General features: G+C 56.1%; 1 protein-coding gene across 2 annotated transcripts; it reads left to right on the forward strand.

Moving 5' to 3' along the window:
- The first annotated feature begins 37129 nt into the window (after positions 1-37129).
- Positions 37130-107306, forward strand: SYK (spleen associated tyrosine kinase). Of its 2 annotated transcripts, XM_046022491.1 has the most exons (14): positions 37131-37335; positions 66682-67141; positions 68705-68865; positions 78138-78276; positions 80393-80474; positions 80815-80864; positions 82275-82343; positions 89535-89622; positions 90089-90266; positions 92661-92870; positions 93756-93945; positions 100204-100344; positions 100999-101111; positions 104780-107303. In XM_046022491.1, the coding sequence occupies exons 2-14, from the start codon at positions 66728-66730 to the stop codon at positions 104850-104852; spliced, it is 1908 nt and encodes a 635-aa protein (XP_045878447.1). In that variant the 5' UTR covers positions 37131-37335; positions 66682-66727; the 3' UTR covers positions 104853-107303. The 2 variants fall into 2 exon arrangements, with proteins under 2 accessions (XP_045878448.1, XP_045878447.1); XM_046022492.1 differs by lacking the exon at positions 82275-82343 and having other exon boundaries at positions 37130-37335; positions 104780-107306.
- The last annotated feature ends 33757 nt before the right edge of the window (positions 107307-141063 follow it).

Raw genomic sequence — 141063 nt, forward strand, 5'->3', positions numbered from 1 at the left:
GTAACTTTCATTACAGGTGATTGCTAAATGTTACCTTTTAGCATCGACATAATCACACGTTTTTTCTGTCTTAATTGAATGTCAACATGTTACTGCTTTTGAACCATCCTCCTGTAATTGATTATTCCTGGAGTTCTTTTTAGGTGCTTCTAAAGACACCACTAAGTTCTACTTTTCAGCATTTTATTCAAAACCTGGATGGCCACATTTCTTTTTGAAATTGTATTATTGTAAGAGAACTGACAATGATACCTCTCAAATAAATGGGGTGACTCTGCAGCCTCATTTTTTTATCCTGTGCCCCGGAATAACTTCGCTACCACTGGAACGATCGAGTATTTAAAGATCAGGTAGAATTAATGTTGGAGTCATGTGTGCATCACATCTTTTTAAAAACGTAATGAGCTTGCTTCCTTTTTCTGATGCGTCTATGAAAATTATTATATTTTCTTCTTCTGATGGACATTTTGATAGGACGTTGTCCGTGCATAACTGTGGAATCCTACAGATCATTTTCTCCTAATTCTGCTGATCCCCTTGTACGTGTGTCTTCCTTTTCCAATCTCGTGCAACATTTTTCCCCCTCTTTTTACCTAACAGGCTCATGAGAATGTCCCCATTTTGTTGTTGTTGGAAAGAACATCACCAGCATGTCGTAGGAGGGGAAAAGCAAACACTTCACTTTCATCTCTACAGGTCCCATTCGTAATTTCAAATTTATTAATTTCAGCTTTTGTCTTTATGAAATCTCTCTTCCTGGTCCCCTTTTTCCTCTAATTTTTTAATTTCCATATTTCTACATTCTTCAGATAAGTACCAAGTTCCTTTATTTTTTTTAAGATTTTATTTATTTATTTGACAGAGATCACAAGTAGACACAGAGAGAGAGAGAGAGAGAGAGAAAAGAGGAACAAGGCTCCCCGCTGAGCAGAGAGCCCGATGTGGGGCTCGATCCCAGGACCCTGAGATCATGACCTAAGCCGAAGGCAGAGGCTTTAACCCACTGAGCCACCCAGGCACCCCAGTTCCTTTATTTTTAATCTTTCTTTTTTAGTAATGGAGGCATCTAAGATTAAGCATTTTACCTGGAGAATAGTTGCCACAAGTTTTGATGTAAAATTTTATCTGTTTTATTGCTTTCTGGTCTTTGTGGAGCCTCCGTTCCTAGAAGGACCGTGGGTCCCTGTTTGGCATTCCCCGTGCATCACCAGGGACCCACGAGGAAGGGTCCTGTTTGCTGGAATCAGCCGGACCTGCAGAAGCTGATGTGTTTTGGTTCCTGCGTTTGAGGAACATTGAATGACAACTTTCTAAGCTCAGACAGTTTTAATTACAAATCTCACTCTCAGAAACTTATGCAGATCGTACCAGAAGAGCACAGGCAGAGAACCACTCCAGAAGATGGTCCACAGGCATCACCTTGAGGGCAGAGAAGTCAGAGAGCTTCCAGAAGATGAAAACAAATTCAGGTAGTCACTATTAAGTTTCCTACAGGTTGATATTTGCAAACCTTGGCTGTTGTCCTGTTAAGTCAGACTCGGTCAAATTTAAAATTATTTTCTTCTCTGTTTTTTTTTTTTTCTTTTCCAAAACAACCCTGTTCGTATATTCCCTCCACTTCCTCCTTTCTCAGAAGCATTCTTATTTTTAAGGCTAATTCTGTATTTTTTAACCCCATCGTCTGCAAACTAAGGGAGAAAGACTCCCAGTCCCAACGTTCTAGGTAACTCGAGAGAAATGTGCCAATGGCCACAACATGTGAGGTTCAGGGTCATATGATACACGACTTGCAAAAAAAAAAAATAGCCGTGTGACTAATTCTGAGCTTCGAGAATGTGTCAGGACAGACTGGTGCTGGGCGGGTGCTCTCTCCCTCCAGAAAACAATCCTAACTTGTCCTGATATAGCAAAATGTTGGGACAGACATTTTCAGTCGGCCGATCATTTCTGCTGAAACAACGAAGTTCAGGCTGCCGTTACCCCGGGAACAAGGGGACAAAGGAATGACAAATGGCTTGCTGTCCAGCTGCGTCCTTTTCAAAACGGTGGTTTTCACCAGCCTCTCAATCCTGCACGCGGGAGGGCCTCCTGCAGAACAAAGAAGCGGGGCCGCACGCCACGAGACATTTATTTAAATGTCACTTATGCACGGGGTAATGAGTATGGAAGGAGTTCCATTTGAGATAATAAAGCAATTTGGGGGAAGGAAGATGAAGTAATTAATTATTCAAGGGCAAGGATTTCTCCTCCGCTGCGCGTCCCCAGATGGCCCTCACTCTTGGCTGTTTGAACGGGAAATGGGCCGCATGCGACATCCCTAAGTACTTTCTCAAGTCAGAAACCCACCGCAGCACGCTGGAAGTGGCCAGCCTCCTGCAACCGGCCGGGAAGGTGCCCGGCGCCTTCAGTTCCTGGATCTGGTGTTTCCTCGCGGTACCCACGCCACCAGCTTCTCCACGTGCAGGTGACTTTGGCCCCTCACCCCCCAGCAAACCCAGGGATAGAAGCGAATCAACACCACAGTCACTTCCCAGAATCCTTCCCTCCAGCAACCGGCTCCAACAGAGAATATCCGAAAACCAGAGCTAGATGCATGGGACGTTTCTCTCTGCTGGACGGAGGGTCCCCTGCCGGCGCTCTGCCCATCTGCCCCCACCACGATGACCACAACGGCGGGCCATGTGCCTTCTCCGAAAGAGTTAGATTGTGTCCTTTTTTGGTTCCAAATGTGGGCTTTGGGGGTGATGGAAGATAAGGCTTCCTTTTAGTTCAACATGATGGAACAGGTTGCTTTGACCCAAATGTGTTTCTCCCCAAATCTTCCTGTGTTAGTCAGGGTTCTCTGGGGAACTAGAGCCTGCAGGGTTGTGCCCGTGTGTGTGCCCATGTGTGCATGTGTGTGTGTTGTAGGAATTGGCTCGTGGGGTTACAGAGGCCGACAAGCCTACCGTAGGCACTGGGCAAGCCGCAGGCCCAGGACAGCAAGGACAGGGACGCCCTCTGGAGGCCCGCAGGCTCGGGACACCAGGAGGCTCAATGTTTCCACTGGAGTCTGAAGGCGGGAGAAAGCTGCTGTCCTCCTAGGCAGGAGAATCCCCTTTCCCTGGGGAAGGGTCAAGTCATCATGTGACGCCCCCCCTCCCCACATTAGGGACAATCTGCTCTACTCAGTCTAGTGATTTAGACATGAATCCCATCCAGAAACACCCCGACAGAGACACCCAGAGTAATGTGTGCCCGAGTGTCTGGACTCATGAAATGATCCACGGTCAGAGGGACAAAGGCAGAGCGGGGGAGACCAGAGTCAGGCGCCTGAGTGTTGGCTGCGGGGCGGGAAGACCGGCCCGGGTGATCCGTGCAGACAAAATCCCCAGAGAGGCGGCGGCTGCGGGACGAGTCAACTCCTAGGGTCGAGGGGGACCGAGGGAGAAGGGGCACGCAGAGAAGCAGAAGCCAAAAGGATTAGTTACAAAAGCAAAAAAAAAAAAACGATCTCTGCAGAGGGGTGAAAAGATTGCGCGCCCCGTGTCCAGGTGACCCCAGGACAGAAGCACAGGCATGATCACTAGGAAAGTGACTTGATGTCCCTAGAAGGAGACGGGAGTCACACGGTGAGAGCCCCGAGTGCCCTCTTCCTGGATTCCGCACCTGGAGGGGGGGAGCCCAGCCTGCTTCCAGGGGTCTGGGGGCTCCCTGCCAGCCCGCAGTCAGGGAGCCGCAGCCAGCGCTCTCGAGAAGCTGACGCAGACCCGGGAGAACCACAGAAGCGCCGCGTTGGTGGGTGAAGCCTCCCACTAATAACAATGACATCTTGGTGACCACTGAGCCCAGAGGTCGGCCCAGGAGCTCGACGTCCTAGGGATGACAACCGCGCAGTCGTTCCCCCAGCAAGGAGACCGTCCCCCTCTGTCTGTGGCCTGGCTGCTGTGGATGCTTCTGCGCCCCAGGCCTCAACTTTCCTATAGCCATTTAGGTCCGGGGGCTTCGGGCGGTCCCACGGCAGGGGGAGAGACACCTGCTGCTGGCCCGTGACGTTTACTGAGGTTCCGCTTTTCCGTCTGCTGCGGGGTGAGCAAGCCCACTGCCGTCGCCCGTCTGCACCTGGGTACACCCCCCCTTTGCATCCTTGCCCTGACCCCAGACACCCTTTCCCCCCCCCGCCCCTCAGTCCCCTTGACCCGTCCCATCCATCCACCCCTCCCATCCCGAGAGCGCCGATGCGAGAGGCTGTCTGCCACCGTCTCTGGCATGCCCCTGTCTCAGCCGCTGCTCCCCGTGCCTCCTGGGCCGCCCGGCTCTCGGGGCAGGGGACACATCCCTGTTACTTTGTATCCTGCGCCGCCACCCATCTCAGCAGCTGAGACCGCGCCGTAGCCCAGAGCTCAGAAGGTGCTTGGTGTCAGCTGGGCTGGGCCGCTCACGGTCCCTCAGCTCCGGAGGCAGATCGAGCAGATGCCCGGGGGTCTTCCCTGTCCTCCCGCTGCTGCCCGCTCACAGGTGGCCACGCTCCCGAGCTGGGTGTTTGCCCTCGGTCACGCTCCTGTTCCCGGAGCACTGTGAACTGCTGAATGCTGGGATCCTTCCCCGTTAGCAGCACTCACTCATACACGACACCTCCCTGGGAACACTCCTCTGCAACGGCCTCTGCTCTCTGGCGGTGGCATCTGAGACACCCCTGCAACACGGAGTGGACAGTCATTGCACTTCGGAGTGCTACTCCTCCCTGTGTATCGGTTATCACTCTTTGCTGTTTCAAACACCTGCGTGAGTATGTTGTACTGTGGTGCCTCGTCAATGAGTGTGAGCATCGAGGGCCGCAGCAGGAATGACTTTGCTGGCTCCATACCCTCAGCTTTGCCCACGGGGCCAGGTGCTCTGTCTCTGTGTGGCACCGGGCCACGGGCCTGCGTGGGATGTGTAGGAGTTCGGGCTGTTCCACACCCTCTCCGACACCTGGGATTCTCTGATTTTTCATTGGTTTCAGTAAGACCAGTGAGAAAGGGTGTCTGGTTATTTAAATCATTTCATCAATTACTAGTGAGGCTGAACATTTCAAAAATATGTTTACTGGTCATTTGCTTTTCTCGTGAATTGACTCAGGCTATTTGCACGTGTTGCTTCTTCTTATAAAGATCTTGTTTACTTTTTGGCAGTATGTGTTCACTGCTAAACTTTGGCTTAGTGCAGGGAAAATATTTTCTTCTGGGCTGTCTTTATTTTTATGTTGTTTTAGCAAACAGCAATTTTAAAATTTAATGTACTTGAACCTTTAATTTTCTTCCCTTTCTATGTCTTTTTAATGAAAGTCCACAGCACTCGGACATTCCTCGGATGTTCTTGTGAGTAATTGAACTTCGTGCCTTCCATATTTCAGTTGGAATCCCGCTTGGGTTTATTTTTCTGCACTTTTATGGAGACAAGTTTGAGTCCAGAAGCATATTGTCTCCATAAGGCCAAACCATGGCTCTAGTCCTGTCTGCTTTCTGCTCAGTTTGGGGTGGAAACATACATGATGAAACACAGCGGAAGTTGTACCAGAAAGGGACAGATTTTGTCAATTTTAGCATCCTGCTTCTTGGGAACCCTTGACACGCCCTCCCTGTTTAAGGCAGTGTCTTGGAAATGTGAACTGTGTTTGCAGCCGGACTGCTGGTCTGTATGGTAACCTGACCGCTTGTTATCCTGTGCCCTTGGGCATGCTTCTTCGTGCCTGTGACCTTCAGTTTTCTCATCCGTGTTAAAGGAAAAGGACCTGCTATTCGTTACAAGAAACCAAATGCCGTGTGAAGGTACCAGCGTTCACCTCTCCTTGCTGCCGACATTACACTTGTTCCAGAGTTTGGCTTTCACAAACAACGCCTTTTGCAGCGCGCGGAAACATCCCATACACACTGTTTCGTGCACGTGTGGACTTCTGCTGGGTGTGTGCCGAGAGGGTGGATTCCTGGCCATCGGGGGGTTATCCTGACTCCAGCTGGTCTTCCGGTTTACGAGGATTTGCAGCAGTTCGCATCCCTGCAAGTGTGTGCGGGACTCCGGGTCCTCCACGCTTCACCACGAGGGGCGCGGTTAGACGTCTGCCGCCACGGGGCAGACAGACCGTGGACACATGTTGTAAGTGTAATTCTGACTTGGAGCTGACAGAGGAGGGACATTCACAGGACGTTTGGATGGTCTCGTCAAGTGCTTCTTCAAGCTCTGACCTGTTTTCTCTTTGGTGGATATATTTTACTCAGTTGGTAGGAATGCATTTATTCCACAAAGTAAGGTGTAATACAATTTTTAAGAGCTTCGCGAATGGCCGCGCTACAATCACCTGAGTATCTTTGAAGTGTACAGTTTGCGAGGTTTGGCCTCTGCATGAACTCTAAAACCATCAGCATAATCAAGACAATGAACATATTCATCACCCCCAAAAGTTTCCTCCCATCCTTTGCAAGGCTCCCCTTCCACTGTGCCCAGCCCAGGGCACACTCAGGCAAACAAGGTCCACTGGGAGTTGCCATCAGTCAGTTCTGGGAACCTCGCCTCGTGGTCGATCACAGACGAGTTTGCCACCACGTGCCATGGCAGATGCAGCGAAGGTCACAGCTGGCTCCGCGGGCCCTGGCTGGGAAGTCGGGAAGGAGGGATCCCCCATCAGGGTGTTGTCAGGACGATAGCGCGGCATCCGGGAGCCTCCTGAAGACCGAGGCTCCGAGCTGTGTTCTCGCCTTGTCGTTTCCATAGGCTAATTCTCCAGCCCGCGGTTTGTAGCAGGAGAGCAGCGAGCTAACGCGGAGCAGGGGCTACTCCTTTACATTGCTGCTCGGGCTGCTGCTCCGTATTCGCACAACCCCTCCAGCTCCCTGTGACCCTAGATGACACTCCCTCATGTCCAGGCTGCTGCAGCCCCAGACTCTGCCGCTGCCACCGTGACCCAAGTTCTCCGCAGAATACCCCGCCCGCCCCGGATGACTCTCCACTCCTGCCGACGACTCCAGCCTGCGGCTCTTCCCCGGGAGCGTTGGGACCGCAGGGCTCACATGTTTCACTGCATTTCAGAACCACCCAGAGGGCAAACTGCAGCCCCGAGGGCAGAGCGTCTCCCCCCTAGTCCCTGAGAATCCGCAGTTCTCACAGGTTCCTGCTACTCTGTGGCCTTGGCTGGAAGGATGAAGGTCATGGGCACTTCAAGGGCTGGACCCAGATGACCGTCCCCCCCGGACCAGACCTATCACCTGCTCCGGCCTCCTTGCTTATAAGCCGCCTTCGTGTAGGAAGCTTCGAGTGTCGTTCCGGTGTGTACATGGGTGTGCCAATGCGGGTAAACACATGTGAGTACACGCAATACACGTCCCTTTCACGCTTTCCCCAGGCACATGTGCGCACTCACAGGGTTTGGTCAGATATAAACGTTAATTCTGTCATGGCATGGGAACCATCTGGGGACCGGGAAACAATAAGCGAGGTTTTCCAGGCAACACAGACACTCAGCCGGAGAGGCCGAGCTGACGCCATCGTTCTGAGTCCAACTGTTCTGTTTCCCTAAATCCCGCATCGTTATCTGTCAAAGAAACGTAAATGCTAACTGAGTGAATCATTAACAGAATGAAAAAGGGAGCGAGAGGACACGTGTGGACACTTGCAAGTCAGCGGGCGCCCCTCCTCGAAAGATGGATCTTGTCCGGGGCGGCCAGGGCGGGCTGCTGGGGGGCTGCTCCAGGACCCTGCCCCGCGCAGGGGAGAAGGGAGGGCGAAGGGACTTGCAAAGGGTCCTGAAGGCCCCAGAGGCAGACATTAAGTGTGGTCCGGGTTGAGCTCAGCTCTCAACGAGCGGGATCTGAAACCACAGTGCAGGGACGTTGGCCCGCCCTTGCACCCCTGCATCCCAGGTGACCTACAGGGCCCAGACATGGGTTTCCAAAAGTGCTTCTTAGGGCAGCGGTTTCTGTCGGGGTGGGTTTGTGGTGGGTTTGTGAGCTGGAGGGGAGAACGCGGGCCATCTTCTCGGAGGGCGGGCCCTGGAGCGGTGGAGAGAAGGTCCGCTGTGGCCCAGCCCATCGTCACTGCTGCTGAGAGCGACTGCAGCCCCCGGGATGCAGCCCAGGGAGCCGAGAGGGTGGGGACCCCAAACGCTGGGGTGCAGGGTGGGCTCTGCATCCAGACGGCAGTGAGGGAGCCCGGGAAGGATGTCAAGGATAGGAAACTCACACGACACCCTCTCTGCCCGGGATCCCGTTCCCCAGCCGCAGCCAGACCCTGTGAGCCAGGGAGTGAGTCCAGAACTCCCGCAGGGCAGTGGGGACACCCGAGTGGAGGAGAGCCTCCCTAAACCCCTGCACCTGCGTCCATCTCAGTGGCAGTCGCCGTGAGCCCTGCCCTGGACCAGCCGGAAACCCGAGCCCTTCAGGCCTTAAGGAGACCCCCCCCCATTTTCTCACCCACCACAGACAGTAGATTCCCACAGCCTGTCTGATCACACGTGTGGGCATTACGTGGCACCTACGCGCACGTACATCCTATAGCATGAAGGGCTCCTGTAAAAAGGAAGTTTCGTGTGTAGAGGGGATGTGACGAAGGACTGTTTTTGAGAGAAGCGAGTCCCTTTTCCGCAGGTGGATCTGGATGGGTTAAAGGGTTCACGTGCACGAGCGTCTACAAGGAGATGCTTGCTGTCTGACGTGCTTTGACTGTGTTGATTCACTAATTCCTCGAAAGAAGCCTGAGTACTTATAATTTTGTTTGGACTTATTTTGTAAAGATTGTATTTATTTTTAAGAGAGAGAGTGGGAGAGCACAAGCAGGGGGAGGGGCAGAGGGGGAGAAGCAGACTCTCCGCCAAGCAGAGACCCGGTGCGGGACTCGATCTCAGGACCCTGAGATCATGACCTGAGCCGAAGGCAGAGGCTTTAACGCACCGAGCCACCCAGGTGCCCTGGTATTCACTTTTAAGGTAAAACAGGAAAAGCCTCAGGTGGTTAGAGACCTTGTCCAGTCACAGCACCAGGAGTGCCCGAGCCGGTCCTGGGTCTCCGATCCGTCTCCCTCCCTCCCTCTTTGTTCCGGGGGTCGTGCCGGGCAGGAAGGCCCCGCAGAGGACTCACACTCGCGCTGCTGCTGAGCTCTTACTAACGCTACCTTGTGTGATCGTCACAAAACCATCCCCATTCTACAAATGGAAACACGGAGGCTCGGAGAGGTTGAGCCATTTGCCCCAGGTCCTGCAGCTGGCTCCTGGCGGAGCTGGGCTCCCTGGAGACCAAGCAGGAGTCGGGAGGGAAGGGAAGAACGTCAGTGCAGCTCGCGTTGCCACGAGCGGGTTTCTGAGTGCGTTTTCAAAGGTTACCCAGAGTGCTGCGTCAATAATGGATTAGAGAGGTGGGAACGGGACCGCGGGCAGGGGAGTCCTGCGGGACCAGAGAAGAGAGAGGCTGGGGGCAGGGCAGGGGTGCAGCCGCAGGAAGGGGTGGACATGCCCAGGCTGCATTTGGTAGCCTGAGCGGACGGGCTCCACCGAGGAGATGGAGATCAAGCTGACCCCGTCTGTGCCTGCGGCACCCCTGGGTGAGTGGGCGTGTGGAGGCTGGGGAGATCGGAGGAAAGAGGAGGTGCTCAGGCCCGGGCAAGGGGGATCGGAGACGCCCGAGGAACATGGGCACACGATGGCACCGACGTCGTGGGTATGTAACAACCTCAGAGGGGCTGGGACCGAGGTGCAGACTTGGGGCACATGGGACAGACTAGGGTGGCTCAGACCCCAGAGAAACCGTCGAGGCAGATAGAGGTGCAGAACGGAGGCTCCTGCCGCTGGGGCGGGGGCAGAGGGAGGCGAGAAGGCAGCCAGGAGGGGAGCTCGGCCTCGTCGGGAGAGCTGAGCTGGGCGGCCATGTGAGGCTCCCCCAGAACCACGCCTGCTGGTCCCAGACTGTTGGGCAGACCCGGCCAACCCTGCAGGGTCTGCGGGCCTGCGGGCCCCTCCCACACTGCCCTCATCCAGCAGTGGGGCCCAGTCACTCGTCCTTACCGCGAGCCCCGGCACTGTGCCCGTTTCGCAGCTGAGGGAACAGGGGCTCCACGGGTCACATGAGTGGCACAAGGTCCGGAGGGAGAGGCCCTGCCAGTGAACCCTTGCCCCGTGGGGCCCTGGCCGAAGTGGAACGGCTCCTGAGGAGACGCGCTGGGTGTCCCCAGGCCACGGAGCAGGGAGCTCAGCGGGAAACTCTGTCCCGCAGGCCGGCTGCAAAGCCGTGATCTTACATGTTTCTGCTTCTCAAGAGCAGGAGGAGGGATGGAAAGCAGGTCAGCTGTGATGTGATGCTTCAGACTCTGGTTCCCGGGAGGCTGCGGGGGGAGCGCTAATGGAGCCAGCCTCTCCGTTGGCCTCAAATCCCTCAATGTTCCTGGCAGAAGCTCTACGGGAGGTGGCGGCTGGGAGCCGGGCCCTGGAGAAAGCTCCCGAATTTCTGACTCTGTGGCGGGAGGTCCCCTCGCCCCTGCTGGCAGGGCTCTCAGTGCCCCACCCCGGCCCGGCTTTTGCCCGGAGGGAGTGCTCAGCGTGGCAGGAGCAGGTGTGGGGTCTGGGGGGACTTCTCCCTGCAGGGCCTGACGGAGGAGCCCGCTCTCGTGTGCACAGGACACATCCACGGCTCCTCTGTGGCAGGGACCCCTGGCCCAGGCGTGGGGTGTGCACACAGCCAGCACCAGCCTCCCCGGGGACTCTGGCAGGAAATGCCCATTCGGGCCCTGCGTGCACCTCCCAAATCAGAGACTCAGGGCTCGCTGGGGGTTCGAGCAGGTGTCCCCGGGGCATGCGCTGGCCCGGGACCACCGTGGGGGCTGGGGGCTGACGGCACAGGGGCCGGAGGGTGAAGGAGAGAGCAGGCCACGGCCGGCCCCAGTGCCCAGGGGAGGCCCACTCTGCATAGACACGGGCCCAAGAGCGCTTTTGTGCAACCCCTTGGCTGCTGGGCCAAAATGAGCTTCACCGTGGTCACCGCCGGCACCTGCATGCACTTCCAGAAGCTGCGGGACAGAGCCCAGAGCCTAGCAGCAGGTCGGAGGCACACGCTCGCACGCACGCACACACTGTGTACCCAGTGTACACGCTCTGTCTACACTGCACTCAGTCAGCCCAGTTGGGAAAACGTATGTGTGGAAGAACCACACGTTCTCGCCCGCCCTGCCCTCAGCTGCGCCACGACCAAGGAGATGAGTCCTGGGAGTTGAGGGAATTTATAAAAACCTCTGGATTCGTGTCACTAAAGTCTGAGTTCTAAGCGTCATCTGAAGAAATGGACCGACGTTGCTTCCTTAACCAAAACGACCTGAGTGACGGCTGTCATCTAATTAGTCCAGAAAAGTCACGGGGTCAGAGACCCTGGAAGACGCTTCTCCGCCCGGACGACCGAAGGTCTACACCTGGTCACATTACCTTGAACACGGGAGAATGTTCTTTTATTTAAAGAATAACAACCACTAGAAAGACGCTGAAGCTGGCAGATTTAGTATAATAAGTATTTCAGTTGAGTTAGGTCATAAATCTTAGTGTAACCGTAGAACTGCAAGGAATAAGCTACTATAGACAGGCTTTTTCTATCCCGCATGTAAAATAATTTATTGGTAACTTCTTTTTTTTTTTTAAGATTTTATTTATTTATTTGTCAGAGAGAGAAAGACAGAGAGAGAAAGATCACAAGTGGGCAGAGAGGTAGGCAGAGGCAGAGGGAGAAGCAGGCTCCCTGCCGCGCAAGGAGCCCGATATGGGACTCGATCCCAGGACACCGGGATCACAACCTGAGCCGAAGGCAGCCACTCAACCAACTGAGCCACACGCACACACACCCCGAACACAGTATTACCCCGGGTGACTGCGTACTGTAATTTTTTAGCATCATTTAATTTGAAAATACTTGAATGACATAAATTACCTGATTTAATTCTTACTTTCACCAAATTGGTTTTTTTTTCAGTATAAAAATGGTTAATTTGGAATGGTTTGGAAGTTGGTAAGAAAAAAAAAATTCATAGCTTTTGAACATTGGTTTTCACCTGAGATCAGTTTCCCTTCATCCTTAATCAAAAGCTTTTATATCTTTTAAAAAAACAGACCGGGGCACTTGGGTGGCTCAGTTGGTTGGGCGACTGCCTTTGGCTCGGGTCATGATCTCAGGGTCCTGGGATCGAGTCCTGCATCGGGCTCCCTGCTCAGTGGGGAGCCTGCTTCTCCCTTCAACCTCCCCCTTCTCACCCTCTCTCTCTCTTTCATTCTCTTTCTCTCAAATAAATAAACAAAAACAAAATCTTAAAAAAAAAAAAAAAAACATTGCATTTCCTGGTTGTTAGGAGACAAAGGGGCCAGGGGTGCATCGTGTTTCTCACTAGTCCACGGTTGTAGTGAGTAGGACGGTCGTGTCTGCACCTGCCCGAGTTCCAGCTTACTGCCCAGCGCTGCCCACATTGCCCAGGACCACGGGGGCTGCCTGCACCTTGGGTTGGAGGCACGTGGGGGCTTTAAACATCAAGTCACGTTTGCATTTTCAATGACAAGCAGTGTCTTGTCTTCTAGCTGATCCGTTTGTCTGCAACATGAGGGAACCTGAAATAGGGGATTGCAAGGGCGCCTGGGGGGCTCGAGCGTCTGACTCTTGACTTCCGCTCAGGTCATGATCTCCCACGTCGGCTCCACACTCAGCCTGGGGTCCGCTGGAGAGTTTCTCTCTCCCTCTACCGGTCCCCCTACTCTCTCTCTCCCTAAATAAACAAATAAGATCTTAAGAAAGAAAGAAAGAATTGTGGCCTGAGCTTTTCAATGTCAGGGACATCTTGCGGTCATTTATGGTGTGTCTGGAGACTCCTTCTCCTCAAGGGACGAGAGTGAGACTAACTGTTCAACTAGAACACCTTCTGCTTTCTGCACGTGAATGTCCTGTAATGCTACAGGTTTCTCCCCTCTGAATCCCTGCCAGGGGGAAGTGAACCTAACAAGAAAGACATGAAAACTGTGGGCTAAATCCCCCTGTTTCTGGGGTCTTCTAGATACTTCTAGATCCTCTTGTTAATCTTACCAGGCCTCCCTACAATTCTGCTGCTGGACCCTTTGACCTGCGTACAGTTTCCGGGTCTCATCACCTGCCCTGCAGCTCACGGGTGACAGGAGAGGAGGGAAGTTGGTGTTTTTGAACGACATTGTCCTGAAGTGAGATCAGCTGCGCTTCGAAGACGTTTCCGGCAGCCCTTAGGCTCTGCCTCTTGAGAGCTGGGGGGCTGCGGCAGCTCACCTCGCCTCTCTGCCCCGCTCCCTCGTCTGCCAGTTGGGTCGGCAACGGCAGCTTCCCCACACTGCATGGGAAAGGTAATGGAGGGAGCACAAATGCTTAGAATAAGGCACGTGTACGGAAAGAGCTGGAAGGATCGGTCCTCTCTCTGCATCCCCCACGGCTGTCAGGAAAGATCTCTCCCTGGGCTCCTCGTGCACTGACTGGGGCGCAGCTCAGTTAAGTGGACGGCAAGTGGGGCGCCTAGCTGCCGCTGGGGTGCACGGAGGAGGGCTGCGGGGCTGCCGGGCTCCCTGTGTCCGTGACCGTCAGTGGCTCACCTCACGATGCGTGCCCCACTTCCGTCAGCGACGGCTCTCCCAGCCACCTGTGCAAAGGCACCGGTTGGGACAGAAGCAGCTTCAGGACATAACATGTTAACTACGGGGAAATGCCAAACGCCCGTATTCGAAAGTGAACGGCACACACGGGACAAGGACAAAGGACCCCCGGTCTGGCCATCTTCCCAGGTCCTGGCACTGCACCCAGGTGCCATGAACCAACCACATTCTCGCTGCTGAGGTGACCAAGCAGCTTGTGGGACCGACCATGTCCCCGAGGACTGTCGGTTCTGTCGTGCAAGTTCTTCCCATGAAGGTGGAGTCTCAGCACTAATCAGCTTTAAAAAAATCTTGTTTTTCAAAGTAGAGATGAAAGAAGTGTGAAATCTGGGCTATTATTAGGACGGTGATGAAGCATTCGTCACTTATGCAAAACCATTGACAAATGTTAACAGGGTGGTGGGGGGTGGCCGGGGAAAGCAGCAGGTGGGGTCCCGGCGAGGGGACAGGCTGGGGTGCAGACGGCCGACCCGCCGGGCTGTCTGCAACCCGGGCCGGCCCAGGGGAGCCGGGCTCCAGTGTGTCGCATGCTTGGAACCAGCGAACGTGCCCCCAGGATCCTGTCCCAGCTGCCTCCGCCCGCGGACGCTCTGTCGTTTCCCATCTTGCATCTTTATTTAAAGCGGGAGCAGAGATTCCACAACTGCGGCTCGCCCACCGCGGTGGGTCTCCCTGTGACAGACGAGGTATCGCTCGGCCTGATTCGAGCTGCTCCGTGGAAATGGCCGTGGAGCTCCTTGGTGACGATGCTGGTCCGGAAAACAAGGCAACGGCTCTGCGTGTTCTCTGTGAAGGAATTCGGGAAGGAGGCGGGCTGGGCGTCGTGGAGCATTAAAAATAAATGAGGCGAAAGCAATCTGCTTTGCACATGGGCGCACAATCATTTGTACGCCCTTTGCCGCATGCGTGCGTGCGTATGTGTGTGCGTGTGCTCACTGCAACGTGCTTCTCTACCACAGACGTCAAGCCGCTGCCCTTCCTCTGGGCTCCGTCCTCCCCTTGCAGAGTAAGAACCCCTCAGACTCTAAGCCCAGTGGAGCCCCTGAGCCCGGCCTTGCAGAGTGTCCTGCCCGCACACGTGTCCCGCAGAAGCCAGGACTCGCTCCCCACAGTCCTTGGGGAGAGCTGGCCCGTCCGAAACCTGCCTGCAACGGAAAGGGTTTCTCTATCAAAATCGTAGCCTTCACACCTTTCCCACCCACTTCGAAACCGGTGCCCCATAATTTAACAAAGGATCCCATCACAGAGGCTTCAATAGGGAGAGGAGGCAACAAGCAGGAGTGACGGAAGGGAGAGCCCGGATTCAAATTCACAGGTGGCGGCTTTAAGGGAGGGCCTGGCGCCCTGCACTTGGCCCCGTTTGCTGCCCTGGGAAAGGCAGAGGTGCGTCTCCTGACGTGGGCCAGTCCCCCGGACGTTCCTGCTCTGGGGCGGGTCGTGGCCGGGGATCCGGCACGCATGCTTCATGTCTGGTGAGATGTCCATCCGTCAAGTCGTGTTCCCCGGGTGAAAGGCCACGTGATAAATCAGACCTGCAGCCATCAGGATGGGTGAACGGAGCAGGAGCATGACCCTCCCCCAGGAGACCGAGCCAGGACAGGTAAGGGAGAGTCCCCCCGGGTCCTCCCCACCAAACCGAGTTCCTCCCCTCCAGCCACCTCCCTGCTTGTGTCCATCCCGAGCCACCAGCTCCAGCCCAGCCCTCCGAGGCCCGGAGTGGGGACTCGGGCTTCTCCGTCAGCCTTGCCCCTGGTGTGTCCTGACTCAGATGTCCTGCTCTGTGTTTCGTGCGTGAAGATCCGCTGAGCGATGCTCCCTCCTGCCCCCTCTTCTTCGCGGCCCTGCCTCCACGGCCACCTTGCCGTCATCCTCGGTGCCCGCCCGTGGCCGCGAACACAGTGAGCTTGCCAGGCTGTGGGCCGCACACGGCTGGTTTGCCGTTCTCGTCCAGTGTGAGTGACGTGCGAGAGGCAAGGGCTTGTCTCTTATCTTTATATTTTACGACATCCGACATCTGTTTACATTCTTTGACATGACGAGTAGGCTTAGTCCAAGCCCCACAATTTCATGAGAGCCTCCGCTTTCCTTTTCGGTTGTTTGATCCGTGTTTGGTGTCTTTATGCGATGCCTGCCGGCCTGATTCTCCGCGGGCCGGGGAGTCGTCTGTGTGCTGTGTCTTTCCCGCGGTTTCCCCTCTTCGCACCATCCACGTCTGGGTCTCCGGAGTGTCCACAGAGGACGCGTCTGAAACGTCTCCCGGCTCTGTGACAGATGAGCGTTTCCGAGAACCTGCCATGTTCCCTCCCCCTGGCTTCTGGCCTCTGCATGTTCGTTCGTCGTGACGATCTGTACCCTCTGCCCTTCTGTAACACTCACTGTTCAGTCTGTAACCATAGTCCCCGCACGGGGTAGCTCGAGTCTGCCTCAGGATTCCCACCGAGCCCTCCTGTTTCTCCCCCTGCTTTCTCTCCCCGTGGCTCCCCATCTCCGCCCCCACCTCGAGACTTCCTGCTGGCTGGAATTTGAATTGCAGTCTGCGCAAAAAGTGTGGCTGGGGTCCTGTGAGCTGTGTGTGTGTGTGAGTTAACGATGGGCAATCCATGGTCATATCTGGGTCAAATTTTCTTTTCCTAAAATATCCCAGTAGACGTCCATCGCCTGACGGAACCTCACCGTGTGGTCGGCTGAGCCTCGCTCCTCCGGGTAAGGCTGTTCCCCCGAGGGCGGAGGGCTGGCGCCGATCCGGTCCTCTCACTCTTCCCCTGTATGTAGAAGGCCGTGAACACTGACAGTTACGTTCTGGGCAAGCCCTTCCGTGCCTCGCTTTCCTAGCACACGTTCTGTTGCTGTACACTCCTGATTTCGGAGGTTATTTCCATGACATCCCTCATAGACGTTGCTTCCTGTTAGCACAATGGGGTCTGTTGGTTTCCGGCATGGAATTGCCGGGACCCCAAGCCTGGACAGCATTCCTCTTATGGCATTAATCCGGTTCCAAGAAACCCAAAGTCTTAGTCATAAGAAAAACGATCAACAAATGGTTGGGTCAACAGAGGAAGGGAGGAAGGCAGGCGGGTTCTGAAAACAAGTGAGACCACCTTCTGCCACCACATCTGCGTATTTTAGATCTAAGAATCATGATCTGGAAACAATTTGTAAGTATCTGCCCAGACAGCAAAATCTCACTGAATTTGTGTTTTGCCCTAAATAACTCGGTCCCCCTCCACCGCCCCACACAGGGCTGCCGGTCCTCAGGGCAACAACAACCCACAATCACCACGGCCCTTATGAGGAGCATTCCGGGAGGGCTCAGAGTATTTAAGAAGTGTACTGAAAAGCAAAATCTTCAAAATTCCAAAAACAGCTATGGGGAAAGTTTCTCTTCCAACAGCTGGTTAAAAATAACGACAATAATAATAATAAAAAAATAAAGAGACACCACAGGTCCCTGATGCAGAAGACGATAGGACTGGCCATGCTGGCTGCCTCCCCCCGTCTCTACATTGGAGCCCCCGGTGTACCTTCCCGCTGTCTAAACCATCTTTACACAACCCTAACCAGCAGTCTGCCGAGTTAATGACCGCGTACACACCCCCACGGCGACCTTGGAGGAGGCCCCCGTGGGCCCCGCCCGGAGTGGACAGGACTGTGCAGGATTCTCTAGGAATCTGCTGGTTGTTCCCTTAGACGGCCACGGGAAAGCGAAAATTGAGAAACAGATACATTCCACCATAGATGTGTGTGTATGTGTGGGGGGGGATATGTCAGTCCTTTAACATTTAGACTAGAACCTACTTCTTTGAGGAAGTGAAAGCCTAGGATCTTACAAATCTTTAGGGAACTAGAAACTGGGAACAAGCAGCTGGAGAGGGCATTGAAAGTTCTCCTCCTCCTTTTACCCTTTCCCAGAGCTCTTCCATTTATCTCAAAAAGCTTGTAAATCCTTAGTCCTGGGAAACCCAAGTCCTTCTCGGAGGAACTTACGTTCTTTCCCTGTGACTTTGAGATAAAAATAATTTAAGTACAGACCTCAGGGAGGTGATTCTTATCAGAAGTGGATCAAAAGGGGGAAAGGTTATTTGAAATTAAGACAAATGAAAAATCCCGTGGCTTTACCACAAATATTAGTAGAAAAACGCAGCCCCTCAGCAGCTGACCTTAACTCCCTCCATTCGCCAGAAAAATGCCTCAGATCCAAGTGTTCTTTATATGCTACTGAGTTTTGCGTTATCCCACCCGTCTCACTGCTAGAAGATGTGAAACAACAAGCCTGATGGTAGGTTTTCTGTGTTCACTGTAATGAGTGACATTTCGACCTCCACACGGTATTACCAAAGTTAATTTGTAGAAGAACGCTCTTTCACCGGCTTAAAGAAAATCCAGTGTTACACAAATTTGGTGTTCATAAAAACTCTCAAAAATAAAATGGGAATTTAATCCAAATGAATTTCAGGTTTCCACGATCTAGGAGATAGTTGGTATGAAAGCAAAGTTGCGGTTGCTAGTTTGATTAAAGTAGAGTCACTAACTCTGGGTAGAATGCAGACACACACCTTTTTTGTTCTACCTGGTTCGTTAGTCAAATGGGTTCGTGTTATCGATGCTGCAGAACTTGTCAACCAAAAAATACCTTAGAATGATAGCTGATTTGGTCTGATGTCTTCTGAAACTTTCATAATTCAAGCATAATCATCGGAAGCACATGGTCGACGTGGATGGAATGAGTTTGTAGGTGAACTTTGTAGCAGAGATTACGTTTTGTGGCAGCCTGCTTGAAGATAGTCTCCAGGATCGTTGTGGGGATCTGAAACTCTAGAGCTTTGCCAAGTTAAATGATGGAAAGTCACTGAGTGTCTTGATTAGGATAAAGTAGGATAAAATAATGAAATGTCCGTTCCTTAAGCTAGGTTTATCTACTTTAGGGTTCCTTGTAACACAGAAGCTAAAGATAAATTTGGATCTATTAGTAAACTTTCTTCCTGCTTTATTGAAAGACTATGCTATGAAGAAGTATATGTTTCTAGAAATTATGAAGTGTATTTATAAAGCTGCCAGTCTAAAGAATGCTGGTGTGCAAACAGTTCACAGTGGCTTACTACTTCGTTTTCACGAGGAATTCATTCTGAGGGTTAAGAATTCTAATTTCTGAATGGGGCTAAAGCTACTATAAATAACAAGGGAAACAACTCTGTAAGGAAAGGTATGAGGTATGGAGAATTTTTATTAAAAGAAAGAAGAAAAGAATTTTGTCTTAGAACAATGCTGTTTATTTAAAGAGAGAAAATATGGGGGGAAAAATCCGAATGCAAAAAGAGAAAATTTGTAGAAGGTGTGTGCAAAATCTTTGAAAAGAAATCCTAATGTGTGATCAAGCTAAGATGAGAATGAATTTGTTTTTTAAGGGATTTATTTAAAAATGAGCTTTAATATGAAAAGAACATTGGTACAAAATTAGAATTTGGTTTTTCCCTCTGTTAAAAGGATAAAGCTTTCTTAGATTATTGGCCAGGTCTTAATAAGAAATTGTAAACAAAAGTTTTCTTTACCTTTAATTTAATCTGCCTAGAAAAATACTCTTTTTTTTAAAGATTTTATTTATTGATTTGACAGAGAGAGACACAGCCAGAGAGGAAACACAAGCAGGGGGACTGAGAGAGGGAAAGCAGGCTTCCCACCGAGCAGGGAGTCGGATGACGGGCTCCATCCCAGGATGTCCGGATCATGACCTAAGCCGAAGGCAGACGCCCAATGACTGAGCCACCCAGGGGCCCCAATTAAGATTCTTTTTTACGGCTAATTTTCTGTATTTGCCTGCAAAGTCTTTATTTGTCACTGTGGTTAGATGGGTAACAAAGTAGTGTGTCATGGTGACCTACGATCCTGTTTGACTGAGTGTTTTTAAAACCTTATTGATGTTTTTTGACAAACTAGCCAAAACTGAAGTTCTAAATAAAGTCTCTTTGACCTTTAACTTTGAGCTTTTCCAGGAATTTCCTGCAACAGCTCCAAGATTTGTTTTGGCTCCTTTTAAAAAGGGAGCTATTCAACGAGGCCGGCTTATCTGATACGTTACATTACACGGAAAACTCGGTCCAGCAAGAAACAGTACTAAGCCTTCTTTATGTTGTGTCTGGAAAGATGTTCCAGACACCATGCAAAATTTCTGGAAACCCAGTATGTCCCCTTATACTGTCAACCTTTGTAACTCTAGCTAGTGTCTTCAGATGTGTGGCCCCCCCCAGGACCGAACGTCCTCGTCCGTGAACTCTCATCCCGTCCGAGCTCCCGCCGCGGCCATCTTTCGGTGTCTGTCGTTTGCAGACACTTGCTGTCACGCTGAGGTTTTCACAGGCGCTCCCTGCAAATGTGTCTCATCTTCAGGGAACCCGCGGGAGGGGACGTGGCAGGTCGCCCACGCACGCGTCTGAGAACTGGCAGACGGCACGGCTGAGCTGGGGAGCACACTGTCCCGCGGGTCCTTGAAGGGACTCTGCCCCATCCCAGCAGCCAGTCTTCAGGGACCCAGCCTTGCATCTGACAGCAGAAGGAGGCTCCCCCCGCCGTCCACGGAGGCTGGAGGCCTGCCGGTCAAATAGGCATCGAGGTCGATGGCGGCCCCCCAGGACCCTGGGTCAGGCATGAGTGCTGGCCTCCTCTCTCTCTTTCCATTGTGTGGTGCCGGCCTGGAAAGGTGATCCCATCGTCTGTACCCCCAGACCACTGCTAAGGGGGTCACTCACCTTGCAGCCTCCTGGATGTGTCCTCCAGAACCCCCATCGGTCCATTACCAGCGCCACCTGGTGGAGGGGGTTTGGCCCCCGACCCGGTCTGTCTGCAGGGGCCGTCTCCTCCGTCTCCGAGGCCGGCCTCCTCCGCTGTCCAGCTGTGCCGCTAACCAGACAAATGCAGTAAGACATCTCCCTGGTCGATCCCCCGATAGGCAGCACCGAGTTAGAAAGAAAACCTGCCGGAAGACATTCATGACTGGGATTCCCTTCCTGTGGCCCTACTTCCCCGGTGAGACACGGACAGATATAAGGATGGGACCGGAAACCTGGCCCCTTCAGCAAGGGCTTTCTTCGACGTGATCGTGATTGGTTTGGGTCTCGGGGACCATGGCTCCAAGGTGCAACCCAGACACTGGGAATTACCCTGCTTGGGACATCACCATCACCCCCTGGGGCAGTGCCTTCTCGCAAAAGCTTTAAACGTGTTCGTGACCACCACCACCAAGCACACGGTCCCCCCGAGACTGCAACCACAGGAAAAGAACAGCGCGGGCCCCCGACCTCAGGGTCACGAGCCTGATGTCCTGAGCGTGACTTTCTCGGAGAGTGAACAAACCCCGCAGCCTGGGAGCCCCATACGCACGGAGGGGGCGGGAGGCACAGACGGGGCTCTGATGCCTTAATTTTGATCCCATCTCTCAGGCAGGCGGACACTCTAATCCAAAGGGGGATTAGTAAAAAGCGAACCCTGGGACCAGAATAGAGTCACCCACGCCGGGAGCAGTTGAAACCCCCCCCCCCCACCGAAATGGGACCTCTAACCGGCCAGTCTGGACTTACCTGGTCAGCACCAGAGGAGATCCACCCTGATACAGCCCTTCCAGTCCCCTTGGTGGGGCGACCTTGCCCAAAATCATACATACGTGCTGTGCTCTGTGTCTCCTTTTCTCCGCTCCCTCTCTGCCTCTACAAACCTTTATTTCGTGCAGCTGGCTGGAGCTCGTCTCTGCGTGCCGGGAAGGGATGCTGCTGCCCGACTCATGACTCGTTCCATAAAGCCACTCAGATCTCCAAGTCTCCTCGGCTGAAGCCGTCTGTTAGCGTTAGAACGCTCCTAGGCCACGTCTGTGTGGCGGGCGTCCCACTAACGCATGCCAGGGAGCTAGCAGCCGGTGTAGACGTCCACACAGTGCTGGCAGGTGCAGGCCCCTCGGGGTCGGGTGCCTAAGACCCTGACAGTCCTGCAGATCCCTCTCTCCAGAGGTCCACGCAGGGACGTGCCCTGCACTTGCCTCCCTGAGCACGTCACTGAGCCCAAGAAGCTGGGTGAGGAGGGTTCGACCAGCCGCTGCCCTTGAAGAGAGAGGGTCGGCCCACACACAAGGACACAGGCAGCTTCTAGAGGACACAGAGTCGCCCACAGACACTCCAGAAAGCAATGCCGTCTTGCCCACACTTCGCTTTCAGCTGTCGCAAGACCCACGTCGGATGTCCGAACCGTCCCGTGCAGAAGCTACCTGTATGGAATAGGGACGGGAACGGGGCTCCCTGCTGTCAGTCTGGCTTCCGGTCGCCAACACACGCGGGGGCTTGTGTGGGGCTAGTTGCGATGTCTTTGTTTTTAAACTATGCTTGAAAAAAACAGAACAAGTTTGGAGGCACAAATCTCAAGGTCACAGTCTTCCTCTTCCTGCCAAAGCCAAAACTGGATTTTGCTTCAAGGCACCCTGTGCTTCTGCGGGGCCAGCCCCTGAGCCCCCAGGGATGGTTACCACTGAGCTCGGAAAACGCTTTCTGAGAAGCCTTGAGCCGACCCAGGGGACACCTGCTCCCTCCACCCCCTTCCCGGTATTCGAACAGTCCAGTGGACAGAGAAGGGTTTACTCCCCCGAGATGGGAAAATACTGCATCCTAGGGGGGATGCTATGACCTTGCTATGACCAGGACAGTGTGGATGGTTCTAGAAAAATCCCGAGCATCTGAAAGGGCCGCTTTCCACACTCACTTATCACAGGAACTCGGCAGACTTCGGGGGGAAGAGCCAAGAAACAGCTTCTTCCGTGGCATGGAGTTGACTCCGGGAATTTAAGGGCCTTTCCCCAAACGTTCTGAACACAAAAGCAGATTGGACAGCAACAGGCCCCTGCTCAGTTGAGAGAGCAACATGCGGGGGTCGTGAGGGAAATTGGTGGCTGCGGGCGTCCCCGGATGTGCCCGCGGGTTGTTTTGTCGGGGTTCTTGGGCCGAGGAGACAGTGCTCTCCGTGTCTCTGGGTCAAAGCAGGGGGTGCCCAGGCATTTCAGGATGACCCAGAGGGAGGAAAGATGGGGAAGGATGGGTATTCCAGAGAGAAACTGCAGCGGTCCAGGAGTCCGGAGCTGGACGTGAGGAGATGAAAGGCAAATACCAAATCAGAGCCTGCTCTCCCGAAACCTGAGGCGTGAGCCTTGTGACAGCAGCTGTCCCTGACACCTTCATGCCTGGTGCCCCCGGGGGGCACAGGAGCCCCAGCTCAGACAAGCAGCCTGAGACTCGACCCCCCACAAACCATTTACCATCGGATGCACCGATTTCCCTTTTTTAAAGCTGCAGGCACAGCTGTCTCACTGGAGAAAGAAGGGTGTGTTCCTGGGAGGGGTCAAGCGTGAACCAGAGGAACTCGGAGCCTCTTCCGCCTTCTGCGGCCCTGCGGCGGCTGGCCATGGCAGCGGGGCCGCGGGTGTGGGAGGCCTTGCACACGCGGGGGCTCACAGCAGCCTGTGCGTGTGGCCCCGGCAGGTGAGTCTCCCACACCGTCAGTGTTTGTGCTGACGCCTAGCGCACGGGAGACCGCAGGGACCGCGGCTCAGAACCCGTGCGTTAACTCTCCCCAGGACTAGCGCGGCCGGCGGGGGAAACCAGTCCGCGGAGGGAGCACACTTTGCAGCTCTGCATCCAAGCAGGAGCCTTCCCGCTAGAACGTGCCAAGCCCCTGTTCCATGTGGACACCCACTGTTTGCCATCCTCCTTCCCCGCCGAGCACACCCAGAAGCGGGACCCCAGAGAAGGAGGCTGCCCGGCGGGTGCAGCGCACCCAGCAGGGGCGTGACAGGGAAGGGAAGGGACCGGGACCGGAGAGAGCAGGAGAGGGGCCGAGCAGGCTGGCATGTCTGCAGCTGCCCCTCAGCAGGGGCCGGGGAGGTGGGCCTGCACTCACCGAGCGGCCCGTCCGGGGAGCCTGTCAGCTGCCAATTCCCATGTCCACAGGGACGTGGACAGAGAAACCTCCCGAGGTTCCGGAGGTGATTCTGGGCAGAAAGGAAATGCAGGCAGAGTCAGTGCACAGCCCACAGGCCGGACGGCTGTGTTGGGGACCTATTAACAACTCCTGTGACATGTACGTTTAGGGAGAAGCTTCTAGAAGCCACCGAAGGCAGATTCAGGTAAAGACGGTCCCTTCCAGTAGGTTCCTGGACAAAGCCAGCCACTGAGCACTGGCTGTTGCTGACACCGAGGTGGTGGGAGCGGGCAAGGGGCAACGTCTGGGACCAGCCCCTGCTCTGCCCCCGCAGGAGCTCTGTGACCTCCAGTGAGCAGCTTGGCGTCCCTGTGCCTCACTTTCCCCTGCTGTAATGTGGGCCTGATGCTCCTGCTTCCCTGGGAAGGGCCTCGGAGCGTCTCACGCGTCACACACACGAAGCCCCCAGAGGGCCCAGCCCGGTCTTTACTCTCCGTCTTTCGTGAGTTGTTCTTGTTTAACGAATGCTCCGATCACGTGGGAGCGCCAGTGAGAACCAGACAAGAGCTCGTCTGCGGAGAACCAGGGGCGTGCGTGTGTGGGCGAGTGCCCGTGCGTGTGCCCATGCGTGTGCGTGCGTGAGGCCCGTGAACGGGACACGCCGGCCGCCGGGCCCCCGAAAAGCCCCGTTCATTTTATTAGGGTCATCTGAGCTCCACTGCTGAATCCTAGGAGCGTGCAGACAGGCGTGAAAATAACCTGCAGAAAAGTAGGGTCGTGCAAACAGCCCGTGACACGCATGCGCTCTTCACGCCGGTTTCGGGACGCGGACGCCGTGTCACGCTGGGGGACGGGGCGGCCGCCGCTCTGTCATCCTGCACCGTCCGTGCCAGCACAGGCCACGGGCACGTCAGCGACTCCTGCGGACAGGCCAGCGGCAGCACCGCGCCTGACGCTCTCCCGCTCCGACTAAAACAAGGGCGCTCTGGGGTTGGGTTTTTAAATGTCCTTCTCATGCCTTCCAAGGAACGATGTTCAAACGTCCAAGGAGACAGGACCTCCCTCCTCCGGACCTCCTGCGGGGCCTTCCCACTGCCGGCAGATCCCCCCCTTCCCGCGGCTGGTTTCTGCGGGAGCAGAGGGTCCGGCAGGTGTGAGCCTGCACTGCCCTCTGCTGGACAGCGGCCCGGTCAGGCGCGGACGTTCTCACAGCCTCGTGAAATCTCCCAGGAGCGCAGGGAGGCTGTCCCAGGGCCAAGGCTCTCACTGGAGAGGCAAACCGGGGAGGTCAGTGGAGCATCTGGAGCTAGAGGGACCGTAGGGACTCGGGGAGGGGGCGTCTCGGGCACGTGGATCTCCTGCTAATCTTGGAAAGCGGTTCATCTGCGAGGACACCCCAGGACGATGGGAAAAAAGCGCACGCAGTCTTCCGTCTGCAGAGTGTTTTTCAAGGAACATTGGTTATCATTCCTCCACCTCCTCCTTAAAAGGGCAGAGACTCGGACTTGGCCAATGGTCCCAAGGTCATCTGTCTGCTTCAGGACAGAGGACGGGGAAGTCCAGGCCAGAACCTTCCACCTTCCCCTGGTCTCCAGTCCTCGGCTCCCCCAGCTGCTGCCTCGGTGGGCACCTGACCTTGACCATCTGTCCGAGCAGCCCTGTCCCCCCAACAAAGAAATGTCGCCTCTCTGGGCAGGGCGGGGCGGGGCAGGGCGGGACGGGGCGGGGCGGGGCAGGGTGCTGGGGCGTGCTGCAGGCTTTGCCCTCCAGAGACCGGTGTGAGGCCAGGACAGCTCAAGGTGCGGAGACATTCCCATGCACCAGGCACACTGGGGCTGGGCAGTGCGGTCCGAGAGCGAGGACCGTCTGCCGGCGGAGCCCACCGGACCACACGGAAGTTCGCCCATTCACTCTATGTTCATTTACCCTCCATACGGATGAACACCACTTGCCAAACAAACCTCGGCGCTCATGGGGACGGGGTTCCAGATGGGCTCCCGCCACACCCTCACACACCTGGTGGGTGGGCCGGTTCCCTTTTCCTGCGGTTTGTCACACCCCCAGGACGGTCTGAAACCCCGACCGCGACATGCTCAGAAGACCCTGCGGGGGAACAACCCCACCGTAAACAAGCGAAGCGGCCAAGGGCTCACGCTGACTTAAGCCGTATGTCCCCAAGGCTGCCTGTGCACCCGCCAGGACCAGCCGGGGCCACCCGGGCCATCTGCACATCGTCCCAACACTACGGTTCTGCTTTCCAGTAGACCCCACGGGTGCAGCAACATGGGATCTTCAGGCCCCCACAGCACCCCGACACGGCACAGGATGGATCGAAATCACCACCACTCATGGTCTGGATAGGAATCCCAGAAAACGCCCAGCCGGGCCACCTTCCGTCACGTTTAATCTTTCGTGTCTCTTCCTTCTCATCAGAGCACGGGAAGGTTCATTTTTATCTCGCAAAATGCTTGCACGGCGCAGAGACAGCAAGTGTCGCGTGCCACACTGGAATGGGCCCGAGGAGACGGTAGCCGCCCGTGGTCATTTCTGTGCCAGGCAGAATACGCAGGGGGACTGGACGCGAGGTCCCGTTCACGCGTCAGCGCAGATAAAACACGCACGCTGATTTCGGATTTTATTTATAAAATACTGACTGATGCTGGAGAAGGGGAACGAACACACACTAGAAATTATAAGGGGTCAATGGGTTTACTCAGCCACACGAAAAACGGGACAGACACCGCTTCGGGGCGGGAAGACAGCTGCTCCCTCCGTCTCTTGAGGCAGAGCAAATACACTTTATGGAAAGCTGTGGAGATCGCCACTAAGTAAAAACGAGATTTAACCTTGTGTTAAGGAATGAAATCAGGCTTTCCCCTCACTCGTCTTCTTAAGTGTCCCGAGGAAGCAAGAGAGAGACCTCACGTACAGGCAGCAGTTGGGCCGACTGACGTTTCGCGGTGCGGGAAGTTACAACCAGGCTGCAGACACGCTCTGCTCCTGAGGCACTCGGGGTCACGGCCTCCCCACCCCCATGGGAAGGCGTCGTGCAGGAGCACCTGCTGCTTTCAGAGGGACAGGTGAGGGCAGGAGGGAGTTACCATGGCAGCAAGCTCAGGCGTGAGGACGCAGGGACCACCGGCCTCCGTCGTCAGGAAACGAACCGCGGCTCTGGTCCTTCCCGGCTCTCTGACCTCGGGCAAGCTCCTCACCGGCCTGTGCCTCAGTGTCCCCTCCTGCGAAACGGAGATGACGGCGCCCCAACCTTACTGTAGGAGTCAGTTAATCCTAGAGAGTAGCATACCATCGCTACGTGTGACATGATGCTTTGGGCTTGACTGCTCTTTTCAAATCTTTCAACTCAAAACCGATGCCAAGGCCTCCCGGAGAAGCTCCTCTTGACGGTAGCAGGAAACTCGCTCAGGCAAGAACACTGGCTTGGGAACCCTGTCGGGAGTGTCCCTTGAAGGACAACAGACTCTATGACTCGGCAATTTCACTCTAGATCCTAGAAATTTGCCCAAAAGAAAGAAAAATGTAAGTCCCTAAAATAAGACTCAGACAAGAATGCTTGTAGCAGCTTTATTCGGAATAGCCAAAAGCTGGACACACGTCAAATAAAAATGGACACCAAAAAATGAAATAAATGGACAAATAAATAAAAAACGGAGAAATAATATCTGTTTGATAATAAATGGAACACCAACATGGGTGAATTTTAAGAACTTGACATGGGTCAAAGGAAGCCAGACACACAACAGGGTATAAATGTATATTTTTATTTAAATAAAGTTCAAGAAAAGGGAGGGAGAAAGGAGAGGGGCGAAGGAAGGGGGGAGGGAGGGAGGGAACGAGAGGGACAGAGGAGGACGAGGACATGTGGGCTGCGCAGCTGGAGGGTCGGGGCTGCTCTGGGGCACAGCTGTAGGACCCCAGCGGGCTCCTACAGCTCTCTTGCTCTGTTGCGCAGCTGCCTTCTCCTCCTCCCGCGTTCCCCACGCGTGCTTTCTCCGTGAGCAGGGAGAGGGAGGGCTGTGTGCGCAGGAGGGGAGACGCTCCCTTTCCGGGAGCTCCGATGGCCCCTGTGGAGGGGGCATCCAGGTGGGGTCTGAGCTCCACGCCCGCCCTGGTCCGCCGCCGCGTGGGCTGCCCCGATGAGCCCAGAGTTGGGGGAAAGGAGGGAAGAGTAAACGTAACAGCGAAAACAGACAAAATAGAGAATGGAAACAAGAATCGACAACATGGACACACCCTTAGCTAAAAGGAGAAGCAAGGAGGGGAAACCAGCCAATAAAATCGGAATGAAACAGGAGCCGCGACAGCTGATGAGAAAGCGACGGAGAGCCTGCGGGGAAGCCTGCGGGGGAGCCTGCCGGGGAGCCCAGCCAGCGGCCCGGGGGACGCCGTCTTCACGTTCCCCTGTCCCCCCCACGCAAGGCTAGGTCCGAGCCCCAGAGGCAGCCGCAACATCAGAGGAGACGCCTTGGAAGGAGAACCCTGCACGCACCTGTGTCTGTGTGGGGAGTGAGCTGCCCGGAGCAGACTCGGGGAAGGCGGGCCCCGGCGAAGCACAGGCCTCCCCAGGAGGGGAGCGCGGTCTGAAGGGAGCGACCGGGCTGAGCCCGCTCCCTGGCCTGGCACGCTGGCATTTCCCGGGACCCTGCTGGGATGTGGGTGCTTCCGACGTGCCATCCCCGAGGTCGTGGACAGAGCGAAGCTGTCTGGAACCCGAATGCTTTCTCCAAACCCAGTTTCCTCCACTGATGTAAAAAGGGAGACAATTTCGCATGTAAAAGCACGTGCTCGCTGTGAAGGCTCAGCACAAGGAAGCTGGTGTGTCCCCTGTGGTGTAACGGCCACTTTTTCTGAGAAGTCGTTTTGGGGGGGATTTTTGGCAGGTTCTTAGGTTGTAGCCTCCGGACTTCAGTTTCCAGACATCTGCGACTGAACAGGGTTTACTCAGGGCCCGAGGCTAATCAGAAGCAGAGACGCGGCCAGGGTGAGAAGAAGGGGTGCCCTGGGAGCCAGCGCCTGGCTCTCTCCTGGCGCAGGCTGCAGGTCCCTGCCCGTGCTCCTTGTTCTCGCTTCCAATGGCCTCCAAGCGGGTCACCAGGTCTCCGATCTCAGGTCAAACCAAACCTGAGATTACATTTTAAAACATTATGATGATAAACTCTTTGCTGTTTCTACTCAATTAGATAGCCACAGGAGGGGTTTCATTGGGAATTCAGGAGGAACTTTGCAGTGATGGGAGTTTCCTGGGAGCGTCCCCAGGAAAGATAATGGAGGGTTTCCTTCTGTCAGTATGGACAGACGTCTGTCCAGCGATTCTCGGTGGCTTAAACATAAGCAGGGGATGTTTCTGTCTCCTTCACTCACATGGTATTTTCCCTGTATTAGCATCAAAGAAAACGGCTCTGAAAAGGGCTTCAAGTGCAGAAGGTCAGTCTGACCACTTCCAAACCCAAGGATGAAGGTCACACTGTCAGTCCTGCAGTTTAAACACGGCGGGTCGCTGAATGGTCGTGGGGTCGGGGTCTGGCCACAGAGACAGGAAGAAGAACGTGCTGGAAAAGCCGGTGAGGGGCGAGCAAAGCCTGTGGGACGGGTCACAGCGCCGTGCTGAGCAGTGCACTGTGGTCACCAGACGCCAGCGAACGTGGGCGAAGCCGGGAGAGGAAGGCATGTCCACGCTGGAACCATCGCTGCAGCGTTCCTAGAGAAGAAATTATTCCAGAACCAGAAGTTTATTAAAAATAAAGGACGGGGTGGGGGGGCTGTGCCTGAGTGGCTCAGTCAGCAGAGGGTGTGATGGACCCTAAGTCTTGGGGTCGTGAGTTTGAGCCCCACGTCAGGCATAGAGATAACTTAAAACCTTCCTAAAAAAAAAAAGGACAGATTTCCATTTATTTGCCGATTTCTGAATCCAGTTTATAATACATGAGTAATAATACATGTTTAACCCCTTAAGTGCACATAAGTCAGGATGCCCAGCCAAGATCTCCGAAGTCTCGATAAATGAACAAACTTCTTCCTCATTGTCTACCGTGAGATAAAATGAAAAAGTTCAAAACACTTAAAACCCCGATATAACGCAAGAAGAACTTAAAGGGAGAATCAGACACTGAAGGAGAAAATAATGTTTGAACCTGATCCTGCTTGGTAAGCACGTTCATATCATAATGTTTTGAACAGAACGATCCTTTTTAAGAACATTTTATTTATTTATTTGAGAGACAACGTACATGAGCAGGGGGAGTGGGAGAGGGAGAAGCAGGCTCCCCACCGAGCAGGGAGCCCGATGCAGGACTCGATCCCAGGACCCCAGGATCATGACCTGAGCCGAAGGCGACGCTTGACAAATGAGCCACCCCCCTCCCTGGCACCCCAGAACCATCTTTTTAAAAAGTCTCTGTAGCAGCCCTCCAGGGAAGGAAAACAGCTTTCTGTTGGCCTCTTACATTTCTATCTCCTTCCTTCATTGTTCTGCAGGAAAGAGGACGCTGGACCAGCCTGTGGGAAGTGCCTCGCGTTTAACGGGAGGTTGGATGCAGGCCCAGAGAGCATCTCTGCCTTCTGACCTGCGGGCTGGCAGGGGCTGGCCAGGGTGGCAGGTGTCTGACCACAGGCAGCGCTGGTGGGCTCCGAGGATCGTGACACCCGTGTTTCTTCTCCCGGACTGGGACCTTCCGGCCAAGCCAGCTCAGAATAGGGGCTCTGTCCCAAGTGTCTTGAATGCACTTGTCAAACCGGAGCCTCCCTTCCGGTGACCCTGACGCCGCACCGTCGCCCACCTGGGACTCCGTGTAAGCCCCTCGAATACTGTGGATCTACTCAGAGGTCAGCACACTTGCTGTGTACGGAGCCTGAAAGTAAAAACGTGAGGCTCTGGCGGCTGCGTAGACTCTCTGGAGCCTGGTCTCCTCTGTCCCGAGCCCCCGAGTGCTTTCAACAACTCTTTACAATTCAAACAGCGTTCTTGCCATGGGCGGCCGGACACAGGGGCCACTGGCCAGAGTTGGCCTGTGGCTCCGGACTGTCAATCCCTGATACCTGTGGACACCACCTGCACATTTATATTTTACTGAACTGTCTCAGGGGAAAGAAAAAGTACAAGTCCCTGTGAACACCCTTCCTGTGAGACGAGCCAACGTGCCTAGATCTGCAGGGCCGTTTCCCGGGGCCGGCCTTCTTCTGCCGCGGCCTCTGGGTTCCGGCAGGAAGGCTGTGGCTTTGTGGGCTTTGTACAGAGAGCCCGAGCCTCACACAGATGCTGGCCAAGGGTCTCCACGGAGGCCCCGAGGGACCTGAGAGCTTCCCGGGCCCTGAGGCTGTAGGACCTGCAGCCTCCTATCTCGGGCGCTGCCTGGACTCTGAAGGTGCTCGACTCACACCTTCTCCCCTGAGCCCCAGGGCCAGCTGCCCCCCTCCACCTTTGTGCCCTGCCTCTCTCGCCAGCAGCAGCGGCACACCCAGGAAGGACCTTCAGAGCTCTCCTGGCTGCTTCTCCGCTGTGACCCCCTCCCCGGACAGCAAGGTTGCTGAGACCAGCTGGACAGCACAGGACCATCCCGTCCCAAGAGAACCAGCATCCCTCGTCCCTGAGCCCTGATGGTGAGCGGTTCTGATACTCGGCATGTTTTCAGCGCTCAGCGCAGCCTCTGACAACAGGGAGAATGCAGAGCATGGGGCGTTTGGGATGTCCCTAACCGCAGCTTACAGGGGACCGAGGTGGATGCTGGGGCAGCTCCCAGGTACAGGGTGAGAACGCCGGGTGCGGACGCTGTCCATCCTCTCCTGTGAGAGCAGGCCTTTTCCCTCCTACAGCCTCCAGGGTCTAGCCGCACTCCAAACAAACCTTCTCCACTACAGAGGGTTAGAAGAGGGAAGGTGTGGACATGGCGCCTCCCGTCGTCCCGTCAAACGCAGGAAGGCAAACAGGACCTCCAAGTGCTTGGTTCTGCGCGGCCGGCGCGGCTGTTTGATTTCACGGAAAGCTTGTCGCCGTCTATACTTTCTACCAAGGAGTCTCCATCGTGGCAAACGAACACCGAAAGGGGAGACTTTGTTAAATTGGTTTCTCGGAAAGACAGCAGCCGTTGGCCTCCAGATGACGAAGTAAACTAACACAAACCGCTCTGTATCGCCAGTCACAGCTCCACAAACTTCTGACAGACACACGCGTGCCCGGCCGCATCCGTGCAAGGACAGTGGGGTGGAGAGCGGCCTGTACTTGGTTTTCAGACGCTCGGCCTCGTGTGAGTCACCAGGAACATCGAAGGACGTAGCACGGCGAGCAGATCACCGCTGGAGATCCGCCACGTGTCTCCAGACTCAGTTTCCTGCTCGACAGCCGTGAACCACAGGACAACGTCGCTCCGGCTCCCTCCTTTATCTCCTCCAAACTGAATTCGAGAATCTGTGCTTGGAGAATCCGGGGCCAGAAACAGACCCAAGTGCTGATACAATTTGGTATTTGATAAATATGGTAATTGTCTTTCTCTGTCTGACTTGTTTCACTTACTGTAGCGTCCTTGAGGTCTGTCCACCTTGTCACCAACGGCAAGATTTCATTATTCTCACGGCCGAACGACACTCGCCTGGGTGTAGACCTCGCGGATACTTTCTCCAGTCACTGGCTAAGGGACACTTTGGCGGGTTCTCTATCTTCCCCACTGTCTCTTATCGTATCTCTACAGTAAATATTGCTGCAAGAAACACAGGGACACTTCTATCTTTCTGGGTTAGTGTTTGCATGTTCTTGGCTAAGCACCTGGAAGTGCAATGTCAAGATCCTAGGGCAGCCCTATTTTTAATATTTTGAGGAAACTCCGTACATTTTCCCACCGTGGCTGCACCGGCTTGCACGCCCGCCAGCACTCGTCGTTTCTGGTCGTTTTGATACGAGCCGTCCCGATGGGCGTGAGCTGGCCCCTCACTGGTTTTGGTTTGCATTTCTCTGAGGCCAAGGGATGCCGAGCATCTTTTCATGGACCTGTTGACCCTCGGTATAAATGAAAAGAATGAAAACTGTTTATTCTTAACTGAGTTTCAAGGTAGCGACCTCCATCCTGGGTCAAACCTGAACATGCAGTTCAGTCAAGTTTTCCAACCTTGTTAACAGAACAGAGGCACGCACGAGTGGGAAATGTCCGATCGTGGAAATGAAACATAATTTGAATCAGAAAACGTCATTTCTGTCCCTTTGCTCCCAAGCTCCATTTTTTTTTCTGGGTATACTTAAAATCGATTAGGATTCCCAGGGTAGTAATATTTAATAGGACCACACACCAACACACGTAACGCTTTCCATAGAAGACGAGCCTAAAACAAGCTTATGTTGCTCGTCAGGTTTCTTTATACCTAACAATGAATTGCATTTAAGTAACTCTATTTGGAAGAGTAATCTTTTAGGCAGATACATGGTTGCCTGCTGTGGTAGTCCATCTTTTTTAATCTCCAGGGCTCAGGGTCATGCCCGGCAATAATACACAACTAATGGCTTGTTGACTTGAATTTCACTATAACTAAGACGTCAAGGTGCACAGAGGAGCCACATGCGCCAAGGACAGTGCTGGGACGATCGCCTGAACTTCCTGGCCCCCACCACTGCCATCAGCGCTGGGCGTACCCACCGCCATCCAAGTTCAAGTGCGACCCTTACGCCTTGAGTTACGTCTTCTCTCTCCCTCTCTCTCTCTCTCTTCTCAAAACCTCCCTGACCACAGAAAAGGAAGGAAGCCACCCAATGCAGCTAAACGGTCACTTCTGAATCCCAGTTGAATTAGGTAGGGAAGGAGGTCCAGCAGAAGGAGCTCTTTCCTCCTGCCACAGGTTGCAGCATTTTTGGTGACAGCTCGGTGCGACCGCAGGTGGGAGTCCCTGAGATTCGGCGGTCCTGGTCCATCGACCTTGACTTGCCCCAGGAGCCAAGACAGGGCCGTGCGCTTCCATTTCACAAACGTGTCCCTCCTCCTTCCAAAAGCGAAAACGGTGGCGTTCCTATGGCGTGACTTTTCTTTCAACTTGAAACCGTTTGTAATAAAGTCCCCCCAGTGCTGCCCTCCCTGCGGCGTTGGCCCTTTGGGGCACAGTAAAATTCCGCTGTTCCCGTAGCTGGCGCTGAAGCCTTCACCTCGGCCTCAAGCACCTTCACAGTTCGATCACGTGTCCCTTGTGTCTTTGAATCCAGAAGAGCAGAAAAGTGCGGAGCTTGCATTCCGAACATGGAACACACCCCGCACCTCTCTGGTTTAAAGACGTGTGTTGCCAAGTGCTGGGTGAACGCGGTGAAATGAACCCTCAGGGCCCAGCTGTGTAGAAAAAGGAAAAAGAGCCCGCCCCTTCCCCACCGTCTCCCCAGGGGAAAAGGCAGGGGCAGAACACAAAACTGTAACGGTCACCAAGAGTCACCAACCAAGAAAAGGAGAAGCGCTCCGTGCGACGACCGGGAAAGGTGCTGGCTCATATGAAAACCGGAAGTTGGAGAGAGTCGTGCTGAGGTCACAGCCCGCCTCCCTGCGCCCCTACGCTGTGAGCCTGCAGAATCCAGGCAGCTCTCACTCAGATCTTGAGGGGTAAAGAGGAGTCATTGCATATTGTTAGTTTTTCCTGCTTCTGACTATGGGGTAGTGAGAATGGCCGCAGGGGGAGGAGCAGAAAGAGAGAAAGGTCAGCACAGCAGGGCACAGTTTTGTCACAAGGGTGTAGATGCCGGGCCCCACCACAATTGGGGAACTGAGCTGATGCCCAACGTTCCCTCTGCCGGCGAGGGGCGGACCCTCCTGCATCCAACCAGGGGTCCTGTGGGCGGCGAGACCCCCCGCTGGCCCACCTCGCCCCCGGCCAAGCCCATCATCCCCCCCGGTCAAGCCCATCATCCCCCCATGCTCAAAGGCTCTAGAAAATTAGGCATAAAAGGAATAGGAAACCCTCAAACTACAGCCCTGAAAGAGAAAGGATCAGCCGTAAGGATCAAGCAGCAGTCACCCCAGAGGAGCAGAGCCAGAGGAATCCTGGGAAAATCCTGCCAAGCCAGGGCAAGGCTGGAGCAGCAGAGCAGTCATTATGCTCACAAGGATGAAGAATCAGAATAAAAAGGCAGAGAATAAAGGACAAAGAATCAGAATGGTTGGGACCTCTGGACATCAATGCTTGAAGCAAGAAGCCGACAGAGGAATGACTTAACACATGATAAGGAAAGTAGTTTCTGAACTAGAATTCTTTACAACCCAAACCGCTGACCCCGAGGGTGGAGCCTCTCTGGGGAGACTGGAAGCTCCTTAAAATACCTCCTTCCCTGTCTCGGGACACAAACAGAGCGCGCCCCTCCAAAGTGAGGAAACAAGCTTCTAAGGAAGAGAAAGGCACAGAATCCGAGAAACACGGACTCCAAGATACGAGAAAAAGGAAAGGAAGCCGAGAGCAGAAACAATGAATCCTTGAAGAACCGCAGCCGAAATTTCCAGCCCGAATTCCGGCCGCCTGGGTGGTCTAAAGAAACCAGAAGCGGAGAATTCCCCTTCAATTGTCCCAACACTAGTCTTATGCTGGGCTTCTGGCGGAAGCAACGGCAAATCGTCTCCGAAAGAAAACGTCTTCTCCCTGTGCCTCACTGACTCTCTGCGAATGACCCCTCCGGGATGGGGCGTGGCTGGCAGTGGCTGCAGCCGAGCCTACAAGGAAGTCTGGCACCGTGAGTGAGAACAAGCGGAAACACCCAGGGAGACTCCAGGTGCCCATGAACACGGCAGCACCAGAAAACACATGTATTTACTATCCTTAAAGAAGAGAAATAAAAAATCTGCAGGAACAGGAGACTTTAAAACGTGACAGTGTGGGGAGTCCCCGAGATCATCAGGATACGGGGTTTCACTAGGGGGGCCTCCAGCACTCAGAAGATAGTCACAGCTTAGATATCCTAATTGAAGGTTAACAGCAAAGTGGACAAAGGGAGAAGACCACGGGTGTTTGGGGTGGGGGAAGACAGTCTGGCAGAAACATGTTGACTTTTATTTATTTGTTTTTTACGATTTTATTTTGGGGACGCCTGGGTGGCTCAGTTGGTGGACGGTCTGCCTTTGGCTCAGGTCAGGATCTCAGGGTCCTGGATGGAGTCTGCTCAGCGGGGAGCCTGCTTCTCCTTCTCACTCTGCCACTCCCCCTGCTTGTGCGCTCTCACTCTCTCTCTGGCATGTAAATACATGAAATCTTTTAAAAAATGTATTTTATTTTTAAGTTGTCTTTTAGCAAGGTTTTTACCCTAGGTATTTGTGTGATGATGTTAACACTTTTTTCAAAATCATCATAAGCATGCAAAGTAACTTTAAAACGCCCCAGAGGTGAGAGGGCCCGCAGGGGTGCAGACCAGCGTGAGAACGATTTAGAACCTCATAGCCGTGAGCTGCCCCTGGGGAAACACATCATCTTCTTCCACACCCGGCTTGCCCTGCTCATGCAGACTCAGAACGGTCCTGCTGGTCCGTTTCCAAGAATGTGGCCCACTCTGGAAACCTCCATGTCCCGGCTCCGCAGCCTCTGTGGAGAGAGCCCTGGCTGTTCCACTGGCTGTTTGAAGCACAATCAAGTCCAATGCTTAACAGACAGACCCTAAGAAAAATCCCTCACTGGGGTTAGAAGGGAGTGGAAGAGAAGTCGGGGTGGGGAGTGGGGAGAGAAAGAGGGGATGGGCAGTGTCTATGCTTTCATAACCTTGCTCTTCTCCGTGGCAGGTATAATATAACACATGATAGATTTTACTTTGTTGGGGGGGTTGCTTAGGATACAGCCTTTTAAAAAAACACCCACAGCCAACCGCTGTCACCAAGAATCCCGGGGGCCAGCACTGCTTTATGGGAAAAATGTAAAGAGGGATGTTCAACAGAAGAACGAGGCAAGAGGGTAGGGACAGGGGCCCAGGTAGGTGTTTTCTAAAACATTTTTTAAATACTACAGTAAATATTAAACTTCCTTTATTTACCTCCAGGCAGGAGGACTAGTTGTGGGTGCAAGGAAGCAAGTTAAACTCACTGTCATGAGCCCTGAAATCAAGAGAGCCCCCGGAAAGCACGGCATTGGGGATGCCGGGCCATCCAAACGTGCGCAGGGAAGTCTGGCGTTCACCGATAGCCTCGGACAGGGTTGCCTAGGGTCCTGTGGTCACAGGTCAGCAGGAGCGCCTAGGATTGGTGATTGGGAATATAGCGCGCACTGAGCCCAATTCTCTTCCCAAGCCACAGCCCTTAGGGTTGTTGGTGCTTCAAAGGACCAGGTGGCAGCTGGCAAGGCGGCCCGAGCATCCTTTTGGCCCTTTTGTGCCCTTGTCTGTAGAGGAAGGCCCCTGGCTCGGGCCTGCTGCGCTTGGGAGGCAGGGCGCGGGGGCGCTGGGGGCGCTAGCGGCACTGGGAGCCTGTCCTGGACGCAGGGGCGTGGGGTGCAAGGAAGGCAGGGCAGGCCGGGGGCGCAGGGGCGCCAGGGGCGAGATCCCTGCGCAGGGCACTGGGGCGCACCGGCGGGGGGCGGGGGGCGGGCCCGGGGCCCTGGGGCGCGGCGGCCGGGAGGAAGTGCAGGGCCTGGCTGGGCGCGTTAAGGAAGTTGCCCAAAATGAGGAAGCACCTCGCGCCGGGCGGCTGAGGCAACTCCAGCGGCGGGAGGAGCGAAGAGGAGCGAGCAGGGGGTCCTGCGCTGTGCCCCGACCTGTCCCGGCCCGGCCCGGCCCGGCGTCCAGCGCCCCGCCCTCGGCTCACCTGGCCCAGGTAGGTGTATGGCGCGCGCTCCACCCGCAGCGGGACCGTAGCCCGCGGGCCCCCTCCTGCGGGGGAAGGCAGCGGCCCAGATGCGGCCTCCGCCCCCACCCCCCACCCCTGGGCCTGGGTCTGTGCCAGGCTCCCCGCAGGCAGGTGCGCTCCGGCCTCCGCCTTGACAAGGGAGGGACAATCTGACTGACCCTTAAGAATCAAGACGGTAGGTGCTGCTTTTGTCCCAAATGAGTGATCCTGGGGTCGGACCTGCCAGGGCAGCAAGGGACCCGGCGCGGGGGTGCAGGAGCCTCCGGAGCAGAGAGGCGTGGGCCGGGCTCCCCGGCGCCAGAAAGCGCACGTTGTCCTTTGGCCATTTTATAGATCCGCTGGAAAATTCCACCGGCTTTATGGGAGGACCCAAGGTGCAGATGTACCGGCGCCTGCGGAGCGCCTGATGTATCCCCGCCTTTTCCTACAGAAAGAGCAGTTGCAGGAAAACACCACACTTTCTGAGCCATTACCAAAATTTAGCAGGATTGCGCGTGGTGACCCGTTTTCGTGGTAAAGTAACTTAATTAGGCAGTAAGGAACTTGGAGAGCCAAGTGTAGTGGCTTGTAAGTTGGAGTTAAGTATCGTTTTGGCAATATGGCTCCGAAACGTTAAGCCCACCGACATACTTGTACAAACGCCGTTGGGTTTTTGGTTCCCTAGAATGTTCGAGAACTAGAAAGAGCGCCATTGGAGAAGTTGCTGTTTGACTCTTTCTTGCGCTGGAAAGTGTTGCAGGTTAGTTTTATCAGTTTGCCTGAATCCCCAAAGATGCCACTGTTCCCTAGCAAACCCTGACTGGCAGGCGTTCTTTTCCCTAAACCCTGGAAGCCTGTGGGCCATAGTTAGGAACTGGAGATGCCCCACATCTGAATTTTCTAGTTAAAAAGGAGTTCATCTTGTGATGACTTGGAATTCCTGGAAAAAATGCAAATGATTCTAGCGTTTGAAGTCTTTGTTTTAGTAAGAACACATTCAAATCTTTTAGGAAGGCAGCGTTTTAGTTAAAAGCAGCTAAACTCATCAATCTGCTGTCCACCCCACCCCTCAAAAAAAGTCCATATAGGGCACAAATATATATATCCTTGAGCTAAAACGTTGAAAAACTGGTAAAGTGTTACGTGTTCTATATGAGAAATCTTGTCTGTTAGAAATATCTTATCGCAAACCATGTTTAAAAGCTCATCATGTTAAATTTTATGTACTATTTTGGAACTCGTTTTTAAATTTTAGATTATATGTCCATCTATCCTAAGTGTACAGCTAATAATTAGGTTATTGATGATTGCATGATGCCTTACAGTTTTCAAAAATATTTTTTCTTATGCAAACGTCATGCAATAAAACACACCCTGATGTTTGGCCAAAAAAAAAAAAAGAAAGAAAGAAAAAAAAAGAAATATCTTATCGAGCCATTTTGTCCCATCTCCATTATACTTTTGGTTCGATGTGTTTAGAGAACTTTTGCAATAAGATGGAAATGGATTTGGAGTCTTTGGAGTGTTTTCAGATGCAGGAGTTTAGAAATAGGCCTACTAACTAGAGTGCTTGTAAGGTTCTAAGTGGGAAAAGCTGGTGTGTGTACTTCAGGTCTCCCCCTGCCCCAGGGGGTGAAATTGGCAGATACTTTTACTGCTAGATCTGTACTAAAGAAATAACTCTCTTTAGCCTTCTACAGGCTCATATTTAATATTCTAAGCATGGGTCTGATTTCTCTGTTTTTATTTTATTTTATTTTAATCTTCTTGTCCTTTTTTTTTTTTTTTGATTTCTCTGTTTTTACACCAAAGACTTCTTGGTACATTCTTACTTAGCAGCACATGCCATGTCCGTCATTATTTTCCAAAACCCTGGTGCCGCTATGTTTTGCAATTGCGGGTTTTCACGATTTAGAATTTAAACTGAGAATCTGAATTTCAGCACTGAGAGAAACATTTCTCCGAGTCTAGAAAGATGTTGCCCCGGGCACGCTCCTACAATCCACCCGTCCATATGCCTGCACCCACAGGGTGACTCGCCTCGCTCAGTGGAATAAACAGACTAAAAATAGCTGTGTGTCCGTTTCGGGCAGATCTTGTCACCAAGTGAGTTCCCTAAAACTCACCTCAAAACCTTGTTTCTGAGTTTTTGCACATTAGGATTTAAGGAACTCTTTAAGACCCCTCAGGGTTGTTGTTTACTTTCCGGAAATAAATTGCATTTCTACTTCACAGTAGCTCACACCCTCTGTGATTAGAAGGGCAGTTGCCTCTTTCCAGGGAGTCAGAAGTAGCAAGACTTCACCTGAAAGTTCAGTGAGCCCAGTCACAGTAGACATCCCGGTGAGAATCGGACGCCTCCCCCTTCCCGATAAACAGTGCTCTCCAGCAGCAGGCTCCGAGGTGGAGGGCCTGAGACGGAGGACACAGGCAGGAGGGCAATGCCGTTCCTCAGCCCTCACCCCTGCAGTGTGGCTCTGGAAGAAGTACGGCTTCCTGCTCCCTCCACGCCAGGCTCGCCGTCTGTCCTCTGTCCGTCCTCTGGGTCTACGGAGTGGCAGAGTGCTCGCTACCATCCCAGCTAATCCTGCTTCCTCCTCACCCCTTCTCCCCCCCAGCCCCATTTGCAAGTTTGAACATTTTCTTCCCCTTCTGGGTTGGTTTCGGGGTAGAGTGGAGTTGGGCCCTTGGGGGAGAGTTATTTGTTAAATAGCCCTGCACTGGACATTAATTTATTTTCTTTCAAAGTGACTGGAATCAAAAGGCAGTCTTCTTGAGAGACTGGAGCTGAGCCCCCGAGCGAACCGCGTCTCCTCTCCTGCCCTTCTGCCTTGCGTTTCAACAAGCTGGTTCTTTTCGCTTGGAAAAGCAGTTTTTTGGTTTTGTTTTGTTTGGGGCTGAGACTAGGATGAAACTAGACTGGGTGGATTTGAAAGGAGAAGTTCATTCATTCATTTGGGCGTCCTCTTAGTGGGCACATTTTCTATGAGCTTATAGTTTCTATTTGGAAATTGTTTGCCTTTAAAAATTTATTATGTCGGTTGCCCTATGGGTCTTGAAAGGGCGTTGAAGTGGAATCTTAAATGCAGGCCAAAGACACCAGTACAGGAAAGAATATTGAGGTTGCATTACGGTAGGCTTAAGGAATCAAAAACGGCTCTCTCTTGATCTGTCCATTTCTGGAAACCACCAGAAATGGGTTTTGGAGGCTGCCGAAGGCTGATGGTGAGAGGAGGAAGTGAGTATTGAACAAAGATCAGCGACACCCCAGTTACTAAGGAGGGCGAACTGGCAGCTTTCATGATGGATGGTATCTGGTCAGAGCATTCTCTGTCCTGGGGCACCTCCCTCTGACACCGGGGTCCAGGTTCCTGAGGCTCGAGAGGGCGCTACCCCCTTCTCAGGGCTGTGCTGGAGCACAGGAGGGGACCCAGGGCTGGAGGGTAAGTGAGGCATGGGCCCAGGCATGGTCGAGATAGTGAGAGTGGGGGAGTGGGGAAGGATGGCCCAGGACCCAGTTTTAGGAAAACCCACAACTTAGATATTGGCTTGTTTATCTGTGTTCTGTGGGGCTACAAAGAGCATTTAATTGTCTAGCATGTGACCTTCTGCTTTCCCACTACAGCTGTTTGTCTTAACTGATAAATCTTCATTGCATTCTGGTCAGTCTGATAACTTCTTAAAGCTCTCTGCTTCTGCTGACGTGTCGTGGAAGCGTTCTGCTGTGGCCACAGTTGAGTTTTGCTTTTATGAAATTCTAATTTATAGCAATGCCTTCCCAGCCTCTGGCGCTGCTCCCCTAAGCAAGCTTTGCATCCTTTTAGCTGCTGCTTGTGGAATTCTCCACCTTATTTGCTGGTAATATGCTCATTTGTTGGTTTTGATGTGTCCGTGTTCAACAGCGTCTATCAACTTCCTGCTCTGACAGAGGAGCCCTTGGCAGTCCCAGACCCGCACCCCCCACGGTCAGCATGACGTCGTTTGGGGCTAAGAAGCCCATTCGGTACGGATTGTGATCACAGTGATTGTAGAACGAGCTGTGTCATGTGGTTCCAGTTTACTTCTTGGACACTTTGGTCGTTTTCCCTGGGTAAACACTTGCTTCGATGTCTTCTCAGTAGGCTCTTTGCCTGTGACGACATCTCCCCAACTCTCTGACGCACAACCAACTCCCCCCCCCCCAACTTTCTGTCGCACCAGATACGCCAGGAGATTGATCTGTTCCGATTTTCCCTTTTTTTCTGGAACCCTTCATCTCCTTGCTCAAGTCTGATGCCTTTCCCTGTCTTACTGCCCACATATTAGCAAGGGAAGCCTGTCCAGGGGAACAGCTTCACTACAGACGCTTTTGCAAAGTGCCTCTCAGACTTTGCTCTACCCTTTGGGGTCTTAGCATACATCTGATCAGCAGTGTTCACGTGCGGTGCACCCGCTGAAAGCCCATGATAATGGTTGTTGAGAATGGTCCCTCAAACCTTTTTATTTGTTAGGTATTATATATATATATCTTTTATATATATACATTACATATATGTATATATACACATTATTTACATTTTTACTATACTAATTGTATTAACTACATATTATAATAAATATGTATAAATATACTGTGTTGTATATAATACACATATTAGATATAGTGATTCCAGTTTTAACCCCTGCATATTTTTTTAATATTTTATTTATTTATTTGACAGAGAGAGAGGTCACAAGTAGGCACAGAGGCAGGCAGAGAGAGAGGGAGAAACAGGCTCCTCACTGAGCAGAGAGCCTGATGCGGGGCTCGATCCCAGGACCCTGAGATCATGACCTGAGCCGAAGGCAGAGGCTTAAACCACTGAGCCACCCAGGCACCCCTAGCCCCTGCATATTTTTTTTAATTTCTTTTCAGCGTAACAAAATTCATTGTTTTTGCACCACACCCAGTGCTCCATGCAATACGTACCCTCCTTAATACCCACCACCAGGCTCACCCAACCTCCCACCTCCCGCCCTTTCAAAACCCTCTGGTTGTTTTTCAGAGTCCACAGTCTCTCATGGTTCATCTCCGCTTCCAATTTCCCCAACTCCCTTCTCCTCTCCATCTCCCCATGTCCTGCATGTTCTTTGTTATGCTCCACAAATAAGTGAAACCATGTGATACTTGCTCTCTCTGCTTGACTTATTTCACTCTAGTCCCTGCATTTTATACCAGTTTCAGTGTCTTCTCTGTATTTGCAGTGACCCTGTGTTTTCTTACCCAGTCGATGGGAATGAGTATTTTCCTGGGAATGGGGAGCCCATGGCGCTTTTTTTTCAGGTGCCTGGCCTGGATCCCTTGGTCCTGAAGCATGTGCTATGTGATTTTTAAGTCATATTCCCAGGGAAGCTTTCCTTGCCCAAATCACAAGGTGCTAGACGGAATCAGGTTGTGTGAGCAGGTGGTTGTTGGCGGGGGCGGGGGAGCCGGGGGCAGGTGACACTCGTGGGTAGACGGGAGGGGACCTGTCAAAGCACTCCCACGTCTGTGGCCGTGAGGCGTGTTGGTTCTTGGAGCATCTTGGGATGGGGCTCCTGAAGACCACTTTGTGGAACGAGTGGTGACCTCCTGCAGCCCCTTCGTGAGACCCTTGGGGGCTGCTTGTGTGGAGGCAGCATGCTGTGGTTATTTTCACCTTAAATGCTAAAAAAAATTGAGTTGTTTGATTGCTATGTGCCTTTCTGAGTATCTTCATCAACAGGGGTTGCAAGTAGGGGCCCGGGCTCCTTTGGGCTCAAGTCCCATTCTGTTTCGAAGCTTCCGTTTCTGTCTTTGGGAATGCAACGACCACGGGGTTCCATGGAGACGCACCACAGGGTCCCCGCGTGCGGTGCCCACTCCTGGCCTGCGGCCCTCTCCGCCTGCCCCACACGAGTGGTTCTGGGAGTCTGCTCCCGCAGTCTGGGGGAGGCTAGTAATCGCACTCCCAAGCAGGTCACAGGCGAGGAAGTACTATTTCTAAAGTGAGTTTCTCTAACCTCCAATTTAGGAGAAACTTGTAGCATTTTTTTTTAATGTGTTAAATGCATGACATGCCCTGGTACGTGTCCATCAGGGAAGAATTCGTATTTGATGGGCACCCTGACACTCTCCGTGCCCGGCCCCCGTGCCCCAGCCCACCCTCTGTGGGAGGAAGGTGTGTTTTCTTCCACCTCAGCTCCTGTGTGTGTGTTTTCTTAACACCAATATCATTCTGCAACTTTCTTTTTCTAATCAACCACATGCCCGGGTAGGGGGAGGTCTTCCCATCCGTGATCACTGCGTTTTATTCCGTAGACTAGAAAATAAGCTCATTAACCGACGGACATTCAGCCCCCCCACCACCCCACCAATTTCTGTTACTATATTAACGCATGCCTCTCCCCAAGCCCGCTAACCGGCCCCCTAATTTTTATGAACAAAGCTGCAGTGAACGCCCCCCCCTCCCCGGCCTCCAGCATTCCCAGGGCACCACATCCATGGGACCACTCGCACCACCCCATCCCCCGCACCAGGCTGAGCCCATCTCTCTTTGTCTTTTGGGGTCGGCAGCAGTTTGCAGCCCCCTGGCTGCAGCCTCCCTCGCTTCCCATCACGGTTACGGACTCACAGTCTGTCCTGCGTTTTCATGCCTCCTCCGGCCTTTCTCGGCATGTACGGCTGCTGCACAGGCTTGGAGAGGAACTCCACCACTTCCTTCTCTGCGCAACCCCGATCAGCTGATGGTCTCAGCCCTGTGGGTTGTGACAGGGGGGAGGAAGGCAGGGAGCTCACCGGAACAGGCTGGATTCCCGGCCGGGCAGCTTGGGGTTCGCCGGGGTCCTGGCAGCTGGGCCAGCCACCCTGGGGCTCGGGCAGGAAGTGTGTCCAAGGAAAGGGCTGCCCTGCTGTGTCCGTGCTGACGACTGGGACATGGCCGGCCCAGGAGCAGAGCTCGCTCAGAAGCACGTGTGTAGAAGGGACCTTGGGGACCTTCCAGTGCACCTGTTGAGAAGGTCTAGTGACTTGTCCAGCTGCTGGAGGGTGTGGCTGGGTTCAGATCTCTGTGTGGCTCATCTGGACCCGTGATTCTTACCTGCTACTCTGATAAGGAGCGCAAAGGGGTCTGCCGTCGTGGGTAGCCGGGAGGTGGAGAGTCCTGCCCATGACACAGGGAGGCCCAAGGAGTCAGGGGGACTGGGCGTGAGCTCCGTGCGCCATGTCGTTACTATCTTTATAGCTTTGTCTGGGAAATTTAGCCAAGTCAATCGGAATCGGACAACCAGTCTTGAACCAGTGACGGGTTAATACGAGAACACTGGATGTTTTCATGTTTTTTTTTAAAGATTTTATTTATTTATTTGACAGAGAGAAATCACAAGAGAGGCAGGCAGAGAGAGAGAGAGGAAGGGAAGCAGGCTCTCCGCTGAGCGGAGAGCCCAATGCGGGACTCGATCCCAGGACCCCAAGATCATGACCTGAGCCGAAGGCAGCAGCTTAACCCACTGAGCCACCCAGGTGCCCTGCTTTCATGTTTTTGTCCCCTTTCAACACACATTAAGCTTACTTCCAAGCTCACCACCAGAGCGAGCCAGAGCCACTTGGAAGCTAATTTGAGAGGGTGCCCCAAGGCACTGTCTACGCCACAGGCTGCCCCGTGAGGGGAAGAGTGGCTGCTCCCTATGGGCGTTCCTGCCACCGGAGCTGGGAGGGAACCCATGGAATGGATCAGGGAGAAGAGAAATTTTCCAACTCAGTGGCGTCCGATTGTGGAAACGTCTGCAGTGCCCATGGGACTGAAGTGGTCCAGTCAGGGAAGGCCACTCGAGGGCTCCCGGGAAAGGACGTGCTCTAGAAGGAAGGCAGAAAGTCACACGGGGTTTCCCACCAAGTTGCTGCCCGTGTTGCCAGAGACACACATGCCAGTTAACCCTCCCAGCTCGTCTCTTCTGGAAACTCCGGAAACCGCGTGCGTATCCTTCCGTAGAGGAATGGTATTGGTTTGCTAGGATTGCTGGAATGGAGGACCAGGGACTCGGGGGTTAAATAATGATTCTGGAGGCCGGAGGTCTGAGATCAGCTGTCCGCAGGGAGGCCTTTCTCTCCGGCTTGTGGACGGAGTCTCCTCCCTCTATCCTCACACCTTCTTCCGTCCATGTGCGTCTCGGTGTCGTGTCTTCCCCTTCCCATGTGGACAGCCGTCATGCTGGATTAGGACCCACCATAATGGCCTCGTTCAAACTTAATCACCTCGGTGAAAACTCTCTTTCCACATAAAATCGCATTCTGAGGTCCTGGGAAGTTAGGACTTCAACACACGAATCTGTGGGACATGGTGGGTCAGCCGGTCCCCTCCTCGTGGTGGCCTTCTATGCTGCCATCAAGAGCATGAGGGGACTCTCTGGGCCTCACCATGAGAAGACCCAGGGACCCGATGAAACACAGGGCAGGTGGGGGGAGACAGGACCCCCGGGACCTTGAAGCAGAAGTGCATCGGATCGTGCAGAAACCTGCCCCAAGTGCGGAACGTCAGCCCGAGGCAGGCAGGGACGCTCCTGTCCAGTTGGGGAAGGGGCGTGGGCTATTAGTCACCTTGGAAAAGCTTTACTTCTTAGACCAAAATAAGCTCCAGGCTGAGCAGAAAATGAAAATGTAATAGCAAGATCATAAAAGAAAAGCCCAGGCGAGTTTTTAAGTAATTACGGTGTGAAGAGTTCCTTTCTTAAATATAACAGACGATACGAAACCAGGAAACAGAGAGATGAGTGCCATTTCCTAGCATTTTAAGCAAGTCTCTAGACAAAGGATAAAGAATATATAAACAAGCGGCAAAACCCCGTGAAAGACGCTTATTTTCAGTCCGTGGTGAAGGACTCAGTCTTGACGCGAGGGGAGTTTTTCAATCAGTGAGAAACATGAACACAGTCGAGTAGAAGCCTCCACGGAGGACACAGACAAGTGCTGAGAAGGCGAACGAGCCTCTGTGCTGGACGTGCCTGCCTCTGCCGTGCGGGTGGGTCGCAGCGCCCGCTCCGGGACCAGGCGTGGGGAAGGCGGACCCTCACACGGTGGGCGCAGGCAGGGTCGCCTTCTGGAATTTGAAAGGCGCATGCGCGTCCCCTAGATAGTTTCACTTTCAGGAACTCTTTACACCTATAGAGTCACAAAAGTGAAAAAATGTATATGCATACGGTAATTCATTGCAACATTTCATTTGGTAATGGGAGGGGTGGGGAACAGGAAAGGAAAGGAAAAAGGAAGCGCATATCAGGAGAGGGCTTGGTTGATGCACTGGTGTTCTGTCCGCGCAGCCGAACCCCCCGTGTGGTGGTCTTTTTAAAAAATGTGGGCTCTTTGTAACCACAATAAAAGGAGGTCCAAGTTATAGTTGGTGAAAAAGCGAGATGCGGTGTATCTCTATGCATTTGCTAAAACACACGCATACACGCGACGACGGGGCACACTGATAATTCACCGTATGTAGGTGGGGGTCTGCCCGTGAAGGTGCGCGGCACACGTGCAAATACGCAGTGGGGTCCGGAAGCCAAGTCACCGACTACGAGCAGCAGCTCCCGGGGTGGGGGGGCAGTAACATGAGTTTAGAGGAAAAGCGAGATGCACCTTTGGACTCTGCCCAGAGAAGTTTCTGGTATTTAGAGTGATCGGGGTGAAATGAGGTTTGCTTGGGCTGAGACGGGAGAAGAGCTAAGGCAGGACAGAGCATCCGCTAGGACCGGACGTCGGTCCCCACGCGAGGAGGGGGTCCTCCAGAGGTTGGCCGGCTTGCCCAAAGTGGTGCAGCTGGGGTCCTCCCGCGTGCCCCCGGCCACCGCCCAGGCTCGGTGCGCCCCCAGATGCTCAGGCTGTCTCCACACATTCAGATGTGGTCTGGCGGACGGCTCACCTCTGCACTTTCCCCACGAGTGCAGCAGCCGAGGCTGAGAACAGGTGAGCAGGACTGCAGAGCGCATGGCACGTCTTTAAAGCCTGGCCACGTTGCCATCGAGGGTGGTTGTACTGGGCGGCCGGGCATCACGGCAGCCACGTGTGCCTTTATTTGCAAAGACTCTGATCCATCCCCACGGTACACGGACGTGCGTGCATGCGTGCTTGGATGTGAGAAACAGAGGCATCACTCATCTTCACGCCTTCCTTTTGCACTTGCATCATGAGGTCTGGATGTCTGAAGTTGGGGAAGAAGGACTGTGAGGCGGACGTCAGCGCATTCTCTGCACCAGCCGGCCGACTGGTAGAGGGTACGAGCATGCAGAATGGTTCTCCAGGAAAGAATGTGCCACCTGGCCTGATGGAAAGACTGGCCTGTGGCATTTTCCACCCGAGGGCATTCCCATCTGTTGGGTGACTCTGGCTCCCCTGTACATGCGTGAGAGGGTTATTTTCTCATGAGAAGGACCCGAACGTGTTGCTCCAGGTTGAGAACAGGGCCATGGTTTCTTGGTGTCTGTGGCTTGGCTTTGGGGCCTCACCAGTTGCAGCAGATGGTGACATGGGGGCTGCTGCCGCTATGGGCCATTTGGGGACTGTCTGTGGCTGTGCCCTCCCCGGTGCTGACCCCGTCCATCCATGCGCCCACACGGGGCCCAGGGCTGGGCTCACCCGGAGAGCACCCAGGACCCTTCCCACATGCCTGTGTTTGTCCTTTGCAACAGAACTTTTAGGACCACAGTTTTCACCCATAAATGTCCAGTTCCTAGAAATGCTCCTCCAGCCCGTCTGGGGTCGGCACGGGTGGCAGAGACAGAGCCTGCACAGGGGTCTGGCAACCGTCCTCGTTCTTGCTGGCTCACCTGCAGGACGAGGCTGGACGTGCTGCTCCGGTGCAGAACTCTGGGCCGCGGGTGCACGTCTGGGGTTCGCAGATGCACCACGCAGAGCACTAGCGATCGGGCTGCAAAGGAGGGGCCGCTGCAGGGGCACACACACACACACACACCAGCTCATTGACCGGTCAGTAGTGAGTCTGAGACACTGGAGTGGTGTCCAGGTGTTGCCCGATGATGGTCCCGAGGGAACAGCCTTGGAGAGAGTTACTCACAGATGAGTCCTTGGGTAAGCGTACTTGGTTCGGTTTGGTTTCTGGAAGAATCAGCTACTGTCTCGTTCAGGATTTTGAGCTCATGGAGAAAACCTTAATACTTGTTCATGGCTCTGCAATAATAAAAATAAATCCAACATCGTTTTCTCAAGATATTTGGAATCCGAGGTCCTGCCCATGTAGAAAGGGACGTCTGAAGCCGGAACACTCCTACGGAGGCAGAAAGAAGGAAATCATGCAGATTTCATGACATGCTGTGTTCCTCGCCATGCGGTCCTGGAGTGTGCACCGTGGGCTCCTGTGTGGCGAGCGGAGGGGCGGGTGTCCCAGAGAGGCCATGGCTGTGGGAGCCTGTGACACGGGGCACGGAGGCCCGTGCTGCCAGGTGGGACCACCCCGCTGGGCACCCGTCCCTGTCCCTGAGGCTCCAGCCCCGCCTCTCCCTGCAGGCCTGCAGTTTGCCTGTTTCTGGAATTTCTGTGCTGCTTACTTGGGCGAGAGATAAGGCAGCCCAAGAGCAACAGTACTGAAGGGTTTGGGAATTCTGGAACTTTCTTTCATGATTCAGCCCGTTGTCAGGAAGTGTGGCAACACGGGCTTCCTACACGTGGCTGGGGGCCGCAGGCAGCGCTGACAAGGCAGCCAAGGGCACGACGCTCTCACCTGCAGGACTGTGTCCGAGGACCCGGGGTGAGGGTCCCCGTCAGGGTGGGGGTTTCCCAGAATGCTGTGGCTTCTTCCCCAGCCGTGTGACTGCCCGCCGCCCGGGGCCGGCTCTGTCTGGGTCGGCGGGGAGGCCCAGAACCTTCGGTGCGGGGTGTCCGGCGTGAAGCAGCGGTTCTGCAGCCCCCAAATCCCCCTCGGCCGCACCTGTCGCCTGGAGAGCCTCCAAACCCCCAGAGGGCTGGCCGTGCCCCGGGAGACTCTGAGCCCTTTGGGGCTGGAACCCCATCACCCAGCACTCTGAACAGTGTGTCACCTGGGCTCTTCTAAGCTGCAGGCACAGTGGAGGGGCATTGCTGAGCTCTAGAACTTTCTTCAGCTTGCTCGTCGAGCTTGCTCGGGAGCACAGACCTCTGACGATGCCTGCCTCCGGCAGCAGGTGGCCTGGGCTCCGACATGGTGGTGGAGACGGGCACGGGCACGGCGTCTGTGGGGCCGCTGAGCATCTGGAGGGGGATAGCCCTGCTCTGGCCTTCTGATCGTGGCAGAACGTCAAGACTTCCCACCTCCCGCAGCACTGTGGTCCCTGAGCTGGAAGGGCACTGCCCGCCGCCAGCCAGAGCCCGCTGCATGGTCTGGCTTGTGCTGGGTCCACCGGCCCTGGGTCGGACGGGCTCCTGTCCTGGTGGGTGGCCGGGGACAAGTCTGAGGTCTGTCATTCACGCACCCCGACAGGCTCCTGGGCTAGAGAATCCAGGGGAGAAGTCCTCTGGCTTCTGAAAAGCGACTTTAATGGAAGCTCTGAACATCTGTCCATTCCTGCCCTGAACTTCTCCGGCTCGGGGACCTCGCATGCCAGGGGTCTTCTTTGTCTTCCTCGTGTTTCTGGGCTGAATCCCTGGTGGATTTCCCTTCCATCGTCCTCGAGCTCCTCCGTCCACCCTGTGCTCCGTGACTGAGCGCCTGTTGGCCTCTGCCCTCGCCCTCCTCCCCGACCTCCGCTGCTGCCTTCTCATGACTGTCCTCCCCTCCCCATTCACTTCGTGTCGCCGGTTGGAGCTGCTGTTTTTGCCAAGTGGTGATTCTGGTGAGTGTTTGGGTCCCGTGGCTGTGTGTGTGTGTGTCTGTGTGTGTGTGTGTGTGTGTGGCCATGACCTCATCTGCCCCTTGGGACAGCCTTCTGGGGTAGGTCCCTATCTGTCTTTGTGTATCTCCTTGGGTTGTGTTCATGGCTCTGCGCAGACCCAGGGTAGGCCCCTTCTCTCGGACATGAGTCATGCTAGGGAGTGGCCCAGGGAGGCTCTAGGCCTGCACAGGGCTTTCCTTGTTCTCAGTAATGCTGTGAGTGAGAGAGAGAGAGAGAGAATTGCATTAATGTTTATTTCTCCCCAAGGAGCCTCCTCGCCATTCAGAATCTCTTCTCCGTCCTCAAAATATGGTTGATTCCCAAAATATGGCTGATCCCACTTCTCGGTGGGACCCCTGCTCTGTGCACTTGGCCCGAGGCCTGCAGCTGCCCCCATGTTCCCCAAGGGGCTTCGCGCTCCCAGGGTGAGCTTTGCTGCGTTGGGTTCTGCTCCCACAGTCTGTCTGGGTGATTCCTGGCACTTCTCTTTCTGGTTCTCATGAGGTGACTTCAGAGAGGACGCAGTCGTGACATCTTTATCTGCGAACACGTGAGCTATGTGAGGTTCTGGTATTTATCTGGAAGAGCATTTGTCATTTTCATTAAACAACTGAGTTTCTTGAGGAACAGTTAAGAATAAACAAAAGACAGTCAGAAAGACCAGGAGAGCTCATGGTCAGGTAATCTGCTTCTGCCGGCCTCTCTGATCCGTGCGGCCAGGCAGGGCTGTCTCCTCGGCTGGCTCTCTGTTCTCCTCAGCACGTTGATTTATTGGCCAAGTTCCACCAGCCAGAATAGTGCTGGGTGCTGGGGCTGGAGCATCTTTTCTTTTTTTTTTTTTTTTTGCCCTTATTTCTCCTAAAAGAACATTGTGAATAGAGTGAAGGCTACGTCCTTTTTGCAGAGAGTAATTTGCCCAACGCCAGAAGCCAGTGAGCAGCCAGACTGGTGCTCAAAGTCGGGTCCCTCCGGGGGCAAAGTCTGTTCTTCGTCTCCTTTACTTTGCACGCTGCCATGCCGTTTTGTGTACACGACATTGCGTGGCTCGCCCACGGCAGAGTCGATGTCCACAGTAGTGGCCCGGACAGACTCGTTCACGGTGGACTGATTTTTGATGTGTGTATGTAAAGCCTGTGTTTTCGCGGGTGCCAGGAACGTTTGCAGAGCCCGCAGACACGGCAAGGCGGGTTGTCAGGGGCTGAGATGAGCTGAGATGAATCAAGGCGTGAGTCTGGCCCGTACGACTGTCTTCTCAGCGCTGTGTGCGTGTCACAGTAACTGCCCCCGTCTCATTGCTGTGGCCCGGACGCCCGTGTGAGTACTCAGGAGGCCTCTCAGAGGGGGAGAGGGATGAACCTGTGCTTACCTTCAGCTTCTTCTCCGAGACGACGTGCTCTCTGTGCCCAGCGCCTGCGGGATCTGTGTCTGCGAATCCTCCCACTCACTGGAATTCACTTGAGACCGTGAACCCAGAGCTCGTGGCCCCCTCATGGACCTTGACATGCCGAGAGCGGCAGGGGTCAGCTCACAGGGCCGTGCGCGCGCCCAGCTCCGGTGGATGGACGCCCTCTGCCCACGTGTCATCTTGGCATCGATCAAGTCCCACATCTTTTTTCTTTTTTTAATTTTTCTGCTTTTTGTGGGTGACTTTGGAGTTTGAAGCTCAAGTACAGTGTGGGGTCCCGTGTGCACGAGGCTGTGAGGCATCTTCTGGAGAAACGGCATGTTCGATGGGCTTTCTTTGGGCAGGAGTTGCGATGTTGCTGCTCGTGGGCTCAGTGTTAATTAATCAACGATATATATTAAATCAGGTGTCTTTAAACAGAAACACACCAGGGTCAAGACTGTGCGTTGGTTGGTGCTTGGGTGTGTGGGATCATTGCACACCCCACCGAACAAACCTGTGCTTCCCCTCAAAGCAGCAGTCCTGTTTTCACTAACTCTGTCCTCAAGGTAACTCTTGAGGACGTGAATACCACACACGAGCACAGCTGACTGTATTTTGTTTCTTTCTTGTACAAAGCAGGGAAATAATTTTTTTAAAGATTTTATTTATTTGAGCTAGAGAGAGAGAGAGAGCTAGGAAGAAGTGGGAGAAGCAGGCTCCTTGCTAAGCATGGAGTCCCACTTGGGGCTTGATCCCGGGACCCTGGGATCACGACCTGAGCTGAAGGCAGACGCTTACACGACTGAGCCACCCAGGCATCCTCATAGCCAGTATTTCTAAGGAAATATGTTTCTCATAACCAGGGAGTGATTTTATGGCAGACTGACTTCCAGATGCTCAAGCGGGTGACTGATGATGTGGTAACATGCTCAGCCTCTGGGAGGGTCCTGTGGCTCACACTGTTCAGACCCCCAGGTCCTCGGAGCTCACATTCCGCACAGGCTGACTTGGAAGGCGGGAGGCAGACATCCTCGGGGCACCTAACGAAGGCAGTGGGCATTTGCCTTCAGCCGCTGTGGACTGCGTCGTCCAGCTTGGATGCAAGGGGAGGGGTCGGCACCTGCCGTGTGCCCACGTCCCCACCAGACACTGAACCAAAGCTTTGCTTTTTAACATATTTCTGAGTTCCTCCAATGCACGTGCAATTTATAAACTAGGGGTTAGGACAGGAGCTCTTGAAGGGCCATTTTGGTGAATTTCGGGAACTGAGTGAAAACTTTGTTGAGAGAGAGAAACTCCCGTGGGTTGTAGTCTTAAGACCTCCACCTGCTTGGGTTTTATCTATAAGAGTCTCATTTTGAGGATACCTGGAAAGCATTTTGCTCAGGTGTGGTAAGACACTTAGATGCGGAAATGAGTGTCGTGAAGGAAGCAGTGTTTGTGCTCACAGACGCCTAGAAGCAGGAGGGGCCACACACACCGCCCTCCCCCCAGGGAGGAAGCACCGAGGGCTGTCAGGAGGCAGAGGGAAATGGGAAAGCAGGAGCAAACCCTGTGGCTTCTGCAGGAAAGGCGAGGCAGGGTGTACAGGCCTGAGATCCGTTCCTCGGAAAATTTCACTGGGTTCTCGGGTGTCAGGGCTGTTCACCATGGCCTGACACCTGCCCCGAGGGTGTGAGAGCCCAGGGGAGGAGGTGGATGGGGGGTTGGTTGGTTGGGATGCGGAAGGATCCCTTGTAGGAGAGCCTTTACTGTCGACAGAAATTGTCCAACGCTGCGAGGGGCGGACTCTCTGGGATCCACAAGATCCAGACATCAGAACATCAGAAATACAGAAAATAAGAAGAAGAATAAGAAAGTAATGAGAGAAATGATGTATACAAGCCTCACGTGGTTCTCATGGTGATGGCTGAGAACGAGCCCCTCATGACTGGTAGTGGGAGGAGAAGCATCATTACGAAATGCACCCGGAGCCTTCTCCTCAAGAGGCTCCCCTCCAGGGAGAAGATCTTGTCACCACTGTGTCCCAGCCTAAGGATTCCTCATACTCTGTTCCCCTCCTTGTGGAGGGGAATGATGTTGATCACGGTGAAACAGTGTTCCTCTTGTGGAGCGGATGATACAGACCCATCATTAATGGGGTAAGGCTTCAAGTAAACGGATTGGAACATAGCAGGCAGGAAAGGGAGCGTGGGTCTGGGAGAAAAACAAGCTAGACCACTGCAGAAACATTTGGGAAGGTCAAAGCTCTGTGACCGCGGCACACTGAGAGCCCAAGAGTTAATGGCAACGTACAGGAAGCTTCCCTTCCGCATGCCTCACCTCCACACGGACAGGCGCAGGGTAGCCCCGGGGCGCAGCTGAGAGAACGAGGGCAAACAGGCCTCTGAGAAGGAGTAGCTAGGGAAGGACCCAGAAATGAGACACAGAAGAACGTGACGTCTTGCACCTGTGGCTAGAGAAAACGTGGAATCCTAGTGTAGTGAGGGAAAACCTCACTCCTCGGTTCCTTCTGCCTGGTTCAACCCTGCCAGGTTCCCAACAGCAACAACAACAAAAACCAAAAACAAAACAAGAAAACCAAACCCTTCAGGTTTCGACAGAAAGAATGACAAGCAAGCTAAAGGGAAGCGGAAAAACAGCCAACACAACAAGGATCCAGGAACCCGGAGAAAGAAGAGAAAGCCAGAGAGAAAATCTTGAAAAAAGCCGGAGAGGGATGGAGACCCTACGCACAGAGGAACGAGAAGAGTTATATGGCAGACTTCCCGTCACAAACTGCAAACCAGAACTGAAGTTGTGAAATATTTGAAGAGTTGAGGGGGAAGAAGACGCGAGTGCCGACCTAGAATCTTCTGCCTCGCTCAAGGGTCCTTCAAATGTGAAGGAGAATTCAAGACTCTCTTGGACAAACACACACGAAGAACATTTCCCACTAGCTGACTGGCCCTACAGAGAGTATTAAAGGAAGCTTTTCAGACAGAAGGAAAAGGAGAGTGATCTGAAACTTGGATCTGCCTGAGAAAAAGAAGAGCATCAGAGAAGGAAAAAGTGAAGGTAAAATAAGATATTTTGCTTTTCTTATTTTTAATTGATCCAAAGGCAATCGTTCGTTTAAAGCAATAGAAGTAACAGTGTGGTAGTGATTTTCACATGTCGATAAGTGAAAAGAAAGGCGGGGTTGTCACAGACGCTGAAAGGGAAGACAGGAATGCTGGTAGGAGGTGGTGTATTGTATGGGGAGTGGATAGTGATATTTGAAAGTTAGACTGAAAATTTAGGTTTTGGGTGCCTGGGTGGCTCAGTGGGTTCATCTTCTGCCTTCGGCTCAGGTCATGATCTCAGGGTCCTGGCATCGAGTCCCACATCGGGCTCTCTGCTCAGCAGGGAGCCTGCTTCCTCCTCTCTCTCTGCCTGCCTCTCTGCCTCCTTGTGATCTCTCTGTCAAATAAACAATTAAAGTCTTTAAAAAAAATTTAGGTTTTAAATGTATATTGTAAACTCCAGGGAAACCACTAAAAATTTTTTAAAGTTATGCTGGAAAGATCTACAATGGAATGCTGGGAGTAAAACCAGAGAAAAGCAGAAAAGCAAAATGTAGTAAAATGCTTGAGTAAAACCAGAGAAAGCAGAAAAAGAAGAGAACAAAGAGACAAAGAACAAATGCAATGAAAAAAAAGTTACAAATGCATTAGATATCAATCCAACTAAATAATCAATTTCTTTTTTTTTTTTTTAAGATTTTACTTATTCATTTGACAGAGAAAGAGAGATCACAAGTAGGCAGAGCTGTCAGCCATGAGCGGGGATGGGGGAGGCGAAGCGCAGAGAGTGGGGATGAGGAGGGGAAGCAGGTCCCCACTGAGCAGAGAACCCGAGGCTCGAGGCTCGATTCCAGGACTCTGACACCATGACCTGAGCTGAAGGCAGAGGCTTAACCCACTGAGCCACCCAGGTGGCCCTAAACAATCACTTTCAAAGCAGATGGTCTAACTATATATACCAGTTAAAGTACAGCGTTTATAGGAGTGGACCAAAAACATGACCAAAACCTATGTTGTCTACAAAAAACCCTATCTCAGAGGTAAAGACACCTGCAGATTAATACAGGAATGGAGAAAGATATCCCCACCAATCAGAATAAAGATGGAATAGGTACATTAATTTTAGCTAAAACAGACTTGAGAAAAATAGAAGATTATCAGGGAGAAAGAAGAGTGTTGCATGACAGTAAAGGGATCAGTTATCCAAGGAGATAGAACAGTCCTCAACATGTACACGCATGGCAGCATCAAAATACACAAAGCAGGGCGCCTGGGTGGCTCAGTGGGTTAAGCCTCTGCCTTCGGCTCGGGTCATGATCTCAGGGTCCTGGGATCGAACCCCGCACCGGGCTCTCTGCTTGGCAGGGAGTCTGCTTCCTCCTTTCTGTCTCTCTGCCTACTTGTGATCTCTGTCAAATAAATAAATAAAATCTTTAAAAATATACACAAAGCAAGCGCAGACTGAACTGAAAGGGAAATGGGCAAACCCAGTATTTCAACTGGAGATCTCCCATACCTCCTGTCGGTAATTGATGGACTAAGTAGACAGAGAGTTAATAGGGGTCATGATGACCAGAACAGCACTGCCAATCCCACTGGTCTACTTGACACTCATAAACTGTTCGATCCAACAACAGAAAAATACACATTCTTCTCAAACTCACATAGAACGCTCATCAAGACAGAGCACGTTCTTGGAAAACATATGTACACATATTTACATGAATAAAAAATAACATAAATTATGTTCTCAGAATACAAGGGAATTAACCTAGAAATCAGTAACAGAAGGATAGCTGTAAATTCCCCCCAAGTTTTTAAATTAAACAACAGACTTCTAAATGCACTGTAGATCAAAGAAGTGTGAAGAGAACTGTAAAAGTATTTTGAACAGAATAAAAATACAAAATAAAATTTATGGGATTTAGCAAAAATTGTGCTTAAAAGGAAATTTATGGAGTTAAGTGCAAATATTAGATAAAAGGAATATTTATAAAATCCATAACCTGTGCTTCCACCTTAGAAAACTGCAAACTAAAAAACAGAAAAAGCCTAAAGCAAGAAGAAAAGAAATAATAAAAATGAGAGCAGAAATCCTTGAAATTGAAAACAGGGAAACATAAAGAAGAGACAAATTAGCAGTATCAGAAATAGGAGACATCAGTACTGATACCATGGAGATCAAATAATCAATGACCAAATAGTGTGGAAGATTCTGTCCTCACAAATGAGATGGCAGACGTGAACCAGAGTAGTTCCTGAAAGACACAAACTACCAGGACTCAGAAGGAAAAGGAGCCTGAGTAGCCTTGTCTCTTCAGTTTTTTTTTTGTGTGTGTGTAATTTGTTATTTTTATTTATTTATTTTTTTTTCATTTTATTTATTTTTTCAGTGTAACAGTATTCATTCTTTTTGCACAACACCCAGTGCTCCATGCAAAACGTGCCCTCCCCATTACCCACCACCTGTTCCCCCAACCTCCCACCCCTGACCCTTCAAAACCCTCAGGTTGCCCCAACCTCCCACCCCTGACCCTTCAAAACCCTCAGGTTGTTTCTCAGAGTACATAGTCTCTTATGGTTCGCCTCCCCTCCCCAATGTCCATAGCCCGCTCCCCCTCTCCCAATCCCACCTCCCCCCAGCAACCCCCAGTTTGTTTTGTGAGATTAAGAGTCATTTATGGTTTGTCTCCCTCCCAATCCCATCTTGTTTCATTTACTCTTCTCCTATCCCCCTACCCCCCCATGTTGCTTCTCCATGTCCTCATATCAGGGAGATCATATGATAGTTGTCTTTCTCCGATTGACTTATTTCACTAAGCATGATACGCTCTAGTTCCATCCACGTCGTCGCAAATGGCATGATTTCATTTCTTTTGATGGCTGCATAGTATTCCATTGTGTATATATACCACATCTTCTTTATCCATTCATCTGTTGATGGACACTTGTCTCTTCAGTTTAAGTCAATAATTTAATAACCTCCTCCCGGCCAGGGTCAGGGGAGGTCTTTGCTCAAATGGTCTCACTGATGGATTATATCATACATTGAAGGAGGAAGTTATACCAATTTTCAACAATTTTCTCTTCCAGAAAGTAGGGGCAGAGGGGTGGAGACATGAGTGTGCCCTCATGCTCAGGTTAATGTGGACCCAGTGCGTGGAGAGAGACTTCAGGCGGCACACACATGCAGCTGACATGTGCTTGTCTGTATACTTTCTCCGTCGTCTGGAGGCCGTGGCATTCTGGCAGCCGCGAACACACCTTGTGCTCAGATCTTGGTCTCTAATACCACCGCCCATCATAAGGAATAGGGAAACGAGAGTGTGAAGGAGGGGACCGAGACGCATACTTGAGACACCCTCAGTATCTTCAGTGCAGTGCCCCCAAAACACCACACAAACCACAGCGACAGGGCCATTGGCCCAGGGCACAGGAACAGCTGGAAGGGTTCCCAGTGGCCACACAAGGCCCGTCAGAGCAACAGAGTAATGTTTCATTAAAACCTGATGCATGAATTAAATAACCTTGAATCCATACTTAAAAATGACTGAACACGTAAAGAAGAGGGAAGCATAGACCCATCTGCTCTGCAGAAGAATCCCAGACAATTTATGTAGATCCTCTGCGCTCTAGGGGCCGGGACTCTCCTCCCCTCTCCTGATGCATGGACGGCACAGAGTTTCTTCCTTCCAAATGGGGCGGGACGGGAAGAGGAGGGGAAGGGGGAGATCACCTTCACAGTGGAGAAACCCGACAGACGCCGGCTCGGCCCGTGTCGAAGAGGAACCCTACGGTGATAAGTCACGTCGATAGCGCGTACCCTTGATCTGATGTGAGGCGGATGGCACTTTCTCTGGGGGGTTTTTCTCCCCAAAACACATAACTTCAGTCTAACCATGGGAAAAACATCAGACAGCCCAGCTGAGGGACCTTCTACAAACTGCCTGAGCAGTCTTCCTCAAAACTGTCGAGGTCATGCAGGACAAGGAAAGTCCAAGCACCAGTCCCAGCCAGCAAGTGCCTAAGGAGGCATGAGAGCGCAGTACCATGCGATATCTGGGCTGGAGTCCAGGGACATAAAAAGAAGGCATTCGGTAAAAAACTAAGGAAATCCTTAAGTAATAAATAGTAATAAACATAATAATAATAAATCATAATATTATATTAGTATTAATATAATTATATTAATTAATGTATTAATTAATATAATTATTATATATTAATCAATGTAATTAATAATAATAATAAATAGTAATAAACGAGGGCTTTACTTAAGAATAATGGGTCACTGTTGGTTCGCTAGTTGTGAGGGACATACCGTGTCCTGTAGGATGTTAAGAACAGGGAAACTGGGCATGGGGTGTATGGACATTCTGCACTATCTTTGTGATTTTTCTGAAAATCTAAGTATATCCTAAAATGCTAAGTACTTTTACAAACTAAAAGAGAAAGAGATGGACCGATACCATCTCTGGCCTCCTGGAGGCAAGCGTTCGTCCAATACACTCATCATAAGTCAGAACTGTGCAGTGGTGCGAAGGGACGAGCGGGGTACCTCGCTGGTCTGGGAGCATCCGAGGATACCGTACTCAGAGAGCCCATGGGGAGTGATGGGGGGGACGCGCGTGACCCTGAGATCAGAGGGCAGAAGGCGCGTGAGCAGCATATTGGTGTGACCAGGCTTTGTGGGGAGGGTGGCGTGCTTGGAAGGCGGAGGCTAAGACGGGTCCGACTGGAGACTCAGCCGCGCAGAGAAGGGAGCTTCTTCAGAGGACGTAGACTTCGTCCTGAACAGCCACACGGATGGCGTTGTGGGTGCAGGTCCTCAGACCCGAGCCTGGGAAATCACAGAGGGCCGGGCCTCACCCCCACGGCTTCTGATTCTGCAAGCCACGTGGGGCCTGGACGTTTCCATTCGCATTTCTTGAAAGCTCCGCGTGATCTGCTGTTGCTGGCCTCGGGGTCACACATGGCCAGCCTCCGCTGCACGGGGTCAAGGAGGGAGCTCCGAGTTTGGTCAGAACGGCCTGCCTTGCGTTGGGATGTGCTGGCTGAGGGCCTGTTCCCACGCCCCCGAGGGCCTCTGAAGGCTATAGCTAAGGAAGGGCTGGCCTCCGGCACTGCTTGTCCCACGACCGCCTGTGTGTCCTTTGGGAGGTAACGGATGTCCTCATCAGTGCCAGGCCTGATGAACCTGGATACCACCACCTTTAGGGATGCAGGCGAGTCAGCTGATGCCCTGGGAGCCAGCGGCGGGGAGCTTCCCTCTGTCATCCTGTCATCCGGGTCACCGCCCACTGTCGCTCTCACGGAGCTCACCAGCCAGGCGGGCCCTGAAGGTGCACCTGTCCTCCCGGCGGCTTGGTTCATCATCCATAGGATGGTGTGGTGCTTGCACAGACCCGCCTCTTCTGTAGGCCCGGGATGCAGGATGCCGTCTGTTACTTCCCGAAAACATCCTCGTGAGTCTCCTGGACGCATCAAAGTGGACCTTCCGCCAGAGTTCTGGAAGCTTCAGCACGTGGAGAGGGTGTCTCTCTGTGTTGTGCCTCCTGTGATGTTTCCGAGTGGAGGCTGGCCTCTCCTAGCTCTCCCAAGTGTGGGAGACAGCGCAGCTCGGAGTGTGAGGGCCAAAAAGATTTGGGTAGACCCAGCTTAGCACGTAGACAGGAAGACCGTGTCTGCTCAGCCTCGCCAGCCCCCTGCCAAGAGCTGCCGTCCTGATCAGATTCTCTAGGATTTCTCTCCTACTTGATACAGTTTTATAAGGGAATTTGATACTTATAATGTCTAGGATTTTTTTTTAAATATATATGAAATATCCATGAAATTTTTGGTAGACGCAGCTTAGCACTTAGGTCCCTGGGACTCAAGGACAGGCTCGCGGTGCTGAGTCTGTCCCAGCGGGATCATGTCCTTGGGGTTGACTTCCTCTGAAGGCACCATTGAAGGGAGCCTGTGGCCAGGGTGATCGGCACTTCTGCTTTCAGGTTGGTTTTGTGCTGAGGCTGGAGGCGTGGGCCCACTTCCCTACTTACAGACACTGTGCAGCTGCAGGAAGGACTCCGGCTTGTAGGGGCTTTTCTGCTCTGTGTCGCTTCCGCTGTTCTCCCTGGGAGAGCTTCTCTCCATCTTTGTGGGCTTTTCCGCCTCGCACACGCCCTCGCCGTCCTGGGCTCCTGATTCCAGACCTGCGTTTGAATCCAGGAAAGGCAGCTAGGTCGAGCGTGTGGAGGCAAGCACATCCAGCAGCCTGGCCTCCCGCTTTCCCCTCTCCCGCGGGGTTGGCAGGAAGGGGCTGCACTCAGGTTTCAGCAGGTCCAGGTCTGCCATTTTCCTGCTGCAGCCCACACCCTCCTGCCCAGCACACGTGAGCGCCGTTCCAGTCCTTCCTGTGGTCGTGTGGCCAAACCGCCCTTCCCCCCGTCGTATAACTTCGGCCACCTACTCGAGCACGGGGCCTGCTTGTGTCACGGGTTTGTGACATCTGCGAGCCCCATCCTCAGCTTCCGTCATGTGACGCCGTCGTGAGTCCCCCACAGATGCGCTTGCACGACGAGACGGTGCGGGATAGTGACTTTGAACTTACACGGAGCAACACTTGCTGCCAATGTCTTACCCCACACGAGCGCGTCCCTACGGGTTCAAACCAGGTGGTTTGGCTTCTCCCGTGGCCACTGGCCCCTGTGGTTTGTGTGAATGAGGTGCAGGGATGGGGACCCCAAAAACAGTATCCAGAAGCTGAGAACCTCAGCCAGGCCTCTCTGGAGGAGCCCAGTCTCTGCGGGGTGACAGGTCTTCTCTGGAGCGTCGCCCAGAGCAGGACGAAGGAAACAAGGCTGTTTTGTGGCCCGTCCTGCTTCCCTGCACGGTTTGCCATGAAGAGGCCAGAGAGAGGCACTGGTCACATTCAGTGGGTTTGCATTTGTTATGTCATCGTCTTCATTTCTCCTGCTTTGGGGACACCGTGGCTGGGTGTCCGGGGCCCTGCTGGCAGCAGCCCCAACCCCTCCAGGACAGCAGGAAGGGGATGTGACCTGGTGACCTCTTGGATGTCCTCTTGTGCTCACGGAGTCTCCGCTAAGCCCAGCTCACGCATTCGCAAGCACGTCCTCGCGCCTCAGTCCCGCCCGGGCTGTGCATGCTCGTGTGCGCCGGGACCCCCGGGAGAGGCCGTGCGGATGCAGCCCTGTGTCCCCAGTCCTATCTCAGGCCACCTGCCGCCTCCTTCCCCTCCCACCCCGGCCCCTGCGGGAGGACGCGGCTGCTCATCTCTCTGATCACCCCACGTGGAGGATGAAATGCCGGCTCGTCGCCAAGGCTCTCCACAGGGAAGCTGTTTGCAATCCAGACTCACCCTCTCTGTGCAAGTCCTGAGCTGGGGCGAGTCCCCCGGGGCCCCACCTCCTGGGGCCAAGCCTGGGCCAGGCCTGAGGGCCGCACTCGGCAGACTCAGGGTGTAAGTGAGCAGGGGCTCCTGGCGAGGAGCAGGACCGGCTGCCGCTTTGCCAGTCCCACTGGGAGGCAGGAGTTCTGTAGACAGCAGAGCCCCTGGGGTTCGCAGCCCTGGGCCCCTGCAGCAGACCCCTCCCCTGAGCCGCTTCTGCTGCTCTTCTCCTGGAGGAAAGACACTCACTCTCCTTCCCGCAGGGCACCGAGCAAAAGCACTTGCACGTAGTAGCTGCTCAGCGAACGTGAGGAGAGCATGACGGGTCGCTGTTTCCGTGCGAACTTCACTCACCACGGGCTGGTCATTTGTTTGTAAGAAATTCGTTGAGAGCGAACATTTATGTTGACGTCAAAGCTTAGTATCTGTGATCTGTGCTGATACGCAAGGGAGAGGGATCAGGCAGGTATGAAGCAGGATTCTGTGGAGTCTGAAAATCTAGCTGCTGCCTGAGAGGCGTCTGTCTGTCCTCGGTGCGCCGTCCTGGCCCTCGAGTTCTGGAAGCATCGGACGAACTCAGTCTGAAGGTTCGGTGATATGTTCAAGTGAAACGTCTCCTCTACTACTAAGTGTTAGTAAAGGAAAAAAATCACTTTCTCTGGCCTTAGATTTACTGTTTGTTTCTGAAACATGTGTCTCCATCTTCTGAGAAGCTGTGCTTTCCCCCAAATGCAGAAGGGGGGACACTAGGTAGAGACAGGATTGTACAATCTTCCCCGGGGGGCCGGACCCGCAGCAGCGTGGCCTGCCGGTGGCCTCAGGGAGGCTGGGGACAGCGCCGGGGGGTGGTCTCCCGGAGCACAACCCCGTATCGCTCAGGAAGCCGGTGGACACGGGGCTGGCTCGGGCCAGGCGCCGGGGGTCCTGGGTCTCCATGCGCGGCCCCAGCATCTGTGTCCACATGTTTTCTCCGAGCGGCAGATCCCCCTGTGGGAGACAGTGCCTGTCGTCCTCTGCAAAGTGGCCCAGGGTGGTCGTCCAAGTACGGGGGTTGCTCGGGGCCGGCCCCCTGCACCTGCCCTGACCTGGTCACCGTAACCAGTCAGCCGGCCCCTGGCCAGCCCAGGAAGCCCTATTGCCCCTGTAGACTGGGCTCGTTCCTCTTTCTTATGAAAATGAGTGAAACCCACAGACAAGGCGGTTCCTTTCACAACAGTCCCACACGGACTTCTCTCAGCTTCGAGCTGCGGAGGGAATTCCCAGGCAAATTTTTATCAGGGCTGCTTTGCATCGAGGTAGCTGTGTGGCTCCAAGGATCCAGGCCAAGGTATCTTTAGTTCCCCTTGGTGGCAGGGCTCTGGCAGAAAGTGTCCCCAGATTTTGCCCAGAGTCCGGTTCATTTCTGCCACTGACCTCAGTCCGTGTTCTGTGGGGAGGCTCTGGGGCCCAGTGACATGGTGTCAGCCACCTTAGTCTGCTAAGCGCGGGCGGAGAGGTCCCCTGCAGGAAACGAAGGGGCCGCACCTGCAGGAACCACGCTTCGCGGCTCTCAAGAAAAGCAGACGTCTCCCAGCACCGGTCACGGCCTCTGGCAACGGGGCAGAAAAAGTGCGAAGACACAGCCGGCCCCCTTCACGGCTGAGGTTAAAGCACTGAAACAGACAAGGATTTCGGGAATGAGAATAACACTGTCGAGAACGTGTCTTACCCCAAGGCAGGGTCGTGCATCTTCAGCCACGAGGGAGGGTCTTTGCCGGGAGAGGGAGCCACGTCGGGTGGTCTGCCCCCCTTATCCACAGACGTCATGATTATGAAGTCACCTTCTCGCCGAAATGTTTCTGCAGCCCACAGCCAGCGCTCACCTCGTCTTGTGGTCAGCTGTGGACGTGCGCAGAGCGGCACGGGGCCCAGGGGGCTGCATTCGGCCTCCTTGTTCCGTCCGGGCTCATGCTGCAAACAGGTGTCCTCTCCGGGGACTACTTACTGCCATGTTTTTTACACTTCTTTTGTGCTTTTGGCTGGTGACAATGTTGAGAATGTCCCCAGGCTTAGTACCAGCCAGCGTGGTGGCGGGGCCCGGTTCCCTCCCGGGACTCTGCTAGCTTCCGGCCCTCCGCACCCTTTGCTCACAGTGATGGCGATAGTGAATTCACCAGGGATGTTTGAGCGTCTAATCTAGTGGTGACATGTTCCCTCCATGTTAAAGCAGTGGAAGGAACATGTCAGATTAGCGGCAGCCTGGACCACGAGCACAGCGGTTTCTGATCAGGCGGCCTGGGGGTCATTGGCCCAGGGGACATTTGAAAACGTCTGGAGATGTTTGTGTTGTCCCCCCGGGGGATTTTGGGGGTGCCGCTGATACTAGTCAGTGGAGGCCGACTGGTCATGGACAAGACAGCCCCCGTGACAGAAGGACGCAGCCCGAACGTTGGGAAGCCCTGAGCTAATGTAACGTCGCGGATGACGGGAGGGGCCGACAAGGGGGGTGAGTCACAGTGTTTCCGTGCACAGTGAGGGCGGGGACATGCTTGGGCCCCCGTGGAAAAGGCAGCATTTGTTATCTAGAAGCCCAGTGTGAACACCGGGGTGCTGAGACCACTCACGGTCACGATGGGGGGACACCAAGTGCAGACCCAGGAGTGGCCTGTGCCCCTGCTGGTTTAGGTCCCTGCCATGGAGGCACTGAAGCCGGCCGCACTTTGGAGAGGGTCTTGGGTGAAATGGAACCGTGTGGGAAAAGTGCCCAGGACGGGGAGTGCTCTAGAAATAGTGTGATGGGGACAGGGAGGGGGTTCGCCGACATCGCCTACCGCCGCGTAGGGAGTGGGCCGTGAGGAGGGCGGTGGTGGGGAGACCTGGGCAAGACGCATCATGTGCGAGAGGCGGTGGTTTCCCCCGGGTGACGTCGGGCCAGATGGTGAGAGCCACGGCTTTGGGACGTCCTTGGACGAAAACTCATGAGAGATCCTGGGAGAACTCCTGGTCCAGTCTCCCGCATGGAGCTCAGACGTGCCAGGAGCGGGCACGCCGTCTGCTGACTCCGGAGGTTAGTGAGCTGTGACGGGGAGGGGTCTGCGAACCCTGGGGTTTCATCCTTCCCAGGTTAGGACAGAGGGAGGCGCCCGCGGGCACGTGACATTGATGTGCCTGTCGGACAGCCGGGTGGGAAGCCCAGGTGAACAGCGTTCCGGTCAGGAGCTCGGCGGGCACGGCAGGGTGTGGGGTTGGCGAGCATTGCCACTGGCGGGGAGGGGCGTCTGCAGGGAAAGGATGAGGCTAGAGCCCAACCCCAGCTTGCAGAATAAGCGAAGGAAGGAGCCATGGAAGAAGGGAGACTGACCCACTGAGGCAGGGCCGCTGGGCTCCATCCAGCGCTCCCAAAGGTCAAGCCAGATAGGGTGGGCAGGGGTTGACCTTGGGTTTGGCCACCTGGTGACATGGGCAAGAGCATCGGCGGAGATCGCCGGTGGGAGAGCCGAGGGACGGGGCGGGGCTTCGGCAGCTATGGAGCAGAGGTGGGTGAGGCGCCTGCGGGCCGCAGCCCGTCGCTCTGCACCACCCCTGACGAGGGCACGTTGACCTATGCGCGTGGGCACCAGCTCCTGAAAACGGAACCTCTCTCTGGATGTGTTGTTTTGAAATACGCTTTTATTAACCAGCCGGTGTTTGCGGCCACCTGCCACGTGCCAGGAACCGTTCCGGGCACCCAGATGGGGCAGCGGGTGCTGGCACTTGGGTGGGGGGCCGAGGCGGGAATCGCGTTCACGGGGGGTCCCCGCGTGGGAAGGGACTGTGGTCCGTGGCGATGAGCTTGGCGGGGGTGGGGGTGAAACAGCAGAGTGAGAGATGCTGCCCCGGGTGCCACAAATCATGGCTCCGTGTCCTGAAACGGTTTCTGTTGTGAGCTGCCCATCGGACCTGGGTCGTCAGAAGGCCGGGAGGAGGCAGGGAAGCACCTGCCCGGAGGAGCTCACCCCACACATCCCGCACCGTCCCGCACGTCCCGCAGCTCCCTGGCAAGCTGGCTGCGCGAGCGCCGGCCGAGGTGGGGGGTGGGGGGTGGGTCCACTCTGTGGGGTCCGGGGACCCCTCTGTGTCTCAGTTTGGAGCTTTTGAATAAAGAGGTTTCAGGTGTGGAGAAAACTCACGGGGGATGTTGAAATAGGTCAAACTCAGGCAGCAAATTCTCCCCGTGGGTGTTAGACCCAGTGTGAGCCGCAGACTTTCCCCGGGGCCGGAGGAGAAGGCAGATCCGGCCTGAAGGCAAGCCGCAGGTTGGAGGGCGTGGGGCTGTGTCCACGGGCCGGAGGAGGGAGCTGCGCAGAGCGGACGCCACTGCCCTGGTCCCTGGGTCAGCAGCACGAGCGGCCCGGCCGGAGGCCCCACAGCCCGGGGATCACCATGGCAGGCTAGCGTTGGTGTCCGGAAAGCAGGGGAGGACGGCGTTGCTGATGAGCCCGGGGGGACCCAGCAGACGGCCCTGGGGGGTGCTGGAGGGGGTACAGCCCGGGCCTCACAGACGGTGTTCACGCCCCGAACTGAATAGCCCAGGTCTGCCCTGCCTGTCCTTGCCAGAGGCTTCCCGCCGGTCGGGCGGACCTGGTCCGGCTTCCCAAGGGCCAGCGGTTCAGGACCTGCACTTGCTGCCCGGGGCCTGACCCACGTCCCATCTTCTCTCTCCCTGCCAGGAAGACCCCCGCGGTGGGCCGTGGGCGCTGACGGGGAGGCGCCGGCATGGCGGGGAACGCGGCCGACAGCGCCAACCACCTGCCCTTCTTCTTCGGAAACATCACGCGGGAGGAGGCGGAGGACTACCTGGTCCAGGGCGGCATGAGCGACGGGCTGTACCTGCTGCGCCAGAGCCGCAACTACCTGGGCGGCTTCGCGCTGTCGGTGGCCCACGGCAGGAAGGCGCACCACTACACCATCGAGCGCGAGATGAACGGCACCTACGCCATCGCGGGCGGCAGGACGCACGGGAGCCCGGCCGAGCTCTGCCACTACCACTCGCAGGAGGCCGACGGCCTGGTCTGCCTCCTCACCAAGCCCTTCCCCCGGCCGCCGGGCGTGCAGCCCAAGACCGGCCCCTTCGAGGACCTGAAGGAGAGCCTCATCCGCGAGTACGTGAAGCAGACCTGGAACCTGCAGGTGCGTCGTGGCCCGGGCCGGCGGCCGTCTCCTGGGGGAGTCCCCGGGAGTGGGGGGCCCTCCTGCCGGCTGTGTGGGTCACCCTGGCTGGCCTGCCCACTCGGGCCACCCAACAGGCCACCAGGAGTCAGCAGGGGGTCGCCCTGTTCAAGCGGGTGGGTTCCTGATTCTGTAGCTTCCTGAACGTCTCAGGCAGAACGTTCCGGGCGAGCAGGCGGGGCTGCAGTGGCCCCAGGCTGGCCGCCCGGCGTTCCCCCAAGCGCCCTGTTCTGCCCCGGGCCTGTGCCTAGTGACGGGCCCTCAGTGCCACTCGGAACTTCCCTCTGCCCGCTGTTCCCAGCCGCTGGGAAGGAAGACCCCAGCTAGTCGGGTTGGCCACAGGGACATGGTGTGTGTGATGAGTACGCAGTGACACGCCATCCACAGGCCCCAGGGTGGGGTGGGGGACAGCTCATTCCCGCCACATTCTTCCCAGACACTGAGGTCCGGAGCTAGCGGGTGGCTGCAGGTCTCCACACAGACATGGGTGTCCGGACATCTCCTGCGCTTCCCGGGTGCTCCCAGCATGGGTGGCAGTGGCCTCCGACGCCCACGGACGTGCGACAGGACAGGCTTTGGGGGACGCTACACGGTGACTGCTTCCCTCCTCGAACGGGATCTCCGCGTACCCGGCTGCACCGACCGAGAGCAGCACCCCAGCCAGCCCTGGTCGTTAGCAGTGCGAGCCACGCCTCAGACCATCTTACGTTTTTAAGAGTCCGATCAGACTTAACACACAGTAAAACGAAGCTTTTGGGGCCTACAGTTCTGTGACTTTGACCAACACAGAGCGCCCGTAGGTCCCACTGAAACCAAGTGAGCAGCCCACACCTGCGTTCCGTCCCTACGCGCTGCCTTTGCCAGAACGACGTATGTGAAGGGACCACACGCCCCCTCACTTGGATTCATTATCTTTTTATTTTTACTTTTTCTTGTCCCTCTTTACAACGTCCAAGAACCCAATGTGGGGTCCTCATTTACGGCTGCGGGAAATACCCCTGTGTCTCCCACTAAGCGAGTCCGGGAAGGGAACTCAGCCAGCTGCCAGCCCCCTCCCGATTTTGTTTTCCACGTTGTCACGGCTCAGGTCCTCCGGCCCTGTGGCCACATTTACACATACAGGCAGCCGCATGTGAGTGCGGGAGGTGGCCTCGGGGGGTGGCCAGGAAAACCGTGTCTCCTTTGCGGCCTACACCCAGGGGCTGCTGAGTCGCCTGCGGGAGGAGTCGGGTTCTGATCCAAATCTGTCAGGTCGGTGCAGGGCCGTGATCCACAGGGGTCAGGAGGCCTGGTCCCAGGACCAGGGGGATCCTGCCGGTTTCTGAAGCCCCGCCCAGCTTCAAGAGGCCTCTGGAACCTGCACTGGTAGTTATGTACCGGAAGGTACTAAAATCATACGTACGGATCTTACGGCTTTATTTGTGATGAGTGGATGAGCTCGCCAGGACCCGGGACAGATGAGAAAGTGTTCCTGCATCTTGTTCTCATCCGGGCGTCGTCCCTCTCTGCTCCTTCTCGTGGCAGGGCCAGGCCCTGGAACAAGCCATCATCAGCCAGAAGCCTCAGCTGGAGAAGCTGATCGCCACCACGGCCCACGAGAAGATGCCTTGGTTCCACGGGAAGATCTCAAGGGTTGAATCTGAGCAAATCGTCATGATAGGATCCAAGACAAACGGAAAGTTTTTGTAAGTATGGGGTCTCTCCCCCTCACCTGCCGGGGCCGGGCCCGCTTGGAGGGACGGGGCAACTCAGCTTCCCCAACACTGGGCCTTCAAGAGCCCACACGCCCGTGGGCCGCCGTGAAGACGTGTTTCCGAGCCGTCCCTTGTCATTCAGCCGCAGTCTCGCCCAGTCCAACCCCAGGGCCAAGACTCTTTTCGGGTACTGAGGGACATAGCCTTTAAGGAAATGTTATTCCGCCGCGAGTTTTGCTTTTCGTGGCAAAGACGAATGCGTGGCGGTCCCTGTGGCTGTCAACACTGCGGCCCGTTCACTCAGAGCCCCCAGATGTCGGGCTTTAACTTCTCTTGTGTCACTGGGAACTAAGCGCCAGGAGGACAGATAACACAATGTGCTGAGTGCTGGGCGGTTTCCTGTGATGGATCCCACGCGGGTGTGTGGACGTCAGCATTACGAACTCAGAAATGAAGCATGGGTCCCCGCTCTGCTCATTGTCACCCGACGCCCGATGGACCTCAGTCCTCGAGGTCCTGGGGATGCCGGCCCTCTCGGAGCTGGTCCGTGGTTGCGGATGGCACGGGACTGTCTCGGGCTGGTGGGGGCCGTATCGCCCGGTGCTGTGGCCCAGTCGACACCCCAGGGTGGCTGGCAGGGGGCGCGGGCTCTCCTTTCGTCCCTGCTCGGTGGTGCACCAGAACAGAGTAGCCGGTTTGGCCCGTGGTGGGAGCAGGGGTGGGGGTTGAAAGGGCATAGCGGCAACCTCCAACAGAAGTCCCATGGCGGGGACACTTTTCCTCATGGACACCTGTCTGATCGTCTGCCCCTGAGGTTCGGACCTTTACCGTCTTCTTAGGACTAATTCCCAACACAAATGTCGTGGGACCGTGCACGTAGCCTCTTGGTGCATGAAGTCAGCCCTGAGTGGTCTATTCCAAAGACTGAGCAAGGCCTTTCGCCTTCTCAATGGCTCAGACACCTGCTCCCAGGCTCGCTGGGGACCGGCTGTGGTCAGAGCCGGCCGCCTGCTCCCCGCTCACACGGGGGACCCCGGACAGCCGAAGGCTCAGCTGCGGGCTCCTTCCCCAGCAGCGTTCTCATGTCTCATCCCCGCTTTCCCGTGGAATGCCCCTCCTGTGCTCTTTCCAGTCACGGGAGTTGGCTCACCCGTCCGTGACCCAGTGTCCTCTAGACCCCACACTGTGGGGCTGCCAGCCCCATTCTGCACAGTAGAGACCGAGCCACAGGACCGGCTGCCTCCGGAGCTAACATCTCAGGGGGAGCGGATGCTGCGGAATTGAACAGAAGCCGTGCAGCGGCCTGGGGCACAGAAGGAAAGGGATGCAGCGCGCCACGGTGGGGGTAATAGGTTCTGTTCTGTGCCAAGACAAGGGGCCTCGCTTTAGGGAGACGCTGAGCAGAGGAGACCTGAGGGCCGTGGGGAGCCGCCAGCGGGGAACGGCGTGTGCCCTGGGCACCGCAGTCAGTCTGTGCACCTGGGGAAGGTGTTAGGGCAGAGACAGCTGCTGTTCGTGGGGCACGTCTGGAGTCGGAGAGTCCTGCAGAGGTGCCAGAGTGAGCGCTCGGAGGCCACACAGTGTGCGTTCACGCACGCTTGAACCGAAGCACCGTGTCCACTTTCTGCACATTTCAGGGCCTCCGCCTTCTGGAGCCTGAGTGCAGGAGATGCATGGGATGCTTGTCGGAACAGAGTGGCATGGGGTTGGCGTGTAGCTCTTGGGCTGTGTTCCTGCTGCATGGCCCTGTGCCTCATGGCTCTGCTCCATGGCCCTGTGCTTTCGTGGCCCAGCCGTGTGGGTCTGTATTGTGGCTCTGCTCTGTGGCTCTGTTCCGTGGCCCAACACCATGGGCCTACACCGTGGCCCTGCGCTGTGCTCTGTGCACCTGGTTCTGGTCAGGGCCAGGGCTCTGGGTCGCTTCCCTGCAGATGTGCCGTTGTTGTGAGCACGGCTCCTCTTCCGGGGTCCCTGGCACGCGCCCCATTGATCCTCAATGGAAGGCAGGATTTGGGGTGGGGACGGCCATGTGGGTTTCTCGGTCTGCGCTGCTGGTTTCCTACACTTGTCCGGTCCCAGCCCTTCTAGGACACGGTCTGGCTGCAGTCAGCGGCCGGCTGCATGCTCCCCACCTCCAATCCCCTCCCCACTGCCTCTCTCAGGGCACTTGTTCCCGGCATGACCCCGTCTGAGAACTGCCAAGGCCAACCTGCCCTCCTGAGCCCCCCAGAGCCCCCGGCAGAATGAGAAGAACCAAGGGGGCTCTCAGATCCAGAATCGGAGCCTCGTCTTTATGGCTCCAAATGCTGGGCATCGTGGACTCGACTTAAGATAATCGGAAGCGTGTCAGCGTGCGGCGCGCCACGCCCAGGGCCCTGCAGGCGCTTAGTACAGATCTTCCTCGACATGCCATGGGGTCACGTCCGACAAACCCTTAGTAGGTGGGAAATATCACAAGTCCAGATGTATGTCATGCCCCCGTGCCCCCGGACAGACGCTCATGCCCCCGTGCCCCGGACAGAGGGCACGGCTGAGCCCAGCCCCACAAATACGCTCAGAGCTCCTCATGGGAGCGTAGGGAAGGGCTAAATCATCGCCGTGAAGCCCGTCTGAGAGTCAGGTGCTGACTGTCTCACGTGAGTCATGAAACGCTGTGTGGAAAGTGACAGAAAGGTCCGTTATCCACCCCCCAGATGGCGTGGCTGCCTGGGGGCTGTGGCCGCCCTGCCTGGCGTCGCAGCGAGGACCGCGCTACGCTCATTGCCCACTCATCGCCCGCCCGGGAGAGGATCCACGTTCAAACCCGAAGTACGGCTTCTACGGAACGCGTAGCACTTTCTCTCCACGGCCGTGAAGTTGGAAAATCACCAGACAAACCAAATCGTGAACTGGGGACTCTGTGTGCAAGCTGGTTTGGGATTCTCGAACCCAGGGGACGCCATTGGGCAGCGCTGGAGGCTTGGCCGTTTCCACGTAGAAAATGGGAATGTTGCACGCGTTCATTCTAGAGCCTCTGGTTTGCATTTCGGCGAGACCCCTCTCTGGGGAGAGCACACGCCCCTGCCACCGCAGAGGGCACGGAAGGAAGGTCACCTGTCTCGAGACGTGGAGGACTGCGTGAGGCTGTGCATCGTCACCCGTACGGCTCAAGATGCAGGACGTAAACCCAGAAACCCCCAGCCACCTGGGTTGTGTCAGGGGGATGCCGGCCAACTCGGCCCACTCTCCTCTCCTCACGAATCGGGGTGTGAGGTCCACGTGTGGAGACAGAAGCCTTGGGCCAGAAGGGACCTTACGGCTCGTGGGTGTAAATCCTGGACTTTCTACGGGGGATTCAAGCACAAGGGACCTTGCTCACGGTGGTCAGGGAAGTAGGAGGTAAGAGCCCGGACCCAGGGTTCTGAGGGGTCTGGGCTGAGACCAGTGCAGCGGCCTCTGCCCTCCCGCAGCTCCCCAGGCCGGGCACGGCGCCAGGCATGTCCTTGGGAAGTGTCAGCTTTCCCCGTAGGTCTCCCGTCCACACAGCCTGCCGGGACCACACGGCAGTGACTTGGAAGAGGCAGGCTTCAGGGTCTGTGCGGGGAGAGTGAAGGGTGCGGGCGTGTAGGTCTTTACTGCGGAGATGGACGGTGTGGGTCGATAGACCCTCGGGCGCGTCATCTGCGGTGTTCCTAGTGACGATTGTTCCCCACCTGCCGTCACAGGCTGGATGCTCACGTCCTCCCCAAATTCATACGGTAAACCCAGGCTGTTGTGGCCGTGTTCGGAGGGGGGTCTCTGGGGGTGGGCGGGGTCAGAGGAGGGCGTGAGGCGACGTGATGGGTTCGTGGGAGCAGGAGGCTGGAGGCGTCCGTGCGTGCAGGCGCCGGGCTGGCCCCGTGAGCGCACAGCCAGACGGGGGCACCGACCGCCCGGGAAGCGGCTCTCCCCGGACTTGGACTCCGACACACCTTGATCTGGGACTTGGGGCCTCCACAGCTGTGAGGAAGAGATGTCAGCCCTGAAGCTAGTCTTTTGACTATGACACCTGTGCGTGCCTGGGGTCTGGCCAGCCACACGTGAGGACAGGGACACCCTTGTACACCCCCAGTCACGGTCCTGCAGGTGGAGGTCAGAGCTCTGCCTTCCTGGTGACCCCAGGGACCAGGGCTCTGCTGGGGGGCAGCCGCTGGGCTCTCTGAAGCACCCACGGTGACCCGGTGTGCCGCCTTGAGAAATTAGTTCGGGTGGAGCTGAAAAATGAATTTCTTAGAAAAGGTAAACAACTGATTTTCCAAAAGTTACATATCCCCCTCCTGAGGAAGGACCGGGATTGGTGGGTTCCCAAACACATAGTGTGGAGACCCTTTTTTAAAGTAACGCAAAGTTAGGTGCAAAGTATATTTTTTGGGATAAGAAAAGAATTGCAACATATTACACTTGTTTAAAGCTGGGAAATAAGGTAACAAACTTATAACATTCAGGAAGCAGGAGTGTGATCTTTGACCTAACTGCCCCAGCCTTCCCAAGCGTACCTTTTATTTTCTGTTTTTCAACTGTAACGCTCGACCGCCTCTTCCACGGACAGCAGCGTGGAGATATTATTTCCTACGTGTGGAGAAAAGAAAACCTGGTCCTCCCTCTGGGTTTAGCACTCAGCCGTAGTGGCGCACACGTGTCCTCAGAGTCCTTGCCGGCGTGCGGAAGTCGGAGCGGGGCAGAGAGCGGTGTTCTCTGGTCGCGATCAGGTGTCTCTTGCGAGACCAAACTCACGTTATTTCTTGGTTCTTATTTACCACTCGCTTTCCCTGCTCTAGCTTCAACTCCCCTTTTTTTTTTTAATATACTTAAATTCCAAAAGCAAAGCGTGGGTTTAGAAAAGCCCGTCCCGTTGCTCACTGATGTGTGAGATGACGTGTGGCCGGCCCGAGCCCCTCGTGGCGTGATGGAGGCCATCGGCGCCGTCACTGGTCAGAGGATGCCATGTTACCGGGCCTGTGTGGTGCTGGGGACCCGGGTCAGGCTGAGGCACAGCCCGTCTGAAGTGAGAGTTTGAGGTGCTTGTGGACTGAGGTCCATATGAGCTCGTTGATCTGCCAGAGGCCCCGTGAGGCCAGACGAGGGCGAGTAGCCGAGCTCCACTTCATGAACCAGAGCAGAGAGACGAAGGCCTCGGGTGGGCACCCGTGTTCTGTGCTGATCACGCTTTGCAACGGGGCCCAGGGGGTGTTTTCTTTTCTCTTTCATTGATCTATAGGGACCCTGCATCGCGTTCCCTCCCGGCCCTCCAGCTCTGCTCCAAAGAAGCCATCGTTCTACAGACGGTTGGCCCAGGACTGGCACAAGGCCCCACGCAGGGCCCTGGACAGGAAGGGCAGGCCCGTGGGAGTCCTCCGGGTCTATCCGCACAGCCCACCCCAGCCACCGTGACTGTCCCTTGCCATCCCAGCCCTCTTTCCCCTCTGGCCAGCCAGGTTCTGTGGCGTCATGGAAACGACAGAGGGGACAGCGAGAACGGCGGGGTGGCGAGCCCGTGCCCTGCTCTTGTGTTCTGTCTGCAGCAGCCCTAGCCCAGTGTCCCACGACCTGGGAGGAGGGTGGGGGACATGAGGGTCCCTCTGCCACCCAGGTCCTCCCATCCCCGCCAGGGCCTGGGCCTCACCAGTACAGTGTCTCTGACCTCGGAGGCCAGGGGAGGAGGACAAGGGTTCAGGTCCTCCAGGCTGGGAATGGCAGGACGGACTGTCCCCGCCTCACAGGCCAAGGGCTGCGGCATCTGTGCGTGCAAGGCCATGAGCCCAAGAGCTCTGCCCACGGCGGCCAGTGGCTGCCCTCTGACCCAGCGGAGCCGCTGCGCCTTGCAGCCTCGAGGCCCAGCCATGGTCCAAAGCACGGAAATCCCACCCTCCATGCTAGCAAAACACACTGTGCTGTGAGCTCGTGCCTTCCAAGAGCTTCACGGAGAAGAACTACAGGAGGGCTTCTGTGAGCGTCCCCGAGGCTGGCCGAGCCTGGGGGCGGGAAGAAGACTGCATTGCCCTCACGGGAGGTCTGTGTGGTGGCTGTGCCAGGGCCCCGGGAGCACTCGGAGGGGCAGGAGGGGGCCGGGAGGAGGCCACCTCGGCTTGCAGAGCGGTATTCCTAGTGCACTGGCGTAAAAACAGCCCCCCTGCCTGGGAGCCACCTGAAGCCAGCAGACCCTTCCCCGTGGCTGGCCGTTCGTGTCACCAGGGCTCTTGGTCTTGGCCACCTCAAGAGGGTAGGCCTGTGGCTTTCCCTTCTCTGCCCTCGTTTCCTGCCCGCTGCTTGGGGGCTGGGAGGCAGCAGGCCTGCTGGTCCCGGAGCGGGCTGAACCCTGGGGCAGCTGCCCGGCTGGAGCCCCAGGAGAGAGGGGATCCCCTCCGGGACCCGAGCCCCGGGGGCGGGGGAGAGCCGAAGGAGGGGTGCACTTCCGCTGACGTCACTTGTCTGGAAGCCAGAAGCGCTGTCTTTCCGCCTTGCACCAGATCTCTCTTCATCCCATCCTTATCGTGAAATCGGACACGTGGGAAGGAGGGCAGCAGCCGCGGGGGGAGACAGCAACCCCCCTCCCCCGCAGGACGCCCGCCCCACTCACACCCCAGGACACCACTTCCTGGATGCTCATGTCCGGCGGACCCTTTGGGTGTTTTTCTTCTGTTTTGGTTTTATCACCTAGGACCTCAGTGTTCCTCTCTAAACAAACCATTTGCTTTCGCCTGCTCAGGACCCTGCGTGCATGGACTCGTGACCTGTGTTGTGTGTGGCTGCTGTCTGTCTGTCCTGGTGTTCTGTGTGGCTGCTGTCTGTCCGTCCTGCTGTTCTGTGTGGCTGCTGTCTGTCTGTCCTGGTGTTCTGTGTGGCTGCTGTCTGTCTGTCCTGGTGTTCTGTGTGGCTGCTGTCTGTCTATCCTGGTGTTCTGTGTGGCTGCTGTCTGTCCGTCCTGGTGCTGTGCTGTTCCGTCACACGCATGTCCCCGCATCTAAGACCACAGGCCGTGAGCGGGGCCGCTCTGTGCGGGTGTCCGGCAGTCACAGAAAAAGCTGCTGGTAAACACCCGGCGCTTTCTGGGTGCGGAGGACGTATGGGTGCGGAGGACGTAAGTGTGTGTCTTACAACAGACGCAGAAACAGATGTAGACAGTGTGCATTTCTGCCTCGCCAGGATCGAAGCTCTGTGCTCTCCCCAGAGAATTCCCGACGGTCTCCGAAACGGTCCGACTCACGCTGCGCCCAGCGCAGAGGGACCGTCACCCTGTCACCCAGCAGCACTGGCGGCCTTTTGAGTTTTTGCCGGTGTGGCGGGTGTTCCCACTACGGGCTTACTTGGCCCGTTCTCAGCTTTCTGAAAAGCTCACGGCACGAGCTCACGGGGCCACCTGCAGTCCTCGGTCTCAGTTTTAACGAGAAAAGGTCTACGGGGCTAAAGCAAGGTATAGTGGGGGGGGGGGCACGGTTTAGGCAGGAATTCAGAAAACCAGAGTTGGATCCCTTTTCCTTGTTTCCAGGACCCTGAGGTCAAAGAGGGGAAAGGCTATAAATCATGGAGAATGACCCTTTGGAACAGCCCATGGATAGCATTCTCTTGCCGTCAAAATTCTTAAGGCTCGGGCTTCGTTTTGTGTAGTTCTCGTATCTCCAAACTACGCCTGTGGGCAGTACTGATGCTTCTGAGATAAACAAAATACGAGTAGCCCCACGTTCTGCCTTACAAGACAGCTTCCTATCCGATAGGCCGAGTTCCCCTCCCCTGTGAAAATAGGTTTTACCTTTTCTGGGTGGTGGTTTTTTATTTTGATGGCAAGCAACAGGCCTTAATGGGCGGTTGGACTGTGAAGACGGGTTCACGCCTGGGGTGCTGGTGGCTTGGGCTGGGAGGAAGGAGCTGTTTGCAAGGTGCGGAAGGTTTGAGAAGCGGCCATGCCAAGGACGCCGAGCGTCTGGGCGTGTCGATCTACCAGCACCAGCTGCCGGAGCCGTGGGTTATACCAGGAACCCATCCATCGTGCATGGCCAAGCATGACCCCACAAGAACTTTATTCTTATTTTTAAAGATTTTACTTATTTTTTTGTCAAAGAGAGAGAGAGCACAGGCACACAATTGGGGAGCGGCAGAGGGAGAAGCAGGCTCCCTGCCGAGCAGAGAGCCCGGTGTGGGGCTCAATCCCAGGACCCCGAGATCATGACCTGAGCCGAAGGCAGAGGCTTCCCCCACTGAGCCTCCCAGACACCACAGGAGATTTATTCTTAAAACAGTTCCAGCCCCCCGGACCCAGCTCAGCCCTCAGTGTCAGGTGGCCTTTGGAGATGAATCCACAGGCAGGGACAGCACGAACACAGCTTGGGGGTATGACCTCTTGCCACACAGAGGACGCATCAGAAATCCCCCAAACATGGAAATTCCGTGCAGCTTGGCACTTCTGAACGCTCTCCAAAATGCGGTGCATCGGGGTATGTGCTAAACGTCTGGGCATCTCCATTTCCTCGGGGCCAGAAAGGCTTTCTGGAAGCCTCCTGCCTCACTGGCAGGTCCCAGAGCTCCCAGAGCTCCTGGTTCTGAGGGCGTCAGTTGCTGCAGGGGAGAGGTGGGGGCTCGTAGCCAGGTCTTGCTTTGCAGTTCCCACCGCCCGGATCTGCTCCCCCCAAATCCCACAGGCCCACTCCTCCCGTGGGGCAGTGGGCAAGCACTCGGCTCGCTATTGGTCTCTGAGTCCTGTTCACAGGGCAGGGGGGGAGAGCTCACGGGGGGCATGGAAGCAGGTCAGCACGGTCCAGGGCAGCCCTGTCCTCCAGGCAGCAGGAGGGTGTGAGGGGATGCAGGCGGGCCCCAGGGAGCAGGGCTGCGGTGTGTGGCCCACCTGTGGTCCAGAATTCCCTGAGTAAAGTGCTTACCAAACGCCCCACGCCGCGGCCCGGCAGCCGGTGGAGCGGCAGCGGCTGGGCCTGTGACCTCCGGGACGAGGGGCGAGTGCAGTGACTGTCCCTGTGCTCTGGGTACCCTGTGCTGGTGGCCTGACCGTGCGGCCGCTCTGGGTGAGCTGAGCCCAGACTCCCCCGCTGTCCACCCAGGGGTCCCCCCGGGCCGCGGCTGTGGCCCACCCGCCACACAGGTTTCCTCTTCATGAGCTGCCAGGGTCACCAACCGGCTGGGGTCACTGAGCTGCCGGTTGGGCCTGTCGGGACGCAGGGCCAAGCCCCAGAGCCCAGGTCGGGAAGGCGGCTGCTGCCCGCGGGGGTGTGAGCGTGATGCGTGGTGTCCTTTCGCAGGATCAGGGACAGGAACGACAACGGGTCATACGCCCTGTGCGTGCTGCATGAGGGGAAAGTGCTTCACTACCGGATCGACAAGGACAAGACGGGCAAGCTCTCCATCCCCGACGGGAAGAAGTTCGACACACTCTGGCAGGTAGGGGCTGTCCGCGAGGAGGAGAAAGCCCACCCAGGTCCCGGCCTCATGCCCGCCCCGGCAGGGCCCCTTTCAGACATCAGGTGCCCTGAAGCCAGCCCCAGGCGGGGACAAGGACAGGGCGGGACGGCCAGGGGCCAAGGCTCCGGAAGGTCAGGGGCCGCTCAGCTGTCCACACCCCGGAGGTGTCTGGGGACAGCGGCATTGGCAGGTGCACAGACAGCCCCGCATGGGGGCGGGGAGCACTTCTGTCTGCCTTCCAAACCGAGCACCAAGGGTCCGGTGCCTTGGCCGCCGCGGAAGCAGTCCCCGAGAAATTAAGGCGGCGTAGAAAGCGGGTCAGCATTCGCTGCGCGTGCTCAGGATGTTTCCAGCTCCGGTCTCAAAAGGGTTTATTCTTGACCACTGTCAGGGAACCCCCCAAGTGGCACCTAATCCGGGAGGCACCTAGGCAGGGGACAGATGCCATCCCACTCCCCCGCGGGCCGAGGTGGGCACACGCCGGGCACCTTCACGTGCGTCACAGCCACGTGTGGCCGTGGCCGGGCCGTGCTGTGCGCACCCTCCCAGCCAAGCACCTTTAAACAGCTGGGCCCAGCAGGGCCGGTTCCCCGTTCCCCACCGCTGCGCTCGGTGGAATGCCTGATCTGGAGGAGCCCGCGAACCCCGAGCCCAGCCTGGACCCCGCCTGTTTTTGAGTAGTTCTTCAAGAAGTAGGTTTTTTTTTCCCCCACTTCGAAAGACCCTTTAAAAAAAAGAAAAAAAAGCAAAGGATTGTGCCACAGGATGTGCAAGTCTGAAATATGCCGTCCGGCCCCTGCTAGACTGTTTGCTCTCCCCTGCCCGAGAGAGAATCCTGGCAGGTCAGCCCGCCTCCGGGCACCCTGGTCCTGCGCGTTGTATCACCAGATACTGGAGTGACTCTGGAGAGCTGGGCGGGATGCCTCCCTGCCTTAGGGACCCCGGGCCCCCAGCCTCCCTGCCTTAGGGACCCCGGTCCCCCAGCCTCCCTGCCTTAGGGACCCCGGTCCCCCAGCCTCCCTGCCTTAGGGACCCCGGTCCCCCAGCCTCCCTGCCTTAGGGACCCCGGTCCCCCCAGCCTCCCTGCCTTAGGGACCCCGGTCCCCCAGCCTCCCTGCCTTAGGGACCCCGGTCCCCCAGCCTCCCTGCCTTAGGGACCCCGGTCCCCCTGCCCGAGAGCACGCTCTTGCGTTCACCAGACCAGGTGGCGCTCCCGCATCAAGTGTGTTAGGGCTCGTCACACCGCAGCGTCTGCTTGGCGCGCCGATCTCACCACAATAAAAGACAACTTACAGAAGACAATGGCTGCTGGAAGGACAAAATAGGTTCATTAGGGCTGCCTGCCGGCTCAGCACGTGGAGCACATGACTCTTGATCTCAGGGTCTACTTGCCGGTCATTAATTTTCTAATGGGCCAATCGGACGCCGTGAGTCACAATTTTCTGGGAGCCGTTAACCAAGGATGGCCGCATTCTGTCCACAGGCCTCCTGTCCCCTGTCCCCTGTCCCAGCTCTGCTGTCTTCTCCCCAGAAGTCTTGGGCTCAATGGCTTGGTCCCTCCAAAGCCGTTGCCCACGACCCTCATAGAGCAGTCATTGATAATAATAGCACTTGTGATTCCTTGACCTGCCCCTCCTTCAAGAGTGGAAGCGCCTCAGGTAGGAAATGTGTCCTGCTCACTTTACTTTGCCTGCAGTCCTGTCTTGGGGCCCAGGCTGTTTGTTGAATGACTGTATGAAGGAATAAGTGTTGACATGCTGAATCTGTTTTTATAATATTACATACGTATAAGAGAAATACACAAAGAAATGGAACTTGGTACCAAAAACGGAAGGGAAGGAGGGACAGTTGGAAGGAGGGGTGGATGGAGGGTGCCGCAGTCCAGAGGGATGGTGGTGTGTGGACTCCTGTCCAGGATGTGAGTGTTCTGAGGGGGAGGCATGAGGACGGACCAGGACGACCTCCCAAAGAAGCACATTTCCTTGTCCAGGGCTGTCCTCAAGTCGCATTTCAGGGATGCAGGGGGCGTCGGGGTTCCAGGAAGGATTCCCCCATCTCCTGTCTCTGGTGTTTATGGCTCTGTCCTCCCTTTCAGCTGGTGGAGCATTACTCTTACAAACCAGATGGACTGCTGAGAGTTCTGACCGTTCCGTGCCAGAAGATCGGCGGGCAGACAGGTGGGTCCCTGACCGTGGAGCCCCAGTCCCTACGATCCCGACGGTGACCAGGCTGGCTTCACAGTCGGCCTGTCCCTGATCACGGTGGGGAGAGGGCTTCTTCTTCCCGGTTGGTGGCAGATGAGGTCGGGTCACTCCAGCGAATCACACATAGCCGATAGCTGTCACTGGAGAAAGCGGGTTGGTCCTACTTCATGGGTGAGGACGCCGAGTGAAGGAGGAGACATGGCTTCTGGGCCAGGCTGGCTGGTGGTCAGGCTGAGTGCTCACTCCCGGGGGAAGGAGGGAGCCGCTGGGTGTCGGAGACGTAGCCGTAACTGCCCACATTCTCTCCACGCAGGAAACATCAACTTCGGAGCCCGCGCACCCCTCCCGGGAGCCCATCCGGCCGTAAGTTACGGGAGCGGGGCCCGCGGGGGAGCGGCTGGATGCTAGCGCCAGGAGAGGCGTGGGTTAGCCCGCGGGATTAGCCATGACTGTTCCTGCCACGCTTGATAATCTGGGGCTGGGGACGTCAGGTAGACTTGGCCGACTTCCAGTTCTGGGCCGGCCAGGTTCATTTCCTCGTAGGTTAGACTGGGACCCCGTGTTAAATCGGAAATATGCCTCCTGGCGCCTTTGGGAAACAAGGGGCACGATGCAGGAGACCGTGTACACGGTCTGCCGCCCAGGATGTCTCACGGAGCTTGTCCGCCCGGCTCTTTTGGTGAGACCATCGTTAGCAGAAGCCTCGACCTTTCCTGAGAACTGGTTTGGCAATAGCTTAGTGGAGGCTTGGGTGGGGACGGGGTGCTCAGCAGCATCAGCTGAGAGAACCCTCTAGAATGGCCAGAACGCACCTCTCGCTCCGCATCCGAAGGAGGTGAGTGTGACCGGTCCCCGAATCTCCACGTGGGCTTGCCCAACACATGCCCCTGCGGGGAGAATCCCGTCTCCCTGCCTGCTCCCGACTCTTCCAAGCTGACACGCAGGTTTATACCCAAGGAGGAATCGGGTCCTGCTCCTTCTCGGGGATCTCAGTGTGGACCTTCGGTGTCCTTAAATACCATCTCTAAACCATCTCTGATACCTTTAATACATCCCCTCCAGTGAGCTGTGTGCATCACGTCTCCCTTTTTGCCTGTTAATCCTTAAAAAAACCACCGGCAGAAAGCGGAACGTCCGTCCTGCCTACAGTGAGGATGGTTGACCCCCTCCCCCCCTGGGCCACACCTACATAGAGGCAGGGAGGCTCTCAGGGGCAGCCCCTGTCCCCAGACTGGCGGGGGGGGGGGGGCGTGGAATCTGCCAAAATACCAGACAACTTCAGCACCAACGCCTAAAATGGAGCCCCTGCGTGGAGCCGTGCATCCCCCCCAGTAGCTTCGAGAGGTAGATATCTTGGAAAATCTTTTATCGACTGCGTGTCAACGCAGACAGGAAAAATGCGCCTTCCATACGTGTCCAAATCAAGGAATTCCCACAAACCACGGGACCAGCCCCCGGGGAAGTAAAAACACAACTGGGCACTTCTGGTTTCTTTAGAACGATTTGTCTCGTTCGAGATTTAGTATCTATAGGAGACGGGGCTGCTGAACGGGACAGCCCTGATTCTAGAGCTTCCCATGGGAAATATGAACCAGGGTATTTTTCCAGATCCTTCTGCTCAGGGGCAGGCTTTCCCTGAAACCTCCCCCGTGAGCAGGTGCGTCGGGCAGCATCCCAGCGGGGCGGTGTGGACACAAAGCCAGACGGAATAGCATGTCATGTGTTTGCTTTCTGAAACATTGACTCTCCCCTCTTTGCCGTTATGGTTTCTAGACGTGGTCGGCGGGTGGAATAATTTCCAGAATCAAATCGTACTCCTTCCCCAAGCCCGGCCACAGAAAGGTGCTGACGTGTCCCCCGCTTGCTACCCGCCGACGTGGCGGGACGGAGCCGTGTGCTCCTTCCCCGCGGCCCTCCGTGTGCGCTGCGCCCCCGTCCCGCTGCTGTGCTCTCCCGCCTGCCGTGTGTGGGTCCCAGCCCCTGCCGCCCCGTGCGCCCCTGCAAGCATGCCCTCCCTGCTCCGTGTGCGCTTGAACGTCCTTCGGTCAGCATGGGAGGGGAAGCCTCGTGTCCAGAACCTGCTCCGAGCAAGCGGAGGGACCTGTCGCCGAAACCGCGAGCTGCAGAGCACGGTGGTCGATTGTGTCAAGTATGTGCTGATGGAACAAGGGGGGCCGGGGTTTGTGGGGGCAACAGGGAGCGTGTCGGGCTGTTTATGGCGTCGCTCCCCAGGGCCACGACCCCTGCATCGAGGCTGTAGAACACGTAGAAAGTTGAGCCTGAAATTCAAGGGTTAGAAGTGCCTGTTTCTTCACGAGGCAGCTCAGTTCGACCTGGGGTGCGTTTTGTGTTTGGTTGCGTGATTGAATTGCGAGGGAAAAAGCAAAGGTTGTTTTTTTTTAATGATTTTTATTTATAATGAATCATCTCCATATATGCGTGGGTGTATGACTTATTTTTGTTTCCTTTGTATTTTTTCACTGGTGGTAGAAAGTTGATTCTTTCGTTAATAATTCTTTCCATTTTCTTACCAGTTGGTAATCTAGTACTTGCTAGAAACAATGGAAATAAAAAAGCATAAAATCTGAGGTTTTGTTTAGGGAGAATTTTCCAGGTGGGCAGTCAGACTCCAGGTGCTCCCAGTCCTGCTGACGAGAGATCAGAGAAGAGAGTTGTGTGGGATGGTCGAGGAACAAGTTCTCTGATAAACGGAACGGAGTGGCTGTCTGTCTGAACGTCGCGTGGCCAGGCGCTGTGGACCAGCCCACGGAGCCTCAGCTACGATGTGGCAGTGTTTTGTGGGATCCACAGTCAGGGCTGCCTGTACCAGGGCGGGTGTGTTAGGAGATGGTGACCAGGTTGTCAAGGGGACACATTCTCTGTGTCTGGTGCCCCTTTGTCCCACCGCTTGGTGTTGGCCAGAAGCCACCAGACCCGGCGGGGGACTGAGGCTGTGGCGCAGAAGAGGTCAGCATCCGCCAGTGGAGGACCCTCCGTCCAGCTGCCCCTTTCCGGCCCGCGTGCCTGGGACCTGCCATGGGCACGCGTCCCTTCTCTTGGGAGAGGGCTCCGCGGGGACCATGGGGACGGCATCGCACAGGCTGTAGCCCAGCAGGAAATAGTCACAGCGATACAAAGCATCTTCTGATTCAGGGAGCTTTCCAATCCAGAGTCCTCTTTTTGAGGCCGTGATCGCAGACTGAGCTCCAGCTAGCGACCGCGCTGCCATGGTTTGGCGGCCAAACGCAGGATGCAGGAGCGTTTGGTCCAGCGCAGCATCGACAGCCCTTCACGGAACGGCTCGGGCAGGACGCGTGGCCTCCATGGTGCCTGGAACCCTCACTTGCCGGCTCCCGTGGCCTCTCCACGCCCAGGGCCTGCGGGCAACCGCGGAGGAAGCCCTGGGTTCATGGGCCACAGCGCCGGTTGCCACTGCTCCTTCATTCGTTATTCCCTTCATCATGTGCCAACACACAGCCCCCGCCCACGTGCGGGCCCAGAGATGGGCGGTCTCACTGTGCCCGGGCCACAGGCCGTGTGTGGCTTCGTTCTGTGGCTCTCAGTGCAGCGTTCCGGCATCCTTTGAGGAAGTGTGACCACTTAGAGATTCGTGTGTAAAACACACACATCTAAGTACGCGTATGCCGCACGTACATGTTTAGAAACACGCCTCTAATGCGTGCACCCACACACACGTACAGGTGTAGCACAAGGACTGCCTTACACAGTGAGAGGGGCTGACTAGGCAAATCCCGTATCTGCAGGGCAGACCATCAGGAAAAAGGGCTCTTGACTGATTAGGACAGGCCCACCCAGGGTAATGTCATGAACTTAAGTCAGCTAATTAGGGATTTCAGTTATAGCTACAGAATCCCTCCACAGCAGAAGCAAAATGACACTTTGATCTGATCACGGAGGACTGGAGCTCAGACTAGCCACACAGACCCATCCAAAAGCCAGGAAACAGTAACCCAGCCTGGTGAGGAGACGCGACTCGCAGCTAAGTAGGCTGAAGCCAGCTTGTTTCACTCGCCTCAACTAAGGAAGTGCCCGGAAAAGATGCAGTAGGTCTCAGCACCAGAGGAGAGCATGTTTCTGTATCTGACGCTACTGAAATGTCAGTAAGACCACCTGAAAATAAAGACCCGTCAGCAAAGGAAATAATAAACGGGATCCGTACGGGTCATGATGATACACAGGCAAGGTTAAGATCTGTAATATATAAAGAAATTCTGTAAGTCAGTAAAGGTTTGAGCTAGCCGGCACATGGCAAAGGGCGTCAGGAGGTACTTTGTAGTAAAGCTGATATATTACCTACTTAGGAAAACGTAAACGTAGGAAAAGCTGTTCTTTTTCATAGGAGAAATGCAAGTGAAAACTAGGTGCTCTGTTAAGTTCACCTGGGAAATGGACCCGGAAAAACCGACAGGATGTGCAGTGAAGGTGTGGTGAGTGAGCCCTCCCACACTTGGCTGGAGAAAGGCCAGATGATGAGGCCTTTGAAGAAGGCAAGTTCACAACATCCATCCAAAATAAAACCACATACGGCTTCTTAATTGCAATTTTGTTTCTAGGTATGTCTTATTCTTCCCTCTAGGTGTAACTATGTGTCCATGAAAGTGTTTATTCCAGCACAGTGTAACTGACAAAGTCTGGGAACAAACTGGGAGTCTGGCATTGGGAAATAAACCAGTCACAATAAAAGTCATATAGTGAGAGGCAGCTGAGGTCTAGAATTACTTCCAAAATCCAGTGTAAATTACAAACAAGGGATACGTGTTGATAGAATGTAAAATATTCTGGAAGAAATACAGAAACACAGCAGTGAGAGTAGTTACTGTGGGAGCACAAAACAGGGGTGTCAAGGAGACTCACGTTCCGCCGTAAACCCTGCTGTGCCTTTGTAAATTCATACCTCTCGAGTTTAATCAATTTTTTAAAAAGAGAATTAAATATTAGAAAGTAATGAATCTGATGAAGACTGAAAATACGTTTCTGGCAAAAAAAAAAAAAGCTGTTGCCTATTTAAATTTATAACAACTTGGAAATAGGCGTTGAATTTTCATAGATGCCAAAAATATCAATAAAGAAAGATTATGTAATTTACATTATGGATTAAATGTATTTTAATTGCTCATCAGAAATATTTCTAGAAGAGCTGGTGTTTATGTTTTCGCAAATAGAGGAGGAATTTTCTATTAATTAGGCGGTCATGGGAAAGGACTTACAGGAATTATGTCAGATATCCCATCTGTTTAGATAAGCTGCACATGACTTTCTTGAGTTTGGTAATTTGATCAGTATACGTAGTTTTTTTTTTTAATAATTCCTGCCCCAAAGGACGTGTCAGAACTTGAATTAATTCTAGCATGTGGATAGTTACTGAAAAGTGTGCTTTGACTTGAAGAGGACTGTTAATTAGATATTAGAGATTTCATAATAAAAACTTAAGAACAGGTCTAATTTAAATTTTTTCCTTAGAGACTGGGAATAATTTCGTCCTAAAAAATGCAAATGATGTTAAGTACATAGATATGATTCATCCTCCTCCCTGTCCTCCATAATAAAAACTCAAGGGACGGGTCTATTTTCAAGTTTCCTTCAATATTAGGGACACTTGGCCGTTAACAATATAAAGAATTCATAAATATGAATGAATGAAAATGAATGAAAAAAAATTCATAAATATGAAATTAACTGACGAGGGTCGGTATGACTGACCCTCTCCCCTCCCTGCCAGAAAGGCTGGACGTCCTTAAACCAATGAAGTCCTGCCCGCACCTAGAAACAAAGTATTTGTCTTGATCCTTTAGGCACAGAAGCCCGTGCTTTGTGACTGGCTGAGCGTGACAACTGCGTCCTCACGGGCGGCTTCCAGCTCCGAATTGGCGCGCTCTCCCCACAACGCGACGCAGCCGTCAGCTGTGGCTTGGAGGTGGAGCGTATTCAGACCCTTTGCTCATGCCTTATTCCAGCGCCGGCCCCGGTGACTGATCCCTGGAAGGCTTCCGTCTGAATACGCAGTTCGCTAGTGTTGAGTCAAACAGGGAAACGGCTGTGAAGTCCCCCGGCAGGCGGTCACGGCGAGGTGCCGGGACAGACCCTGGAGAAGACGTGTTGCCCTGAGGTTATCAGGGGCCACCGCACAGCCCTCCGCCCTGCGGTCGGGAGGATGGATGGTGGAGGTCAGGGGTTGGTGTGCGGGCACCGGAAGCAGACGTGGTCACACGGCCCGGGAGGGGCTGCCCTGGGCTGTGGGGTCTTGTTCCCCCTCGGGACCACGGCTGCTCCCGCAGAGACCGCAGCCGTGCCTGCCACCGCAGCCCGCATTCCGAAGCCTGCTGGCTTTCTTTGTCACCGCGGCTGGGACACGTCTGGGGTCCTCTTTCCTAATGCCGAGCCTGGTGGGGAGAGGTCTGCCCGGAAGCCGAAACGTGAAGGTCTAGGAATGGACGTTAGGTCACCGCGTGATGCTCCCAGCGCACCGCGTGCACTTCTGCGGCCCTCGTAGCAGGCCCCGGAGGATCGCGGGCCAACGCAGTTCGGTCTGCAGCTAAGCCTGGCCGCTAAGAGGTCAGGAATCATAACTTAAGACCTAATGGGTCCAATTTGTATTACTGTGGAGCAACCAGTTTTTGCCTCCATTTAGAACACATAGGTAGCTACTGCCACCTAGTGGTGGCCGGCAGGAGTGACACCGAGGTGACGGTATTGATTAGGGCAGAGCAGAATCACCGGATGTAAAGCAGAAGGAACGATGACCGACGATGGAATGGGCCAGCAACGTGTTTTTCACTAAGTTCTGATGCGAATCTGTGCGCTTATAATTTAGCATCGTTCTCTACAAAGTCTTTGAATTCTTTCCGGCCGAGCGTTCGATCCCAGAGGCTGTTGGGCGTCCTGCTCGGCGGCACACCCATCGGCCACTTCAGGAAAGACGCGGCTGTGTGCTGTGATTGACCTTCACCATCTCACACCGCCCCGTTAACTGACACGACAGAAAATGTCCCATTTCTTCCAGAGGACATTCTCCCGAGGGCCGTGCCAACCTCTGTCCCAGGGACGTGACCCAGGGGCCCAGGCAGGGGGCGGATGCGGTGACCGAGGGACTTGTAGGTCTCGGCCAGGCTGGGAAGCCTCGGAATGACCCGGGGCCTGCGTGACCTTCTGCCCTTGCCCCTCTGCGTTCGAATGTCCCCACAGGCTTGCGACGGCAGCTCAGTGCACTTTGGCCTGGTTTGTGACGTTGTGCTGTTCAGGAGAGCGTTAGCTCAGGACGGAGCGGCCCGCGGAGAGGCAGGTCTCGGGGTCAGGAGGAGGCGTCCCGGTGTCTCCTTGTCTGGGACAGCCGGTCCTGGCGTCCTGATGTCGTGTCTTTGGATCTCAGAGTTTCCTGCCTACAGGGAAGATCAGAGACGTTGAAAGGATCGTATACGTGAACCTAAAATAGACTTTTTTGTTGTTTTTAATTGAATAGTTTCCACGCTGGAGTCCGACGGCAGGTGAGCCCAGGGCTGATGGGAGGCCTGGGGTCTGCAGTCTCTCCGAGGACGGTTCTGTCGAGACAGGGGGGCTGTGGCCTAGACAAGAACTGGGCCCGCGGGATGCCCGTCGCCTGCAGTCTCAGGCTAGTTTCTTAACAGAGGCGGGTCGTCACCGGGTCGTCACCGGGTCGTCTCTGGGTCGTCCCTGGGATTATCCATGCCTGTTTCCCTCCGTTAGTGCAAAGGCTGGAGAGAGCTCCCGGTTCTAAGACACTATCTCCATTCACTCATTCACGATCATTCGTTCAGTCACTCGCCGGTGTGTGTTTGGCACGATTTCATGGCGGTCCAGCGGTGGACAAGGCAAAGTTCAGATGCAGGAGGGCGCAACTATGCCCCGGGCCTTACACGGTTTTTGCTCATGGTGCGTCCCAGCCCCTCGGACGGAGCGCGGGAGGAAGGCCGAGAGATGTGGAGAGCGCGGAGCAAGTGCACGCAGGAGAGCGGACGTCCCCTGGCCCCCGGGGTCGTCGTGCCGGGACCAGCAGCTCAGTGGTATTCCGCAGACGGGTGAAGGCCGAGGTCCAGGTTTTGGAGATGGTGGTGGCTATGGTGCCGTGTGACCCCATTATTGTCCTCTTGGTTCCCGGGCCTGGGACGGCAGGCAGGCAGACGAGGACCATGTGTGCCGCGAGAAAGGTCACGTGTGCGGCAAAGCTTGATGTCTCTGTGTCTTCACGTTCCTCCAAACCCTGGCGGTATCTCGTGGCTTCCTGGCCAGTGCTTGGGCCCTGCTACAGGAAACGGCTGGCCGACCGTCCGGTCAACTATACAAAACTAACAGACACACCGAAGGTTTGAGTTGTGATTCTTTTTCACAAACCGAGTGTAGTCGAACACCCCTGCTTTAAGCAGAGGGGGCGAAGGCAGGCCGGGAAGACTGGACAGAGACTTCCAAAAGGGAAAGGTTATAGGTTAGAGGGACGTGAGGAGGGCATCCTTCCCCCTCTCCGTCGCCTCGTCATGCAAATGGAGGGAAGTCAGATCAGTCAGCAGGAAGGCCGCTGCCCTCCGGCACCCCATCACGGAGCTAGATCTCCATGGAAGGTCAAGTTCAGGCGGAAACCAGGACCACACAGACGTTCTAGAGTCGGGATGGGGGAGCTGCACGTGGACACTCCATGTTTTTCTTACATAACCTCATACGACATTAGACTGGGCAGAGAGAGTTGACGGACACAGAATAAGCCCAGGGGGTCATCTGTAGGCAGAAATGGGGTTTGAAAGGGTCTGTGACCGGGGCCCCTCTGAGACCCTGCAGCCCCTTAAACCACAGGGCCCCGAGCTCTGTCTAGCCCCCACAGGGTCCAAGCAGTCGCCCGAAGAATGAGATAAGCCATGGTGGCTTTTTTTGTCTCTCTCCCTGACGCTTCCCTTTGTCTTTTCCGCGTACGTTGTTATGTGATTATTTGAAAACAAAAGTCATTGTGCAGATCAGCTCAGTGGTGTGTCCGCGAAGGCAAGTGACCTGCTTTCCTCTGTGCTTCAGGCCTCCTCGTCCGCAGGGAGCCGGCCCGAGAGCTCCGTGACCTTCAATCCTTATGAGCCAGACCGGGGGCCGTGGGCCACGGACAGAGGTGAGACACACGCGGTTCGGTCCCGGAACCCATTTGCCGCACAGCAGCGCCGCCTGGAGCGGGCTCGCTAACTCAGCCCCACACAGAGGCCTAGCAGGTGCATGGTGGGTGCCGCTGCTCCCGGGGACAACTGGCAGAGGTCCCCTGTGCATGTGCCACGGTGCCCTTGCGCCTGATGTGTTCTCTGAGGCCTCCATCTTCACCTCTAGCACGAAAGACCCCCTTTCTGGGCATATCCGTGCAAGAACGGGGGTGAGTCCCATGGGGATGGGGGCATTTTTGCTAACCCCCTAACAAACCAGGAGAGACTGTACCCTGAGTGCTCACCGGCATCACAGCCGTCAGGGAAGACCAAGGTCTGGAAAGACGAGGTGTGACCGTAGGAGGCAGGAGGCAGGAGAGGGAGATGCTGGGATTTTCAGCAGGGACCCAGCCCTGGGTCTCGGGTTTCTTGACTGCACTGCAGATGCCCAGAGAGAAGCCATGCCCATGGACACCGAGGTGTACGAGAGCCCCTACGCGGACCCCGAGGAGATCAGGCCCAAGGAGGTCTACCTGGACCGCAAGCTGCTGACCCTGGAGGACAGTGAGCTGGGCTCCGGCAACTTCGGGACCGTGAAGAAGGGCTACTACCAGATGAAAAAGTAAGTCACGGCTACGCCTCCGCACGGCTCGCCCTCCCACGAGCTGACGTTCTAGAAACCGCCACACTACACGCATCCCGGGCATTCGGCCCCAAACACAGCTCCTAACCCAGCAGGGCCGGATCCTCCTTCGTGAACGCTGTGTGCCTCTTCCTTCCTGGTGCGGCTACGGCGAAAGCATTCCTTGTGTCCGTTAACTCCGCGTATGCTGGTGATACACGGTCCGCTCGTGGGAGGTGTGCCTTTCAGAGCACCAGAGAGTGGGACCCGCGAAACGTAGTAAAATGAGAACTTCCCCTTGTTACCACCCGTAACTAACAGTACTGTCTTACTTACTTCAAGTCTTTTAGGCACACATACAGGCAGGAACTGTTCTGTTAGATTTTAGTGAACTTACTCAGTGACAACGCAGCATTTTTAGGTATTTTATTCATTTTTCAAATCATTTCTCTTACCCAGAAAATTCCTGATTACAGACATCATCAGTGCAATTATCTATCTGCTTTTTCCTGTAATTTCAGACAATAATCCATACCACACAATAGCTAGAATCCCCATGTCACTGAAATCTCTATCCCTCTTTTGCTCTGTCGAAGGCATCCCGAAGAGTGTCCAGTACAAGGTCAGACTGTATAGTCCCTTGAAACAGACCCTGTCTCTGAGTGCGTATGTTTGAATTCATACATTACCGATACGAATAGAGTTGGGTTTCGTTGTTCGATGTTATTTTGAGTTGTGACATTTTATGGATGTTTCATCTTGAGTGGGTGAATTTACTTGACTCAAGTGTCAAGAACGTAGGCAAAACACGCACAAAAACTCGTGCTTGCCGTCCCGTTTTTCTGGATGCGTGTAATTGATTGATAGGCTCGTTTGAAAATCTATGCAGGCACATTACAGTCTTTTGTGAAATGAATGTAAATTATTCTGTGTTAAAGCATGAATTTCTTCAACTAGTTCATGACACTTAAATTCCTCACTTAATTAAACACGTATATTAACAGAGACATAACTACGGAGACGTAATGTCAGCTGGAGGGTTTGGGGAGAGGAGAGATGTTTGTATTACTATTTACTCGTTTTCTTCTGCTAAGATGCCCTTACGGTTTTTCTCCTTTCTTGTGTTTATGTCGTGAAGGCCACTGACTCTTAGATGTTAAAGCCACTGTGATTTCCTGGGATAAACCCATCTTGCTCATGAATTAGAATTCATTTTTTCATAAATCACCGAACTGCATTTACTAATCCTTGTCTTAGAATATTTGCATTTATGTTCACGAGTGATACCAGTAAATGATTTTCTTGGAAGTTTCTTTGTCCGGTTTTGGCATCAGGGTATACCGCTGGCCTCAAAATAATTTGGGAGGTTTCCCTCCTCTTCTCTTCTCTGGAAGAGATGGCGGGTGTTTTTTCTTCCTTCACTACTGCGAAGGATCGCAAGGATTCTCTTGTTCATTTCGGCCCCTACCTCGCGCCATACACAGAGCAGTTCCGGGGGGACGGTAGACGGAGCTGTTGAAAGGCACCACGACGCCCTGACGAGAGAAGCACAGGGAAGCATTCCACGACAGCAGGAGGGGCAGGGAGGCTCCTGGGGGAGCTTGCATGGGACCTACAGCTTGCACGCCGTGTGGAAAACTTGTTAAACTCTACACCGACGTGGTCTGGGGTTTTGTGAACGGATATTAGACTTACTCCATTGTTTTCTTATTTTACCGTCTTATTGGACAATTCTGTTTTTATTCTCCCATTTCTGAGTTCAGCAAACAGATGTACTTCCTGGGGGGGGGGGGCGGATCCCATCCCAGAGAAATGCCCTTTTTCAGATCACGCAGAGTGAATGTCATTCGTTTGTTTACATCCCGCTCTATCCGGAAACTTTCAGGAGGTCAGAGGGGATCTACAGGGTGCTTTTATGAGCAAGTGAAAATCATTTTTTTTGCAAACTTGTTGCAGCTTGCTTAAAATTATCAATGCTCTGTTTTAAAAGATGTTTCGTAAACCACGAGCTTTAACAGTGTAGCCTTTTTAGTTCTGCGTCGGGAGATTCGCTTTGACTTGCATGGAAGGAACGTTCTACTCACCCACGTTACAGGCAGTCGGAGACGGACCCGCAGAGCGTGCAGGAGTCCGTGTGCGTCGCGGTTTCTGAGGTTTATTTGAAAGTTATTTGCGTGTCCTGTACTATCCAGGCTCTGCTCGGTCGGGCGCCTTCCAGCAGCCCCTCACGATCTGTCGCCAACGCGGGGTTGCCCTGTCTACAAGACGGGAGAACACGGCTGCGGACGTCTCGATTCCACGGTTTCCGGCGCAGCCGTTATGCTTCCCGGAAGGTGATTCCGTCGAACGTAGCCGCTCGGAGCAGTTTCTTAGGCGCTCTGGTTTCTTCCGCAGAGTCGTGAAGACGGTGGCTGTGAAGATTCTGAAGAACGAGGCTAACGACCCTGCTCTGAAAGACGAGTTGTTAGCAGAAGCGAACGTCATGCAGCAGCTGGACAACCCGTACATCGTGCGCATGATCGGGATATGTGAGGCCGAGTCCTGGATGCTGGTCATGGAGATGGCCGAGCTCGGTCCGCTCAACAAGTACTTGCAGCAGAACAGGTACCTCGAGGTCCCGGCGGCGACGCTGTGCTGGGCAGGGCCGCCTGCCCGGTGTACGTCACCGCCTGAGGGCTCTGCCGGCCCCACACGGGGACCTTGAGGGAGGAGGGAAGAGCTGTAGTCTCTGCACCCGGTGCTCCTGCAGCTCCTATGGTGCCCAGGAGGACTCCAGCCCAATGATTGGTCCTGGTTCTCCTTTCCTCTCTCTGTACGGCCCAGTGATAGAATCAGCCTGAGAACACCTTGGCAATCAGTCTCTCCTCACTCGGCAGAGCACACCCTACCTAGGGAGAGAAATATTAAAACAAACATTTTAAGAGAGGGTACCAGTGTTTGACGTCTTACACGTCCAGCCGAGCTCTACGTCCCCACGAGTAACGCTGAAAACTTCTGCTGCCGCTGAGGGTCACCGCCGCGGGTGGGGGACTCACACGGTGCTGGCCTGAAGCCGCTGCTGAGGTGGAGGGACACCCATGGAATAAGTCATAACCGGAGCCCCCGGTTACGTTGTCCCGTATGATAGGTTACGCCTGTGCTCTGCTTTGATTGTGTCTCTACTCAGCACAGGAGGAAGGTACCATTATCCCACTTTGCAGGTGACAAACAGAGTCATAGTTGGTTTTGTTCCCTGTCCAGTGCGGGGACGAGGATTCCAAGCAAAGCCTGGCCTGTCCACCCCAATCGCAGCGCACCTTGAACGTCCTGGCGGTGCAACACCAGGCTCACGGGGCTCGGTGGGGAGCGGCTGTTAGTGAACAAGGGCGTCTGCCGCCACCTGCTGCTCGTAGGGGCAGGCATGCACGCTCCGCCTACATGAAGAGGCCGGCTGGCCGGTCCCCGGTGCGCTGTTGTCCGCCGTCATAATGACCCGTGTGTGACTTTCAGGCACGTCAAGGACAAGAACATCATAGAGCTGGTTCACCAGGTTTCTATGGGGATGAAGTACCTGGAGGAGTGCAACTTCGTGCACCGGGATCTGGCGGCAAGAAACGTGCTGCTGGTGACGCAACATTATGCCAAGATCAGTGATTTCGGACTTTCCAAAGCACTCCGCGCTGACGAAAACTACTATAAGGTAGGAATGACTCCGCCCGTATGGTGAGAATCTGAAATGCAAGTGTCTGGTTTCTTTATTTGATTATGTGAGGGTTTCAGGAAGCAACTTGCCGATTTAAGAAATGTTCTTGTTAAGCTTTGATTGTTTTGTTTTAAAAAACGGAAATACTCATGTGCCACAACTTGACTTACTCCAAATCGTATCTTCCAAACTCTGTTCCTGAGAACAAAAAGGAATCAAGGTATTAACTGATAACTCATTAAAAAACAAAACAACATGGAATTGCTTCTTTAACTTACTTCGGAAAATGTGTTGGACAGGTTGATTCTTGTAGAGCTTCTCAGAGCCCATCCCTGACTCGCAGATGAACTGATAGCAACTCGAGGAAGGGAAACACACAAGAAACCCTCATGTGAACTCAGTCACACTGTGGATGTACAGTCTAGGCTGATCAACTGGAAAACATAATGGAAATGGAACCCAGATAGCAAAAGAGTGGCTAAAACCAGATCTTCAACTCTCCGGGTGCCCGGGGGTGTTCAGCATTCTCGGAAACAGACAGCACATCCTGGAGCTCGTACTTGCGATGGCACGGTGGGGGTCTCGGGGTTGCCCTGAGCTCCACACCCTGGAGCGCCTGGTCCCCCACCCACCCACCTACTCGCTTCTCTCTGGCACGGCCGCCCTGCAGGTGGCGGATGAGCATGGCGGGTCTTGGTCAGCTAGGGGTCGGCATAAAGGATAGGTAGCAGGAGCGAAGCTGCCCCGCAGAAGCTGGTGCCAGAGCAGAGCCCCTTCGGAGAAGAGTCACCGTTGGAAAAGCACCGAGTGAGCCCTTTACGGACACAGCTAGAAAGTGACACGGAGGAAGCGGCGGCCCAGAGGGACAGCCCCATGCACATGCCTTCGGAGGCACTTTGGAGCATAGTTTCGTTGTGATGATTAAAGAGAGAAGAAAATCGAGACTGAGACTCGGACTCAAGGAGGATGAGGGGAAGTTGAGATAACAAATCGCCCCCAAACTTAGTGCGTTAACACAATACCAAGTGTTAATTGACCCGCAGTTCCGCGATGCGGGTGGGCCGCGGGGGTTGGCGCGTCTCTGCTGCTCGCGGTGCCTCAGGGGCGGCCCCAGGCAGGTGGGAGGATCGGCTCCCACTCTGCTCACTCGCACGGCTAGAGCCTGATCTCCCGTGGGCTGGGGTCCGGGACCTCCGCTGGGGCGCACCCAGGCAACCTAGCTCCCCTGCACATGGCCTCTCCGTGTGGCCTTGGCTTGCTCACAGCATGGCAGCTGGGTCGTGAGGGCAGGTGACTCAGGAGGCAGGAAGAGAGGCAGCGGACCCATGAGCTGGCTCAGAGTCACACCCACCTCCTGCTATAGGACGGCATGAAGGACCCACTGCATGGCACCCCCCGAGAGACCAGCAAGGCTGGGACACCTAGAGACAGGAGGAACCAGGAGGAACGCCAGGGCTGCCACTGTCCGCCCCACAGTGGGAGCCACCATGGTTCCCAGTGACCTCCTGTACAGAGGCCCCCTGGCAGCCTTCACCGCTGAGGACCTATGGCTGTTGTGGACGCCCCCGGCTTCCGTCACCGAGGATCCTGCTAAGGACCCCCCATGGACAACATCACAGAGAACCCCAGAGGCGTTCAGTGCTGAGCAAACCACCAAAAGCACGGTCTTTGCAGACACCTTGCCGGTTGCATTTTGTAGGTTTTCACCACAGATGTTTCTGTGCTCACAAAGAGCAGAGGCCGGAGTCCCTCCCTGCTCCCCACCCCCCACTTCCTAGGACCCAGGACAGTAGCCAGCTGTGCAAAACACCCGCCCAGACACCCACAGCTGACCTCCACCCCCAGGCTCACCCTCGCTGCCCTCCCCGGCTGTGCCTGTGCTTGGAATGAGCCCGTACAGCTGCGGGAGTGCACACACACAGTCAGCTCGAAGACCATGAAGAATCAGGGAAACTCAAGACCATCAAGCAACACAGTAAACAGCCAGTAACTGACCCCAAAGAAATGGAGATGCATGAACTGACAAGAAATTCAAAAGAGTTCTTCTAAAAATGAGCAGAGAGCGGCACAGAACACAGATAAACAATTTTTTTAAAAAATCAGGAAAATGATACAAGAACAAAATGAGAAGTTCAATAAAGAGATGAAAACCATTAAAAAAGGAACCAAAAGAAATTTTTGAGTTAGAAAATACGATGATTGAACTGAAGACGACCATGGACAGTTTCGGTTGCAGACTAGACCAAGCACGAGGAAGCATCAGTCAACCCAAGACAGGTCATTTGAAATGATCCCGTCAGAGGAGCGCACAGAAAATGAAATGGGGAAAAAAAGCCTACAGGACCTATGGGACACCATTAAGAGAAAAAAGTCCCACATTATTGGATTCCCAGGAGGAGGAGAGAGGGAGAAAGGGGCAAAAACTTACATTTAAGAAACACTGGCTGAGAATTCCCAAATCTGGGGAGAGATTTGGACATCCAGGTTCATGAAGCTCATTGGTCCAAACAAATTAAGTTCAAATAGATCTTCTCTAAAGATTATGAAAAAACCTTACAGGCCAGGAGGGTGTGGGAGTATGTATTCCAAGTGCTGAAAAGAAAGAATTGGCAAAGATGACTGTTATGCATCAAAGTTGTCCTTTAGAAGTGAATAAAATAAAGACTTTTCTAGATAAACGAAGTGGAGGGAGTTCATCACCACTAGACCTCACTTAGAAGAAATACTGAAAGTTCTTCAGGCTGAAATGAAAGGATGCAAATTAGTAACATGAAAACATGCAACACACTGGCAGAAGTGAGTATGTGGTCAGATCCAGAGTGTCCCAATGCCACAACACAGTGTTGTGTTGGTCACTAACTAGTAGGAAGATTAAAGGACAGGAGTATTAAAGATCCCTATAGCTACAATAATTTGTAGTGGATACACAGTATAAAAAGATATGAATTGTGACATCGAAACCATAAAATATGTTGGGAAGAAATGAAAGGGCAGAATTTTCGTATACAAAGTGACGTTATCACCTTAAAACAAACTGTTATATTTACTAGATGTTTTATGTAAGCCTCAGGGAAATCAGAAAGCAAAAACCTATAGGAAATACACATAAGATGGAAGAGATTCTAAGCATACTGTTTTGGAAAACCATCAAATCACAAAGGAAGACAGCAACAGAGGAATAAAGGAACAAAGGAACTGTAAAACAGCCAGAAAACAGTAAGCAGGCATTTGTAAGTTTTTACCTATCAGTAATGAATTGCAAATGGATTAAATTCTCCAACCAAAAATATAGGGTGGCAGAAAAAAAAATTTTTTTAAATGACCCAAACTGCATGCTGCCTGCAAGAGACTCACTTTAGCTTTAAGAACACATATATTTTAAGATGAAGGGATAAAGATATTCCTTGAAAATTGAAACCAAATAGTAGCAGAAGTAGCTACATTTATGTCAGATGAAACAGACTTTAGGTCAAAATCTGTGATAAGAAACAAAGAACATCATTGGATCAATGATGGAGTCAATTCATTAAGAGGATTTAACAATTTTAAATATATACGTACCCAACGTTGGGGAACTTTCTGAATATAACTGAGTGAACAGATATTAACACATCTGAAGGGAGAACTAACAATTATACAATAGTACTAAGGGTTTTCAGTATCCCACTTTTAACTACGGATAAGTCATCCAGACAGAAAATGGATAAAGAAATATTGGACTTGAACTATACTTTAGGCCAAATGCACTTTAACAGAACTCGCAGGTGAATTCTACCATTTACAGGAGAAGTAACACCAGACCTTCTCAGGCTCTTCCAAAAAATGGAAGAAGAGGTAATATGCTCAAACACATTTTATAAAGCCAGCATTACTCTGATCCCAAGGCCAGACAAGGATAGTATCACAAAAGAAAACTATAGGCCAAAATCCCTGATGAACATATATGCAGAAATTCTCGATAATTAAGGAGGGCTTGTATTGCATGGAGCGCTGGGTGTGGTGCAAAAACAATGAATTCTCTTGCGCTGAAAAGAAATTTTAAAAAAAAGAAATTCTCGATAAAATGCTAGCAAACGAGAGGCACCTGGGTGGCTCAGTCATTAAGCATCTGCCTTTGGCTCAGGTCGTGATCCCAGCGTCCTGGGATTGAGCCCCGCCTTGAGCTCTCTGCTCTGCAAGAGGCCTGCTTCTCCCTCTCCATCTGCCCCTGCTCGTGCTCTCTCATGCTCTCTCTCTGTCAAATAAATAAAATCTTAAAATGAAAACACTAGCAAACTGAATTCAACAACACACTAAAAGGATCAGACACCACGATCAAGTGGGATTTACCCTGGCATGCAAGGATGGTTCGAGATCAGCAAAGCAATTAACACGGTGCGCTGCATTGATTGGATGAACGATAACAATCATATGGTCACCTCAGTGGATGCAGGAAAAGCATTTAACAAATTTCAGTATCCTTTCGTGATGCGTGCTTTCAACAGAGTGGGTATAGAAGGAACAGGCCTCAACACCACAAAGCCATGAGGACAAGCCCACTACTCCCACTGGACTCAATGGAGAAAGATTGAAAGCTCTCAGTCTAAGATCAAGAACAAGGGAAGGATGTCCCTCCTACAGCACGGAGGTTCCTCAGAAAGTTAGAGATGGAGCTACTCTATGACCCAGCATGTTGCATTACTGCGTGTTTATCCAAGAACACACACATAGTGATTCAGAGGGACACCTGCACCCCCATGTTTATAGCAGTGATGTCCATAGCATGTGGTTAATGAGAGACTAAAGTGCAAAGTGCAAAACATACGTCCCGAGCTTTTCTACCTCCCAAAAGGGATATATTATCCATCTGTACTCGGATGTAGAATTTTCTGCAAAGATTCGGGAAAAATGATCCAACGTGTCCATCTCTATGGAGGAAGATTTGAAGCTGGTGGAGAGAGACCTCACTTTTCGACGTATTTAGGATACGTCAAAGGGTTATCTTTGTATCACCTCGAAATTCAAATTCTAATGGAAATAACACCTGTAACTATATTGTTCCCAGCTTTGGAAATCAGAATTCCGTGACTGAGACAGAACTGTAATCAGAGCGTCATTTAGAGACACTCACGGTGCCTGTGGTCTCACAGCGATATCCCGGGCTGGCCCCCTACTGACCCACCGTAGGGCAGCCCATTTCTCTCCCTCCTCCCAAGGGTGCTTGCTAGGGTAACACCCCCCCACACCAGAACGCAGCAGAACACTTACTCATTGAACTCCAAGCCGCAGAGGAAGGGGTTTCCGCTGGGCACAATTTTGATCTCTTTAGTACCCACTTACTTTTTTTTTTTAATTAGAAAGTTGAAAACATTTTTGGAGCGCTTCGCTGTCTCAGTCCGTGGAGAGCATGATACTTGATCTCAGGGTTGTGAGTTCGAGCCTCGTGTTGGGTATAGAGATCGCTTAAAAGTAAAATCTTAAAAAAAAAAAAAAGAAACGTTTAAAACGTTTTTTGAGCGATACTGCAGTCTGTGACAAAATGATTAACATTGGCTTAAAGCCATAGCTAGGCACCTGGTAACTGTTAACTGTTCTTGGGAATAGCCCAGTATTTCTTGGAGCACAACCGCGAAGCTAAAAATTCAGGCTTGACTCTTGCATTGTTACAATAAGCTCCATGAAGCTGTGAGTAGAAAAAGACAAAAAGGTACAAGAAATACAGCCTGAATCTTAAAAATATGATTAAATCTTAAAAGTTTAAAATTTTTAAGATTTAAATACCTATTTTTTAAGATTTGGACCAAATAGTTACGCGCGCACACACGCACACACACACACACACAGCATTTTGTGAGTCATTTTATTCCTCCTTTTTTTTTTTTTTTACTTTGGCTCACACACATTAATTTTATTTGTGGACATAAATCTCACCGTCTGAACTATGTTAAGAACGTTCCCTGTGTTTTCAACCACCCTCCAGAATTCTCTGTAACTCTGTCCTCCTTACACAGCCTCTCCCCTGTCCCCTTCAAGCCCCCGGTCCCTGGCAGTCATCTCTGTGACATGGACCATCTCGGGCCTCAGGTGGGTGTGTTCATGCACTATCGCTACTGTAGGGACTTGGCCGGCTGAGTTCACGGAGCCTTCCTGTCTGACGCCCGATGACCCTCCATGGCGTGGACACGGACATATCCATGGACACTTGGGTGGTGGGCACCTTCTCCCGCTGGGCGCCCACAGTCCTGTTATGACCAAGAGTCTCTGCTTTGCTTTCAGGCGCAGACCCACGGGAAGTGGCCGGTGAAGTGGTACGCTCCCGAGTGCATCAACTACTACAAGTTCTCCAGCAAGAGCGACGTGTGGAGCTTCGGTGTGTTGATGTGGGAGGCGTTCTCCTACGGGCAGAAGCCCTACCGGGTGAGCCCCCGCCATTTCGGTTCTAGCTACGTGGCCCACGGAACAGACAAGCCCCGGATGATTGTCACAGGACGGTGAAAATCATGAACTCAAAAAGTCTGGGCTCCCTGTCGAGTGCCAGTGAGCCGCGGGGACGACCTCAGTTCACTCTCACCTGACACGTGACATTGACTGAGTAGCGTACTTAGTCTCGCTGGCATTACCCGTGCAAGTATGCATGAGACGCCCACGCCAGCACTGTAATTGGAGTGGAAATAGAGATCCTTAACCCTGGCTTCTTCTAGGGTTAAACTGACAGTTCGGTTAAATATTTTAGATTTTTTAAAGTCAAAATACGTATGCCAGGAAGGGCACATGTGCTAGAATACAGCTTACGAATTCTCACAAGTGGGAGTGTCCGTGAAGCGAGCCCGCAGGTGACGAAACACAAGGCCCCCGAGCTCCCCAAAGGCACAAGCTGTCCTCCAGTGGCAGCCCCGACGGACTTCTAGACCATGGGTTAGGGGCTCCCGCTTGTGTATTTCTTGTAGGTGAAATAGTATAACGTGTACTTTGCCTCTTTGGGCTGGGGTAGGACTAAACCTACTGTTGTGTTGTGTTGCTGTGTTTTGCCAAATCTGTCTTTAATAAGTCCGGTTATGTTTTGCATTTTAGGGCATGAAAGGAAGTGAAGTTTCAGCGATGCTGGAGAAAGGCGAGAGGATGGGGTGCCCTGCGGGGTGTCCGAGGGAGATGTACGAGCTAATGAAGCTGTGCTGGACATATGAGTGAGTACCCAGCATGCCCTGCAGTTTATGCAAAGGTCCTGGGGCACATGGGAAGGCCCTGGAAAGAAGCACCCCCTCTGCCTTTCCATGAACCAGGGCTGTGCTCCCTTCTAAGCGAAGAGCGGTGAGTGTCTTGCTTCCTGGGCCAGGCTCTCGTACTCTTTGGTCTAAAGAAGTAGTTGGACAATGAGCTCTAATCCAGGTGTCAGAATTTAAGGGTAGATGCTGTCGCCGGGGAGGGTGGCTGGCGTAGAGGATGTCAGTGGGGGTCCGGGCTGGCGCTGTGTCCCCCTTTTGGGCAGTACTGGACAGCAGAAGTACTCAGCAGGGCAGTGAATGTCATACGTGCCTGATTCCCGACCATCTTTCCTGGCAAGACCAGGGGCGTTGTCCAGGCCACAGGGAGCACTTCCCCAGAAGGGACTCAGACCCGGGACGGTGGCTCTCAGCGGACAGGCAGGGACGCGGCCTCTGACCGTGCCTGATCGGAGGCCTGTGAGCGGGCTGTGGGGAAACTCTGACCCGGGGGTGTGTCTGTGAGCCCTTGGAGCTCCGAGGTGCCGCGGGTCTGTGATCTGTGGGAGCTGTGTGCTTGCCCTACCACGGCTGTAACACTCGGGTCAGGTTTGCGGTCAGCAACGTGGACTGATGCAGCAGGACAATCAGGAGGGTGAGGAATATTCCAGGAGCTTATTCAGGTGCCCCTCGGGATGCTGTAACCCCCGGAGGACCATCGTCCGCCACAGCTGGGAGGGAAGAATGCCGTCATTATCTAGAAGGCCCACAGGGTCAGCCTCCAGGGGAGAGGGCAGACGTTCCCTGGCTGACGCCGTGGACACAACCCGGGGAAAGGCCTTTGGCAGGGGCCCGATGGAGCCGCTGGGAACAGCACAGGCTCGTCCCGGCCTCCGGCAGGCACCGCACAACCTGCTTGGCTCTGGAGACCCCGCAGGTGGTGAGGATTCACTGGGAGCTGAGCCCCGAGGTTGGAAATGGGCTCTCAGTGTCTTCCCTCCATGCACTTGGGTCCCGAGCTCTGGCCTCCGCAACCCCTTCCCAACAACACTGGGTCAGGTGACCCCAGCAGCAGGGCAAGGCCGTGGGTCAGACGCAGTCCTGGGAGGGCACTTACTAGAAGTAAGCAAGCTTCTAGAAGAAGGAAACTTCTCCTGGGGCAGGTTTCACTGCCTCGGGAAAGAATGCACTTGAAATCATTCTGAAACACATTTTAAAACCTGAAATTAAAACCAGCTCTCAGGGGGGTGGTTAAAATCAGTGTTTTTGTGTTTAACGCTAAGGCTGAGATGTTCATTTCTGACGACTGTCCTTTATGTTTGCCGATGGCAAGGGCAAGGATGGGCAGCAGGAGGCTCGGGGTGGGGGCAGGTGTGAGGGATGGACCCGCGGGCTGGGGCAGCCAGGATGTCCCCTCCCGCCACAGCTCCGGCTCAGGTGCCAAGACCCCAGCTCCGGGGATACCCGTGACTCAGGGCACTCGGTGCCAGCGATCTGCCTGCCTGTCCCCACGGGACACGCACGGCCCCTTACATGGTTATCGGTGGCATGGCCCACAAAGGGAGGATACGCAGGGGACACAGGTCTCCCGGGTCCTCACCAGACTTCGGAGCTCTCCGGGAGCTTTGTTCCCTGGGCCGTGTGTGCTCACAGAGGGGTTTCAGCTATAGCAGCATGAGGCCTGCAGGCAGAGGCGTCTTTCCCACCACTCCCAGCCCAAGCATGCGCTCTGACGAGTTCCATGTCGCTAACGGAACACCAGCCACGGACTGAAGTGTCAGCCGGGTTAAAGGACTGATGGCAGTCAGTGCCTAAGATGAGAAACGATGAGCCCTTCTCAGTCTTCGATTCGTTTTCCAGCAGAGCCGTATTTCTGAAGGTCCAGGCTCTTCTGGTAGTGACCTGAATCAGGTGGGGGACAGGACGGGGGTTCTGAGACTCGGTCTCAACGTAAGTAGTGAGACAATTGCCCTTGAAAGACAAAGCACCGTTTTCTTGGGCACGGCAACCAAAGAGCACTCAGATACCAGGAGACGGTCTGGCAGCCGGGTCCCCCCCCCCCCCCACTGGGGACCTCAGGACGACAGGCGGTCAAGGCGGTCAAGGTGCGATCACCCAGCCTTCCCTGCCGACCCACAGTGTGTCTCGGAGCAACGTTCCGGGGACTTTTCAGGATGGGGGCCAGAGCCCCGTGCCGGCAGTGGTACCCCCTGGACCTCTGGCCTTGCAGAGAGGAGAAGGCATTCCGAGCTCACCCGCCGAGGTCACACTGAGGCGGGGGCGGGGGGGGGGGGCGTGTCAGGGCCAGAAGGGAAGATGGTCCCTGAGGAAGATGGGGAGCTGGGGGCGGGGGCTTCAGTGTGTTTACAGAGTCAGTGCCTGGCCTGCAATTAGGGACGCCAGCGGGGAAAACACTTGAGAATTAGGAGAATTGGGGTCTCTGCACCCTAAAAACGGGCTTCTGCCTAATGGAGAAAGCCCAGGACACTGAGGATCCCTGAGGTCAGGGACGATCTAGAGGGAACTCAAAGTGCTTCTTAAAGATCATTAAATCTGAGCAACGGGGTGGCATTGCCTGGGCCATCTCGAGGTCCACCCCCGGCTCCCTGCTCTGCTCCCAGGTCTGCTCCCTCTGAGCGCCCCGTCCCGAGAGCCCCAGGATTCACGGGGCCCGCACTCACCACTAGGGTGCTGTGTGCAAGCCGCCATCCCATCCCCAGGGCAGGGATTGGCAAGCCTCTCAGAAGGCCCAGACCCTGCCCAGCTGGAGCCCGCGGGCCGGGGGAGGGGCGGACAGGCTATAAACAAGGTCGGGAACCCGCGTGCTCTCAGAAGGTGAGGAGTCGGATGGCATTTCAGTGCTGGCGACACGGCCCGGGGGGCTGTTGTCCGTGGGACTGGGGTCTTCGAATTCTTCCCGGGTGCCTGGCTGCCGGTGGACAGAGACTCGGGGGCACCAAGCATTTGGGTCCCCAGAGCTGGAGGAGAACGCTGGGTTTTGGGAAGACGAGGAGGTGTGCTCTTTGTAGAAGGAGGGAGGCCGTCCGTCGGTCTGTGTCACAGACGTTCGACCCACACTCCTGCACCGGGCTTGGCCCCCGGCTCTCCTTGACCACGGCTTGGCGGCCAGAGGCGTGGCTCGCACCACGACGCCTGAGGTGGCCCGTGTCCCCAGCCATGACCGCAGATGGCCGCTGAACTCCAGCAGTCCGTTACGGCTTCTCCTTGTCTTGAAGGCTGTAGGCGAAGCCATTTATTCGGATGCCGTTTGACAAAACCCGTGCGGGTTCTGTAGAAACCGCGCTCTCTGGTGGGGGTGAGTGATTCGGGGTCCCCCGGAGCCTGCCCCTGGCTGCCCTGCCAGACCCATAAGGAACGTCTCGAAATTCCAGTCTGAACGTGGACACTTCACCCAGGGTGACCTCAAGTTCTGGTTCACTTCCGGGGCAGGTTCCCACAGTTCTAAGAAAGCTTCCTTCCAGCTGATGCTGCCGCGTGGGGAGAGGGAGGTCTAGGACAGGCTTGGAGTTTAATGCAAGTCCCGGGCAGTCTGACTGCGGTGCGGGAGGGCTCCAGGGGTGTGGCCATGGGCACCTGTCGCGGGGCGGACGCGCGCGTGCGGGACAAACGGTAACGGGGTCTCCCTTTCGCAGGGTGGAGAAGAGGCCGAACTTCGAAAACGTGGAGCTGCGGCTGCGCAATTATTACTATGACGTGGTGAACTAAGGCCCCGGCCCTCTGCGGCCTCTGGGGCACTGGGGGGCCGACCCACGACGCCCTCCTAGCGCCTGGATCGGGACAGCGTCTGCCTCTCTCCGCCGTCGGGGGGGCCAGCCTCGTGCGGCCGTGCTGCGACTGTCCCCCGCGCCACTGTGACCCCAGAGCCCACCCCAGAACACGCCCGCCACAGAGCGCACCCTCCCGGCAGAGCCCGGGGAGAAGGACTGCAGGCTCGGGGGCCCGTGTTTCCCGTCTGCGCGGCGTGTGGGACGAGTCCCACCAACACCTGTGTCGGCCTCTGACCGCCCAGCAACCTGGAGGCGGCCCCGCCTGGGCTCGGCTGCCTCCAGAACCTGGCTCCCACAGGCCCCAAGACTGGGCCCTGCCCCGAAAAGCTTTCCCGGTGATGAGTGTGCTTCGAGGCTTTACAAAAGAAAGAAAGAAAAAAATCAAGCTGCACCAGTCCAGCTCCTAAGCTTGTAGCCTGTTAAGGGGGAAAAAAGTCTGGATGTTGTATTTGCTCTGTGCGCTCGGACACACGAGACCCAGATCCATGGGAAAGGCAGGGCTGTGCCATGAGCTGACCTGGCTGCCCTCGCCCCCGCCACGAACCTCTCCCCTGCACACCTTCCCGGGAGGCTGCTTGCAGGGAGATGGCGGGTGCCTGTCCCCTCGGGCCTGAGCGAGGACAGATGGCGGCGTGCAGGGTCTGTCCTCCCTGCAGGGACGTCCGAGCCCCCCCCCCCAGACAGTGCCCCCAGAAACCCCGACTTTCTCTGTGTTCATGGTGCGGGGGCGGGGTGGGGAAACGTGGGGCCAAGGCCATCTACACCCGAGTTTCCTAAGGTTGTGTTAATTCATAATAAAGCCAGACCCTGAGCCTTGCCACAAGCATGCCTGAGTGTGACCTTGGCTTGGGGACACGGGACAGGGAATCCTCTGCTAGCGCTCTAGTCCCCTCGAGTCACGTGCGAGCTTACGCAAGTCACTGGCCCATCTGTGCCCTTCGGAAGTCAGAGGAAATTAGCCGTCCTTAGGCCAGCTGAGACCCGTAAGATGTAAGACCCCGAGACATTTTAGAGTGTCCGTCTGGCATCTTGTCAGGAGGGTTGTCCCTTCCCGTGACTGGGGAGGAGGCCCGGGGGGACGCAGCAGTCGGCACGCTTGCTCAGCCGGAAGCAGGCAGGAGTCCCTCATCGAACGGGGAGGGAGATGCGTTTAGAACCCACCTGTTCTGTGTTTTTGTTTTGTTTTGGTTTTTGGACTTGTGCTCGCTGGTGGATTAACCATTTCTGTTAGAGAGAAGGTCTGGCGTGCTGAGCAGATACTCAGAACCGTGGCAACACACATCAGAGCCCCCGACGCCAACAAGCTGCGGGACACAACCGTGCGGTGCGGCCCCCCGTGGGTCTGGAGTCGCGCCTGGAAGACGGGACGGAGCGTGGGGACCTCCGAGCAGGAGGCTGTGTGTGGACGGCTCGTGATGCGGACGCGCGCCGTCTGGGAGCGGAGGGTCGTCACCGGGCCCCTGCCGGGGCTGGACCTCACGGCCGTGCCGCCCTCCACCCGGTTCTCCCTCCCTGGGCCTCGTGCCTTCCCTTCTGGTCCTTGTTCAGTGGGAACAAGGCAGCTTCATGAACACTGCTCAGGGCAGACCAGTCACTTCTGGTGCGACACGAACACCCGTGTCCCCACCGCGGGACTGGAGGTTTCCATAACACAACCATAGCCCAGTCCGTGGTGACGGGACCGCTTGTGGTTTTCATGCAAGCGTGTCCCCACGCGGGCTGTCGCCGGCCTTGGTTTTCCTACTGGAGGGCGGCCACGGTTCCCCCAGCCCCATGACGGCCGCCCTGCCTGGACGTCCACACGCACGGGTGATGGCGGGGTCCTCCTGCTGGGCACGCCCCACCCCAAAGAGCACACGCCGCCATTTCAGGAGAATGACCTTTAGTCACTGGACTTTTTTTCTTTAACTAACTTTTTAATAAAAATTTTAGAGTAGCTTTGTGATGATTCTCATGGAATACCGCAGGTTGTAATGTCAAATAAACAGTGTTAAGCAGCCTCGTGAAATGTGAAATGTGGTGTTTAAAAAAAAAAAAATGCTGAGTGCCCAGTTGAGTCCTAAGAAGACGGATGCACAGAGATACCTGGGAGGGGTCTGGGGGCTTCTCCTGGGCAAAGGCCTGCCGGGGAGTTTCTGGGGACAGGGGGTCTTCCCAAGGAGGGCCTGATAGCCCACCTCATACCCTCAGGGAAGGGGGTGATGATGCCCGAAACCCCCACAGCTCAGGTGTGCCAAGTGGCAACAGAGAGCAACAGTCAGCTGGTCCCCAGCGCCAGCCCTGGCCGGTTGCCCGCACCCGGGGATGCTTTCCCACCAGCCGGCACGGATGCCTGCGAGTGCAGGCTCCCAGGCTGGGGGCCCAGCTCTGAACATGTCAGGGGAGCCCCACCTCGTGAGGACCTGCGGGCTGGCTGTGCGGTGACTCAGGAAACCAGCGACCTTGACTCCAAGCCTTCAACTCCGGGGAGGGCACAGGAACCGCAGCGCCGAAGAGGTGGGGACCTGAGGCAGCTCTGTCGCCGAGTGAGCTCGGGCAGAGGGATTCGAGACCCAGGACCGTGGCTCCAGTTGCGGACAGACATCAGAACGAGTCAGTGAACACGTTCCGGGGGCAGGGAAGCTTCCTTCCTTCCTTCTCTTTTCCAAGAGCCGGAATGAGAGGCAGCTTTTCTGTAGGCTCTATTAGGGCAGGAGAGACGGGGCTGGTAGTTCCACATCATGCTACTTCTGGACACCTCTCCTGGCCTCGGGAACGGTGGCCAGGGACAGCGGGTCCTCCCGAGTCCCGGCGTCTTTCTCGGGGATGGGAGGCAGGCAAAGGCAGAGCCCAGCCCTGCTCCTGCTCCTTCCCCCTGCAGGCACGGGGAGAAGCCAAGACAGACCCTCTGGGGGTTTCTGCACCGTCGAGGCTGAGTCCCTGCTGGAGAGGCTCGGGCAGCTCGACTCGGCCCTGCCCCGGAAGGGCCCTGGTGCCTGGCAGCCTAGCCTACTCGCAGTTTGCGGAGCTCAACAACAGAGACCTTCCCACACGTTCGCGCCGGCTCAGCGCGTCCCCGACTTCTCTGACCCAGCCCCCCGTCGTGCTCAGGGCCTGTCAGCCACACGGAGCTGGCGTTCTGCACACAGGCCGGGAAACGGAGCTGATTCTGTCCCTGACATCAGCTGGGGAGCCTGTCTGCTGTGCGGCGACTGGCCTGTCCTGATCTCACACGTCGGTTCCTTACACACCCTGTTCTCGCGCGCACACCCAGGACACGTACAAGCAATCACTCCCTCCAAGAAAAGCGGCAATGGTAGCATCTCGCTACACCGGGGCAGCCCGGGGCGCATACGTTGCGTTTCGCCACCTAGAGCTCTTTCGAAGGCCACGTGGGGTGTTGGAGTTGTGCAGAATTAGCCTAGAGGGGAAGAGAGCACTTCCCCCGAGCCACCGCGGCCCCATCCACTGGTGACATCCGCCTGGTCGCCCGGCACACCCTGAGCCCATGGCACGCGTCTGCTTGTCGGCCGGCCGTCTGCCTGGTGGGGGGGCTGCCGGTCATGGCCCCCTCGAATGGGTTGCGCTCGGCCCATGCGCGCTCAGCAGGGACGGCTCCAGAAGCAACCTCGTTAGCGAGCTGTTATTCAATCAAAGCCATGAGTCACAAGGCATGGCCTCGCCGTCCCCAAGGTCTCGGAATGACTCAGTTTTCCATGTGCGTCATGACACTCTGGAACAGTGGGTGAGAACCATGTTGCTCGTAAACAGCTCTTCTTTGTTCGTGGAAGTTAAGCGCCCACGTCTGGGGCTGGGCATGGTCCATGGCTGGTAGCAGGTGCCGCCGTGAATTTCCCTGAGCCGCTGATGGTGCCGGAGTGCGGGGACATCGGGGCTGGGACCACTCCCCACTCAGGCCCGGCTGCTGGAGGCCCTCCCTCAGGACCGGGGGCGCCGCAGAGGCCGTGGCCCTACAAACAGGGACAGGAGGGCAACTGTTTTTGCTACGTGGGCCCTTGCCACGTGGCTGTGCCAGTCAGAGAGTGGTTTTCACAGAGGAGGGGAGCCGCCGGCCCCCAGGCCGTAAGTTTCCTGGCCTACGAGCTTGCGGGTCTGCACAGACAGGGGCCCGCATGTTCACCGCACGTGTTCCCCGAGCTGCTGCGTGCGCAGGCTCGCACAGCCACACACTGTCCCCGGCCACTGTCACAGCTGCGGGACGTGCACCACCGACCGCCCCCACCCACAGGAGGAGGAAACAAGGTACTTGCTGTTCATCTCTGTGTGTGTGCAACAGCGCACGCGGCGGGAGGGTACAAACAGAAAGGACGGAGCCCACACACGTGCACACACACGCACACGCACACACACAGGCTGTCAGCCGCCGTCATCCGGGACGACTCAGATGCCAGGCTGGCCTCCAGGACGGGCAGGATTTCGCCGGGGGGAGTCCTCCGGAGGGAGGTGTGGCCCAGCTCCAGACTGGCAGGGAGCACATACCGTTTTAGTTGACTTATTCCTGCCCTTAAAGCATGTAGACATTTGTTCACCCCGGGACGCTCTTCTGCTGAAAGTGAGTAAGATTCCCTCCCACGCTCTCACCCTACGGGCGGCCTCTGAGCACCGGCCAGTCCCTACAGCTGCACACCACTGTCGGCAAACCCCGGGCCCCAAGCTGGCCAGGGGCCCCCTGTCCTGCAGTGTGTGTGTGTCTGTGTGTGTGTGTGTGACCCTGTTAAACAGTATTTGTCTCTTTGTTCCTGAGCCTCGTGTCATCCTAATACTCCTTTCAACATGAAAATCACATTCTGTCGTTAACCCACTTGGTCACCGTTTTCCCAGGTCGACCCAGGGTGTGCGCACGGGGCTCCCATCCCCGGCCCCCAGAGTTAACCCTGCCCCCATGTCCCCCGCGGGGCTGGCCTGGGGCGCGCCTTCCTACCTCACTTCCCCAGGAGGGGTTCGTCTCTCCTGGGCCCCCCGGGGCTGCCCGCCCGCTCTGGTCCCAGGGAGGGTACCAGAAGCAGAGACCCAAGGTGGGGCCGTTCTCTGCACCTGCAGAGTGGGATTGCGGAACTGGATTTTCCTCCCGCCTTGAGAAACGAGCCTAACCGGCAGAGCAAGAATTACAACGAACGCTTCATCCCAGAGGCCACTCCCTGCACTGCAGAGCGAGGCCTCCCCGGCCTGGGCCCTGTGCCCTAGGCCACCGGCAGTCCTTGGAGGCCTGCAGGAGAGCAGGTCTGCAACACGTGACTGTGGCATGAGGCTCTGGGGTGTCTAGTCTTCCTGTCCCTGCTCTCAGCCTTGGGGAAAGCACCCAGCTGGGCCTCAGGGGTCGGATACACGGATGCCTACGTGATGCCGTCCAGCAGCATCGCCCCGCCCCGACCACGGGCAGACGGGCATGCAAGGGGCTGCATGCGGCAACCAGCGGACAAGGTGGGACGCCACGGCGCTGCCCACACGCGCAAACAGCGAGCTGCCCTTGCACGCCAGACCCCGGGACACGGCATTGAGGGCTCCTCTGCTGATCGCTCATGTGTACGTTTCATGGCTGGCAACGTGTTTTCAGGTATAAAACGCTGTTTTAAGTCCATTGTAAGTCTAAACACGAGCAACTTCTGAGACAGCTGTCATTATTAATGCCTCATTTTACAAACGAAAAGCCATGGTTCGGAACAGAGCAGCAGAAACGAAGCTGACCCACGTTTCTTCCCTCTCGCCCCTGGCTCTGGGGCCCGACTGCCCGTAGACTCCTTGGTGGTGCTTTCAGAATGCAGGTGCCCAGGCTGGATCCCCGGAGCACGGCCTCCTGGCCCGGAGGGCCCCGGGCATTCACAGTCTGTACAGGTGTGCCCGGAGGTAGGTTTGCGACTCTGCTCCTCAGGGCTCTGACCTGGGGTGGTACCTGGAGCCGCTGGGGATCTGGGACAGGAAGGCGAGAGTCGCGGCCAGACCTGAGTTCCGGCACCTTGGGCTTCTCTGTTGGAGGCCGAGTGGCGTCAACCCAGTGTTTTCACGATGGTCACTGAGTGGGGGCCCAGCTGTCCCTCGATGCCTCAGTGATGAGTTAGGTCCTGAGTTCTCTCGGCTGGGTGAAATCGGACTCACTAGTTTCCGCTGCTAAACCTCACTGCTCACTGTGATTTAGGTCCCAACATTTCATGGAAGGACAAAGAAACCTGTAGTATGGAAAGCTCAATGTTATGACCAGCCTGTCCGTGCTGGCTCAGCAGGTCAGGGAACAGACTGGAGACGGCTTGCGTCCTTCCATCTCATTCTGTCTGTGGCGTCTGACAAAGGGGGGTAAGTTCTCGGGGCGCTGAGGAGGCGTCGGGAGCCGTGCTCAGCCCAGGACGACAGAGAAGACACAGGCCTTGCTCGGGAGAAGAGTCTGGGAGACCCCAGCACCAAATGCCACAACCAGCCCCTGTGTCCCCAGATGGTGGGGGGATGCCCAGCAGGGAACAAGCCCGAGGTAATGGGTACCTGAAGCCATGCCTTACAAGCATCCCGGGAGACCTCCCTCAGCCAGACAGAGAAGCCTCGAACGAGGAACTGCGCAGAGCAGGGAGCTAAGTATCTTGGAGGCTTCCCTGGGGCAGAGTCGGCTTAGCCTGGAGCTCACACACACTGTGCAGCCCCTCCAGGAAAGCACACTTCCCTGGACCCGCCAGGACCCGCTCCGGGAAAGCACACTTCCCTGGACCCGCCAGGACCCGCTCCGGGTCCGCACGCGCTAAGGCTCGGCCCGCCCGCGGGGAGGTACGGAAGCACACACCTCCCCCGACGGATGGTTCCGGGCTGGGGATGGCTTCAGGTTTGGCCCACGGGAAAGGGAATGCTGGTCGACTCCACCCTAGGTGACGTCCGTGGAAAAAGTCAAGAGAGCAGGTGCACCTACGATTGTGTAACTTTTGTTGGGCCAAGGGCGGCGGGCAGGGGAGTCCCGCTTCCAGAGGAGAACCGTCCCTGCTCCCACCAGGAGCCGGCTGTCCTGGTCACGCTTCCAGCTCCGGAACCGGGCAGCCATGTTCCTCCTGCCCACCCACAAGGGGACACGCCACCTTCTGTCTGTCTGTCTCTCAACTCCTGCCACCTTCCCCTCTCAAGCCAGGTGCTCAGGAAAGCAGGCAGTGGCCGGGCTCGGGAGACACAGGACCGACCCAGGCGGTCCGTCCCCCGCAGCACGGCTTTCCTTTCCCGAATCATAGGAGGGCTGCTGCCCAGGGAATGCGGAGGGGAAGGAGGCAGCGGTCTTGAGAAATCGCAGGTACAATTTCTTCCTCTGGGAAACTGTATGTAAACGGCGCGGCTTGCATCACCGGGTCCACTCCCAGAACCTCGGAGGGGCCCACTCGGTCCCTGGGCACTGAGGACTACCATGTTAGCTTCTCGGTGAGTCGCCTGCCAACGGCCAGCAGGACAGCAAGAGCCTGAGTATTAAGACGGAGATGTGGACAGACCGACCAAGGAGCAGGAGGGGGGAGGAGGGCAGGAAGAGGGGACGGGGAAGAGGGGAAGCGTGGAATTGGCTGAAGGTGGTGTGGGCCAGGCAGATGGCAGAGGACAGGTCACCTGCGAGGGCCCCACGCTAGTGTGAATTCTGCCTGTACCCTGTCCACTCCGTCCGCTCGCTGGGGCTGACCCTGCTCAGTGCGTCATTGTCGGGGCCCCTCCAGCCACACACCATCCCCTGCCTTCTCTCTAGGCCCCGGCCTGTGCACCTTCCGGCTGTACGACGACCCACCGCTTGTCCTAAGTAGGGCCCCCGGGAGGAACTCTGGGGACTGAGCCCAACGCCTAAAGCCTGGGTCTCAGAGTCCCAGGGGCCCGGACTCGTCCCGGGCAGTTAGCTCAGGTTGGGGCAGTCCCTCCCAGGCTGTGCCCCACAAGCCACAGTTCCCTGCGGTCATCACGGTCGCTGTGTGGCCGTGTCCCGCCAGGTCTGTGGGGGAACCGTCCCGGTCCAGTCAGCACACTCGGGCTTTGCCCTCTGACCCTGCAAGGGTTAGTCCTGATCCCACCTGGCAGGCCCCAGGGTTGCAGTCCCCGCTCGGCAGCCGGGCCCACCCACGTGACATGGCTCAAGGACAGTGGAGGTCAAAGGCAGGTGTTACCCCACACGCCTGTTGTCGTCCTTATTTGCAGGGTCAGGGTCACCCTGGGAAGGCTACCTGGCAGGTTGATCTCCGGGAATTTTCAATCCTGGCTCAGCCCTGTGTGTCTGCGTGTGTCTGTGTAAGAGACAGAGAGAGAGACAAAGAGCTACGGAAGAAAGAAGAAACACCAGCAGGAAGCTTCCAGAGCCCAGAGAAGTCCAATCTGAAGGAGCGTCCCAGACTGTACTCGGCTCTCAGCACCACCCTCCCACCGGCCTGTCCACCCAGGCGTGGATGGCGGCTCTGGGCAGTGGCCCCTCCGAGATGGCCCTCTCCGGCCCATGCCTTGTGTCCCTTGGGAGCCACCAAGTGACCACGTGCTTAGGCCATGGGCTGGGCCCCCAAGCACCCCATTGTACGGAACTGAAGCCCCAGGGCTGTCAGGACAGAAGCTCAGCCACAGAGGAGCCTGATTCCTGAACCCTGGGGGGAGGGGCTGCCTTCCAGGACGGAGTCCAGAGTCGGCCTCCCTCGGTGCCCCAGCGTGGCCTTGCCTGAGCGTGGGCCGCAGCCCTCTGCAGGGACAAAGCTTGCCCCCCCCACCCCGTGGGACTGGCCTCCCAGGGGGCTGCGTTCCCCGGTTGAGCCTCTCTCAGGAGGGGGAGGGGAGGGAAAGAGGGAAGGTGGGCGGGGCCTCGGCGGGAGTGGGCTGGCCTGGCCACCGGCGGCATCTCCCCCACCCCGTGAGTGCCCACTAGGGGGCAGCCGCCCCCCGGACAGGAGCTCCCAAGTCCTGGCCACGTGCCCACATCAGGCCTGTGTGCGCAGGGCCTGGAAGCCAGCGGCAGGCACCCCTGGAAATCCCGTTTCCACAGGTGTAGAAGGACGTCAGGGATGTGCACTCAAGTGAGCGGCCGCAGCCGGCGACTCCGCTCAGGGAAGCAACTTCAGTCTTTCCACTAGATCCTGGCCAGAGAGGGGACCTGAGAGGTTCCTTTGTCTCTTGTTAAGATCTGCCCGGCACGTGTTCCTTCTGCCAGCCTGACCTCGAAGCGTGCTCAGCGTGAGTGGGGGGCCGCACGGTTGAGCGGAGCTGGTGCCCTGCGAGCCCCGGGAACGGAAGGACACGTGAGGTGTCCCTGGAGACGGCCACCGGGACCGCAGCAACCCTGGGGCCCCTAAATGGGGCTGGAAGAGTCTGGCCTTTGAGGGAGGGACAGTCTGGAAGTCTACACCGGAGTCCACACCATTGGGAGGATCAGCCCTTTCTGAATGTGGGTCCGACACAAGCTGTTTCCCAGGGGCGGCAACTGAGACCTCAAATCCGCCGTGGCCTGACACAGTGTGGATGTCCACGTGGATGGACACAGTGCGCCCCAGCTGTCAGAGCTCTACCCTGCTGCCAGCCGGGCCCTCTGCCCCCCACCTGGCCAAGGCCAGCCCCTGCCTTCTCTGGGTTCCCAGACAGGAAGGAAAGCCAAGGCCGATCGACCCGCGAACCCCCAGGAAAACACCTGAGAAAGGTCAGGAAGAGTGACCGTGGGAGCGCTATGCAATTCTGCAGGACCTCTCGCCTCCTGGCAGCTAAGGGACAGCAGCTCGGGGGTCAGGGATGGAGACCCCAGACGTGTTTTGTCTCCAGCTCTTCCCACACTCGGGCACGTCGCCATGGAGAGTTCCAGGGCACACACCGGGGAGCTGAGTGACAGTCACGTCACTTCCCAGCCAAGTTCCCGGCCACGTGCAGGGAGACCGGGCTCAGAGCCCAAGGTGTGTTCCCCACGGCGAGGCCAGAGCTCCTGCCCCGGACAGAGGCACGCGGTGGGCGGGCTGGGCGGCGGCAGAGCTCCAGGCAGAGGCCAGACCTGCTCTAGCAGCTCCCAGGAGAGCAGAGCGGGCCTCACGGAGGGGGCGTCAGTCCGCGCTGGTTGCTGTCTCTGCATGACTGGACCTGGAGAGTTCAGGGCTGGCTCTTTCCCACCACGCAGAGAACGTCCACACGCCGCCCACTCAGCCCTCACTCACCTGCGGCCTCTGGCTCCAGCCTCGGGTCCAAGACACGCCCCCGCCCGTGGCCGACCAACAAAAGCTTCACCAGAGTCGTGCTTTGCCACGATCTTCGCCACGTGGGTGGTTCAAAGCGTTTTAAAGGTCGGCATCAAAGACCACCACGTGGCTTTCCATGTGGCACGCCGACGCGGACGCGTCAGTGGCCCGGCTGAATTAGAAAAGCACGATTGCCGGTACCGGGGTCAGGTTCCCTTTTCTCCTGGCAGACGCACCCCGCTCTGGCAGTTTCTCCAAGGGACCAACCGAGAGCTGTGAGCAAGAGGGCAAGGGACCTGCCCCTGCCCTGGGGTCCGGCTCCGGCTCTCTGGCCACACCGCCCGTGGCCCCGCAGGGTGCGTCAGCCATGTGTGTGCGGGAGCAGCAGGACGTCCCCTCTTCCGGCTGCCACCTGCCTCCTGACATCACCTCTGCCACTTGCTCGTAGCAGTATTTGCAGTGGGGCGCTGTGTTCTGACACGTCCTCCGGCTGGGCGCCCCGGCACCGCGGCCCTGCGGGACAGCCCAGCGGGGGCTCCGTCTCCGTCTCTATGCTGTGAGGGGATGCCCCGGAGGCCCCCAGTGCTCAGGGCTGGCAGCGACCGGGTACTTACTGGCTTGGGCAACACTTGCCGTGCTCACGCCCATTTCTTCAGATGGACTCCTCTCTCTCTCTCTGGAAACCTCAGAAATTCCTCTTCGCCTTTGACGTTCCAAACAAGTCTTTTTCTGTTATGAATCTGCCTTTTTCAACAGAGCCATGCGTCTCACTTGCAGGACTCAGTCACCGTGGGGCCTGGTTCAACCCAGGACAACCGTGAACTTGAAGCTTCCAAAGTCGGAGATGTCCCTTTCCCTTACAGACCTCCCTGGCCGCTCGCCGGGTGTTGGCCATGCGCAGCCACTCCGGGCGAAGACCGAAGTTCACCCTTCTCGTGCGCACGACCAGCTTCAGACGCAAAGACAAGTCGTTCCAAGTGCAGTTTGTGTTTCAGAGCTGGTTCACGCCCTCTTAGGACGACAGCCACGATGCAGCGAGAAGCTCTTGCCCGCTCACGTCCACCCTGAGTGGGCACGTTCTGCAGCCCTCTGCCTTCTGCCTGCCAGGGGAGAAGGACCCAAGGAGAAGGGGCAATGGGTCTCCCAGCCCTTCCCTCGCCCCCTGCGCCATTGGTTTCAGAGGACATGGTGGCTGATGCAGGGACATCCCAGGTGAGAAGGGGCAGGACAGGGTGTCTCCGAGAAGGCCACTGCCTTCTGTCTGCTCCTGGAGCCAGTCTGGGACAAGGAGAGAGTGCGGCTTCCCAGGCCTGCCAATGGCCCACCTGCTCAACCATCCGGGCCACACGGGTTCCGGCCCCTGCCCTGAGTCTCTCCGAGGGCCCCGCAGGCTGGGTCCCTGGGACACTGCATTTGCGGGGGGGTGTGACCCTGGGGGACACCAGTTCTCTGTGGGATCTCTGCTCATGTGCACGCCCAGGTCCTGGGATGATCACTTCGATCCAGCGACTAAGGAGTTCGAAATCCTCAGCGTGTTAAAGGCAGCGGGTCCCTTCTGCGGGTCGGACCCATGTGACTCCAGGGCCACACAGCCATGAGGCCAGCCCTGCCAAGAAGGCGGCATTCTCAGGAGCGGTCCTCTCTTCCTGAATTACATCCCCCCGGACTCTTCTCTCCTCCTGGAATCCTGGCAAATGCACGAGAAGACGCCCGGTGCTCGCCCGGCAACAACGCGTCTCTCTGACTTTCGTTCCTTCGTCCTCATGAGCCTGTGGCGGGAAGCCCTCCGCCACCCCAGGATGCCTCCTCCTGCCCCATCTTTGTGGCTCGTGAGCCTCGGAGGGAGGTGCGTCAACGGCTGTTTTATAAACCTCACGGGTCTTTGGTTCTTTTTCGTACCAACCTCTTCTTGGCTGTGGGTAGTTGGTATCCTCCAGCCCCTTGGACGGTCTACGTCTGACTCTGAGACTTCAGTCTGCTGTGTGGGCTTTCCCAGGGGGTAGCTGGCTGCGACGTTTTCATGGCGATGGTTCTCCAATGTCTGGCTATTCTGGGTGCTCCGCTCCCCTGCCTGTCTGGGGATCCGTGACCAGCACACACCCCCCAGTCGTCTCATCTGTAAAACACAGACATTAGGGAGGTCAGTGGTCCTCAACTCTTCCTAGCTCTGGTACATGTTGTTGGGGACGTATCTGTGGGAGCACAGTGAGGCAACGTGGGGGCAGGGCAGGGGCCAGCCGGGTCCCTCTGGCGGCCTCGCCTCTAGGCAGGCCGTGCCCCGTGGCTCCTGGGCCGGTGACCCTGTCCCCGTGCGGCCAGCAGACCCGATGCCCAGACGGCTGGTTCGGGCTCCAACACGGTGGGATTCCTTGTGGGGAATCCCCAGACCCGAACGTCTGTGCAATCCCCCGCTCCCTACTCATTCTGGCATGGCTCTAGAAAGGGACTCGCGCACCCTCGCACTCTGGATGGGAACAGAACCCCGTCCGTGGCTTCCAGATGAAGCCTTGGCACCGACGGCCACATGCGGCGGTGGTGATGCGTGTGGCCACGGGACACGTCATTCCCTTATTCTCCCTAAGTGGACGTCCTGACTTCAAAGGGACCTTTTCCAGAAAAGACCGGGCTAAGCTCCAGGCTTGGCCTCTGTGGATCATATCAGCGTTGAGGCTATAAATCAGTCCGTTCTTGGCATTTTATCACAAGAAGGACGAAACGGCCTTTTTCTGCCGGGCCCGCAGCTGCTTTTCCTCAGCTACTGTGCAGAGCAAACGGCAGGCGGGCGGGCGGCGCGGACCTGCCGCCCCGTTTCTGATCTAGAAATAAGTCAGAGCACAAAGATGTGCAAATACCTCGTGCTCTTAAAATAGTCCTGTGTGTCTTGGTGGTTTTTTCTTTCCTTAAGGGCACTTGAGCTTCTGCTGAAGGTTGAGGAAGTGAGAGTTTTGAATTGGTTTGTCCGCTTCTCTCGGGAGAGGATGGTTCTTTTTTTAAGGGTTTCTCAGAGGGAAACTGAGTTTCTTCCTCCCGAGGGGATCGGTTTTGCATGAACCCAACTCCCTCCGCCACCAACCACTCTTACTAGCACTGCTCTCCGGATACAGCCCCCGGAGGTCTGCAGCAGGAAACCCATTTCCCGGGCTCTGGGAGGTCCCCGGCTGTATCTCCCTCCAGCCTGGGACCAGGGCGGCCCTGCGCTGCTGTCTCTGTCCCGTTATAAATACTCCAGAAGGACCTGGATGTTCCATTTCAAGTGCCAAGACACACTTCGGGGCGGTCACTGTTCTGGACAATCTGGAGTCAAACTCCTGAAAACCGTCACAACAGGGATCAGCTTTTGGTCTCCCCTTGCCCACGTGGGAGGCACTCAGGGACGGCACCTCGGCCTGTGCTGGCCGTCCCCGTGTGTCCCCAGGGTGTCACTGAAGGCCCACAGGAAGAAAACGCAGCCCAGAGCATGGGCCCGAGAGCAGCACCGCCGGGCAGAGGAAGGTGGTGTGTGGGGAGGCCTTCCCCCAACCAGAGGCCCCGGGGTCTTCTGATCTGCTCGCCCCATGACGGAGACGGCCCTCGGTCTTCTTACTTTCCACCTGAGACTCACGTTTCCTAAGAGCTCGGCGGTGGCGTCTGGGGTCCTAGTACCTGCTGCTCATCCCAAGTGATCAGCCCCAGGATGAGATCGGACCCCAGCCGCACCACCCGGCCACAGGACCCCACGCAGGTCACCTCTGCCCCCGCCTCTAACCGCGAGGCTCGGTTTCCCTGGACATCGCGGCAGGGGACTCACGCAGCTTCTCCTCATCCCTCCAGTGGCCCGGGCCGGGATCGTGTCTGCGGCATTCCCCTGCGTGTGTGCCAGGCACTTAGAGGTCACCGTGTCCTCCCTATGCCTGGCGCCCTCCGTGGTGGGACGAGGCTGGGACACACCCGTGCATTCCTGCGCGGAGGGCACCTGCGGGTGCACGCCTCCTCCCTGGGGCGGCCGGCGAGCGGTGGCGCGGGGACAGCCACGTGCACACGGCTAACATTGTCTACAGAATTTAAGGAACAAACCAAACACAGCCACGCAGGTGACCGGGTGAATAAGTGCAGGAGGGGAACAGAGTCACGGGAACTCACAGCATCCGTGCCACGGGGGAGTTCGGGGCTCTGAGTGTCTGTGTTCTCCGGCTGCCGCTAAAATGCCGCCCGGCACGACTTGATGAATGCGCGTTCCCACAGGCCATCTTCTGGTCCCTGCAGGCTCCGGGCCCTTTTCCCCCCAAGAGAGGACCATCCTGTAAATTCATCCATCCAACACAAGAGTAAATGGATCTGTCCATCGAGGGAGGGAGTTTCCGTTCCAGGTTCATCTGACCTCCAGCTGGAAATCCGGTCGAATTTCAGGAACATGATTCACTCTGGGCCTCAAGGGCACTGCTCTCTCCGGGACCCTGGCAGGCCCTCCTCACTCCAGGACTGGGCCCGTTCTTGTGCGGGGGTCCCCGCAGTCCTCCTGGGGGCGTGAGGCGGGTCGCGCTCACCCGGGCCAGCGGCGGCACCAGAGACGCCCTCGGGGGGCGGGGGTCCTCGGCCAGGGCAGGCGGTGTGGGGCTGGCCAGCTGCCGGTGCCCTCGGCTCCAGGCCCACCTTGTCCAAGCCTCCTCACGTGCCCCACAGCCACCGCGTCCCGGGCCCTGCAGCACAGCCCCTTCCTCTCCGCTGACCCCAGCCGGAGTAGGACGCCACTGGCGGAGAGTTGTGTTTTCAGACCGAAAAATAACATGTTTTGATGATTTTTCTGATCTCCAGGCCAGTAATGACAGCTAAGGAAAGGCAGTGGTTCCACGGAAGGATGGAAAAGCCTCTTTCCTTCTAAACCCAGGGGACAGAGGCCCCAAGGAAAAGCGGGAGAAAGACGGCAGTGCAGTAGGAGCTGAGGAAGGGTCAGACCACCACCAGGTGGGAGCACAGGAGTCTGGGAAACCACTCAGGCTCGCGTCTGTACAAGCATTATTGGGGGGGGGGGAGTCACCGGGTGAGAGTCCAGACTAGGGGCCCGGGGCACAGCAGTAACTGCGCAGACGCTCGCTCCCGACGGCTCCAGCGGGACGAACACATCACTCAGATTTAAGTTTCTCTAACTAGGCACGGGGTCTGACCTTCATCAAAATATAAAATACAAGGGGAAAGAGGAGGGGCATAGGGCTGGCGGCCGGTTGGAAGAGCGCCATCCCCTTCCCGTGGGGTAGAAGCCTCCCAGCCCCCGCCTCCTGCAGGAAGAGACCCCCCCAGTGTTCATGCGCGTCCTTTGCTTCCCCCAGCCTCCCGTCCCTTCCTGCACGGGTCAGCCGGCTTCTCCAGGACGACGACTAGTGCAGAAGGAATTCATCAAAGAAGAAAGAGCCCTGTGCAGACGTGGACGTCCCCCGGGCAGCCCACCTGAGACGACAGCGTGCGATGTCAAAGCTTTCCTCCGCAAGAGAAGAGCATGGTGACCTCGAGCAGTAATCACTAGCAGGGCTTGACACCCCAGGACATGTGAAGGGATGTCACATTGCCCGTGAGTAAGAGACAGCAGGTACAGAACGGGCCACGTCCGGAGAGCAAGGCGGATCCCGGGGTTCTGGGCTCTGCAGCTGGAGGAGGCTGGGGTCCCCGTGGGATACAGATGGAGGGGCTGTGGCTTGCAGAAGCGGGGCCTGCCAGCCAGTGTCCCTGTCTCTCCCGGGAACCTGGAGCCCATGCTCTGTGAAGAGGAGTGACGTTCCCATGTTCTGGCTGCTGACCCACAGGCACACCTCGGCGGCCCTCCCAGCGCCTGTCCCCTGATTGAGGCTCGCAAGCATGCCCAAGGGCCACGTGCAGCTTTCTCCATAACCCTGCCTCCTCCAGAAGTTTCCAGAGCCCTGCCGGGACAGTGCTGGAGGCCCAGGCACCCCAAGATCGAGCCATGGAAGGAAAGAAAAGTCCTGGTGATGTTCATTTCACAAGTTGCCCACACGCGGGGCCCAGGGGAAACTGATGCCTGTTGGCGACGGTGCTTCCGGGAGAGCTTAGCATTTGCATTGGCGGCTCCGTAAAGCAGACTGCCCTGCCCCGGGGTCAGGAGGCACGTCTAATCCGAGAAGCTGGCGCTGAGGACGGGGAGGAGACCGTGTGGTCTGAGAGCGAGGCCCCACCTGCCGGCCCCTGCTCCTGAGGGACAGGCTTTATGCTTTCAGGGCAAGTTGAAGTTCTGTGTGTTCACGGGTGTGGTGGGTGGTTTGGAGGCGGAGCCCTCCAAGGACACGGGGCTGGACCTTCCGTTCACACAGACCAGGTGCTGGGAAGCCCGGTGGATCTGCCGGGAGCAGTTTCTTGCCAGCCAACCCGCAGAGAGGAGCAAGGGCCCGACCCTAGCCGGGGCCTCCGGCGGGTCCTGGTCCCAGAGCGCACAGCCCACCCAGGGCCCTGCTCCCTCTGCCGAAGTGGGAAGTCAGGGACCCAGCGCAGGTGCAGCCGCCTCCGCCTCTGAGAGCCGCCGCCGCCCCCAAGGGCATCGACCTCCGTTGCGATGAGCCTGAGCTGTTGCTTCAGGGAAGCTCACGCGGCCGGCCCGAGGGAGCAGAAGAGGCCCCCAGGCCTGCACTAGAGGCTACCAGAGTGGCGACTGCACCAAGCCCTGCTCCCCCCATCCGCGCCCCAGCTGCCCGGCCCTGCGGACATCGGGACGTCCGCTCAGGCTGCTGCAGAGAGCCCCCGGCCTCCCGACCACACCGCCGTGGAAAGTCGCAGACACAGCCCAGCGGATCCCCTTCTGCTCGAAATCACAGGCCTCATCACACTGCGACAAAATTATGCCCAGAATCCCCCTGCGAGGGAGTTCAGGGCCAGTGGTTGCTTCCCGGCCTGCGCACGTGGGGATGGTAGAAAGCACGCTGAGCTCCGTCCGCAGAGTCGGCGCCGTTGTGGGCACAGATGGCCCAACTTCCAAACCAGACCACATGGGTCCCACCCCTCCCGGGGTGCAGGGTCTCCTGTGTCTCCCCTCTTGGCCAGCGCGCTCGGTGGGCTCCGAGAAGGGGGGGATGGGGTTGGGGAATTAGCAGCCCCAGAATGGCTTCGGTGGGAGGTCCCCTGGGGTCAGTGTCCGTGGCTCTCCCTGGCGGATGACCTGCTGGATCGGCTGGAGCCGAGTCCAGGACGCTTGAGATTTGGCCATGGGCGGGGCTGCGGGAGCCGCCGTGAGCGCACCTGCTGCCGGTATTAGACTTCTGGGGAAGCAGACGGGAATGTGCCGCGGGTCCTGCAGACACACTGAGATCCCGTCTGCGTGCGGGCGTGCGTGTGCGTGGGGGGGCGGCGTCCAGGCCTTTGCACCAGGCGTGGCGGGCAGGCCGTGGCGGGCGTGGGGCTCCCCATGCTCGCGCTCCCCGCACTTGCCACACACGGTCCTCAGCTCCGCGTGAGGCCACTCGGCCCCGCGGCCCTGCCCCACAGCACAAGCACAGGGCCCGGCTGAGCTCAGGGCGGTCCCGCCAGAGACGGCTGCATGAGTCCAGAACTGGGAGCTGCAAACGGCCAGAAGCTGCGCGGAAGGCGTCCTAACCCGCGGCGGCTGTGTCTGTGGGGGCTCGGGCGAGGCGGCTGCGACCAGCGTCCCATGTCTCAGGGTGCCCGAGCCCGTCGGAGGGTGAGCCGGTGGCACCGCCCCGCAAGGACCGGCCGGGGCTCTGCCTCCTGCTCTCACCTCAGGACCCGCGTCGCGGTTGGAGGACAGGCGGCCCTGCGGGGTCTCGGCGCAGCAATGAAACCATCACCCGGCACTGACCCACACCCTCGCCTCCGCCCGGGCTGCTGAGTCGGCTCCCGACACAACCCAACCCGGCCACAAGGGCCAGGAACGTAAGTTCTCCCTGAGCCCCGAGCCCGGAAGACAGGGCAGGGGACCGCGGGGCGCGCAGCTCTGCTTGTCTCTGGAGGCCCGGCGGGGGCCCGTGTGTGGGGAAGAAGGCACGGGCCAGAGGGCTGGATCTATGCCAGATGGAGGTCAGGAGGGGCTGCTATCGGAAGAGACCCCCAAACGGACCCTGATTCGCGCAGAAGCCCTCGCTCTCGACTCTTGGGGGCGTCCCCTCCCGGCCGTGGCGGTTCCTGAGGTAGGTTCCGCCGGAGGCCTGCAGTGGCATGGGGGGGGGTCTGTGGGCAGCCACAGTGCGTGGAAGGCAAGAGCCAGGTCCCTGACAGGCCGGTCACTGCCATACACCGGGGCGCGGGATTCTGGAAATGCCAACGGGCAGAGCCTGGTATATACCGCTCGTCTCCTCCCTGAGACAAAACCACTGTCTGCGACAATCATGCAATGAAATCTAGGTCACGTCAGGGCCAAGGTCAGAACATGCCGAACACACGACGCCCCACCCTTCCGATGCCCGGCCCGTGCAGTGTGCGCCTCAGGCGCCAGCTGGGAGCGGGTCACCGGAGGGACTCGGTCCCATTTCACCACCTCTGTTGCTCCATGTCCTGGTGCTTTCCCGACCTGCTGAGGGGACCCAGAGACACGTGGCACCTCAGCGGTGGGGTCACCAGCCGTGCCCGCAGAGCTGGGACGAATGTTCTTCAACGGTTCCGAGTTGGCACGGGGCCTGTTAAGGGCTGGGGACTGAGCCACGCCCACCTGCAGCTTCCGTGCACGTCGTCACAGCTCCCCTGTGTAAGACCCCCTCGCCGTGACTCCTCCGCTGGGGGCTGCCCGGGGCCTCACGGGGGGCCAGTCCCAGGACCGTTCAAGCCAAGGCACAGCATCGACCGCACCAGTACCGCCGGCAGCAACGTCTGAGAACCAGCTGGAAATCAAGAACTCCCCGGCCCCCCGGAGCCCTCCCGAAGCAGAAACTCGGGGGGTGAGCCCAGAAATCTGGGCGTTCAGGAGTCTGCGGCGATTCCCACGACGGCTGAGACTTCACAGGCACCAGCCTTCGCATTCCCGAGATCCACGCGCGTCCATGTCTTCCTCGCACTCCACAGGCCCGTCACAGAGCCCGTCGGAAACCAGATCTCACCGGTGCCGTGGCTGCGCTGTCTCCGTGAGCCCCGTATCCCGCGAGTTCTTCTCCACGGTTACGGAAGCGGCGGTGGGCCGCATTCCGCAGGGTGTCACGGGCGGAAGTGTGTCCTCCGAAAATGTGCACGCTGAAGCCTTAACCCCCAGAGTTTCAGACTATCTGGAGACGGGCATTTCAAGGGGTCATTAGAATAAAAGGAGGTCATTTTATGGGACCTGATCCAGTAGGACTGGTGTCCTTTAAGAAGAGGAGGTGTGGACTCAGAGAGAGGCGTGTGAGGACACCGGGAGAAGACGCCCTCTGCAAGCCAGGGAGACAGCAGCTGCCTCAAAGCCTTCGCCCGGACCTCGGAAGACGCCGACCCTGCCAAGCCCCCCGTCTCGTGCTTCCGCCTCCAGAAGGGCCAGAGAATAGGTTTCTCCTGGCTAAGCTGTCCGCTCTGCTGCTTGGTCCCTGCAGCCCGGGCAAAATGCCACCCGGTGCAAACAGCTGGCTGCGAAACCGGGAACCCCCACGTACAAAACTCTCCGTGAGAGGTCGCTTCTTCCCCACTATTGGAAGAAAAGAGGGAGCGGGTGTCCCCGACCACCACCGGGAAAGACCACGGCTGCCCGCCGCGGGGAGCCTGCTGACCCCACAGCCACGGCACGGAAGCCCGTTTCCCGACCCCTGACACAGGGAGCCGTTCCACGACCACTTTCATGTAAGTGCGCCCGCTTCGGACCAGGAGTTCCACCGGTGATCACGCAAAGTAAGAAGGCACAGCCCCTGCGTCAGACGGCTGGTCCTCAGACCCCACGTGCTGGGAGCACGGGGCACGGTGAAGACGGCTCCAGACAGCCTCAGCCCAACTTCAACACAAGCCACGTCCAGCACAGCCGCTTCATTAGGAAACCCAGAGTGTCAGGGAGGCCGTGGGGCGGAAAGCTCCTGGGGCGGGGTGGGAGGGTGTTTGCCGAGGGCAGCTGATGCCCTGAAGCTTAGCTGTCCCCCAGAGCTCCGTTTCACTGAAACCGGCCCATTCTGGCATTGCTGACTGGGGGCAGGGATGCGTTTCCCCCACCGTGGCTCCCGCGGGCGAGCCCAGCTGTCTGCAAACAGCCTCCGCAGCAGAGCCCTGCCGATGAGCTGCCTTAGAGAGCCGTGCCCTGTGGCCAGGTCATCCGAGGACGCACCGGCGCGTCATGTTACCGTCTGTAGAACACAGAAGACCAGCAGCGTCAGTGGCCCCGAACTTCTGAAACGTAACAGTGAGTTTCAGAAACATGAACATAAACCAAGGTACGTAACTGACATCCAACTTGCAAACGCTCTTGGAACGTGGTGAGAACCAGAGGAGCGGCCTGGGAACGTATGCCGTGGCAGGGTGAGCGTCCCGAGTGCATTTTCAGGCAGATGCACCATCTACACGCCGGTCCAGATGGCTCACCAGGACACCACGTGGGCCACTGAACCGACGGTGGATGGTCGGCAAAGATGAGCCAAAAGGGACGCTCCCTCCGGGCTGGGCATCACTTCTAACACCAACACCGGGAGGGGAGCACGGGTGGGGGCCAGGTCACGGGTCTACGCCGGCCATGCTTTGCCCCCAGCAACGTGGTCTCCAGCGTGTCCTGACTTGAAGGATGTCAGGCGAGGCCGTCGTAATGCAAGTACGCTCTTGACCACCGCCCCAACACGTGCCAAGCCAATGAGAGACAGCCAGGAGGAGGGAGAGAAAAGCCTTTATGGAGCTTCAGAGCTGACCCTCATGTCGCATCCCGGGGAGCGGGAGCACATCCGCAGACAGGGAGCTGGACATGGGCGGCGTGTCTCCTCCAGCGAGAGGAAGCTGCCCGAGATGTGAGTGATCTTACACCCACCGGCAGACACCAGCGTCACTGGCTTTTCAGGGAAATGAGACTCCACTCATTTGGAGGGCCAATCTCCAAGACCCTCTCCTGTCCTCCCCTCCTCCCGCGCGGAATTGAGGCTTGGTGCATATGGTATGTGATGCCCGAGGCCACTCAGGAAAGACGCAGCAGCTTCCTCCTCGGTCTCTCGCATCTCCTGTTCCAGGGGAGGCTGGCCGCCATGTCACGAGGACTCTGGGGCAGCCGCGTGGAGAGGCCCACGGGGGAGGAGCTGGGGCACCGCTGCTTTAGGGGGGGAGCCTCTGGCCCCACCTGAGACTTCAGATGACGGCAGTCCCCACCACACCTGGCAGCAGTGACAAGACAGAGATTCGAGCCAGCCACGTGGCTCCCATGTTCCCGACCCGTGGATGCTGAAAGAGATCAGCAACGACTATTTGCCTTTTATTCTTTTTTTTTTAAGATTTTGTTTATTTATTGGAGAGAGCAAGAGAGAACACAGGCAGAGGCGGAAGCAGGCTCCCCACCGAGCAGAGAGCCCTATGCGGGGCTTGATTCCAGGACCCTGAGATCATGACCTGAGCCGAAGGCAGAGGCTTTAACCCACCGAGCCACCCAGGCGCCCCACTATTTGTATTTTACAGCACGACGTTGTGGGGCGATATTTTGCACAGCAGTAACACGCATCTCAACCTCTTTATTTCCAAATACGTGATGCGGTAATGTCAGGCACCGGTGACGTCCCGGCCACTGAAGGTTAGCGGTGAGCATACGGGACCGCCTACGTCAGCACCCCGTGTCCGAGGGGTGGGACCCTGCGGAGCGCAGCCGCTCCAAGCCTGTGGTGAGAAACACCAACCATGCGGCCCCCTCTCAGCCCTTCGCGACCCCCTTCCTGTGCCGCCCCCTCTAGATGCTCCGTGGCTCCGCTGTCCCTCCCCGGGCTTGTCCTCTCCACGGCCTTTCTGACACTTTTGTTCTATACTCTCCTTTCCTTCCCTCGCTGCCCCACCCGGGCCCAGGAGCCTCGGCACCTGAAACGGTGCCTGGCACGTGGTCGCTGGCCCGTAAGTACTGGCCGAGGGCATGAGGGAGACTAGAGGTCACCCAAGGTCCTTAGAAGAGAAAAACAAGCTCTTCTGCGTCGGAGCAGCGCGTGGAGGGTGTGAAGGGGCTGCCGTGCTGACTCGCGTCCTCCGCTCCGCGTCAGGACGGACGGAGACGTACGGGCTTGGTGAAGAGCTCTTCTCCGTGCGCTGCTGACGGCGCACAAAGCATTCTAACCGACGTGGCTCCCCGGACCTTCACGACTCTCCAGCTACAGCAAGACTAAGCCGGCTACTGGCGTGCGGCAAATGTCCCAGGCCCAGCGGGCTTCCGGCAGCATCTCCGGAGCTCCTGGTCCAGCTGGCCGCACCTGAGGCTGGGGGACTGGGCGGTGAGGGCAGCCTGGACCTCTGGAAAGCTGGGGGTCCCCAGGCAGTGTGCCGCTGGGACCCCCGAGAGCCGCTGGCTGGACGCCTCAGCTCTCCTCCTCACAGGCCGGCCCAGGCTCGCCCTCGGGCAACAACGGACAAGCAGGAGTGAAAGGGGGCACCAGACTCCGGGGGGCCCGGGGCCTGAACGGGCTCCCCATCACCGCTGCTGCACTATGGAGGCCAGAGGTAGTCACAAGGCCCTGTGGTGCACGGGGACAAGGGCTCGGCCACTCAGGGGCAGGGCCGGCAAGGGACACTGGAAAGGACTTGGTGCGGCGGAGGGAGGGGCACATGGGGCCCATGTCACAGTCGACCCCCCACATTCACACTTTACAGAGAAGGGAGGCTCGGAGAAGTGAACGCCTGAGGTCACAGGCTCAACCAGAGACTCGGACGTGAGTGTCCTGGCCCCGCTCTCACTGCTCCACTCCCCGCGCAGGCTTGTCCCCTTGCCCTGCTCGCCGGGGCAGCCGAGGGCGGAGTGTTTGCCCCCGGGCCTCTTCACGCTGCTTCTGGAGGCGACATGGGTCTGTTCCGACGTGGACCGACCCCAGGCCCAGCGAGGAGGAGGGTGTTTCTCGTTGAGCGAGAACATCCGGCTCTGCCTTTAGCGTGGACGCTGCCCAGCGCTGTGGCGCTTCTGGCTGGAACGTCATGGAATTCCGCACCGAGCTGGGGGTGCGGGCCTGTTGCTCCATGGCGGGGGTGCACGGGGGGCGTCCTCCGTGCACCTCAGCACCGTGGAGGAGCTCCGGCCCTCGGGGACGGGGAACCGCCAGGCCGCGCAGGCCCGAAGACAGCGGTGACAAACAGGAAGATCCGCATTCCCTTCGGGACTCACAGGAAGCGGAACAGAAAGAAGCACCGGGGTCGAGCCGCCTGCCGGGTCACTCCGTTGGAAGGTTCCGGGGCGGGCACGTAGGCAGGGCTGTCTGTGTAGGGGGAGGAGGATCCGAGGCTGCCTTTCCCCTTTGCTGGCCAACCAGAAAATGGCAATTAAATTAGATGGCGATCAAAAGTGCCATGAACGCATGTTTCTATCAGATAGTGAATCCGGACAAAAGAAGGATTTAGCACCATTTCCCCAGCTTCTGTCTCCCATGGAAAACAGCATCACCATCAGCTCAGCTGGGGGGCGGGTGAGCCACAGCCCAGGCAGACCGCGCTCTGTCTGCCGTGGTCCGTCAAGCTGTACGAGAACGCGTTCATTCGCAGCGCTCTGCGACCAGTTCCCAGGCTGTAACCACAGGGTTGAGGGTTCAGATGCAGAGTGTCCAACCTTCGACGCCGAGATGATTTTCTACCTGGTCCTTTAGGCCTGAGTCGGCTTGGCCCTGACCTGGGCCCTTGAGCCTGAAGCTGCGTGAGGTCCTGGGACGTAACGACCGGGAAGCCCGTGCTGCTCGGGAGGCACGACCAGCTGTAGCCCCCCGGCCTCCGGTGCCTGGCCAGCACTCGCTCGTGGAGGAGAGAGCATGGGCACCAAGCTTGTGCCCGGGGGAAGAGCATGGGCACCATGACCCCTGCTGGGCCGGCCGGCACCCCGAAGCGTCGGCACATCTGGAGATGGGCCCCCAGCTCCTAGGAAGCACAGCCGCGGCCTCTGTTCCCAGGGTGCTGGGGCGTCTCTGAATCCCAAGACCTGCCTGGACTGCAGGCTGCGGGATGGAGACCCCAGCAGCTTGGAAGGGTCCTACCTTACTGGAGGACCGAAGGACAAGCTGGTTCCTGCTTCAGAAGGTTTAGCTCGGCCGTGATGCTGTACCCAGGCACATCCATCCCTAGCTCGGGTGTGAATGGTTCCCTGGGTGCACAAAGAGCCATGCCGTTGCGCTTCCTGTCACCTCACGCAAAAGGGTGAGTCTGAAAAGGCTGAGTGGCGAGGAGCCCCTGAGGCTCGGTTTAGGCCAGAGCTCCAGCCAGTCTAGGTACCTGATGTTCCAGGGGTGAAAGCAGGCAGGGCTGGGGAGCCAGGCCAGGGACAGTTGGCCCGGGATGGAGCAACTCTGATGCCCCCCCACCCTTGGTTGGTAGCTGTCCTCAGCCTCCTGTCTCTTCCTCTGGCTTCCCTCCTCCATGTCTCCCCAACTTTCTTGTCCTTCCCTGCACCTGGGCCCCCCACCGCTGGCCTTGGGGCCTCTCCTTCTTCCCTGTCCCACCCAGCAGTGCTCAAACCCACTCTCCCTGTGCCCTTCCGAGGCTCCCACCTCCCAGAGGTCCCACTGTTGTGTGTGGGAGACTGGGGGGCACACCCCGGATCAGAGAATGAGTCTCAATCCAACCTTCCCGGGGACTGAATCGGGCATGGGGGTCTCTGCTGGTGGCCTCTGGGAAAGGGTGTCCTCACTGCAGAGAGACACGGAGACAGGGACGGTGCCTCCCCTTTTCCTGCCTGTGGACAAGTTGCAGGGCGCTAACGGACACGGGAAGATGGACAAAACCCACATTCTCGGTGGTACCAGGAGATGAGTTAATCAACTCTGGAATCACCCCGACTCCAGAATTTGCCCTACGTGAGAAAACACACTTCCTTGCCATCCAGGAAACACTGAATTCATTTGCACGTCACGTGCAGCTCATGTCACGGCAGCTCCAACCGGTGCGGTCGCCTGCCGCCTTGTGAACGCCCCCCACGGACACCCGCCTTCCTCCGTCCCTGGCCACCGCCTTCCCTCCGAGCCTCAGACCCTGCGGGGACCCTTACACCACCCCCAGTGTGAACGCACTCCCCGAAGCCCCGACGGGCACGTGCACACCCGAGAAGCCTCACGCCCCTAGGGCTGCGCGCCCACCTTCTCCTGCTGAGTCCAAAGGTGACCCTAATCTATTTAAAACCGCGCTGGACTTCTGCTTCTAGTAGGAATGAGCAGGGTCGCCAGAAACGGAACTCCCGCTGGGGTGGGAGAAAAGCTGGACAGAGATGTGGGTCCAGGGCGCCGGGGAAGTCACAGCACATTCGAGAATTGCCACACCAGATCCAGGGAAGACGTGGACGCCCTGGGTGAGCTCAGCTCAGCGGCTTTTTCCCAGGGGCACTTTCCCACTTCACGGACGGCACCTGACAGGTGGCGTATCCCATGCACCTGGAAGGAGTACCCGAAGCCAGGTCTGAATGGGATATGAAGCCACGGGAACATGGCCGGAGTGAAAGACCAGATTTTCCACAGATGTGGCTGGGTCTGTCGGAGAGCCGCGTGGAGCTATGGGAAAACCCAGAGCTGGCTCACGTCACGCACGCGCCCTGCAGATCCAAACGTCAAAGGCAAGACAAGACCACTCTTAGATGAAAATGTAAGGGGATATTTTCTTGGACACGGCACGGAGAAAGACGCACGCAACAGACTCAAAGAAGCACTACCCGCAAACGGGAAGTCTTGGCGACTTGCTCTATGACACTTGTCAGACCCTCTGGTCCCCAAGAGCGCTGGTAAGAAGGGAAGAGAAAATCAGCCAGAAGGAGGCAGGCGGCATCCACAGCGCACCGACCTTACCAAGGGCTCTGTCCTGGTGTGTAGAAGGGCGTCCTACCAACGAACAGAGCAACTGACAATCAAACAGAAAACTGAGCGAGAGCCCATACGCACACGGTAAACCCACGAGCAGGCGCTTCAAGGATCGCCAGGCAAGCAATGGCCAAAAGGAGAGAGTGCCAGGGCGCCGGTTGGACGCGTGGTGACAGAGCTCTCGGGGCTGCGGGAAGGCCAGCGACCGCTTTGGAAGGCAGCTCGGTGTTGTTTACTAAAGCCAAGGACACAGTCTGTGTGGGAACCGCCACGTTCACCAGCAGGCGTGTTCCCAACAGAGCTGCGCGGACCCACGCCGCAGGGGTCAGCACGGCAGCACTCATCCCTGCCGTGTTTGTGACAGCCCCGGCCTGAAAAGAGAAGTGCTGCAGGGGAGAGAGAGGTTCGTAAGGTGTGTAAGTAGACAGGAAAGGGAAGCAATGGTCTGCCGCTAAATCCAGCCAGCCCGAGCCCACAGAGTGCTCACCGCACGCGTGCATGCAGACAAGCATCAAGCCAACACAGCTCAACCACAGCATTCCATCGCTAAAGAAAGCAAGAAAGTGATTTCCATCAAAGGCAGGATAATTGTTACCTTTAGGGGCAGGGACACAAGCGGGGGAGGTCCCGGGGAGCGGCTGCGTGGTCCTTCTGGCCCCGGGGCCTGGCTACGCAGGTATTTACGTGCTGATACGTTATCTCGGCTCTGCACCATTTTCTGACTGTGTTTTATATTTCACAATAAATGCAAGATAAAAGGAAAATTACGGCCGGCCTGGCTTCTGACTGTCCACGCTCGGGATTCGCACACAGACACACAGCACGGAGCCCAGTCCCGCTTTTCCTTCCAGACACCTTGGATCTCCTCCCTGCTCACGTGTCCATGTTCGGTTCTGGTCCCCGGACCTTAGCACACCTGCCTCCTCTCGGGATACAGTCACAAGCCCTTCTGTGCGCGGGTCTTAACTATGTTATTTACTCCTAATCTTGGAATGAATCGGTGATTCATTCAACGCTTTCTTCTGACCTGTGTTTTGATGAGTAATTTTATCTTTTCTCATCTTAGAGCAGTGTTTGTAAATGGTACTGTCTCAATTATCCACCCCGTGCAGCCAGCGACGCGACCATCGAAGGGGTGCAGAGGCGATGACTGGCGCTCCTGACTCAGCTCTCAGGGCTGGGCGCCGCGATGCACTGGGGTTGGAGCCCGGGCTGCCCTCTTCACCCCGCTGGGGCTGCCTGTGTGTTCTCAGCACACCGTCCTCCCCGCACTGCAGCCGGACCTCTTCTCATGAGACTCGGGCTCCCAGAGACACTGTTCCAAAGTTGCCGTGCTGGCTAACGTCCTGCAGTCCAAAGCCAGGTGCCCAGTCAAGGTGATTCGGAGGGGACAACACAAGGGTGTGAATACCAGGGCTCAGTAGCGCCAATCACAGCAAATATGCAGGCATCATCATAATCCATGTATAAGAGTATAGTCAGTATATTAGAAATACAAATGCAGGGGACTATTCAGACACGCAGAATCAGGGATACTTACAGCAATGGAAAGACTTAGCAGGTTTGGATACATTTTTTCCTTCTTTGACACTTTGCCCAGTAATTCACCAAAGACAAAAGCTCTGTGGCTTGAGGACTCATTCACAGCATCACTGGTTACAAAGTTTCCCAAGAGTAGGTGTTTTCATGGACACTGTAACTCTCATCAACTTGAGAAGTGGCAGTATTAAGTGGGTGAGATTTCCAGCTCCAGGGATGTATCATGAAAGGATAAAGCCCCTCCAAAAAACATCCCGAGTGAGCTGAGCAATCAAGGTACTCATTGTTGTCCAAGGTCTAGGGGCTCTGGCCACCTTCCCTGAAGCCTGGCTCTGATTCAACACCTTTCTTGAGTTTCTCAGAGCATCCTTCCCTATCAAACCGTCCCACTGCTAGAAATCACTGTCCAAGTATTTGCAATTCCACTGTTAGAAATCCCTGAACGTGGAGGAACGACTAGGACATTCACTGGAACAAATTAGAACACGAGAGCCCAGCACTGAGGTTTCATCGTCAGACCTGGGCTCGGCGTAGTCTGGGTAGAAAGTACCAGCACTGCGCAAAACTGCGAATCGCTAGTCTGCGGTCACGAGGGGCTACTTCCTGGAAACGAGCAGGCCCCTCTCCTCCCTGCCTCCCCCACCAGCGGTGTGACTCCCACGCCGGTAAACCCCGCTAACGGGTGGGGAGCTGCAGGTTGCCTGCGGCCACTTCTGAACAGCTCTGGGCTGCTGGGTTCCTCCTCTTTGGGGGGAGTTTCGTGGAGCAGCCACCCGGTGTGTGCCTGCCCGCCTCTTTGAGATGGTGTGGTCACAACCCAGGACACCACCACCGGCATCCTATTTCGTGATCCATACAAGCAACTGCTTCCTGTATAATGCCGGCAGAAATGTTTAAATAAGAAAATAATGTGCTTTGAAAGTCCTTTCATTTGGCCAAATGGGTGAGGGCTTACTAGATGCCGAATGCTCTATTTATGACCTGACTTGACCCTCACAGTGTCTGGAAAGAAGCATCATGGTGCCCATTTTCACAGCTCTGCAAACCGAGGTCCAGAGAGGTGGGTCACGTGGGCAGGGCTACACAGCCAGCAGGACCAGGAAGCAGGACCAATTCAGCCCTTTGGCCAGAAGGCTAGTGCCCTCTCTCCATTTACTGCCTTTCCCAGCACGACACCCAGCCCAGAACACAGACGTTAGCCTGGGCTCGTGTCTATGGGAGTCCTGTCCCCTAGAAAGAGAATGCAAGTCACAAATGTGAGCCACTTGGTGAATTTTGAATTTCTTAGTAGCCACAATGCAAAACCAAAACAAAGTAAAATTAGTTTTAATAACATTTTATCTGAACCAATATAAGGAAATAGTATTTCCAACATGTAGTCAGTGAAAAACATTACTAGCCAGGTACGGCATTTTTTTTTCTTTTTTTAACCATCAGCCATCTGGGTCGGGACTAGACACATTTCAAACACCGCCGGCTGTGTGCGCCACCGGCCACACTACCGGACAGTGCAGATTCAGTCCTTTGAGATGTCAGGTTTCTCAAACTGTGCTCAAACCACTGTCAACTGTAGAGATGTCTTTGTTCTCCAAGCACATGGGTGTGAGTGAGTACAAGGAGGAAAGAAATCAGACGTGATAGAAATCAGTCAGCAGTAAAGCATGACCCCCACTACACGCTCACAACGTCCCCAGCGCTGTGTGGGCTGCAGGCAGGGTTGTCTCCAGGCACCAGGATTCCACTGACTCAAAAACAGAAGTCCTGGTACCTGTGGGAGAAACGTACGTGAGAATGCTGTTTCCAACAAATGTTCCAATCCACCTGAAAAACTGAATTTTTCTGAAAGGAAAAAAGGGGGGAAAGCCTGCTGCTCTGGAATCTAAGAAAGAATGTGTTTCTTGTTTTTGTTTGTTTGATTTGTTTTGTGCAGCTGGGAGCTGCTTAGGAAAAGAAAATCCATCTGCTATATGATAAGAACAATTCGTCCTCAGGTAGAGACACGACTGGGTTCACTAACACCAGCAGTAAGGCTGACGAGGCCGACTTCGATTCTGATTAGGGAAACTGTCATCGCAGGGACAGTGGTCAGGACACATGTCCCTGCTGTGTTTTCGGGGCTTTACTTCCGCGCTGCTTGGCAGGAGCACAAGAGTGAATGGAAATACCACAGCATCATTCATCGAGACTGAACGCTGGTTCCCGACAACGAGAAACGGCTCTGCCAGGAGAAGTCCTCTTCCAGCCTCCTCAGAGAGGTGGGGGATGAAAGTCGGGCTCGCATAAGAGACGTGCCGGGAGGGCAAAGCGCCCGCAAGGTCGCATCCCAGGGAGGACGGTCCTGTGGCTCCCACCACACACCGTCACCATGACGGACAGCGGATAGCTACAGTCATCCCCTGAGCGCTGCTTGGTGCTGGTTCCGTGTGCTCAGTCCCACTGTCCTGCTGCACCCGATCTGAACCTCGGGGACACGGAGCAGGGGTCCCAGGCATCTGCAGGGCTCTGTGTGGCGGACTTGGTGGTATTCGTTACACAGCGCCGGGGAACACACGCAGGGTCCACAGGGTCCTGGAAATGGGGCATCCGTGCCAGGCCCTTCCCGCCACACCCGCGTCTGCCCAGAGCTTCGGTGACAGGCACCTCGGGCTTCGCTCTGACGGCCCATCCACAATCAGTGGATAAACTCTCCACTGACTATTTCCCAAACCAACCACTGAGCAGGCTGGCGAAAGAGCCCTGCCCTCTGCCCCCACAGCAGGGCCACGATGACCCGCTCCAGGCCGGATCCTGCTGAGTCGTGTCACTTTTGAGCAAGCCGGATTTTCCAAGAACGCACTTGGAGACTCGAGAGCACCTCGAGGCTGAAGCGCTGCTTTGGGGGTGCTGTGCTGGGGAGGCAGGGAGCAGCTGTGGCCGGCCGTCCCCCGAGCCATCACACATGCACAGGGGGTGTCGGGTCGTGACTGGCACACCCACGGCCATCCCCAGCACAGCCAGGGGCAGGTGTGCGCTTGCCTGAGGGGCTGCCCGGTCTGCTTTCTCAGGGCCTGCCCCCACCTCGGGGTCCACAGGGGCCTGCGCATCCCTGGACTCTACCCTAAGACATTGACTCACCCAGTTCTGGGGGCCGGCAGGGTGGGCTGGCCGGCTGGAAATTCAGGTAGAGCTTGATTCTGCAGGGCTGGATCTGGAATATGCAGGGAAGAGCAGCCGACTGGAAATGCAGACAGGGCTTCTATGGGGTGGTCTAGAGGCAGAATTTCTTCCTTCCTCTGGGAACCTCTGTTGGCTTTGAAGGTCTTCAACTGATTGGACGAGGCCCACCCACCCACATAGCTCTGCTTTACTCAAAGTCCGCTGATGTGTTCATCACATCTAGAGAAATACCTTCCCGGTGACCTACACTTGTGTTTGGCCAAACAGCTGAGCACTGTAGCTAACCCAGGAGACAAAATTAACTTCCCAATCGTAAGACCATTAAAAGCGATATTACTGGCATAACAGCCTTAAATTTATGGCTCAGTACTTACTCCCTTGAAAGCGCAGGGCAGAGAAAGATACGGGAACAAAGTGTCACTCGAGGCCTGATTCACCTAGGAGCCACGTGGCTGTGCTGCTTGTCTGGAAAAATGGAAGGTATAAAGCAGAGCCAAATCCTGAGTCAGAAAAACAAAACCAAAACCAAACTCTGTAGTGCAGACCACAGCGCCGGCCGCCCAAGCCAGAGTGGGGCAGGCGGCAGTTACCGTGACTGTAAAATCGCAAAGACAGCTGGACGGTCCTCACGTCACAGGCTCGCGGTGCCGGCTGTTTTACGAGAGGCTCTAACATAAACACACAGCGTCGAGGTAACAGTGGTTGCTCATGTCGTATTCCGAGTCACTCGGGGAAATTCTGCTTGCTCCAAAGAGAGATCTGTTGCAGTAAATCTCACCCAATGTTAGTACAGAGAGAGTTTCGGTTTGCTTGTCAAATGTGATTTTTACCTCGGGTACGTGTTTTGAAAGTGGTCCCGGGAAACCGATCCCAATTTCTCCAATGGAGGACTTGCCCCCACATATTTGAATTTAAAATGAGGAGAAAAACCCGGAATTACAACTAAGAACATACAAAATGTGGGTAGCGGAGGCTCCCCCGAATCTTCAGCAGGTGAGAACCGGATCTGGGAAGCCCCACGGTAGATGGGCTCACCCGTGGGTTCTGGTGGGTCCTGGGGCCCAGCCGGGCTGGGGAGGGGGTTCTGAGCAGCAGCTGCAGAGGGGGTCTGCACGCATGGCCTCTGGCCTGTGCGGGACTGAGACCACCTGGTGGGCTGCATCCCACAGCTTTGGCCTCAGCGGCCTCCGGGGAAAGGCCCGTGGTCGACCCTCCCACGTGACCCCACACGGAGCACTTTGCCCGCTGGGCTGCCGCTCTGGGAGGCAGGAAGGGAGAACACGTGGGGGCCGCCCTGGGTGAGAACGAGTCTGTTTTAGGGGAAGATGCGGGAACACGTGGTTCCCAAACTCGTCACACCCTGTCCTGCTGGCAGAGTCCGTAGGACCCCTGCCCTCAGCCGGTCACGGTGCTGCCACCTTCTGTGGGTGCGGATCCGGCTCTCTGCAACCACCCACGGGGCCTGGCCGCACCGCTCCTCCATGACCTTCCCTCCAGACACCCGGGATCTACGTGTGGGACGGTGCTTCCGCCGCAATAGTTTCGGTAGGAAATTTCCAGATGACTAATATGTCAAGGTAGGTTTTTCCAGATGCGCTTTTCGTCTCACGGCACCACCGTCCCCTGCGGGTCGGCTGGTGCGTTCCCTTGCAGCGACTACTGCGGCCGAAGGAGCCGCCCCGACCTTGGGGCGTGAAGGAACAAGTCACGCGCACAGGGGCTGGGGGTCAGGGGTCAGCTCTGGGGGTGTCAGGGCTACAGCCCCCTCTCCTCCATGACCCCAGGCCGCCGCCGGGCACACTGCAGTGGCTGGAATCATCTAGAAGTCGTGCACTCTCCCGCGGCTGGGGCTTCCTGCCATAAGCGCGCAGGAGGAAGCTTCAGGAGGTCCGTCATCACTCGTGAACCATCTGTCGGTCCCCAGTGTCTGCGGCGGGCCCGATCCGAGGGAGGTGTGAGGACCCCCCAGTTCACGAGGAGAGAGGTGGCGGCAAGGCCATATGGCAGACGGACGTAGGGGAAAAAAGATGTCTCAGAAGGCATCTTTGGAAAATCCACGCTGCCCCCCAGTCTGAGGATGGTGTGGGGGGAGGGACACGGGGCCTCTCCGACGTTCCCCAAGCCCCGGGGCCCGAGTAGGAGCCGACCGGGCTACAGGCCGCCTCTGGTGCGGAGCTGCTCAGCCAGGCCCAGGCTCACCATTTACGTTTCCAAGAGAGGCCGCGCTGTGTTGGACCTTCCCGTGTCCCGTTGTGCCTTCCTGTTTCTCCCGGGTCAAATGATTGAAGCGCACTTACCATGCGTTCCCATTTTGTTCCAGAGGCACAGTTTCCGCGCGGCGGTTTAGGTAGGAGGGAGGAGTATAGGACGGGCTCTCCTCGATTCAGTGAGAGTCGAGCAGGTCCCTTGGTTGTCCACACAGTGGTCCTTGCCATGCCCTGGATTCCTTCCGGAGCCTCCTTAATCTCTTCCTTCTGGACTGGATTTCGTGAACTAAGAGCAGTGTGGAGAGGGGAGGAGCCAGCCCGACAACCAGCCAGAGAGGTGGACAGAAAGAGCCAGGGGAGGAAGTGGCGGGAAAGTCTAAGAAGGGTCCAGTGGAAGCCGACTTCAGCACTGGACAGTCAGACTAGAGGCAGCGCAGTTTCCACGGACACTGCCTGGGTCACCGTGTCAACTCATGGCTTCCGTGTCTGGGTCTGGGCAGCCGCCCCGACGGTCCTGTGTCCCGGCTGGCAAGGCAGCCGCCGACACCCACTTTCCCTCCCATCTCACCGTCAGAACTCGGTCCCATCCAGCAGCCGGGAGGAAGGGCCACGCAGCCCCCATCCACGCGCCCAGTTCATCCTCTGAGGGTTTCAAAAGGAAGAAAGCCCGAGTGGACACGGGGAGGGCCAGCGTCCCCGCCCTGCTCTCCTATATCCCTTTGCCGATTCCCCTGAAGAAGCAGAGCTGACTGGGCCGCCGGGGCACTGGACACAGGGGAGCAGGTGCCCCTGGCCGTGAGCCCTGGTTTCCATGGCAACCACGCCACCCGGCAGGGGCGGCCACAGTGTCATCTCTCTCTTCCACACCTTTGGTGTCCATGAGTTCTCTGCACCAGCAACTTTGCAAAAAAGAAACCCTGTGCACGGATGCCTGCCGTTTCTTGGTCATTGGTTCTTCCCGACCTCATCAGTCTCCTTCCTTCTTCTTTCTGGAAGGAATGTGATGTGCACGTGCGCAGCAGAAATGTGATTTCCTAATGTCTTTCTCTCCAGGTTTCTGGAGGGGAGCGGACACACACGTCTACAGCCGATCTTGGCAAGTCGCGTGTGTGTTGGAGGGTACGAGCTTGAGCGGGTGAAGCTTGTCTTCTGGACCCCGTCTCTTGCTTTGGGGTGGGGGTCCCACTTTTGTGTTCCCTTTTCAAATCCTTGCCCTGTCGTATTTACCCACACTCTTCCCACTCACAACACATGAGTGCCTTTGGCTGGCATCCGTGCTCTGCGGACAGCAGTCCCCAGACGCTGATGGGAATGCCAACATCGAAGTCAGTATGGTCACATAATTTATGCAAATCGCACCCTCTGTCCTGGACACGCACAACGTACTTGGCAAGACTAGAGACTCTCCATGAAAAAATCACCTGATAGATGTTTACACCATGTGTTTGTCAAATTTATTTGAGCTAAAAATGCAGGTCGGTGAGCACCTGTGGAAAATGCCCACTTACCCTGCACTGGGTGACGCACAGAGAGAGCCATGAGCTCCACAGCCCAACCCCAGCTCTGCCGTCGGCTCTGCCTGGGCCTCGGTTTCTCTAGTTCAGCACTGGGTGTCCTATCGCGTACTCTGAGGGCGAGTGTGAGCGTTGACGGAGGAACGTGCCTCAAGCACGGTGCCTGGCTCGTAAGGATAAAACGCAGCAGAGAGACCTCATTGTTTTTGCCGGACGGGACATCGTGTAGTAAGTCAGTGTGCCGGTCGGACGAGCGTTTGTGTCGGGCTGATGAAGGGGTCCTCCGGAGCCCTCTCCCAGCCCGAGTCCACTCGTATTTATTGGGTCTGTGTCTTAGCCGCTGACATGGCTTCTGGGAAGGGCTGATTCATTTCTGCCTGATTCTCTCCTGCCAGGTAAGCCCCAAAGACCATACGGACCCCGGCCGATCTCTGCCCCGCCTGGCTGGAAGCTGAGCTTCCTGAGAACAGGGCAGGTAGCCCGCGCCTGGCTTCGGCATGCAGTGATGCAGGGGACCAGCCAGGCATGCCCAGGGCTTGCGTCTCCAGGTGAGTCACGGGGAGGCATGGCACCGGGCCTGGGACCTGGGGGTCTTTGCCCTCAGCTCCATGCTGCCTGGTGTAGAGTCTGGGGGCCCCCGTTGGCTTCCCCGTCTTTGAGAGAGGCCTCAGCCAGTTACAGGGCATCTGCTCCGAAGCCTCCACAACAACCACGGGGAGTGAGTGACCAACAGGCCCGCCGCAGGGAGGTGCACCCTGCCGACTGGACGGAGTCGGTGAAACGGCCGGTCCTATCCGGTGCCCAGATCAAAGGGCGAGCTCACGGGTGGCTCTCACCAGCCTTTGTGCGTAGGTGCAAGCGAGTTTACTCCTGGCACGGGGGCAGCCCTGCTTGTAACGCACGACCTTCCCTCACGTCTGTCCGGGCCCGTAGATCCCCAGGAGGAGCTCCGCCATTCCCGTTTGGTAAGTGAGTAGCAGACAGGCTTGCCGGAAGTCGAGAGTTCTTATTTCTTGGGCTATTTCAACCGGAAGAGATGCTTACTGTCCACCTCCTGCTCCTAGTGGAGTAACAAGATGGGGGGAAGGAAGGAGACAGGGAGGGAGGGAGGGAGGGAACGGTGCTCACGTGTGTGGAGCTGGTACGGGCGGTCAAGTGTGCTCTTCACAGAAGCTGGCCACAATGACCCGCCCCACCCTGTGCGCAGAGTCGGAGACAAGAACGTGTGTTCCGTGTTGGCCACGGACGGCATCTCCCCGGGGACCATATCTCTAGCCCCCACTTAGACGGGTGACAGCTCGACCACGCCCCACGTGTTAACAAGGTGGAAGGATAAGGCCACGGGGCCACACCGGGCCCCGCACCAGCGTCCTGTCCCACTTCCCCCGCGACGCGCTCCTGTTCCCCGTGGATGGCGGCCAAGGCTCTGGAAACCGGCCTGTCTTCGGACCTTCAGAGCTACCAGATATTAGCGAGTAACACACCGTAAAAGTACGTGTGTGTGGTGTGGAGCAGAGAGCGTGTCCTCAAGTGAAGGCCAAGAATTTGCACCAAATGAAAATTGATGTTTTTGTTCCGTTCATTCTAAAGATAGACTGATAGACAGTGTGTCCTGATGGCTCATGGGCACCAAGGAAATCATTTTGGGGCACAACTATATTTAGTAAACATTTTTAAAGACTTTATTTATCTATTTGAGAGAGAGAGAGAGAGAGCGCACGAACAGGGGGAGCAGCAGGCAGA

The sequence above is a fragment of the Meles meles genome, chromosome 11 (genome assembly GCF_922984935.1).
Source record: "Meles meles chromosome 11, mMelMel3.1 paternal haplotype, whole genome shotgun sequence".
Taxonomy (NCBI): Eukaryota; Metazoa; Chordata; class Mammalia; order Carnivora; family Mustelidae; genus Meles; species Meles meles.

Excerpts from the sequence above, each read along its gene's own strand:
- SYK (XM_046022491.1), top strand. The coding sequence starts at position 66,728 with ATGGCGGGGAACGCGGCCGACAGCGCCAACCACCTGCCCTTCTTCTTC. Across the intron at positions 90,267-92,660 it reads GGCTACTACCAGATGAAAAA|AGTCGTGAAGACGGTGGCTG; the intron begins GTAAGTCACGGC and ends TTTCTTCCGCAG. Across the intron at positions 92,871-93,755 it reads AAGTACTTGCAGCAGAACAG|GCACGTCAAGGACAAGAACA; the intron begins GTACCTCGAGGT and ends TGTGACTTTCAG.